The sequence below is a fragment of the Rhipicephalus sanguineus genome, chromosome 1 (genome assembly GCF_013339695.2).
Source record: "Rhipicephalus sanguineus isolate Rsan-2018 chromosome 1, BIME_Rsan_1.4, whole genome shotgun sequence".
Taxonomy (NCBI): Eukaryota; Metazoa; Arthropoda; class Arachnida; order Ixodida; family Ixodidae; genus Rhipicephalus; species Rhipicephalus sanguineus.
In genome coordinates, this window is record NC_051176.1 from 95418601 (window position 1) to 95562779 (window position 144179).

General features: G+C 46.3%; 1 long non-coding RNA gene across 1 annotated transcript; it reads right to left on the bottom strand.

Moving 5' to 3' along the window:
* Positions 1 to 20933: 20933 nt before the first annotated feature.
* Positions 20934 to 77307, bottom strand: LOC119394247 (uncharacterized). The gene is made up of 3 exons (XR_005184083.2): positions 77232 to 77307; positions 30559 to 30738; positions 20934 to 21019 (listed from the first exon to the last, which is right to left on the bottom strand). It is a non-coding gene; the product is annotated as an uncharacterized LOC119394247 (long non-coding RNA).
* Between the last annotated feature and the right edge of the window lie 66872 nt (positions 77308 to 144179).

The window sequence follows — 144179 nt, forward strand, 5'->3', positions numbered from 1 at the left end:
TATGAGAAGATGAAGCGCATAAACAATGCTCACAATATATATATATATATATATATATATATATATATATATATATATATATATATATATATATATATATAGTAGCGAAACCTTCGAACGCTATAGAGGATCGTCGTTTCCAGCGCCTTAGTGGGTCGTCCCCTTCGGATCTCATCTGAATGCCCGGCGCTCGTGCTGGGAGTCGTTGATTCGCCTTGACTGAAGCCACTGCGCTGCTCTAAGTGCCGTATGAAGAAGTTGTGCGTGTTCTCTCTCTTTTTTGTGCACGTCTTTTTGATTCTTCAAATATGACCGTATAAGGATCTTTACAAATTGGTGGAGAGTGCTGTGCTCTCAAAACTGCTTCTATCCAAATTCGATGGCCCTGGAGGATAGATCCCGCACACTGCCATTTGCCATGCCTCAAGACGCCGCCCAACCAACGCCTCCTCCCGCACCGACCGTATGTACCGGTATCCCTCGTCACCGCGACATAGCTGTTTTCACTGGCGCGGATGGCACCGACATGGAGGACTGGCTCGCGATTTATGGGCGCGTGAGCGTATCGAATAAACGGGACGACGCAGGAAAACTCAGCAACTTGGTTTTCTACCTTGCAGGTGTGGCAAGTCTGTGGTACAGCAATCACGAATCAGAATCTCCGACGTGGTCCGAATTCAAGACCGCCATTATCGACGTGTTTAGGCGCCCTGCCGTTTGTAAGCTGCAAGAACAGCGTTTACACGAACGAGCACAGCAAGCCGGTGAAACTTTCACAAGTTCTATAGCAGACATCCTCGACTTGTGCAAGAAAGGCAGCGCGACGATGTCGGAGTATGGTAAGATCAGATATGTTATGTAAGCCTCGGACTACGAGGCCTCCAGCATGCTTCTCGCCAAGAACCCTCGCACCGTGGTAGGGGTGATAACGTTGTGCCAAAGCTACGAGAAGCTGTGCTGGCAGCGTTCGTTGACCCAACGGCCTCCCTGACGCGACGCAGATCTCGCTGGTTTGTTGGCCATTTCTGATCACTCCGCGTTGCTTGCAGAATTGAAGACATTCCTGCGCGATGAAATTGCACGCCAGTATTCACTGCTGGACGTTGCTCACCCGCAACATGTTCAACTGCGTCAACTACACTCCTGCCTCCCCTCCGCCGAGTGATTGAGCAGGAAATCGCGGAAGTCATCTCTGAATACCACAAACACCCTCCGGGGTCCCGCACCACAGCCACACTCAAGTTGTAGCCAGGCCACCCCAAGCAATCCCTGGGGCTGCTCCACTTCGTTACGACGAAGCCGTTGCTAGACCTCAGTCCTTCGAAGCAGTTGTGCGCCTACCAGGGGCGTAGCCAGGGGGGGAGGGGGCTTATGGGGCTTCAGCCCCTCCCCCGAAATTTTTCGTTCTCTCATACACCACCGACCCGGGGCGTCACCCGGGGGGTGGGATTTATTGGGCTTCAGCCTTATTATTATTATTGTTTATTTAATTATTTATCTTTTTCAGACCCTCAAAATGTTAGCAAAAGCAATTTGATATCGGGCTCTACACAGATGCCTCAAAAATGGATGACCAGACAAAACATCAACAGCTAACTTCTCCTTGGATTCCTTCGCCAGGCTACATGTTTAAGTCTATGAACGATTTGAAGCAGAAACGAAGGTTTCAGGTGGCTTGGCTGGACAGGTACCGATGGCTTAGCTACTCAGCTCTTCAAGAGGGTGCGTTTTGCCGAGTGTGTGTCCTTTTTAGCAGAAGTGAGGTTGGCAAGGGCCAACATGCGCGCACTGGGGCCTTCGTATCGAGGCCATTTCAAAAGTGGAAGCCCGCCCTCGCGAAGTCTTCGGTGCACATGAAGCCACTAAATATCACACTGACGCCCAGCTGGTAGCCGATAATTTTCTTAAAACCTTCTCAGGATGTGTGCCCAGTGTTGTTGATCAAGTGGACCATGGCAGGCAAATTGAAATAAGAGAGAACCCAAGGAAGTTAAAGCCTATTGTTGAGACAGTTATCTTTAGCGGGCGGCAAGGTCTGGCTCTCCGTGGCCATAGAGACAGTGGTCCCATGGATTCAAGCACAGCCTCCTCTACAAATACAGGCAACTTCAGAGCGCTGCTTCGCATGCGAGCGGATTGTGACGACAAAGATTAAAAAAAAAAACATTTGGAAAGTTGTCCAAATAATGCCTCGTATTTAGGCCCAGATGTAGAAAACCAGATTATAGAAATCTCTGCTGCAGTCATCAAGGAAAGCCTAGTCGCAAAAGTAAACGCTGCAGGCTGCTTCTCCGTACTTGCTGATGAAACGACGGGTATTGCTGGTATCGAGCAGCTTACTGTTTGTGCAATGTACCTTCATAAGGATGCGAACGAAATCGAAGAATTGTTCTTAGGCTTTGTGCAAATTCACGACCAGAGTGGCCGGGCCCTCGCCGATGCCATCATAAGTTTCCTTATAGACATGGGAATTAACATGTAGCATCTCCGTGGTTTAGGCTACGATGGTGCAAGCTCGATGGCCGGAAAAACGAATGATGTTCAAGCTGCTTTTCGTGAGAAATATCCGGCCGCACTCTACACTCACTGCGCAAGTCACTCCCTTAATCTAGTTCTGTGTGCGGCATGCTCCGTCGCAGACATCCGAAATTGTTATGGGACTCTAAAGGCGACGTCAGTCTTCCCGTAAATATTCTAGGCGCCCACACGTTTTGCGAAAAATGATAAGTTTAAGCTGTCCTCAGTCTACAAGGCAGCGCCTTTTGGGACTATGCGAAACGCGCTGGGTCGAGAAGCACGATGCAGTTCTTTCATTTGTGAGCCTCTTTGAGCCGTTAATTGCAGCACTAGAGGAGAATAAATTTAACGGAAATGGCGAAAGTGCAGTGCAGGCAAACAGTCTAATGTTGGCACTCTTGTCACCAGCGTTCCTTGTGAGCCTGCATGTGGCGAAGCACGTGTTAGCACTGACTTTGTCACTGTCGAAGAAGCTGCAGACGAGGAGTATCGACATGAGCGCTGCCATTGACGACGTAGAAGCGGTACAACAGAAAATTGAAAATGACCGCAAGAACGCGAATGCTTCTTTCTCAAAAATATTGGCACAAGTGCAGGCATTGACTGAAAAACTGAATGTGGAGATCACCAGCCGTCGTGCCGGTGTCCGGAAGCAAAACCTTGGGGGCAATGCATTCGAAAGCGCGGAAGAATATTTATATATAATATATATTCCGTTCATGGACCACGTACTAGCCCAGTTAAACCAACGGTTCGGAAAGGACAGGGCACTTCTAAAGGACTTTTCAGTAATTGTACCATCCGCAATACCACCAATGCAAGATTATCGGGAGAAAGAAGCAGAAAATCTCCTGACCGTTTTTGCGCATGACGTCGAAACGAGGGCTGCTTTGGGAGAACTGCGACTATGGTGGACAAAGTGGGCGAACAAAGCAGCAAACCAGCGCCCCAGTACCTAAACCGATGCCCTCTCTCAATGCGACAGCAGGTTATACCCGAATGTGTACAAGCTACTCCAGATTCTAGTAACCCTTCCAGTGACCACAGCCAGCGCAGAGAGAACGTTTTCAAGCATGAGGTTACTTAAGAACTACTTACGCTCCACGATGTCTGAGGAACGCATGGTTGGCCTGGCACTTCTGTACGCCCACAGAAATGTCGACATTAGCGTGTCGGAAGTCATTGACCGCTTCGCTAAGCTTTCTCGCCGGGTCAACTCTGTCCTTTGATACCGAGCAGGACAAAAATCAGCGCAAACGAAAGGAAAAGACACTGCTGTTCCAGAGTTCAGGTCAATGAGCCCGGACGCAATATTATTGTTAACCGCCTTTTAAAGTCGTGAGCTACCTCAAGAGAATCATTTGCAGTTTTTAGACATTAACCTGTCAGTAAACGCTACACATTCATGATGGATGTATAGCCCCCGTGCACGCAAAGACCTGCCGTACGAATCTGCACACTCGAAAACCGTGAAAAGAGCCATTGCGACAATGTGTCTGCGGTCTACGTTGTTGAAGTCGTGCGAGCACACCATGGACGACAGTTTTCAGGAGCAGATTTCAAGGCTGGTGGCAGCCAGTTTCCCTTCGGCGGTCCTAACCAGTGTGTCCAAATCTCTGCTCCGGAAGCTAAAAAGGATGCAAAAGGCAGCCCAAGGCTGTGCAGAAAAAGAAACCGCTGGTTCTGCCTTACATGCACAAGATTGCCCACAATTTGAAAAAAGTTGCAAACAGGCATGACGTTCCAGTGGTCTTCTCGGCACCCAACAAGCTCTCGAAGATTTGTGCCCGCATTTCTGAGCAAAAAGCCAAGCTTTCATGCGAAAAGAAGCACGCCCGGCCACTTCTGCGTTGCATGGTGGGCGTTGTTTAGGAAATTCCGTTGAGCTGTGGCAAGTCGTACATAGGCCAAACAGGCCGCTGTGTTAATGATCGTCTTAGGGAGCATATATTATCAAATAAGAATGGTGTGGATTCACACCTGCCGTTCCATTGTGTTTCGTGCGGCTGCGCACTACTGTTCGGAGAAACTCGTGTTATAGGACGAAGCAGGGAAACCTTAGCATGTGAAGTACTTGAGGCATATCACATACAAAGGAAGGGGAAAGAATGCGTCAGTGTTCCGTCGATCACTTTGTACAAAAAGGAATGCCTATTTTTAGATAGCGCTGTGCGATATCTTTTTTCTGTGTGTTTTTTTTTGTTTGTGCTATGTGATAGTCGCTTGTGCTGCGCCCCATCTTTGTGCGCATATCTGGAAGCACATATATTTGGGTGATGTGAGGCAAATAAACTAGTTGACTGACGCCCTATCCTCTCTTCTCTTTTTTTCTTTGCTTGTCTCAGTTGCGCCACAAATATTTTATTAAGCTATGCACCAACTCGCCCAACGTCACACTTTGCTAAAACCTAATATAAACATACGAATACGGGCATCAGGTGGACATTAACAGCCAATCGACAGCTTCACCTTGTTCACTGAGAGGTCGGCATACGCGGCGGTACCAAACAAATTCAGCTATTGGGAAGGCGTACTAGCGGCATTGTTTGTTACTTTTATTTGTCGTTTTTGTTCTTCATTGCTTTTTGAACTAGAAGTGACAACCCTCCTTTTATATTGAGTGCACAATAGTGGTTCGCACTTTTAAAACAGTTTTGAAATGGTTTCGTTATTTCTGCGCTCTTGCTTTATAGTTCTGTCCACATGGTGCGTCCGAGACAGCAGCTTGGCCCAAGGACATATCAGTTTCTGTCATTGTGGAGCATGTTCTTTCGCCTTATTTTGGGCATTATGTACAGTGATCATTGCTTAGTTTCGTATATTGATTGCAAATTTAAGTGTACATTTCTGATGTCTTGTGGAAGCATACTGCGCACTGTTTCCGGGTGACTTATGTTTTGCCCGTATTCGAGGTGTACTTTTCCATTCTTGTTTTTCTCTGGCCACATCATTTGTGCAAAAAGATGAACATTTTTCGTAAACAATCTGCATTAAAATATTTGATCTCGTCCTGGTTATTTCGTGGACTTCATATTTTTTTTTGTTATCAGGCGCTTCTTCAGTTTAAAACTGATGCAGTTCCAAAGTTTACGTGATATTTGCCGTACCTCTTACATACACACAAAAAAATAAAAAAAGGCAAAGATTGAAGACAGTTATTCCTGAAAAGATTTGCGGGCATGCCAACATAATATTTTTATGAAAAAGCACATTTCTTACTCGTTCTCGACAGTGCGCAGCATTCAAGAAGTGATTGATTTGCAGCATCTAATACAAATTGTCACTGGTAATACATGTTATTCATATACTTATTTGTTGAAAAAGTAACCCCCCCCCCGAACAAAATTCCTGGCTACGCCACTGGCGCCTACATACGCCGATGTCGTCCCTAGGCCCCTACTGCAGCCCATCATGCAGCCATATGAGCAGCCGGGCCCCGTCCTTCGCGTCCTGCGACACAGGTGGGACTTGCCCCAGCTAACCGATAGCGCACTTCCGACAGCCGCCCCATATGCTTTGCGTGCGGTCACGCAGGTCACGTTTGCACGTTATTACAATCGCGTGCAGCCGCCTCGAGTCGCATAAGCCATCATCAGCCAGTTCAGGCGCCCATATTACGACACACCTCCACGCATGCCACCGATGTCACGCCCAGCTCCATCTACCCGCCGTTCACCGTCTCCACGACGTCTCTCACTGTCGCCGATGTGCACACGGCCGGTCGCACGAGACCAGGAAAGCTAGTCGTCGCATACTACGAGGCAAGGAATGCGACGCTATCGAACTGTGAAAGCCTGAGCGAAGCCCATCGAACGTGATAGACATGTTTGTGGATGTTGCTCGCGCATCTGCCTTTGCAGTCACTGCAGCCGCCGTATTATGGACTCAAAACTACGAAAACTGATGACACCATTTTCCGGGCTTTCCCTCCATACAGCGAGTGCCCAAAGTATTCATCCTACAGCAGCATACACAGCTCGCATTGTCATCCAGGACGCTCTGTACGCTGTCGAATTCATCATAACTTCTGCGTGCTCACACGACATCATCCTGGCATGGGATTTTCTCTCCCGCCACGACGCCGTCATTCATAGCGCACCAGCCGAAATATAACTCTCGCCGTTCTTAGATTTGACGCGGGCAGACCGACGATCGGCTTCGAACAAGATACTCGTCAATGACGATACGAAAATACGACCGAACTCGTCAACGGCTGGTTCACTCTACTGCTACGGTCTCTCGGACAGCTTTGCTGTGCCTTCGCCATCGGACCGCGTTTGCACTACGAAAAGCTTGCTGGTGCCTTTTGGTACCGTGCAAATCACTCAGGGCAGCAGCGCTATTTTTGATAGCGACTCATCCCCATACATTGTTACGTTGCTGCGAGGTGAGTGTCTCGGCAGAGTGGGACCCTTCGAAGACGCACAAGTTATGAACGCACCCGACGACACGCACTCTCACAGTTCCGGCACGCTCAGCGCTGTTTCCAAGTCTGATTCGCCACCTACTGATGTATTTGGTACCTCCATTGCTGACAGTCTTACGCCGGTACAGTGTTCCAAGCCTCTGTGCCTCTCAGAATAATTTCATTCTTCTTTCGATGTAGCGCTAAATTCCCTAGGCTGCACGTCCAATCTTACGCATCGCATCGACACTGGCTCCCAATCGCCACTGCGGCGGCGTCCATATCGCGTATCTCCCGCAAAACGTCATGTAATTAACGAGCAAGTTGACGACATGCTTCGGCGTGACGTTATCTGACCTTCAAATAGCCCCTGGGCGTCCCCTGTCGTTCTTGTTTTGAAGAAGGACAGTTCTTTACGGTTCTGTGTGGACTAACGACGAACCCAAAAGATCGCTCGTAAGGATGTTTATCCACCACCGCGTATAGATGACGCGATTGACAGACAAGGAGCAGAATTCTTTTGATCTCTGGATTTGCCCTAAGGGTACTGCCGAGTACCCATGGCTGATGACGCTTGACCAAAGACAGCCTTTGTCACGTCGGACGGCTTGTACTTATTCAACGTCATGCCGTTTGGACTGTGTAATGCGCTCGCGACCTTTGAGCGTATGATGGATACCGTTTTCCGCAACTTGAAATGGCACATGCCGTCGTTTTCGCTCCGGACTTCTCCACGCATCTTCAACGCCTCCGGCATGTTTTGACACGCTTGAGCGACGCCGGCCTACAACTGAATCTAAAGAAATGCCGATTAGCAGCACGTCAGCTGACAATACTAGGTGTAGCGTTGTAATTCTCGCTCATCATCATTATCGTCATCATTTATTCCGCCACCGCGCCAAGTGTATCGGGTAGCTCATGCCGAAAGATCAAGGCGCGAGCTTGAAGAACGTGCTCACGATCCTGGTCGGACTGGACGCTGCAACCACTGCCGCTCCGCTTCGGCCGTTCGCCTTCTAATAAAGGGGCGAGAACGGCACGGCCACGTCGGCTGCCGTCTGCTTCGCTCTCTCGCTACAATGGTGACCCGGAGAACACGTATTTTGCCGAGCGGTCACTGCGATGTTTCCGCAACTTCCCGCCAGTGAGGCCGTTCAGCCCGTGCTAAAGCCGAGCGTGGTTCACCTCGACCTCGACGGCTCGAGATAACTCTGAGACGCCCGACTCCACGACTGCTGCTTTAGCGGACGCCTTGGAGTCTGCCACTGCCATCGACTCGCCCGCTGTTCGCCCCTCCATTACGGAGGCATCGCCGTCCACGCCCATCGACCAACACGACTTTTCATCGGCCTCGACACTCTGTGCGTCTTTCCAGTGGCGACCAGGATCGCCCTCAAAATCTACCGCAGCTGAAGGTCGAGCCCCGAACCAACTGCGGCCGAAATTCCGAGACGCTGCTACTATGACTGAAGCGCTTGAGGACAACGTGCTTGGTTTGTCTATGGTAGATCAGCCCGCACATATCACGCCTGCCATAAAGGCAGACATCCAGCATGCCGCCTTACGCACCAGCCCTCTTGCGCTATCTACCAAAGGTATTTCCACGAGCAGAGCCCCGTTCGGCAATGGTGACGGGCTTTTAACGTTTTCAGCACCCTAGGACCATTAAGGAAAAGTGGAATGAAAATGTTAAATGCCGCCTGGAAATGGTCACTACGTGTCGTTTACGGGCACAATATTGAATCTTCTCGAACATGCACACCTATGATACATCATTTTATCAGGCACACCAGCGGTAAGCGATCACGCGTCGACCTATACCTGAAACATCATAAAAATAATTTCAGCAAACTATAGTATAATTATGCCGTTAATTATTACGTAAGACCATGTATCTTAGTTATCAGAAACAAAACACGACGCCCTAGAACTGGCCTGCACTCCAGCGACTACATTATAATTCTGCCTCTTTGAACTATGAAGCGGTTGAATAGTACCTGCCCTTTGATGGTCCAAGAGAGAAGATACCTTTCCATAATTTTAGCACTATAGCACTATAGCATTTTTTTTACGTTGTATAGAGCAGTATTACTAAAATAAGTGTCAAGCAGTTGTATGACTTGCATTATTCGCTGCATAAAGGTCACCGCTAGAATCCTTCATTGACGTGCTATGCAGTGAACGCGAAGCAAAAGCAAACATCTTACAACCTGGTGGTTGTTCAGTAAGAAATTATTTTTTTGTCCCTTAAAACAAAAACTACTGTTTTCAAATTTTCTGTATGTCATACCAACAAAACATACTATACAATGATATATAAGCCATATTTTTACTTGGACCGCTACATTGCGAAAATGAAGCCGCAATATGGGTCCAAATGCTATTGTTCCCAACTTTGTCACAATATTGTGGCAATGTTTCTGCTCCATTCGCAGCCACAATGCTTTTATAATTTATTATAGGAACCAAAATAGCATAGCCTACAAAAGCTTGTAAATTCGGAAAATTGGGTAATTCGCGCGTGCTCCGTGGTCCCGGCCAGCATATGCACTGTTTAATGACATCAGACTCTCGTTAATTTGGTTATATTTGGCAACAACCCGGTTAATTCGAACGATCCTCGGAGCACGTCGAGCGCGAAGCGCCGCAAATGTGCGACGCAGAGGAACAAAAACAGCGTTCGCGGACAGCCGAAACGGCCGCGGGCCTTCAGAAAGGCGTGGTCGCCATCTACAATCGCGTTCTGATAGGTAATAAGGTCTGTGTTCAGAGCACGTTTTGGATTAGGAAACGAGGATTCATGTTGTGAACGAAGTCGCAAATGCACAAAATTGCGGCTTTTACATTGCTCTCATGGAAAATAAGTACTGGATTTACATATTCCTGAACACAATTTAAGTGGATTAAGTTAATAGACACTGATTTACTGTTTTCTTGATATTTTCGTTAATTCGGGTAGTTTTTCCAGTCCTGTGAAATTTGAATTGACGAGCTTTTACTGTGTGTGTATACATATTATTTATAATGCACGAAGATCCGATCATGCAACAGCGCATTTAGCCGCACGAGGTGTCCCCTCACCAGGGGCACATTCGCTAACCTCTCCATCGCCACGGGCCTTGTAGACGACATAGCCAATTCGCGGAGTAGGGGCACCCCTCCTGTGAAATAGAGGCTGATCTCTTGCGGATAAATTCGAGGCAAAAAATCCAAGGTAGTTACACTAGTGGCGCAAGGCTAAAAACACAGTGGAGCTGATCGGTTCCTAGCTGGTCCTGGCTACACGAAGTGATGCTAAGTTATAAGAAGTAACGCCAAGTGATGCTAAGTTCAGGGGTAGATGTCTGGCCGCAGTCTCTTCGGCTGACCGGGCAGGGTCCGCTCGGCGTCTGTGTTCACATTCTCGCTTAGCAGCGAGACGAGCATCTCGGTAAGCGGCTTCTTCCTCGGCCGCGCGAACCTTTTATGGCCTCCCCATAGCCTGCGTCTGGCGCACCGCCGCCACGCGCCGGCTTTATAGCGAACGGCCAGGCTCACGCGCAGTTGCTTATGACCTTTTCTACACATGCGCAGATGGGATGATGACATGCGTAGATAGTATTGCGTTATGCACAGATGGGGTGATGTCATGTGCAGATGGTATTGCATCATGCATGGTGTGATTGAGCTGTGGAGACAGGAAGAGGCGGGTGTGCGATGGGTATGCGCAGCTATTGACGACCATGCTACTGTTAGCCATGTAAGTCACGTGATCGATTGGTCTTTATTGGCTTTCGATTTGATTATTATTGATTGGATAGTTATTGCTAAGTAGGTTACATGATCGATCATCGAATGGTATCGGTCTTTGTTAGCTATCAATTGCGATTAGTATTGATTGGATATCGATTAGTTATAAGTAGGTCACGCGTTCGCTCATTGATTAGTATTGATTGATTATCAATTTGAGTAGTATTAATTAGCTATTTGCTATTGCTAAGCAGATCACGTGTTGTGTACATAGCTATGCGAGTGGTTGCTAGGCAACGCGAAGTGACGCCATTGGTTCGCAGAGATTTTTGTCTAGCCGCGGTATAAACGCTCGGCATAAACAGCGCCGCTGTTAATAAGACGGGAATCTTTGCGCGACAGTAATGTGCCCCCCCCCCCCGCCCCAGTTTAGGTTTAAACAAAATTGAGGACGCTTGCAAATATGTCCCTGCGATTAAGGACAGCATGATATGCGCAGTTAAATTGCGTGGTCAAAGATGCATATATGATCGCTATGTAACTGCGCCAGTTTTGCATAACAGTAATAATAATAATAATAATAATAATAATAATAATAATAATAATAATAATAATAATAATAATAATAATAATAATAATAATAATGACCAACAGCACACCCCTAACCACAACTGACCTTCGTTCACAAAGGACCTTCGTTCAAAACTTCCTACATTTTATGTGGACCGACAGAACTCATTACGCCCGATTCCAGAAGTAGAAAACTAACTCTCAGCCGACCGCATTCTGAGCAGTGTTCTGACCAGTGGTCATGCTTGCTACAGTCGCAGGCGTGAATAACTTTTAGTTTTAGAGGTGGTTCAAGTCCGATTAAGTAGACGCATTAAGCTGCATTTCCATGCCATTATGTTTAGATGTTGTATATGTCGCGCGGACAGCGGATCCGCCAGCATTTTGCAAACCGTGATTGGGCGTATACTTCACAAAATGTTACCGTGGCTTCACGATTGAGTTGTAGAAGAACGCCTGAAGAATATGCTGCAATAGAAACGATAACATCTTTTGCTCGCTGGTGCAAAAATGGAGGTCAAAATTGGAGCTGATGTCAGTCGTTTCTGCACACACAAAAATAAAAAGAAGTTAGCGTGAATACCTTTTTGTTTACAAGCACTAACCTTCGAAATATCTGTATCACAGCTACGGCCACGACGAAAAGCTGGAAGTCTGCGGAGAGATACCACAAGTGTGCCATGGTGGCCTGCGAAAATGAGATCGGGAAGGTTGCGATAATCACGATGACTACGAGTCTGCGAAAAGCGAAAACGAGTTGTAGATATTTAAGAAAGTGTACGGAGCCCACAAACTATTAGGCAGTTCGGCAGAGTGGCGACACACGCGCATGGCCATGAGTGCCGCTGGACAAGCAACAAGACGACGAAGCCATTAAGGCCTTTAGGCGAACGCTAAATAGATCGTATAGCGGGTTAGCGGCTGTCACCGCTGCTCGATTGGTAAAGCACGGCAAGCGTCGTACGCGGGATGTCGCTTCGGTTTCCATCGGAAGCTACTAATCCTACATTATTTGTTCGTTAGGGATGTGAAAGGTATAATAAATTTATTATAAATAATTCTGTCTACACATTAAACCGAGAGATGCGCGGCTTGATGCGCTGGCGTTTATTTGTGACGGCTGTGCTTTGGAATTCCCTGTAATTATTTAAAATCAATCCATTTGTTATCTGGCAAGCGTAAAGGATTCGGTATGGTGGTAAAAATGGCAAAGCGAGCACAGCGAGCAATATGCACACAAGTGCAGAAAAAAAAAAACACACGTGTCGCTGACTCCTAACAGGAAGGTTGTTGGATGTCAGCGTCGTACTCAGGCCTAACCAGATGGGGACGGGAGTATTTGAAACCACCTCAAACCGCCTTAAGTTTATATGCAGACAAACGTATGTGTGCGTGTATGCATGTTTCGATACACGCACACATACAAACACACACACGAACATGGTGTCTTGCTACTGGGGTATCCGCCCTGTGCGCTGTGCTCGTGCTGTTGCTGTCCTACATTTGTCCCTTATGCATTTTGGAGAGCATTCTACTTTTATGGCTCTCGTGGCTTCGTATGCACTAGGATCATGGCCGGGGCTACCAAGAAAGCGCTTTTCTCACATACCGTCTAAAGGAATAGCGATTTTCATGTAAGGTCATTACAGGGGTGTAAAGCCTTAAAAGGGGGGACTGACCGAAATGTAACAGAACTAAAGCCATGAAACTTCCGCAAAACAGCGCCATGATATTCTTTCTTCTTTTTTTTGCTAGAACCTTGTGAAGTACGATAACCCACGGAAACTTGAACAAAGTTTACCTTAAAACAATAGAACGAATGCTTCGGCATATGCTACGTACATTTTAGGAAGCACATTCACTCTAAACATTAAAATGTGAAGTCGTGAACATTTCACATTGGGCCATGACATCATGACGCTTTCTCGCAGTAAAAACTATTTCTCATTAGATCTCCGAACTACTAATGGCGTCATTCACAGCAGACGATTAATATTACATGAGAAACTGCATTTTTACCACAACTAAATCGTCCCCTCTCCAGTTGCGAATGTGGAGGATCAAATCCCACCAGTGATGTCGTACGTCAGCGTAGAACCTGTTGTAGAATTCTTTCGAGTTGGGTCCTGACGCCATCAGTGGCAGAAGGTAGATGCACATGATCATGAAGAACATGGGAATGGTGCTCCTGAAAGTAGTGACCGATGTAAGTTGCAGGGACTGGTGCCCATAATATTGTAGCACCCAAATTTTCCAACTTAAATCGTGGGAAAACAAGCTGTTTGCTTTTTTTATCTGTTACACAGTAATTGACAAGTGCTATTTGCGTATCCTGGAATAAATACGTATGCTGTTATCGTCGCTTAACGGCCAAATACCACACGAACAGCTTGATTGCTCACTGAGTTGAATGATGATACTATTCCGTTCAATTAAGGTGCACATGTTGGACTGGTTTACGTGCTTTTACCAACACCATATAGTTTACGTTTATTCACTGGAATCAGTATGCTGGCAATTTAGAGGGGGCCCCCGCTAACTCTAGCCAGAGTTTTAAAATATGCCGACGCGACGAAATGTGCATTGCTTACTATTCTATAGAATAAGCCATACTATTTTTTGTGCTCCATTGAATTGATTAATTAGGCATGAATAATTAACTAACTTTTGAAGCAACGAAGCTGGGCAGAAAATTTCAATGAGAAAGTTGTAGATCGGTTTTCAAAACGTCTGATTAGACTGCTTCTAACTTAATATCTATTAAGTATGAGTGTTTTTCTGCATACTACAGATGACTGCGAAATGTAAACAAATACCACGTGACATGCCCCCTCGTGCGCCTATGCGCGCCTAGGGTGCCTCGATCGCACACATCGAGGCACCCTATGCGCGCCGAGATTGCAGTGCTCCCTAACGTTCCGCGTGCAAACGACCGTAGGATTTGGCAGGGTGTGCTGCCCCGACAGGGCAGTAACGAAGGTACACGCACGCTTTGCTAGCGGTAGCACAAGCGAAAACCGCTAGGTGTGCTTATCGCTATCATGAACCGCCGCGAGGGAAGCATGTCGTTTGTACGCGGAACATTAGGGAGCACTGCAATCATGGCGCGCATAGTGTCCGTGTATATGCTACCGCAGGTAGCTCCCGTAGGAAGCATATACAGTAACTCTAGGCGCGCATATAAGCGCGCAAGCGGGCATGTCACGTGGTACTTTGTTGTATTTCGCGCGCATCTGTAGTAAGCAGAAAAGCACTAATATTTAATAGATATCAAGTTAGAAACTGTCTAATTAGGCGTTTTGCGAAACGATCGACAACTTTCTTCAAAAGTTAGTTAATTAAACATGCCAAGTTAAGTAATTAACCAGAACACAAAAAATAGTATGATTTGCTCCATGCAATAGTAAGTAACATGCATTCGGTTGCGTCGTCATAGAGTGCGTCGGCCTATTTTTAAACTCCATAGCTAGAGTTAACGGGGGCACCCTGTATAAACTTTACTAGTATGAGGAACGTTTGTGGATAACATCCGTTGAAACCTCATGCGAGAGTCCGAAAGTTTCATTTGATGTGCGATAAAGAAAACTTACAGAACATCTAATCTCGGTGATGTCACACAACATTCGGCGGCCTGCATGGATAGTCTATTTTTATGTACTGCTGCTGGTTACGAGTGGTTAAGAGGTCATGAAATTTTATCTGAGGATCGCCCCACGTGGGCGCTTGAATGCATTACCAAATTCTCACGCAGTTTCTCTATTTACCAGAAACAATCACATGTCATGTGGCTTGCTAGAAAGACTGATACCTTACTTTTTTGATGATTTTTTACAACATTAGTCATGTCATAATAATGAAAATTACAATTAAGAATGATTAGTCGCTTTTCCTAACTTTGTATCGGAATGCCTGTCACCAAAAGCTTCTGGTATTCTGTCAACAATGTTTTAAACAGCATGCGTTTGCACTTGTTCTTGTTGGATAAGGCATTTATTTCCGACATGAATTATAGGTGGCAAAAGAGCACCGCCTACTCCTCCTCTAGCCCGCCCTGCTGTGATGGCTGTTCTAGCTTAACGCGCACACTCTAAAAAAAGGAGTATGCGTGACTCTCTTCGGAGAGTTAAGGTTCCTAGTTTACATGCTTGTATGGATATAGCCAACTAATATGTCTGACTGTAATGTGCATAGTGTCATATGCTGCCAAATGAACAGCAAAAATCGGCATCATATTTCCATATTTATTCCTTATGAATATGAATAAATCAAAACGTGGTGATGGCTGGAGGCATCAGACTTGTGACTTGCTATGCTGTCGCTCCCGTTCAGCGTGAATTGCCATGAAACATGGTATCTGAAAAACAGAATATGATATTATGATGAGAAAAAGTCACAGTTTTGCCGTAAAGCCGAAGCAGTGAATGCAATAGCAACAAATTACAATCTCACATGTAGAACACCAAGAGGCTCAATACTTGCAGCACGCCCATCAACCGCAAACGACCCACGAAAAGAACACGCACATGATGACCACGAACTAACAACGTAACAGTTCGACACTTGAAGCGCGCTGCGCTTCTCAAACACAACGAAGGACGCTCGAAAAGAACGCTCACGTATACGCAGGACGAGCGCGAACAACTGTCCCAGTTACTTATTCGTGTTTGAGCGGCGTGCTACAACCCAACGCTCTTAGATATTTTTGTTTTCTTGAAAACTGCGGCGCGTGGAGTGGCCCCTCCGCGTCTCCTGCCACACGATGGCGTTCGACGCATTGTTTACCAGGCGTTCCGCCTCGCATGTGAGTCCAGTAATGGGCCACCTTTTAGTGCGCGTCTCAAGGACAGTTTTCAAACAGAAGCAAAATCTATCATTGCGTTAAAGCGCACCCTGCAGGCAATCTCGCGGCTGATACTGCACACGCGTAAACACCTCCGAGATCTGCATACAGCCAGCGTTAAATGGTGTATATAAATAGCTCACCGTTATTGCTCTACAAAACCGCTGGCGCGTAGTCGCGCTGTTTAAAGCGGCGCGCTGACGAGCGAGGAGTCGCAGGTTCGAATCCCGGTGGTGCGCTTTAAAAATTTTTTCGTGATTTTAGTTTTCTTTGTTCGTTTTATTTATATATGCATTCGTATACATATCCGGAGCATGACGGCGACGGCAACGGCAAAAATCAGCCGAGAGTGTCCATATAATTGCTATCGCAATAAAACGGAATTGTAGTAAGAGTTTGGAAAACGCTACACAATAAGTGATTTACACAGACATAATGACGGCTCAAAAAACAACATCAACAAATGCAAACAGGCATGGCAAGGAACAATATTTTTTGCCGTTATCGTGTAAAACACATCTTGCAGATAGTATCTTTTGTAACGTGTCATTTGGCAACACTTGCAGCACAAGATGATGTGAGCCTCTCTTAAACAACAAACTAAATTGGTTTAGGCTCCTTTGCGTAGGTGTCCCTAACCCCTTTTTCTACGTCGTCTTGTCCAACTAAAGGAATGTAGAATCGAGTGCTTCGATGGAAGGGCAAACGCCGCTGATGACTTTCCCATCACGAGTGGTGAGGCGCCAGACCATAATGGCACCTTCGTTTCTCCGAGTGTGGCTGTCAACTGGAGTGAAGAGGCGGGAGAAACGATCCAGAATTCTGGGAATAACCAACCCTCACAGACCAATTATTTCAATTTAAAACCACCCTTTGTGTAATACACCGCTACCGTACACACATCTGACACGAGCGTTTCGTTTTAAATGATTTCGCAATGAAATTTTCACGTAAAAGAAGGTGGGAACCTTGTTACGCAATAGGCACAGGCTATGCACGAATGAAAGCACTTTTTTTTGAGAAATCACTTCACAATTTTCTCCCGGAATAAACCCGGCTTTCCGCCGCCACATTACGGCACCTAAGCACATTCTCCGGCAGTCAGGGGCACTCCGTGAGCGGTTACTGAAAGCGTGTTTTACAAATGTAACCCATTTTTAAACACTCAGATAAACACATGCGAGTACGAGCGCTCAAACGACACCCAGCGCGCGTCTACGACATGTCTGATCCCGTCATGTCATATGACATGTCTGATCCCGTATACGTCGGGATCAGACATGTCATATGCTAGAATTACCGCACATAGCTCCCACAGTGACGTACACTCACTCGATTCTGCTATAACGCCGAACGTCATCGCAAATGTAGGCAAGCCACGAAACTAGCAAACAGAATCGAGGGAAAACAGTGCACGGGGGTGGCCCCAACAACACGCGCCGTCGAAACGATAGAGCTTTTCACCTTCTCGTCGAGGCATGTCCAAATTAAGTGACTACCGCGTACGTGCTGGTAGTATTGTGCTATAACTGCACCCCCAATCAACGTGTTTACGTCAACAAAAACTATTATATACATAGCGTCTAAGTGTTAAAGGGACACTAAAGAGAAACAATGAATTAGTTTAGATTGATAAAATGTGCTCGGAGAACTCTTGTGTAGTTTATTTCACCACCATAAGTTTATCATTAGAGCAGAAAACCAAGTTCAAAGTTTCATTTTTAAATTTCGCGCCGAACTTTGTAATTCGTGACGCAAATGATTTCAAAGAGCATTTAACGTATTTTGGCGCCACTGGTTCGACGAAATTTCCACAAACTCATCACGTCAAGTCTCTGGCCCTCTAAGAGGACAATGTATTTCGATTTAACCGATTAGGAACTACGTAGGCCCAGGCAGGCGCCGCCAAAAATATGTGACGTCACGGCAAATGGTGCGGGAATTACAAGGTGGCGTCACCACCTGCATTTTCTTCTTGCGCGATTTCTCGTTTATTATGCGTCTTCTCGCAGCAAGCGTGGTGTTTTTGGCATAGTGGAAGGCTGCTTTACTAATGCGAAAAAAATGGTGTTGCTCTTTAGTGTCCCTTTCTGTACAAAGACTTTTTTTCACGTTTCCACGCGCGGAACATGCTGCACACTCAATATCGATGAAAATTTTATAATGATGTAGACTATAAAGCGCTTCTCAAAACAACATCATGCACTTTCAGCAGGGCAGACCAGTGGCGTAGCCAGGGGGGAGGGACACCGGATCCGTGCCCCTCTCCCCCCAATTTTTTTTTTTTTTGCCATGGCACACAGAGCTCAAAATGACACTCGATCACACTGTCTGCCTGACCCCCACTTCAGATCAAGGAGGTGCCTCCCCCCCCCCCCCGCCGAAAAAAATTTCTGGCTACGCCTTGGTGCAGACGCAATGTGCGATCAGCAAACAATCGCCCTTGGTAATTGATTACATCGCTCATTTTACGAGAGCTTGTACAACAAGGCACATAACGGTCTCAACTCGTTAATTGACAGTTTTAGTTGAGCATTTGCAGCAGCCCCGTGGACGGAGGCTGCTGTTGGAAATGGCTGGCAGCCTACTTCCGCAGAGCTGCTGCAGACGGCCAGCTAAAGTTGCATAATTAGTACCTACGAAAGCAGTGCACTCACCGTTAACAGGCGCACGTTGTCTGTTTCCGCAGCTCCATGAATATGCCGCCCTCCAAGCGTCACTTCGATCACGGAACCTCCGCATACAATGTGGCCTGACCGCAACCGAAGGTGCGCATGTTCTCTTGACCACAAAACTACTAGACGAGACTCACGCAACCAACGGGGCGCATTCCACAATACCGAGGAGACTGAGAGGGGAGGCGCCGCGCCCGAGGCGCGCCCGCCTCCGACAGCGAGCCTTTGGCGCCACAACCCTAGCGCCAAACTCGCGATATGTATGGCGTATACGGCGGCGTAGTGGTCACAGAAGCCAATCCAAGCGCGCTTCACGAGAGTCAAATGACTCTTGCAGAAATGTTAATTCTCTTTTGCTGCCTCTACCTTCCAAAAGCAGTCAAGTGGAAAACCGAAGAGAGACACGGTGCCGTGACCCTCTTTTGACTCTTTTTTTTCTTAGAGTGCAGCTGTGCGCATCAATGTATTGACCGCACTCTGCAACGGGTGCAGAGCCTGGGCGCGCCGACATAGCTAGTAGTTTTGTGTGCGCTGTCTTCCGCGCGCATAGTGCAGGAGGTCGTGTTAGCGTCTCTTAAGGTAACGGAGACGCGTTGAAGTGACAGACAATGTGAAGCGATTCCTCACCTCTACCTGCCCTGTTCATGCCAGCTTTGTGACGCAGAATACTTCTGGTCATTAAGAGCAATCCGTTTATATTTACGTGTCCGCACACGACACCGTACAAGCTGATTTAATGAGGAAGGTATTGTTTGCTGCAATATACATGGTCAATAAAAGTGTGGTTATTGATTCAGGTCCGACGCATGGTCATCGTAATCAATGCTTCTTTTCTTTTCCCAGCTTGATGAGCGATGGCTGGATCTCCCTGTATAGATACTTATCGCAAAGTGGTTGAAGTTCCCCAGGAAAAGAAATCACCAAAAATCTGAAGTGCCTTAAACGTACATTCTTACATCAATATTCAGTTTTGGCAAAATTCCTGATGTTAAGTCCAACAAACACACCGCTAAGAACAACGGCAGTACGTTGTGCCTTATTTCTTCCTGGGATCTTACCTGAGAAACCGCCTTAAGAGTGCAACCACCGCAACCATGGCACGATTCTGGTTTTGTTTGTTAAGAGAATAGTACAGCAGATAGCCACTGCAAAAATGGAACAAAACGTAATACAGAGTCGGTTAACATCCTTGGGAAGTAGAAATTGTAGCTGTGCAGAAATGATGCAAACGCACGATTGTCTGCTTGATCTTGACAAGAAAACATAGATTTGTACATAAATATATGGTGAAACTTATTCTTGATTCTATGCTGAGTGAACAATGTAGAAAAATTTATGACAAGAATAATATGAGAAAATAGTTAAGACAAAAATAGCATCGTACAGTGTTTACGCAGTGCAGTATCAAGATAAAAAAAAAGTCAACTAGCTCATATTGTAGCTTTAGTCAGTGATAAAAGTAGGAATGAGACTAATGAACACTAGCTGTTCATATAAGCCTTATTCTTCGCTCGCGAAAGTGCACGAACAAATTTTGGAAAAACATAAACAGCGATGTAGAAGTTTAATATTACGAATAAGGCCAAAATTCATATTGCCACTTGCGCTTATTTTGCTACGTTTTTGTAACTGGTCCTTTGAACGTGTGATCACTGTCTTGCGCGGGCCGCGCCAGAATGTCTGGGAACATTACAGATTGTAGTAGATCATTTTGTCTAGATTGCGCACATGACGCGAATAGTCAAGACTATTCCAGAGCTTTCGCAACTACCAGTGATAAGGCTGGAAAGTTCGATGCATGATGTAAAAAAGGGGGCGCGTCCCAGCCATGATCAGTTTTATCGACGGCCGACGCTCTGTTTGCCGCTATCAGTGTACAGTGTGTATTGCTGTAGTTTTCCTTTCCGTTTGTCGGCCACAAGTTCGGCCAAATAAAAAGTTTCATCTTGGACACGCCGACTCGACTGCTACCTTCGTCGACGTCACGACTACGTGACAATATAAGCCTTAACCTTGCCCAATTTACATGATCAAGCTACACACGAAAAAAAAAGTATTTCCTTCGCGCATGTTATCAAACCGTAAAAAAGAGTAAGACACTGATGCTGCCTACCACTGTGAAAACTAAATGCTCTAAGTGCAAGTGCCACAACTGAATGCTTGCAGGATAAGAAGTACATGCAGCTTGCCTCATAAAGAAAAATGTGTCTACAGCCATGGAGCCTGCTGATATGATCGGTGACTCCCAGCTTTCGAATATGTACACAGCATTAAGCAGTCTTGCTGAAAAAAAAAAATCAAAACAAAACAATCCAATTTTAGTATAAAAGTTGAAAATTTCCCCATTATGGCAAACAGTGCTCGTAACGAATGCTTCGGAATTGTTTAGTCTAGGAAAATGCTTTTCGTCGCTTTTTCATTGTTCGCATATTATTCGTACTTTTTAATTGCTATACCGCTGATGATAGCGTGATTCGTGAACTAGAGCTGTTGATAAATCGTAATTAAAAGTGATAGTTAGCAGAGTGGTTGAAAAATATAATGCTTCATTTCATTTCTTTCTCAAAAGAAATTCGCGTACAAATGGGAGGTCATATTGAAAGCGTGACATTGAACAGAGAGAGAGAGAGAGAGAGAGAGATAGATAAAAAGGAAACGCAGGGAGGTTAACCTGGCGCGAGTGACCGATTTGCTACCCTGCACAGGGGTGGGGAAATAAGGGTAAGAAAGAGGACAGAGAGAGAGATAAAATGAAAAAAAAACACGCACACACATGCACACACACGCAAGACGTTCCGATCAGAGCCGTTCTGAGAGACCGGTTGAACGCAGAAAGCGCAGTATCGCTTGCACAGCCTTTTTCTGTGACGTTAGGTCCGGTCGATTCTTTCTTCCGACAGAGTGCGGTCGTCCAATTTGTCGAGCTCGCTGCAAATCGACTGTATCTGTGAACAGTACTGTGGGCAGTCGCACAGAACGTGTTGAATAGTTTCATCACTGCCGCAGTGGTCACATGATGCGGTGTCGGCCATTCATATGCGGCACGCGTACGCGTGCGTAAATGCGGCATCCAACCATAACCTGCCCAGAAGTGTAGCGTCACCTCGGCGAAGGCCTGGAGGAATTTGAAGGCTGAGAGTTGGGTCCAGGGAATATAGCCGCGCATGCTTGAAGTGCAGCTCGTTCCATTGCGACGTAGTACGTGCATTCAGCGTCGGTACTTCTCAAGTAGCAGGAGCAAAGCGAGATGTTTAAGAGCCAGTGACGACATATCTGCCTTTTTACGGATGTCAGGTATCGCCAGGTTGATGATAGGCTGAGTAAGGCACCACGGAGGAATTGAAGGTCTCGCGGCGGGCGTGAAGCATGTTGGTAAAGACTCCCGATACGCAGCTACCGTTCGGCGAAAAGAGGCGCATGGTCTGTCTGCTGGTAAAGAAGCTAAGTGGTGGCGGGGAGTCAGAGCAAGATGTCTTATATGTGTCCTGAGTGTTTCAACGTCAATGTGTGTCTTGACGAGGTGGTCTCTGGCGATCGCTATAGAAGCCACGGTCGATGCGCTAAGAGGCAAGCCTATGCAAATTCGGAGTGCTTGGGCCTGAACACTTTGTAATATTCGTAGGCTTGTTTTGCTTGCGTTGGTTAAAGCGGGCAAGCTGTAGCGCAGAAAGCCGAGGAAAAGTACCCTGTACAGCTGTAGCATAGCACTTGGTGACATTCCCCAAGTCTCGGATTTCTCGGATTTCTTGGAAGAAATCTGCAAGCCTCGATTACGGAGGTAACGGGCAGTTTGAGCGGCGGCTCTTTGAATTCTCGCTCGCAACTGCAGGTGTGTTAAGGCGGACGTCCAAATGCAGATATCATCCGCGTATATTGATAGCCTAACTGTGCTTGGCAGGTACTCAAGGATGGCAAGCGTAAGGTTGAACAACACAGGACTGAGTACGCCACCCTGGGGGACGCCACGGTAGCTGTAATGGGGAGAGGTTTGGCCGTCTTCGGTGCTCACAAAAAATGATCGCATTGAGATACAACTATGTATCCAGCGATACATCCGACCACCTACTCCTACCTCCTCGAGAGCGGTGAGGATGGCCCTATATGAAACGTTGTCGTACGCCCCTTCGAAGTCGAGGAACGAAGAAGCGCAGAGACGCTTACGGCCTTTCTCGTGTTGAACGAAGGTGACCAGGTCAACGAAGTTATCAGTCTTTAGCAGGATTGATAGGCGGGTGAGTTGGAACTTATCTATCTTTGCGCAGCGCACGAACTTGACAAGGACACAAGAGAAGAGGACGGGACAAGCGCTGATCTTCAACTGAAAGATTTTATTTGAAAAAACAAATATATATATACAGAAACACACGTGCCACGCAAGATTACACTCGATCAATGAAACGGATTTCTTGTTCCGATAATGAGACTGATGGCTAACTTATACAAACACTATCGCACTTAGCCATGTGGTACGCCTCTGAAATCTCACGTGTGCGTTGATTATGATGGCGAGTGATGATGGACGTTTGCTCAAACGAAGGCATGCACCCGCAATCCCGGCAGTGGTTGGCGAGGTGAGACGAAACGCCCCCCTTCAAAGAATTCGCATGCTCGCGCAGCCGAACATTAATACATCTGGCAGTCTGTCCGATGTAGACAGACCCGCAGGTACAAGGAATCTTATATACCACCCCCTCTGAACACGCGGTGTACTTCTTAACATGTCTGATTGAGCACGCATTATCACCTGCCCTTGCAACCCCATTTGCGCGTCTTTCAATCTTGCCACACAGGCTGCCCAATTTGATGCCACCCGAAAAAACAACATCAACCTCATATTGACCCGCAACTTTCTTTAATCTATGCGAAATAGAATGTATGTACATACGGAATCACAGCAAACCGCATTCGGTCGCATTGTGAAGTTGGTATCTGGTTGTCAGATTGCGCATTAGATTTTATTCTCTTTAGCAAACGCTCAGAGGTAGTTGCCAGAAAAGAAGTGGGGAAGCCGGCTGCCATTAGCCGATCACACTGATTCTGGAAGCTTTCGTCTATGGTATGATGACATGATTTTGAGATGGCCGAGAACAAACAGGAGGTGGCAATACCGTTTTTTACAAGTTTTGAATGGGCCGATGTGAAGTTTAGGAGGGGCTTCACCGATCGTGGAGCGTAAATCCAACAAACATGCTCACTTTTAAATCGCACATTTAGGTCAAGAAACTGGAGTTCATTTTTATGGTTGGGAACTTCGCACGTGAAAACAAGACCATTCCCCCTTTCCCTAAATGCTTTGAGAATGTTGACCATACCATGGGTGCCGCCCTCGCTTTCCATGAAGACTAAGTAATCATCTACATATCTAAATATATGTGTGCCCCAACCGTCGAAATCTCGCTCGAGATCGCGGTCTATCCTACTCAACAAAATATCACTGAGAACAGCGGCAACTCTAGAGCCTATGCAGACACCCGAGGCCTGAACAAACAAATCCCCTTTCCATGATACAAATGTAGAATCAAGATAGAAACGGAGAAGTTCAAGAAAACTTTGCACTGATATACCACATTTATCAACAAACCGCGTCTCGTCATTTAGTTCAGTTATGGTTTCCTTAACACACTGCAACAGAAAATTATGCGGTAAAGAATAAAACAAGTCTTGGATATCAACACTGAAGGCAGTCGTTTTTTTTTTGTTCTTACTGTCCAGGAAATCAACAACCTTTTGCGAGTTGCTAACCAAGAACAGATCTACAACAGTTAACGAGCTTAGGTGGGTCTGTAGATAGCCCGAGATAACATGCTGCCATGAGCCATGCTCCGACACGATTGCCCGAAAAGGAATTTCAGGTTTGTGTGTCTTGGCGGTGAAGAAAACCTGCAAGTGCAGGCTTTTGGAATTCTTCACCAAGGACCGCAGCCGTTCAAGCTTGAGTTCCGACAACAAAGCAAGTGCCTGCTTTTTGACAGATCCCGGCTTGCAAGTGACTGGTTTGAAGTTTTTTTGAACTGCGAGGACAGCCTTATCCTGAAACATTCCCGCATGTATAACAACGAACGACCCTTCCTTGTCAGACACCAAAAGCCGCAAATTACTGGCGGTGAAAGAACTAACTAATCTTCGCGAATGTTCGTCTCGACTGGGACGCGTATTATGCTTGGAAACCACATCAATGCACTGTTTTAAACAGAAGGATCGGTTTGGCTCCGAAACCTCGTTAGCGACAGGGGGTGTGCAGCTGGCTACTATCGTCTCCCAGTCATGCCAGAAGAATGTGCCGTCTTCTGCGCTCGGAGTGTTGGCGGCAGGCGCGGTATTCAAAAACTGTTTGCTGGTGTGTTGTGGTGCTGATGGTAATGACCGTCGCATGCGGCGACTATACGCTGAATGGTGCTCTACCACAGACGCTGCAACAGAGTTCCTTTGGAGGGCTGTTCTAAGGACGCTACCACCTCGACAAAAGGCGGACAAAGGTACAGGACGGGTTATACTTCTTGGAGGCGCTCACATTGACGAAAAGGACCGTAAGATTCTGGGGCTCGGTCCCAAACATGCCTTTGAACGAAGGTTCACTGCCACGGAAAAATTGGCAATGACTCATTCTGTCGCTAACCAGGTTTCGGAGCCCAACCGATCCTTGTGTTTAAACAGTGCATTGATGTGGTTACCAAGCATAATACGCATCCCAGTCGAGACGAACATTCGCGAAGATTAGTTAGTTCTTTCACCGCCAGTAATTTGCGGCTTTTGGTGTCTGACAAGGAAGGGTCGTTCGTTGTTATACCTGCGGGAATGTTTCAGGATAAGGCTGTCCTCGCAGTTCAAAAAAACTTCAAACCAGTCGCTTGCAAGCCGGGATCTGTCAAAAAGCAGGCACTTGCTTTGTTGTCGGAACTCAAGCTTGAACGGCTGCGGTCCTTGGTGAAGAATTCCAAAAGCCTGCACTTGCAGGTTTTCTTCACCGCCAAGACACACAAACCTGAAATTCCTTTTCGGGCAATCGTGTCGGAGCATGGCTCATGGCAGCATGTTATCTCGGGCTATCTACAGACCCACCTAAGCTCGTTAACTGTTGTAGATCCGTTCTTGGTTAGCAACTCGCAAAAGGTTGTTGATTTCCTGGACAGTAAGAACAAAAAAAAAAAACGACTGCCTTCAGTGTTGATATCCAAGACTTGTTTTATTCTTTACCGCATAATTTTCTGTTGCAGTGTGTTAAGGAAACCATAACTGAACTAAATGACGAGACGCGGTTTGTTGATAAATGTGGTATATCAGTGCAAAGTTTTCTTGAACTTCTCCGTTTCTATCTGGATTCTACATTTGTATCATGGCAAGGGGATTTGTTTGTTCAGGCCTCGGGTGTCTGCATAGGCTCTAGAGTTGCCCCTGTTCTCAGTGATATTTTGTTGAGTAGGATAGACCGCGATCTCGAGCGAGATTTCGACGGTTGGGGCACACATATATTTAGGTATGTAGATGATTACTTAGTCTTCATGGAAAGCGAGGTCGGCACCCATGGTATGGTCAACATTCTCAAAGCATTCATTCTAAAAAGACAGGGCGTGCAAACACGGACACAAGAAAGAAGTCAGAACACCACATTCGGCGTTTTTGGTGTCCTGACTTCTTTCTTGTGTCCGTGTTTGCACGCCCTGTCTTTTTAGAATGAATACTTACCAACTAGCTCAGCTCTCTGTTATTCTAAAATTCTCAAAGCATTTAGGGAAAGGGGGAATGGTCTTGTTTTCACGTGCGAAGTTCCCGATCATAAAAATGAACTCCAGTTTCTTGACCTAAATGTGCGATTTAAAAGTGAGCATGTTTGTTGGATTTACGCTCCACGATCGGTGAAGCCCCTCCTAAACTTCACATCGGCCCATTCAAAACTTGTAAAAAACGGTATTGCCACCTCCTGTTTGTTCTCGGCCATCTCAAAATCATGTCATCATACCATAGGCGAAAGCTTCCAGAATCAGTGTAATCGGCTAATGGCAGCCGGTTTCCCCACCTCTTTTCTGGCAACTACCTCTGAGCGTTTGCTAAAGAGAGTAAAATCTAATGCGCAATCTGACAACCAGATACCAACTTCACAATGCGACCGAATGCGGTTTGCTGTGATTCCGTATGTACATTCTATTTCGCATAGATTAAAGAAAGTTGCGGGTCAATATGAGGTTGATGTTGTTTTTTCGGGTGGCATCAAATTGGGCAGCCTGTGTGGCAAGATTGAAAGACGCGCAAATGGGGTTGCAAGGGCAGGTGATAATGCGTGCTCAATCAGACATGTTAAGAAGTACACCGCGTGTTCAGAGGGGGTGGTATATAAGATTCCTTGTACCTGCGGGTCTGTCTACATCGGACAGACTGCCAGATGTATTAATGTTCGGCTGCGCGAGCATGCGAATTCTTTGAAGGGGGGCCTTTCGTCTCACCTCGCCAACCACTGCCGGGATTGCGGGTGCATGCCTTCGTTTGAGCAAACGTCCATCATCACTCGCCATCATAATCAACGCACACGTGAGATTTCAGAGGCGTACCACATGGCTAAGTGCGATAGTGTTTGTATAAGTCAGCCATCAGTCTCATTATCGGAACAAGAAATCCGTTTCATTGATCGAGTGTAATCTTGCGTGGCACGTGTGTTTCTGTATATATATATATATTTGTTTTTTCAAATAAAATCTTTCAGTTGAAGATCAGCGCTTGTCCCGTCCTCTTCTCTTGTGTCCTTGTGAAGTTCGTGCGCTGCGCAAAGATGGGGAAGTTATCAATTGATGATCGACCACGTCGAAATCCTCCCATGACATCTGCGTAGGTGTTGTTGCCCTCCAAGTACTACTCCAGGCGTCCGAGGATCGTCATCTCCATAACACTGCCTACGCAACTGGCCAATGCGATCGGGTGGTAGGATGAAAGCTCCAACGGTGACTTGCCAGGCTTCAATAGTGGAACCAGGCGACTGGTCTTCCAGCTTGTCAGGAGCGAGCCCTCTCTCCAAGATTTGTCGTACAGACCTAGGAAAAAAATTCTCGCGTGCTAACCCAGATGACGCAGGGCTCTAAGAAATTCCGTTGGGCCCTGGGGCCGACGTGTGTACACACAAAGCTAGTGCTGCCTTGAGTTCGTGGATGGAAAATGGCAACTCCATGCGGGGGTCATGTGGATGCGGACAACTGCTCGAGAGTAGTGAGCTGGTTGCTGCTGTTATTTGGCCAGATAATCTGGCACAGAATTCTTACACCTCTATATTGGCCATTGAACAGAAAAATCAAGTATAGTACTTATCTTGAATTATCGGATATTGAGGTGCACAAAATAGAAGACACTTCGTCGAGTTCACTGTGGGAGGGGGGAGCACATTTGACAGGACTTCGCGGAAACAAATTCCTGAAAATCGTAATGCGCGAAGTGTACAGCTGCTCTTGGAGGTTATACATGTATGACGTGTTAACGTCCATATAGGTTTGATGACCACCCGTTTATATAGGATTTCCTCTGCGCGTTTTGAGCTTGCCTGCATTTACATTTCGCGTCAGTTCATTATTCGCGACCCTGCGCACTTGTTCTCGGCGTGTTGTTGCTGGCGTTGAAATACAGGTAATTTCTCAAAGCACCTACCACCATCTCCAAAAAAGGTTTTAATCCATCCATCCATCCTAGTACCATCTGCGCTGTTGCGAAAACTAACGCAGCCTTCCTAAGACGACTGTGAGATCCTGAGCTCGAACCTGGCTTGTTACATTCCAAATTGCGTCATTTTAGCTCTCATTGCTCCAAGTCATGCGGTTCCGGTATCGGAACGGCATAGGACTGATCGACTCGGCATCGCATCGATCGGCATCGAAGAGATCGACTCAACGCAGACAGGGTCGTCTATTTGGCGGATTTTGGCGCCACTGTTTTGAACTGCGCATGAATTTTGACGCGAAATTTTTCCCTTTGAACGAGTCATAAGTACCGCACGCCCCCTCCGGCATATTGCAGCATACTCCAGCCCTCCGCATGACCCCTCCGACGTGGCCCCTCCGGCAAAGAAGCGAAACTATGCTGTTCTCACGCTCTTGACCGCAGCAAGCGTGCTAGGACTGTTGGTGTAGTTTGTCATTGTAGAGGGTGCCCTTCCCTGTCAAAAGTGCAATAATCTGGTAGCTACTGAGGTCTTGCCGGCATTGAAATATATTGCGCTCAAATCTTTCCATTTCTGGTTCTAACTGATGACGAAAAGGAAAGATTTCACCTGGTTTGGTGAGTTAGCCCGGTATATGCAAATATCTGTGGAGAATGTTAAAACCTCTTAAGACTTTCAGAGCGTCTCAAGACTATTGACCAGCTGCGGCTCGTTACCAGGGGCCAGGCAGCGAGAGACGCATATAGATTCCCGTGAAGAGGGGACCACTTCCTTCCGGCGTAGGCGCCGGAAAGCTAATTAACCATGCTTTTCATCCATTCATTCACTTAAAATATTCCGAACCCTTAAAAGAGTAACTTAAACGTGTTCAGTGCACTATTTCAAATCAGGATTGAAATTGTTAAAGAAAGTATTTCGCGGCCATCCTGTATGGAAAATTTGATTTCCCGAAGCCGCTGGGGCTCGCAATCATTTGTCCCATCAGTGGTTGCACTGTTGTCGTCTAAAAATCCAAAGCTCTGGCACACCGGTTTGCGCACGACATGTTACAATACGAGACGATTGCAATCAGACATTGTGAAACGCCGAAGACAGGCACAGCTTTCTTTGCCACTTTTTTCGACTTTCCGGGGATTGCTGTAGTACGGCCGTGTGCACCGTTATGTTTCTTGGTACAGCACCATACAGCGTTCGTCTCCGCGCACTCGCGGCAGCGACGGGCACCTGCCGTAAGGGGGAAATAGAGATGGCCATCTCATCCACAGCAGCCTTTTCACGCTCTTCTTTCACTCCCTTTTCACCTGCCTCCAACGACGCTGCACCGCGCTCACTAATGGGTTCAAGAAATAAGCATCTCTCCTCTCCTAAAACCTCTACTGGGCGGCATTGGCCGTGCGAGGGAAAGCGGAAAGGAAGTTCGCGGCGAAAAGAAAAGAAAACGCGATACACTGGCCACACTATCTGATCTGTTCTCCCCACCCCTCTTCTCCCATGGCCTGCAATGAGGATGTTTACGGCGTGCGTCTTGTTAGCTGTCACCCTTCGCACTCAACGCTGCCCACGTAAACAGCTGGTAATGCGACTGACCACGTGTTCGCCAGGGGGATTGAGACATTGAACGTCTCTCGCTACGTCTCGTATTTCTCGACGCAGTCGGCACTGCTCACCGTTCTGAAAAATCAATTTCACCAAGCACAATAACGCTTGAATATAAATTTCAGACGCACATTCGTTTTAAAACAGTTACGCCATGACGCCTGTCCATTAAATTGAAATGGTTTTGTTAGTTGAAGTTGACTGTACAGTTAAGAACACTAACATTAATGACAACGTGTACAAAGAAAAAAAAACTGTCTTGTGAGTGCTGAGACTGACATGCAGAACAAAAGACAGAGACGGGCACTGTTTCTAATACGATGATCTGCGCTTAATAAGACACGGACGCTGAACTGCAACGAAATATATGCGTCACTACGTTAAATTTCGGTCCTTGCAATATATTGACGTAAACATATTTGTATTTATTGTTCAGGTCGCATACTTCTGTTACTTTTAGCGAAAATATCACTGTAAGATATATACGTGTATTCCTACCTATGCGTGAGGTCCGCCCATTTTTTTATATTGCATAAATGACACTAAGTACTAAAAATAGACGTCAACTGGTACTTATCCAAAATATTCTTACCTATGTTTTCGTTGACTGTGGCGTACGAATGCCCTAGACATATCCAGAAGATGCTCAAGAAGCGAAGACCATATGCAAACTGGTAGCGTCGTGTCTCTGGATTGTCGTTGTTGCTGACGTTCAGGATGACTCTGCTGTTCCTCACGACCGAGAACGCAGTGACGCACTTGTAATAAAGGGCTAGAAAATGAAATGAATAGTGAAGTAAAACGATAGTCCACTAGCATCTGTTACGCATAAAAAACCTTGCCGACAGCGCAAACTGTCGTGGTTACTGTGAATAAAAATTGAGCTCTTAACGGCATTAATGAGAAATAGTTTTTGCGAACTTGAATGAGAACAAAATGCAAATAAACCAGCTAGCACAAAAGCTATATAAAACTGCTCAGGAGCGGACTGGCCAAGATGAAACGAAAGTTTTCGAACGGGTTTTTCAAATCCGTTCATCCGACTGTAATCCTACTTTAAGAAGGTCCTAAAAATTTGTTCTTCAAAGGGGATATTCAACGACCACAGCAAACGTTGAAAAGTAGGAATAGAATCCTTCTACAATCCGGTTTGTAATGTCCATTTTCTTTTTTTTTTATGCCCCCTCTCCTTTACTCACCTCGCTTCCCTTTCCCACACTCCTAGTTTTCTCGTTCACCTGCCCCGAATATGTACCCTCTTTCTGGTACATATTCGGGGCAGGAGAACGAGGGGCTGCCGGCAGGTTATTCGCTCTTGACTGATGCGGGAGGCATAAGCACAGCGACAATATTTTCATCACACGACAAGGGAAATTTCAAGAAAGGCCATAGCAAACACGCAAGTCCCATGGTACCACTGTTCGCAGCAGGAAAAGGATGTGTGGAGAGCAGAGCTGTGTGGATTCATACATATTTTAATAAGCTCGTATGCAGACTATTGTATAAAAGTAATACGACTGGAGTAGCAAGAAAGCATGAACTTATATTTAAGCTCACTGGCTACAAAGGTTCATCTCAAATATTCGTGCATAGCTGTTTGTTCGCACAGACTAAATGCGCAAATGTGACAAGCAACAAGAAATCAGTTGCACAGCCGGTGCTCCCCTAATATATTCCAATTTGATAGAAGAGTATCACATAACTGAGTAATGAAGCAAAATACAGAGCAAAGGAAGCAATTGTAATGCAGGCGTCAGTTCCCTAAGAACAAACTTATAATAGTGGCAGTGGAAATCTATGTTCAAACATTTCACAAAGGAACAATGGCGCTGGTTAAGATCAGGTCCTTATTTAAGCAAGAAATACGTAAAAGTAAGCCCAAGCTACACAAATAATGGCAGCAAAGCGCATGTTCAAACCTTTAACAGAAGAAATATTGCACAGCTTAAAATCAGGTACAAAGGCGAGCACGGGCATGGCGACCACCTGGCTAGCGCCCCTTGCGGATCACGTCACGTGAATGCCTCCTAATGAATGACACATAGCATCTTCGACAAATTACAAGGCACGACAATGATTGGCGGAAATGGCTCACCAGGGTGCCCCGGCGCGACTTGTTGGTGATGCTGACACACACAGGCACTCACAGACGTTCACAACTATGTTAATAAGTTGTGTGACATTTTGTACTCTTTCAACAATGCTCGCCAGGGACTTCTTCTATGGTGTCTAGGTATCGCCGCTACCCAGAAATAACCCTAGAAAGTTTTGGCGTTCTCTCATGCCTATTACTGATTCTGCATCTTCATTTACTAACAATGGTGAAAGTATAAATGATCCCATGCGCATATCTAACGCATTTAACGAATACTTTCATTCTGTTTACGCGTCTGATTCTCAAGTGCATCCGGTTTTTGACAATGATTCAGATATTGCATTCAAGACATTGCAATTAGTGCTAGCGGTGTCCTTAATTTGATTTTAAAATTATACACCAAAAAATCTAGTGGCTCCAATGATGTTCCGAACTCTTTCTTACTGCGTTATTCTCAATGGATCTCTCGTTACCTCGTTATTATATTTAAGAAATCTTTAGAAAACAGTACCGTTCCTTCATCTTGGAAGCTTGCAAGAGTAATACCTTTGCATAAATAAGGTAGCAAGTGCGACATAACTAATTACAGACCACTTTCTTTAACTCCCTATTCATGCAAAATGCTAGAGCATATAATCTACAAACACATAATGAATTTTATTGAGTCAAACCATATTTTAACTAATGCACAGCATGGCATCAGAAGTGGTTTTAGCACCGTCACGAAACTGACCGAATTCACCCACTACATTGCGTATCATTTAGACCAGGCCGATCAAAACCATGCACTTTTTACCGACTTCTCCAAAGCCTTTGACACAGTACTACATTCTCATCTTCTGCATAAATTGCACATCATCCTAAAAAATTCACGTCTGGTCGATTTGATTGCTAGTTTCCTTCATCATCGCTCTCAGTACGTCGACATCAGCTCCACAAGGTCATCAGTTCTGGCGGTAGATTCTGGGGTTCCGCAAGGGTCCATCCTGGGCCCCTTAGTATTTTTAATTTATATAAATGGCCTTCCAGAACATGTGTCCTCGAACATTCGCCTTTACGCAGATGATTGTGCTTTATATGACGTAATTGTTTCAACAGCTGACCAAAGGCGTCTGAGCGATTTCTTTAACTCGTTTTGTGTTTGGTGTGAGAAATGGAAAATGAACATTAATTTAAAAAAAACTGTTGTTCTGTCTTTTACAAAAAAAGGTAGTACCGGTTACTGCAACATATTCTTTCAATGGTTCCTCTTTAACAAGAGTTATGCAGTACAAATATCTTGGTGTCACATTTACTCATGATCTTTCATGGTCTACTCACATTGCCTTAACATGTTCTAAAGCCTTAAAACAATTAGGATATTTACGTCGAACAAGGCAGAATGCCCCAAAAGATATTAAACTTTCAATGTATAAATCTCTTGTTCGCCCTATCATCGATTATGCCTCGATCGTCTGGTCGCCTTATAGACAATGCGACATAATCAGACTGGAATCAGTTCAAAGGAAAGCTGCGCGTTTCGTTTTTCGCAGGTACGACCGCTACTTCTCACCCTCATCAGCCTTACATGAGCTAAAGCTAGAACCTCTTTCGGTACGTCGTGAGGTAGAATCATTGAAATTTTTGCACAACATAATCAATAATTCATATCGCATTTCGAACACAGCTATTTTGTCCTTTGCCGAGTCTTCGTCTACGAGTAATTTCCACGGACTTAACTTTGCTACCTTTTTTGCGCGCACTGATAGATTTAAGTATAGTTTCTTTCCCCGCACTATAGAATTATGGAATTCCATACCTGGGCGCATTCGTTCACTCCCCCTGAATGATTACGTGTCTTTTCTTGTTGAAAATCATTATGTATAACAAAAGTTTATTTCCTTTATTGTTGCAAATTGTTTTTGTTGTTACTTTTCGTGTATCTTCTGTCTGTTGCGACCTTTTCTGCACTGTATAATCCCACTCCTGCAATAGCCATTTCACAGGGCTGCAGTATGTAAAAATAAATAAATAAAATAAATAAAGTCCCCAAGGAAAAGATTGGAACTAAAATCTTGTGGCATCTACCTTTGTTGATACGAAAAACAACAAATAATCCCATCAATAGAGAAGTCATAATTTAGTTGGTGTAGCGCTTGTTTCTAAACATCTAAGCTAAGTACCACTTGCAAAAAATAGGAGAAAAGAGAATTTTGTTATATACAATCAGTTCTGGACAGTATCGAAGATACATGTATCTTAGATACTATCTTAGATACTCATCGGGTATCTTGTATCTGTATCGCGATACGTCTCGCAAAATTGGTATCTGTATCTGTATTTCCCATACATTAAATAATGTATCGTGTATCTTAAGATACAAGATACCGCTATCACAACACCACTATGCGAAGCAATTATCGCTGGATGAACTCTGCTTCTCAAGCTGGTACTGGCGCCACTAAGCCACCTGAATAAAACTAAGGGCGGCAACATAATTTTATTTTTCCGCCAGGGTCTCCTACTGAGGGCAGGCGGCGAGGTCTGCGCGTCCCTATTGGTGGAGTAGAGTCATGTGGCAGCTCGCGCAGTCTCCACACAAACAAGCGCGCGAACGTCTACGTCCAGCCCACGTAGCTTTTGTTTTCTCGATGTTTTGTTCTTTTTAGTTGTGTCAGTTCCATGACACTTGCTCTTAGCCACGGCCTTGCGTCGCGTACTCTTATGAGTGCAGCGCCTATTACGCAAATTATTATGCCGCTTTCTTGTCGTAATTGAAGATTCTCTTGCGTGGTGCTTCGTTACGAAATCTGAAGTATGCAGAACGAAGTTGCCTTGCGTCTCATGGCTTTCACACATCAGCGATTTGAAGCATCTCGTGAATGTAAGTTTGCCTTACATGCGATGATATTGACCTATATGTAAATACCGTTCTAAGGACAATAGATCCACCGATACCGATGCTCGATCTAATAGAACAAGCCTTTACCTAATAAAAGATCTCGCGGTGTACCATATTATTTCTTGTCGTGCTAATTATATATTCAAAGAACTTTTGAAATCGTAATTTGATAATTAGTACTAACGCTTTCTTACCTGTTCTGTTGCATTCCGTACCTAGGTCTCTTTATTGTTTTTTTTCCGGTGTGGTCGCTGCAATATCTCTTTTGTAACGTGCTGTCAAAATAAGCTCTCTGCTTTATTGTTACTTTTAAATGTCTGCGTTATTTCTCCTACTGTTTGCACATTTATACTTCACTTGAGTTTACTGTTCTGCCAAGGTGATTTTGAAAACAAATGTATAATTATATGGGCGCGCCTTTGGTACTATAGAGTAAAATTAATATATGAGATTCAACGTCCCAAAACCAAGTTATGATTATGAGAGACACCGTGGAGGGCTCCGGAAATTTCCACCACCTGCGGTTCTTTAACATGCACCTAAATCTAAGTGCACGGGCCTCAAGCATTTTCCCCTCCATGGGAAATGCGGCCGCCGCGGCCAGGATTCGATCCCGTGACCTTCGGGTCAGCAGTTGAGCACCATAACCACCACAGCGGTGGTTCTTGAGTATACAGTACCAAACATTCTGCTTACCGCTTAATAAAGCAGCGAAGTTGAGTTTGCGTTATAATAATGGGAATTATTAGGAGCCATCTTAAAGACGTTGCTTGGGGGCCCTCGAGAAGATTTTAGATGAGGGATTCGAGAAACATATATACCAAATGCTCCGTTTTTCTCATGAGCGTCCCAACGAGCCGTTTCAGGCAATTTTCCATAGGCAATGAATTTTCTATTGTCTTACCTTTAGTTCTCTAAAGAATTTCGTTTCTACAATTTGACTGCCGCCATATTAGTCGCCGCTATATCACGTGACAATACAATACGTCTGAGACGTTTCCGGGTTGCAGATGTTCTTTTGTTTAAGAAAAATTGTTCAAAGATCGCACGTTAGTGAGTATATCGATAACGAACGCTTTACACCAGCAGATACGTAGAATATGAACAGCCATTGCGCTTTTATGTCCCCTACGTACACTGCATTCGTTACAAAACTCGCTTCCAGCTTTATTGCTGATGTACACCTGTCCGGTGATCAAGTATTGCGTAGTGGTGGTTTACAGACAAGGTTAAACTCCACGCCGGTATTTGCACCATCGTGCGAAGGCTTCTTATTGAAGTTCTTCCCGGTAAGTTGTTTCGGAATTGAACTAATGTACTTTGAGCAAGACAGACAAAACTTTTAAGATACTAAAGACATTTCATTCAAATGAAACAAAGTTGGTCAGAGTTAAGTGACTTTAAGCAGACATTTTTGTGCATTGGCGTTTGCTACTGCGTCATATGGATATACAAGAAATAACTTGCGAATGTATCGAATTATCTTAAGATACAACTGGCAAGTATCGTATCGGATACAATTATCGCGATAGTATCTTGTATCTGTATCTCGAATACTTCTTGCCTGAGCATCTTGTATCGTATCTCGATACAGTTTCAAAGTAACTTTGCCCAGCCCTGCAATAATACCTGATAGAAGACGGCGTGAAAAAGCTAAAACTCGATAACGCCGTACGTCGACAAAGAGCGAGCATGTAATAATTCACCAGGCGCAAGTGACGTGCTAGATAACTTTTCGATTCAGATAAGGGTGCCGGACCTACAGAGGAAGGTGGAGGTTAACAGAACATAAGCCACAAGTTCGAACGCGCGCGTGGAGACAGTCAAGGCAAAGTGTCATCACGGCACTGAGAAAAAATGCCGAACTCCTCCCCTTAAAACGCGCCTTTGACTGTCCCACCCTCTGAAATTCGAAACTAATACAAAAGCGCGCCAAGGCTCCCGTTACATGCATGTAGTACTGTGCAAGAAACGACGAAATAGTTCATTGTTGCAGTGAAGATCCTGTTATCCACAAATTTGTTGCGTTGACACGAGAAAGCACGTGACACACGGAGGTTAACGTTATATATATATATATATACATATATATATACATATATATATATATATATATATATATATACACATATATATATATATATATATATATATATATATATATATATATATATATATATATATATATATATATATATATATATATATATATTCCAACCCATCAAGCGACCAATAAAAATCACGTGCGGTCAGTTTACTGAAATAAGGTCACGGAATAAAAATAGTTGCGTTCATGTGCGTTAGAACATAAACGGAAACCATAGGCTACATTCATGTTTGGACAGCGTAATCAAGTATTCTGCATGAATTTCGCAGTCACGTGCTGCTGAGACATGTCGCACATGCAACCCGTGATGCAACGCAACACATTTTGTTTTGTTCATTTTTTATCGTTCTCGAATACAGAGTGCAATGAAACGAAAACAAGTTACCTTCAATAATGACAGAAACCTGTGGTTTATACAGAATCCGCAAATCCTAAGAAAAGTAATCGCACATCAAGGTGACTGCGCCCATCTCTCCGGTATAGAATAAAGGAAGTTGCGAGAGCACTCCGCACACAAAACGAGGTGTGCATTTCTCCACAGCGGAATCTTACGGCACTGGGCCTAAAGCGTCAGTCAGCGTAACAGCCGCTCCACAGAAACATATTTGCATTCGAGCCCACAAATTGTACATGCAGCGAAGTACAGCTTCTTCACAGCTGCGCTCATAGTCTCTATAAATCACGACACAAACACTGAATAAAGCAAAAGAGGACATGACCGACGCGCACAACTGCGCATGCTAAATTGACGAGTTTAACTGACATTTAAGAAGCAGAAGCAGCCACCTGGATAGACTCACGATCAGCGCTAAAGAGCACGTGAGGAATTAAGTTTGACGGTTATCGCTGCCAGTAAATTACGTAAGGCTTAGTGGTTAACGAACTTGCAAGCCTTTATGATTACTAACGCAGTGTCAACACACGCGCCTTTAACCTTTTGCGCGCTACTTTCTTTATCGTAATGAAAGATGGCGTGCGCAGGCTCGCGTTCAAATTTCAATTCTCGGCGGTCCATTCATGTCCATGCATGCATTGACCAAATGACGCGCGATCTGCTGCTTGGCGAGAAAACGGGTCTTTAAAATTCTGCCTTATGGCGGGATTTCAATTTTTGACTATATCTTTATTGAAGCTGACTTCTTCAATCCGTATTGCTGACGGCTAAAGAATTATATTCGCAAACAACACAAATTATAAAGAAGAAGACGCTTGTAAATATCTTGAAAAGTCTGCCTTACAGCAGGACTTCCTGTGTCAAATAAATTCTTCCTGAAGTTGACAATTTTCATCTGGGTTGCTGGCGGATTAGAAGATATATCCCTGAATAAGACGGGTTATATCTCTTTTATGCTACCCGGGCGTGAGAATAGGCGGGCAAGGGAGACGGCTTTCTGGGTTGATAGTCCGAAGTGAACTGAGCAGCATGTGTGAGGCCGCGTAGTAATGAGTGTTGGTCCAGCTTGTAATGTGAAACATCTCACCACTTCTGCAATTAAAGATGACGCAATTAAATATGAAACATGATCAAGGGCCCCGTTCACGTCAACAGGCCGCATTATCATCTGTGCTCAATGAGAGTTAAAATCTGTTCTAACAAAAAATTATATATGGCACTATTTAGAGTAATACCCCACAATAGAAAAGACAGCTCGTGCTGTGCTGCTACGATATCACGCGAAAGTATGTTGTAACACCCAACCACTGAGTCTAATATTACACAGACCACGCCTCTGAATCGCATAGCTCATCAGCCCTTAGCTGGATGTTGAATTTCATTGCCAACGAACAAGAACGTAGCGATAAAGGAGTCCGCGAGCATTATTCATCACGCAGGTGGAAGGGTTGTAGGGTGTTATGAAATAGGTTAGGCCCTCGGGTGCGCAGCTCGAGATACGGGGTCGTGGTATCCCACCGCTGCCACCACTGTTATGAATGCGTAGTTGCGTGTCGATGAAAGCCGGGAGGCTGGCGAGCCGATGTAGCCGAAGATCGGACTTATCGCTGAGGATCAGGACAAGGAGGCAAAACGTTTACAAAACAGTAACAACGTTTATAGCAGGTGTAAGGAACCAGCGCTGGAGTTTCCGCGGTGTGGGCAGTGCCGCCCTGGTTGTCAAAGCGCGCATACTCCAGCCGCTCCCGCGGCCGAGAGTGGCGACTTGTTGAGGCGATGCGGGCGCGTATCGCCAAAACAAAACACAAGGATGCTGGCGGTACTGTTGCGCATTCAAGTGCCGCAATGTGGAGAAATTAGGGAGGACGTATCCTTCTATACTTTTCCTTCTAAAACATATGAATAGGAACGGATGCGCCGTTGCATCCCGGCAGTCAGGCGAGCACAGTATGTTTTGCTCTTGCTCCCCTGTCTAGTTGCGTCGGGCTGGTTTCTGAACTGAATTGCGCGTGTGTACTAGATTTATTCGATAGTGAGGGCCACCGGTGGAAACCGGGGCCAACGAGCAGAATTTATTAGGCGTTTTGTCGTAAATAAAACATACATATTATGCAGCATGCGGCATATGTAATAATCTTTTCATCTGACCACCACCAAGCTCCTTCTGATGCCACCGCGTGCAGTGAATAGGATACGATAGACAGATAGTCTACAGTATTTGCAAACAGTTAAGCAGAAGGAAAGCTGTCTGTCTACGAGATGCGTACGGGGGCACGTTCGCCGATGCCACTGAACTGTTATGAGAAATACGCACCGCGATGAATGCCTCCGTTGAACTTCACTTCTGCTACAGACAGAGTTGTCACGAACAAAGCAGCGGACTACTCGAAGCTTAGCTTTCTGGAGTCACTCGATGCGGTAAAGATTCTTTGTGCATTGGCTGCCGCGGCGTAGTGACATCGCAATTTATGCCTCCCTAGAAAAGGGTCAACTGTCTTGGATTTTTACTCGCCGTTTAATTCGCCTAACGCACTGTGTTAATTGTTTCGCTTGCCTGTGTCTGCTTAGAATAAACGTGTTTGATCGACATCGACAATTGCTGGCGTTTTACGTGCCAAACAAGGTATGATTATGAGGCACGCCGTAGTGTGGGAATCAGGATTAATTTTGACCGCTTGGGGTTCTTCATTGTGCACATAAATCTCAGTACACGGTTGTTCTTTGCATTTCAACCCCATTGAAATGCGGCCACCGTGGCCGGGAAACTATCCCGTGCCCTCGAACATAACAGCGCGACACCATACCTGCTATGCTAGCACGGTGGTTTCCTTGATCAACGTACGCGTGCATACATACCGCGGGCTGGGCATACATGCCACGGCAGAAAAACGTTGACGCAGCTGCCCCTTCCCTCTTTTTTTACTGCAGTAGTGGACAGCTGGTATCGCCGCAGCACGTACTTATCAGTGGAGGCTTGTGAGCCTGCACTATCTTGACACAAATCGCAGGACGCCACCACGGCACAGCACTGTCTCTTCGACGCCGTATGCACAGACGTAATCTGCTTTGCAGGGCTTCTCTCCGTTTTCCAGTGCTGTCCTGAGAAAGTAGCCTTGTAAAGTTTTTTTTTTTTTTCTAAACCGTTGAGCAGTATTACTGGCGCAATGGCTGCTCGAGCTGTTCGCGCCAAAATGAAGCACGGGAACGGCGCACGCGCGTGCGCTCACCGTGGTACAGTGCGGCCGGTCTTCTGAGCGCTAGCGGCATGGCCTCCGAGATTAGCCGGCGGCGCGGAGGCCATGCGAGCGGCTGAGTTATGTCGCGACTCCCCGCCAGGCGCCCTTTTTCGGCGCGCCACCTATCCAGCGCTGGTCTCCCATAGCAGGTTATAGCAGGTTATCGCAGTACAGAGCCTGCCAGCTCGACCAGGTCGGCTGGGGCGTCTCCCTTAACAACGGACCAGCCCGGTCTTAAATAAGGTCCCAGTCCATTGTGACGTGTCCTCTCCCGGTGCATTGCTATCCGGTCTGCCGTGCAGGTGTTGCCGCTCTGGTGCATTGCTATCCTTGGTCCCAGGTGTTGCCGCTCTGGTGCATCGCTATCCTTGGTCCCAGGCGTTGATGGGGACCGCGATCGCAGACAATGCATGCAGGGTTTAGTCCCTACTTCCAGGTCGCAAGTGCTGGCCCTTTGCTTGGTCGCAGGGCAGACGCTGACCGCGATGCCGGGGACTTCCAACGAAGTGCACGTGTTTATTCGCTTCCCTGTTCGGTCAGGTGCTCTGGCACAATAAGGGGTAAACATACAGCGCTGACATTATACATGGGGTTTAGTATTTAGACAGCGCATAACTTTAATAAAACATCCTATCAGTACGGTTCCTGTCTTTTCGCACCCGAACTGTACGTCAAGGCGGAAGTAATTTGCCTCAGCTGAAACGATATTGAAGCGACTAATTAACAAAAATTCTGTAATTAACTTTATAATTGTGGACTTGAGGGCAGTCGTTTATATTAGAAAATTTTGGCGTTTGACAATTTATGGTATACCCATTTTTAGAACTAAATATTTTGAGATATTCATCATCGAATTCATTGGCATCATCGGCAGTCGACCATAAAGGACAAGCGTCGGTACAGGAAGTTACCCCCGTTCAAGACGCTGACTCCGGCGTTGCCACAGTCAAGCTGCGCCGACTAGCCGAAGGGACTTGCTATCCCTGTTGTCGTCGGAGGACATATCCACATGGCATTGCTGGTGGACACCGGAGCCACGTCATCGTTGATGACGAAGAGGACTTCGACGCGCTTTTCGATTCGAAGCATCGCCTGCTGCAAGCATCAGTTCACTTGCAGGACCGCATACCGGTCTTGGGCCATTTCCGCACAGACTTGCAGCACCATGGTAAGCGGGCCTTTGTCACCTTCTACGTGACAGTACATGGAATTTCACTGCTGGGGCTGGACGCCATCCAGCAGTTGGCACTCCTGATCCACGGCGCAACGTTAACGTGCCGTCTTGCTACACCTGTTCCCTCGCAGCTTCCTGTAGGTGTACCTCCGGGGTTCGAGCACCTGCCTGGCGGAGCCCTGGGACGTGTCAAGGACTACGTCCACCGGGCCAAGAGGCAGCAGCACATCATGCCAGTGTCCGCCAAGCTGCGTCGGCTGCCTCTGGCGCTACGGCAGCAGGACGCCATGGATCTGCGCCGGCCTCGGGACGACGACGTCATCGTCGATGGCCGCGGTCGACGGCTGCATTCAACATTGCACATCAGCAACCAGGTGTTGCCTGCGCAGGCCATTCGCGGTGGCCCTACTGTCCAGTGCGACTCTGCACTTGCTCCTCACTTGAGACCTTGGGAGGAGAGTCCTGGGCATTCTTCTTTCGCGCTGGCAAATGTGCAGGGTCCCATTAACGAATGTTTAAGGACGCAATTTCTCCCAGGGGGAGACGATGTTGTGTCGTGCGACCCCTGGTGGCATGCAAAAACACCAGTGCGATAAAGTTCCCTGTTCATGCCACTGGGTGGAGCTGGGTCTCCCCCACGCGTGTTTGCTGCCACCAACCTGGCGTGGCCATCCAGGTCACGTGACCTGTGTCTCACTGACCAAGCGCCCTTCTTCCCACTTCGTAAAACAACCTGCAATCAACGCCAGAGTGCAGTCTCCCGTCAGTCTCACCCAAGCTCGGTCTACGAGTCGTCACTCTACGAGCCCTCCCGTCACTCGGCCTCTCCGTCGGTCTGCCGCGGGGTTACGCCGTGCTCCTTCGTACGCAACACATGGCGTCGATACAACAACGAGCCAGTGACTAAATTTGAATGAATGCGCATCGCGGCCGTGTCTTTCTTGAAAAGCGGCAAATCACCTCACTTGCGCCGGCGGATAGCCTTACGTTTGAGTGTGGTGTTTTGTGCTGATATGTTTCTTTCGAGGTGTGCGCAAGAAAAATGCAATGTGAACCTTTCCTTTCTCTGTAAAGCATAAAACATAGGGGACACCTACAGCCGCGATTCTTCTTGCAGACCGGCGGTACAGTTTTTCGCGCCTGTTTATAGTTTAAGAAAGAAACAGATAAGCATCACACATTGCAGCCTAAGAATAAGCTATCTACTTGTGCATTTCAGAATACTTGCCGATTTTCCTTATCAGATTACACTTCGGCGCGCCTTGATTCGTATTTCGTCACTTCCTTGGCACGAATAGTTTCAGTCTTACGTAATAGAAAGGCCGCGTTTCCTGCGCGCGAGGCGCGGTCAGTTTCGTTATCGCCATTACTGTTTGATGAAGAATATCTCAAACTACGTGCAACTTTCGTGATTTCTAAAAAAACTGCTAAGATATAAATTGTCGCCCACCACAACTTTTAATATAAAAACTGTCCTCAAGTCAATAATTAGAAAGCTAATTAACACGTCTTTGTTGTTTATTGCTTAAGAGTGATTGCAGCTACGACAAAGTATTTCCGCCTCGACGTAGAGTCCGTGTGCGAGTGCAGCTGGAGCCTAAATGTCATAGGATTTTTATAAAAAATGTCAACTTTATAAAAGAACCTGCATTATACCAGCTAAACCCGGTTGTCGCAAAACTTAATATGTTTTGTATGTATGTATGTAAATGTTTGTGTGTATGTATGTACCAGATTACACTTCCTTATGCATGTTAGCGCCGTCTGTTTGCATGCTTTAACCGGACATTTGATGACTGCGATGGCGTGATGCACTGACGTTGCTTCACAGTAACGAGTTCTCTAATCTCTGGGGTTTAACGTCCCAAAACCACGATATGATTATGAGAGACGCCGTAGTGGAGGGCTCCGGAAATTTTGACCACCTGGTGTTCTTTAATTAACGTGCACCTAAATCTAAGTACACGGGCCTCAAACATTTTCGCCTCCATCGAAAATGCAGCCGCCGCGGCCGGGATTCGATCCCGCGACCTTCGGGTCAGCAGTCGAGCGCCATAACCACTAGACCACCGTGGCGGGGCTCACAGTAACGAGTTAAACAAGGACACGGAGTGAACGGTATTGTTGTCAATGCTATTCGGCATGGAGGAAAGGAATTAAGAAATGTCGTGGGGTCACATTTTTGAAGCTTTAAGTGCAGCCAAATTGGAGAAACACCTACAGGTGTTAGCCTCGAACCTGCATTCTGATGAGTCATCGACAGTGTGCGCCGCTGACACACATCCGAACAAAAGCTGCAGAAGTTTTGCAACCACTTTACTGAAGCAAACGAGCCCTTGCGTTTTCTCCGTCTGCCATTACTTAAGAGCACATGGTACGCCACTGCGTGACATTGTTTGTTGCTGACTAACACTCACTCAAGCTCGCAGGCACAAAGCACAATTATCATGATATCTCACATACGACGCTACAAACACAGCTCAATCTTAGAAAGGTTACAGCGCTCAAAGGCAGGGACAGAGTGAGGAAAGAACAAGACACAGCACTGAACTACGACTAGCGCACCAAGCCAACATCGTGAACAGCTCTATCTCGAGAAGGGAATGCGCTGCGAATAAAAGACCAGGATGGAAACTGTTTGCTCGCTTTTCATAGACCAAGAACAACCATGCCGAAATTCGTACCCAGTCCCAGTTCTTTGGGAAAACCTAAAGTCCCTAGATTTTTTGTTTTTACTTAAGTACCGACAACTGCCTCCTTTCACGGCCCTCTCTCACGCGCAGCTGGCGCCCGACGCCATTTTCTTCCTAACTTGGAAGATTTACAAGCCATGTGCGTCTAAGTACATTAGCCACGCATCTTTCAGCGGACAATATGCTACCGCGACGAGCCTTTCTCCTCCCGTCAACCACCTGTCATTAGTGAATGGGGGACGCGTTTCACCAGGTGTTGGAAAAGAGTTAGGAAGAACATGGCTACCGAAAACGAGCGTTAGCCAATGAGATTCGTCGCCGGCGCTTCAATGGTTGTCGGTACTTAAGAAAGAACAGGGAAAAATCTAGGGAATTTAGGAAAACCAGGACCTGACTCCCTCCATTCTCTCTAATACAGCTGCAAGCCTGGCCATGACTTTTTCTAAGCTTTCCTTCCTCTCTCCATTTGGGGAATAATGCACAGAATCTTTTTTTTTTTGCAAACAGAGGCCAAAACTGACTGATGTTCACGCTTTAGACTTCAAGATCAGCACACGGATCTTGCGACTCCCACCAGGCAGGTCGCCCCGATATTTTGCCAACTCCAGAATCGTCCCATGCTCCTTTAGGTGGAAGGCCTCCTTTACCTCTACAGCGGGTTGACCGGCATTGGAGTATCCTCGGTATTGGCCCACGTTTTTTTTCTTTTTTTGACCACGGATGGACGGACGGATGGATTGACGGAAGCAGGCAATAATTATGCCCCTCTAGGTGGCAGTTGCGCGCCTACTTCCTCCTTATTTCCTCTGTGTCCTTGTGTGTTAGTCTATACACGTAAAATACTGCTACTGCTCTCCTGTACTCGCATATATTCTCCTAGAACTCCTACAGCAAGTACAGTTGGGAAGCAACGTTGGTAGCGATGTGCCCACTTCGCCATAATGCACCAGTTAGCGAATTAGCGAAGTACCCACTACACGTACGTAAAACAATACGCGCACGTTCGCAGCTGCACGCTTTCTTGAGGCTGTCACTGATGATGATTATTATTATGAATCATTGCCGAGCCTTTTGTAATGGGTGGGTAACTTTAAAACACTTACTTGCGGCTCAATTCAGCTAGTGTGACACCTGGTTCGATTATGCGCTTCCGCCACGCAATACTATGTCTGTTAACGCGACTCCTTCCCCGACACGACGCATACATACGCATACAAGCAGTTTCGAGCACTTGCGGGACTGGTAGAACGCCTGACTGCCACGCAGAATGCCTGGGTTTGATTTTTATTCCTGAACCCCGACTTTCTTACTTCATTGTTCCTTTTATTTACAATACCTCAAAGGCCCCTTTGGGAAGGGGTCTTACATTCGGGGTGGGCAAATCTAGAAAAACGATGGCTGATCCCTCTGTCATAGGAATCGTTATAACATGAAAGTGAAACGTGTCGTCACAGAGAGAGAGAGAGAGAGAGAGAGAGAGAGAGAAGGAGCAGAGGAAGGCAGGGAGGTTAACCAGAAGTTTGTATCCGGTATGCTACCCTGCACTGGGGTTGGGGAATAGGGGGTTGAAAGCGAAAGAGAGAAAGTAAATAATAAGAAAAAAAAACAATCACAACCACACACACACGAGAGCGTTCCGCTCAGAGGCGCTCTGACAGGCCAGTGGATCGCAGGAAGGCTAGTAGTGCTTCTAAAGCTTTCTTCTGCGACGTTATGTCCGGACGATGGCGTAGTAGTCTTTATTCTGATAGAGGCTGATCGTCCAACTTGTTGAAAGCATGGCAAAGAGATTGTCTCTGTGTGCTCTACTCCAGACAGTCACACAGAGCATGTCGAATTGTTTCTTCGTCGCCGCAGTGTTCACAGGCGGTGGTGTCGGCCATCCCTATGCGGATTGCATACGCATGGGCAAACGCGACGCCCAGGCATAATCTACACAGAACGGTAGCGTCACCTCGGCGAAGTCTTGATGGCAGACGAAGGCTTAACGTAGGATCAAAGGAGTGTAGTCGTGCATGCATGAAATGTGGCTCATTCCAATTTGACATGGTGCATTGGCGAACGAGCATGCGGAGCTTCCGAGCAGCGTCTGTTCTAAAAAGAGGTATCGACAGGTCGCGGTCCTCTGTATGGGCTGAACGAGCAGCTTGATCGGCCCGTTCATTGCCGATAATCCCGCAGTGACTTGGTAGCCATTGAAATGTAATGCGGTGTCCTTTCTCGGTTAGGTGGTGGAACATCTCGGCAAAGTAGTTCAGTGCTTATAGTGCATTGGTATATGAGAGAATGTACAATGCCTACTGTTGTTTGGCAGATATAGGACCGCTTGATGTGGACGCACTCACGTTGACACCTAGTGGCACATCTCCGTATCGACGACTAACGCCCGTGATTATAGTTTAAGTCTTGCGGTAACTGAAGTTGTTAACATACACGTGGACACGGCGATTGGTGAATCCCGCGCAAATATGGCATCAACAAGCACATAATAAACACTGATACTCGATATGCACTCCTTCAAAGCGTCGTGAAACGCGAAGAGAAATGCTACGCGCGTCGTGTCTTTAGCCTTGCCGTTAACTCTCACAGGGCGAGCGGGGAACGCGGTGCGAGAGCCAGGGGAGCGTCGGAGAGCTATTTTTAGATATGGGTGGATGCTATGAGCGAAACTCGCGCCGCGGTGTGTTAAAGCGTTGACGAAATTGCACTTTTTGAAATACACCGAATGGGACGGTTGTAGCAACGGCGCGTTTTTTCTTGGTTTCGAGCCTAGTGGCACACATGTCACCACCCCGTTATAAAGCGGACGCTCTTAAAATTCATCAAGCTATCCAAAAGCACTGTGAAAGCTAAGTGTAAAATATAAAAGGTGCGTCGATGTAGCCTCTGTTAGGTGTTTGGCGGTAGCTCAGTGGGCTAAACGCCCGCCATCTATCGTTGCGGACCTAGAGGTCATGGGTTCGACTCCTGTTAACATAGTTTTTTTTTCTTTGCCATTTGATGGCGTTCATTTTGCTGACGTATTTCCGTGACGGAAATACGTCCTGAAAACCTTGGTGGGCCCCGCCATAAAACACTTTCGTGTTAAAACAGTTATTCTTTGAGGTGCTTGAAGATGGCTGGGTCACACTGAAGCACTGCCTTGGTGGGAAGATCATTCTAATCTCTTGATGTCTCGATGAAGAATGAGGAGGCATGGGAGACAAGGTGAGCTTGAGAAGGGTATAGGGTCATTTCGTGGTTGGTCCGGCTTGAGTGGCGATGTGCGGGAACATTGACATCTGTTTGACGTCACTTAAAAAATAATTCGCGAAAAAGAGAAAGACGAGCGACTCGACGAGGTGACATAAGGCTGGGAAGGAGGTGTAGGAATAATGCGAAAAAATGAAACGCACGGCACGGCTCTGCACAGATTCAAGCTTGTTAACGAGGTTATGTTGGTAGGGGTCCCACAGAGCACGTGCATAATAGAGTTCAGGCCTGGCTAACGAGCAGCGCGTCTAAGTTTGGCATAGGAGAGCGCCAATCGAATATTACGTCGAAGAAAACCAAGAACACCATTAGCAGAATTTGTTATGCTGGCTATGTGGGTGTACCATGAAAGATCAGGGGTGATATTAATTCCTAAATGCTTGTAGGTGTTCACAAGGGATATTACAGAGCCACATATTATGTGATCGCGTGTAGGGCACGAGTGCTTGTGATGAAAAGTAAGAAGGGAGGCTTTTTGATTCTGAACAGTAGCGCAAGGTTTTTGCTGCGTTTAATGACCTCCCACAAGACTGGAAGGTGACCTGAACTTGCGGCACCAAGCTTCAATTTGATGGTGGTCATATCCCTATTGCAAAAGCCAGCGCCACTGGCTACCAGCGTCCAGTGGCATGCCTGATTATGGGCCCAGCGTCGCGCTGGATACTGGGCCGCTGGAGCGGCGTTTTACTGGAAGGCGCTGGGTACTCAAGCTCAAAAGGGCTCTACAGCGTTAAAACAGCGGTGCCTACGTTCCCTACATAAATATATTACTAAAAAAAGTCCTATAGAAAGCATTAGTGCAATAAAAAAAACAAAAGAAACAAGCCGTACAAAAAAAAAAACTCTACCACGCGGATTCGAACTCGCCACCTCTCATTCTCCAAGCGAGTACTCTACCACTGCGCCACCCTGAAACACTTTTTTTTTTTTGCTTTACTGCCTGTTATTAGACACGTACATCAAACAATAAGTACGTGTACACCACTGTAAAAGAGCTAGTCAATACAGTAAGAAAGCGTTTCGTTTCATGTTTCGGTGTCGTACATTAAAGGAAGACGCGATCTTCCTTTTAGATCACGCTTGCTTCTTTATTAGACACAAACAGGGGTGGCCGGCAACGAATGAAATGCCCAAAATGGGAAGAGCACTAGGTTTCTTTAAGAATTCCCGTTTTAACTCCGAAAATTATCAAATGGATCGAGGAGCCGGGTACAGTTTGACGGCTGTTACTGCCAATTTTTAATAGCCGTTTCTCGCCCTTACTAATGATGAACATGTACAGAAGCTTTATGATGACACGTTCGATAAACACGCGCCTACATGAATTCATACTGAGTAGTTTTGTCGCGCGAGCGACGATATTAATGCGGGGCGGGCGTGTCTGTATTCTGACTTGCACTTCTAGCGATACCTACAACTATAAAACCGCTCAGCAAAAACAAATACATTTATTTGAAAAAAGATGCCGGTGTGTTAGTTCACTAACGCGTACCAGTTGACAAGTATGTGTTCTGACGCATGAGTCAGAGAAGTACCGGCGTGTGCGGCCGGCTGCTTTCGGTGAGCCTACGTTCGTTTCTGAAAGCGCGTCGCATCGATGGTCATCGCTCCTTGTGCGAACACTGTACACGAGAAAAAATGGTTAATTTAGGTTAACGAATGTCCAGACTATACTTTACAGTAAATCTTACACGTTTGAATTGCGTGTACTTAAACCAAGAAGCGCCGGTGGCATGCAGACGGACTCGGCCGGTACGCTAGGCCTAACGCTCGCTGGGAGCCGCACTGGGTAGGACCGATCTCGGCGCAGATGAGTTGCGATGGTTGAAGTTTCTGCATTTTAGCCTCGAAACCTTTGTAACTGGTACCTAACGTATAGCTGAAGTAAGTGGAAGTGCAAGAATTGCGCGAGATGCGTTTCTGGTGTGGCGATATCGAACGACGGCTGTTTGTCTGGCCTCCGTTGGGAGTGGTCGCGAAGCCAGAGCTCATTTACTTCTTGCCAACCGCACGGCGATGTAACGATTTGCTCTGTATGTTCAGACCAACGCCTTCAGACTTACACTCTTAAAAAAAAGGGTGTCTGTACTGACTACCTTTGGGTGGTAATCGCTTCGCTACACATATGATGACCTTTTGGGGTGTCAAACGACTCCCTTCGTTCTTCAGACCAACGACTCCCTTCTTCACAATTTGGGGTGTCAAACGACTCCCTTCGTTCTTCAGACCAACGACTCCCTTCTTCACAAGCAGAGAGTCTGCGTTACTCCCAACGCAGGAGTCTACGTGACTACCTTTTATTTCCCGCTAGTACCTCTAGGTAGTCAGGGTGACCCCTTTGCCATGGTAACGCTGACCCCCACTGGAGCGTTCCTTTGACTCCGTTGTCCTTAAGGACAGTGGTGTATATGACTCCCCTGGCAAGAGTCAGTGTGACCACTTCGTGGTACTCAATGAGACACTCTGCAACAAATAATGCGTTTATTTTTCTTCTTGGTCGATATTGATGAAACTTGCTGAGTTTAGGTTTACTTATGTGGCGATTTCAAATATGCAATTATCTGGAAGAAAACGCAGTTTTTACACATAAAAATTTCATGTGTCTTGATGAGCAAGCCTTTCCAAACTTGGAGTTACAAAGTAAATCGACATATCGCTATAGTTAGGGGATAAAAACTGTATGCAATAGTTTTAAAGGAGTTTACTGCGCTGTTCTGGCATAATGTTCATGAACCCACTAGCCCACATACGAACTCGCGTTTTAAACCCATTTGAGTTAAAAGTTACGTAATATTGAACTCTCGTGAGCGAATCACCAGCTAGACATACACTTACTGGTCAATGTTCAGCATACTATGACTATTGTTAAGTGGGTTTAGGACATGCATTCTGGTTATGTTGCATACAGTTCCCATTTCATATTATTGTGATATGCTTACTTTGTAACTCGTGCAGGCCTAACATGGCACATGAAATGTTTGATATACTTAACACGACATATAATAGTAGAAAAATATTTGCATTTTCAAAATCAGCGTACAAATACACATAAACTAAACAAGTTTTATAGAGATTGATCAAGAATTTCAAAAGAACTTCAAATCAGAGCGAACACCATTAGGGTTTTTATCTGACAATCGACGAAAGTTGGTGCCGCTACCTCTTGTTACTCAACAAGGCACTTCCACCGGGTTTACTCAAACAGGAACACTGTGGTGGATGCATGACAGCCGCAACAAGTTTTTACAGTGCTGCACTCGATTCCTCTGGGGGAAATAAAATACTACTCAAAGTTTATATAGATGAGTCTCAGAACAATTTCCGCTCGCGTAAAAACAAAAAATGTTGATTCTAGAAGAAAGTAAGCCATGCAACACGGAAACAGAAGAGATGCGGACAGCTCAAACGCTAGCGTTTGGTTTGTCTGTGTCTTCTCTTTCACGTCTGCATGCCTTCATCCTATAAACAAACTGAAATTTCTGCGATTCGTAAAATTATTCTTTGAATCGGTTTTAAACACTTCATGCCATTTCATACATGTTCACATTGTAATGACAACCTACTGTTTTATCAGTAAGCACCTAAACTATAGGCACAACATCCTGCGAATAATGCGTAGTCCTTAGCCACGTCACCACAATTGTTAAGCATTTTATATATATATATATATATATATATATATATATATATATATATATATATATATATATATAATCTGTGTGTGTGTGTTTGACATTTTTGAGCGCGCAAAAGAACAGGGACGAAAAACGACGCGGACACAGCGCTGACTTCCAACATATGCTTTATTTTCTACAGTGGTACATATATATATATAGACAACAAAAAGCAACGCACGCAGGTGCATTGTACAGGAAGGCTTCATGTAAAACCACAAATAAGTATGCATGATAAGCAATCAAACAACCTGATACCGGATTTTTTTCTTCTTTAAGAGATCAAGCGGTCATTCCTGACTACCACTATCGTCTAGTCACCCTGTGGGCCTTGCTTAGAAAGTCTAGTTCTTTTTGGATAGGTCAATTGAAGGTGCACTAATGCACATGTCTCCCAACTTGCAATCTTCGCCGCTTCAATTATCTCGCGTGTTGTTTGTGCCTGGCTCCTTCCTGTCGCAGTGCACTGCGAATACATGTGATCGCACCCACACTTCCTGCAGTGGAAAGCCACATGTCCCACACCTCCAGTTCGCACGTTATTTGCGTGCTCACGCAGCCTGTCATGGCACACCGTCCCGTCTGCCCTATGTATTTCTTGCCACAGGACAGCAGTAACTCATAAACGATGTTGTTCTCACATTTAACAAAGCTTTCTTTGTGCTTTTTTTGGCACCTGGGTTTTTCAGAACCACTGTAGGAGGCCTTGCACAGATTATAAAGCTTGTTTGGTGCTGAAAGGACGACTCTTACGTTGGCGTTGTTTCCTATCTTTTTCAGCCTATGTGAGACATCGTGAAGGTACGGTATGACGGCGCATTTCTGCTTGACAGGCTCCGTTTCTGGTGAAGCCTGCTCCTCACCCTCGCGAGCATGTTTGACAGTCTTGAGAAGACCCTCCGCCACAGATGTGACGACATACTGAGGAAACCCCGCCTTTTTCAGGCAGTCAGCTTGCGCCTGGAAACTACACGAACACTTGTGAGGACATGAGCGGCGAAGCGCATTCATTAGGGTTAATTTTGCAATACCCCTTTTAACTAGCTTGGAGTGGCCCGAAGAAAACGGCAGAAGCGGCTTATTGGCCCTAGGCTCGTACGACCAGCAGACCTGGTCTCGCTCAAAGAACATTCGTAAGTCAAGAAAACGCAAGGCGTTGTTTTGCAGCATTTCATGCGTGACTGCGAGCGGTTGCAGGAAACGCGTGAACAGATCAAGTACGTTTGAAGAATCATTGCCAAATTCGCCTGGACTTGATTCTAGAAAGACAACGTAGTCGTCTACATATCTAAACACCTTCTTTACATTTGTGCCTGTTGGCTGTGTTTCTAGTTTCTAGTAACAGGCACAAATGTAAAGAAGGTGTTTAGATATGTAGACGACTACGTTGTCTTTCTAGAATCAAGTCCAGGCGAATTTGGCAATGATTCTTCAAACGTACTTGATCTGTTCACGCGTTTCCTGCAACCGCTCGCAGTCACGCATGAAATGCTGCAAAACAACGCCTTGCGTTTTCTTGACTTACGAATGTTCTTTGAGCGAGACCAGGTCTGCTGGTCGTACGAGCCTAGGGCCAATAAGCCGCTTCTGCCGTTTTCTTCGGGCCACTCCAAGCTAGTTAAAAGGGGTATTGCAAAATTAACCCTAATGAATGCGCTTCGCCGCTCATGTCCTCACAAGTGTTCGTGTAGTTTCCAGGCGCAAGCTGACTGCCTGAAAAAGGCGGGGTTTCCTCAGTATGTCGTCACATCTGTGGCGGAGGGTCTTCTCAAGACTGTCAAACATGCTCGCGAGGGTGAGGAGCAGGCTTCACCAGAAACGGAGCCTGTCAAGCAGAAATGCGCCGTCATACCGTACCTTCACGATGTCTCACATAGGCTGAAAAAGATAGGAAACAACGCCAACGTAAGAGTCGTCCTTTCAGCACCAAACAAGCTTTATAATCTGTGCAAGGCCTCCTACAGTGGTTCTGAAAAACCCAGGTGCCAAAAAAAGCACAAAGAAAGCTTTGTTAAATGTGAGAACAACATCGTTTATGAGTTACTGCTGTCCTGTGGCAAGAAATACATAGGGCAGACGGGACGGTGTGCCAATGACAGGCTGCGTGAGCACGCAAATAACGTGCGAACTGGAGGTGTGGGACATGTGGCTTTCCACTGCAGGAAGTGTGGGTGCGATCACATGTATTCGCAGTGCACTGCGACAGGAAGGAGCCAGGCACAACAACACGCGAGATAATTGAAGCGGCGAAGATTGCAAGTTTGGGAGACATGTGCATTAGTGCACCTTCAATTGACCTATCCAAAAAGAACTAGACTTTCTAAGCAAGGCCCACAGGGTGACTAGACGATAGTGGTAGTCAGGAATGACCGCTTGATCTCTTAAAGAAGAAAAAAATCCGGTATCAGGTTGTTTGATTGCTTATCATGCATACTTATTTGTGGTTTTACATGAAGCCTTCCTGTACAATGCACCTGCGTGCGTTGCTTTTTGTTGTCTATATATATATATGTACCACTGTAGAAAATAAAGCATATGTTGGAAGTCAGCGCTGTGTCCGCGTCGTTTTTCGTCCCTGTTCTTTTGCGCGCTCAAAAAGTCAAACATGAATTACCAACTTGCCGATGCCTACGCTCTCTCAATATATATATATATATATATATATATATATATATATATATATATATATATATATATATATATATATAATGTGTGTGTGTGTGTGTGTGTGGTGTGTGTGTGTGTGGTGTGTGGTGTGTGTGTGTGGTGTGTGTGTGTGTCATTCCATGCCAAGTGTCCCAGACGTGGCGCTTGCACATCACAGATTTTGCTGATAAAATTTGTGCCTTTTTCCTGTGCCACATGGAGTATTGTGGCAAAACATTCTTGCTCGAAAAAATTTTTGACGGTCCTGGCACCCCCTCGAATTTCGCTTCTATTTATTAAACTGTACCTAATAGAAAAATGTGTATAAAATCTACTTTGTGTGTTGAGCTTCTAAACTGCGCTTGCGCTATCGCAGAGGTTCTGTTTAGTTGTCCCATTCATTATTTCCGATTTTTTTTGTGTTTCACTACCAGCTACGTAGCTTCAAAAACTACAAAAATCTTCAATGTTCATGAATTTTTCTTGAGCTATTTGCAACTCACCCTAACCATATTAATCATAGCCTGATTCCAGGAAAGTGTATTTTAGTACAGAAATGTTTAGGGGTAAAATAGACTTCAAATCTTTCCGAAAAAATTGTGATATTTGAGAAAATGTACGATTTGTCACATGTTTGACCGTATTTTTCATACTGATGCGGTCAAAGTAAAAATCCTCGTCATGTGGCGTTTGATAGAAGACTTCATCGTTAAGTAACGAAGAAAGTCTAATCAAATCATTTTTCTTGTTTTAAGGAAGAAAATAATTTTTGAATTTGGCCCTCCGATCGCGCAGTGCATTTCATTTTGCTGCCACTTCGCCGCAAAGCACGTGGTCGCCCTTACAGCTGACACTCGTCACAGGCAGCAGCCAGATGCGAGATGTATGTCAGCGGCTCGTGAGTGGTCGAAAGTCTTGTCGCGCTGTCAGGGCGACGAGTAATGAATGTGCGTTACAATGAGCATTTGCTAGGCGGGCCCAATGGGAAATATGGACGCCCGAGAGCAGCATGTGGAGTCGTTGGCACAATGTCTTAGAGGGACGTCTGCACAACTAGCATACACATACTGAAAGAAATAATGCACACTGTACACACTTCTTTCTCAGGGTATACATGTTGTACAGACGGCCTCTAGCACAATGTGCCAACGACGCCATAGGCTGCTCTCGGGCGTCCATACTTCCCATTGGGCCCGCCAAGCAAGGTCACATTGTAACGCGAATTCATTACTCGTCGCCCTGACATCAACGTGACAAGACTTGCGACCACTCACGAGCCACTGACATACATCTCGCATCTGGCCGTTGCCTGTGACGAGTGTCAGCTGCAAGGGCTACCACGTGCTTTGCGGCGAAGTAGCAACAAAATGAAATGCACTGCGCGTTCGGAGGGCCAAATTCAAAAATTATTTTCTTCCTTAAAAGAAAAAAATGATTTGATAAGACTTTTTTCATTACTTAACGATGAAGTCTTTTATCAAACGCCGCATGACGAGGATTTTTACTTTGACCGCATCAGTATGAAAAATATGGTCAAACATGCAACAAATCGTACACTTTCTCTAATTTCACAATTTTTTTTCGGAAAGATCTGAAGTCTATTTTACCCCTAAACATTTCTGTACTAAAATACACTTTCCTGGAAATCAGGCTATTATTAATATTGGTTAGGGTGAGTTCCAGATAGCTCAAGAAAAATTCACGAACTTTGAAGATTTTTGTAGTTTTTGAAGCTACGTAGCTGGTAGTGAAACACAAAAATTCGGAAATAATGAATGGGACAACTAAACAGAACCTCTGCGATAGCGCAAGCGCAGTTTAGAAGCTCAACACACAAAAGTAGATTTTATACACATTTTTCTATTAGGTACAGTTAATAAATAGAGCGAAATTCGAGGGGGTGCCAGGACCGTCAAAATTTTTTCGAGCAAGAATGTTTTGCCACAATACTCATGTGGCACAGGAAAAAGGCACAAATTTTATCAGCAAAAGCTGCGATGTGCGAGCGCCACGTCTGGGACACTTGGCATGGAATGACCCTTAAATATAAGAGCTACAAAAAGATCACGAAGGTCCTGATACTGTAGGAAGGCATTTGACACACGACGTACGTTTTAGCACTATGCTAATGCTAAAACGTACGTCGTGTGTCAAGTACCTTATATATATAAGGTATGATATATATAAATATATATATTAGCGGTGGTATGGAGAGTTCTGTACAGAACTGAAATACAGAAACACCGTCCAGAAATACAGCGAGACACATTACTGTCAGAATGAGTGAGATATGAAAAGCAATAGTTTCGCTAACATCGTTCATTACTGTCAAATGCGGCAATATACTAGACCTGGCATAAACATTAGCATAGCCAGCAATCAGTTTTTATGAATAGGAATCAATGGCCAGCCATCAAGCACTTCTTTGCGACATCCATTACATATTTTATGTGGCATACAGCGCAAAACATGCAACATGTGTAGTTCTCATGTAGTACAGGATTCTCATGTAGTCATCTGAGATACAGGACCCCAATAGGTGACACAGCTTGCGTGCATGAGCTTGGCAGTGTCGTGTTCCCAGACCATGTCAGGGTCAGGTGGCATTCTGGCGAAAAGGACAGCAGGTTGCACTGATTCGAGACCACTCACGGCCAGACCTTAAGCGTGGCTATTCCGAATTCTTGGACACGTCTTGACTACCTCGAGACACGAAGTTTCCAAGGAGGCTTCCTGGTCAAATGCAGCTGTAGAGCTTCAATGTGCAGTCTTGAAGCAACCTGAAATAGTGAAGTGCACAAAAATAAACACATGATGACAGACAGATCGATCACCTTTTAATCTGACAAGGGCAGCGCTCACACACCAGATTCCATGAAGTGTCATGGCAATGAACAAAACCAGGGATACTCATTAACTTTGCCGTACTTTGAGGGTCTGTTACTCCCTTAGCCAGCTGCAACTGTTTCCGCTGCATGACCTCCGTACAATTAGAAGGATGTTTTTTTAGAGAACGCATATTTCTTATCAAAATTGTATAATAGTCACGCTCAAGATGTTTTCGCGCACACACTCTATGTCAAGAAGGAAATAGTTTGCTGCAACTAAAATGGCATTGTAGAGATTAATTAACAAAAACTCATTAATTAACTTTTAATTCCTGACCTGGAGGTAGTTGTTTATATTAGAAAGTTGTATCGTGTGCCAATTTATGGCATACACATTTTTTTTAATCGCGAAAGTTACACGTAATTCGTGATATTCATCCTTGAATTTCAAGGACGAAATCGAAACTGATAGCGCCTGACGTGCAGGAAACGTCGCTTCTCTGTTACGTAAGCTCGGAGCTACACGTGAAAAGAAGGTGATGATAGTTTATTGAAGGTGGGCCGAAGCAGAATGTGATCAGGAAAATCTGCAAGCATTCAGAAATACACAAGTAAACAGCTTATTATTTGGGTGCGATGTGTGGTACTTATCTGTAAACATAGAAAGAAGAGGTTGATATTACTGCCGTTTCGGATGCGCACATCTCGAAAGAAACAAATGAGCACCAAACGCCACATGCAAAGGTAAGGCGATCCGCTGACGCAAGTTAGATGACTTGCCAGTTTTCACGAAAAGGTACGACCACGACGCGCCTTCATTCAAATTTCGTCACTCCCTTGTCGCGGGCAGCTCCGGTCTGACGTAACAGAAAAACCGCGTTTTCTGTGTGCCGGACACGATCAGTTTTGATTTAGCCCTTAAAATTTCACAATAAATATCTCGAGTTACGTAAAGCTCATGATTTCTGAAAAATGGGTATACCATAAAGCGGCACGCACTACAAATTTTTAATATAAACAACTGCCCTCAAGTCAATAAATAAAAATTAGTTAACGGGTTTTTGTTAATTAGTCCCGTCAACGCATTTTCTGTTGCGGCAGAATATTTCCGCCACGAACTAGAGTACTACTGGAGCGTGACTGTCATAGAGTTTTTTTATAAAAGATATGTACTGTCTGAAAAAAAATCACCCTGTATAGCATGGCAGCAGTATTTTAATAATAATAATAATAATTGTTGGGGTTTGACGTCCCAAAACCACGATAAGATTATGAGAGACGCCGTAGTGGAGGGCTTCGGAAGTTTCGACCACCTGGAGTTCTTTAACGTGCACCTAAATCTAAGCACACGGGTCTAAACCATTTTCGCCTCTATCGAAAATGCGGCCGCGGCGGCCAGGATTCGATCCCGCAACCTGCGGGTCAGCAGTAGAGCACCATAACCACTAGACTAGCAGTATTTTAACGAAGACCTGTAGGTCGCGGGATCGAGTCCCGGCCTCGGCGGCTGCATTTTCGTTGGAGGCGAAAATGTTTGAGGCCCGTGTACTTAGATTTAGCTGCACGTTAAAGAACCCCAGGTAGTCGAAATTTCCAGAGCCCTCTACTACGGCGTCTCTCAATCATATCGTGGTTTTGGGATGTTAAACGCCAAATGTTATTATTAGTTTAACGAAGAAAACGGCAAAATGTGTATACAGCTACACGAAATATGGCGAATGTACGACAAGACTAGGCTTGCCTTCACTGCCTTCTTTCTGTTGCATCATTGTGAGCGTGCCCTTCTAGTGCCTGGCTTCAGAACAGCTGCACGAAGGTGCAGCTATTCTAAAGGCCTAATGTGCCATTTTTTCTTCAGATCTATATCAACAGGCAAAGGTCTCGTTTTTTCCGTTTGTCTGGAAGGACAACCCACCAGCCAGCGTTGACCAGTATAGAGGGTTGGGAGCAAACTCGGGCAAACTGTGCAGCACAAACATCACCTCAAACCTCAAACAATCGAGGTGATGAGAAGCGGTCAAACAAAAAGGAACAGTGCTGAAGTGACTTATATACATATTAAAAACAACAGCTGATTATGGCACGAAATTGGGACAATTAAGGTGCATTGTAAAAGAATGTCAAATGAGGTACCCTGCTGTAAAAAGTGCTAAATATTCATTGCAGACTATGGCGAATAGAATTCAAATAGGATACAGCGAGTGTTTCGAGGTATAATGACGAAGCAATAATTGCTAGAGATTTATGAGCGAAAAGCACAATGCGATTAAGCGGTGCTACATAGTGGGAGATCACGGATTAATTTCAACTACCTGGAGTTCTTCAACGTGCACAAATCAGAGGGCATGGGAGTTTCTGTATCTCGCCCCCTTCTAAATGCAGCTGCCGGGGTCAGGAATAGAACCCGCGTCCTTGGGCTTCGCAGCGTAACGCTTCCAAGTCCATTTTAAGGGATTTTTGTCCACTGCCCACAACATCACTGTAGACTGTATCTTTGTGTTGAAAATAATAACGAACTGAACCACGGCTGGTATAACAAAGGCATCCAATATCCACGAAACACAGCGTTTGAGCAGTATGTTTACTGCCATTATTACTAGCCGGTGTTGTGTTTACTATTGGGTACTAGCACCACACCACATTAGACAAAGCAAGTATCACAGGAGGATGAGGTTATGCTCGTATGCAGTTTGTGGACAAAAAAAAAAAAAACTACAACTTTGAAGTGAACTCACATTTACCTTTGTTGCATGATAATTTTTAGCATCATAAGATCAAGTCACCACTGTTTCAATTAAATGAAACCGTGCTACAAAAGCTATTGCATCAAAGATTTATAGCAGTTACGCACGCACGCACGCACGCACGGACGCGCGCGCGCGCACGCGCACGCACACACACACAAACAAACAAACAAACAAACAAACAAACAAACAAACAAACAAACAAACAAGCAAACACGGCGAGAAGTTCGAATATGCAGCGAATAAATACGTATTAAACGTGTTTCAACGTCTGGGTAGCAAAGGAAAGAAACACTAAATTCTAGAGTTTCACGAGCCAAAATCATGATCTGGATATCAGGCATGTTCGGGCCGGGTGCATTAGATTGATTATGATCAGCTGATCTTACTTACCCTTCAAATATATATCGGTGCAACGTTGCTCTACGTGTCACCACACTCGACTTGCAACCGAGATTTCAACTCGCAATTTCATGTTTTTCTGGCATGTATGGAATAAGGAAACACGATATTGGCGCGCACCACTCCGTTTTACCCGCTACTGGATAGTCCAGCGCGGTTTTCGCCGTTGCCAAGCCATTGAAACACGATAGCAAAATCCGTGCAACTGGAACATCAGAAAGACAAGTGGCAAAGCTACGTGTGAAGCGAATAAAAGAGTTGTAGGCAGAAGCCGGCAGAACTCACCTGAAATCTATAACGACCGTAGGAGCGTCGTCCACAGGCTTCGTCTGTCGGTGCCACTGGGATCCGTCATGCGCTGCCATCTTGCTCAGGCAAGTTCACGACGAAACGAAGCTTACTGCAGGGACTTCTCCGTCCGGAGGCTGCTTTTCCCAAACACCGAGTGACACTGCTTCAGCCAGTCACGGCAAGCGTGAGCCGACGACACGATACTACGCCACGAATGCATAGCACGGAAGGAAAGTCACGCAAAACGATCAGCCAGACACGGCAAGAGCGAGCCGACGATACGATACTACGCCACGAATGCATAGCACGAAGAAAGTCACGCAAAACAATCACTTGCAATCACGCCTGACGACACAGATTATTCTGGCGGACTAAAGAACGACCACAACGAGACGGATCACGAACAATGCCGCCTATCGACGCCAGGCCAAAATGGCTGTCTCGTATTGATGGCTTCGGCTTTGGATTAAAGTAGCCTCCACGAACGCCTAAATGGTTTCGGTTTTGTTTTGGTGCTATAGAACACACATCCATGCATAGTTAAAGCTCTATTGAATAATATCAGGGTGGAGGAGGCGAAGCGTGCCCTGTGTGTGTCTGTAAGGGCTGTACGGTGGGAGGGGGCGCAGGTGAACGTGCATCCCCTGCTCTAGGGGCTAGGGAGAGTGCGGTGAGGCCGTGTGTGCGTGCCTAGCTGTGCTCAACGTTTGCTGAGCGATTTGGTGGCCCGCGCGGATTATCGTGAAGATATAGTTTAGCTGTGGCGGGCAGAAATGATGACCACGCGAGCTATAATTCTGGTAGTATTGTCGCTCTTTAGGAGACGCGGTAAAGCGTCGCCTTGATAACCGGTCTGCGCGGTTATCATGCCAGCTTTGCGGCACATGTTTTTACGGCCGTCGAGTTAGATGTGTTCCCGATCGCCAGTGCGTTCAACACCATGCACGTCCATTTCACTAATAAATGTATGTTTTCTGCCATACATGCTGTCGTAGGAATCTACAAACCTCGCTTGCAAACGTGCGAAGATTCGCAAATTTGTCAGCGCTGCCATTGTTAAACGTTGTCATAACTCTGAATGTTTCGCTTGGGGGCAAGATTTTTTAAGAACCCTGTTTACTTGTAGACGTTTTCGAAGCGCCGTTTCAGCAATATCGTAACTGAAGCCATAACACAATACGTGCGTAATTCCACATTTTACGAATCCATGTTATATATTCTCAACCAAAATTTTTCGGTATACCACAAGCCAAAGCAGCGAACTGTATCTTGGTCGGAGCCAGTGAAGCTTTCTTTTTAAAAAAAACCCACCCTGTATATGCAGAACCATCACTGACTCCCTTGGAGCAAGGGAGTCATCTATTTCATTCAGGAGCGTCGACCAGAGCATTGTGACTCCCCTTAGAAAAAAAGGTGGTCATCGGCTGCCACAAAGAGAGTCAAGCAGACGTGACTCCCTTTTGACTCTCTTTTTTTTAAGAGTGTAGAAACATTACAATATGAAGTCATAACCGCAACACATCACGGATGAAAAACTGATATATATGATCGGCATGCACCAATTGTGTATTCATTGCTGCTACGTGCTCCGCAAAAATTGACGACGTTATTGGCACTGCATGAATAAAAAAAAGCGTGGTAGAAAGTAAAATGATCAGTGTTGGCTGCTTTGGGTTATTAACGTATTTTTCTTCACTTTCGACAGGGAAACAATAAAAGTGACCGTGATTTCACATATATATGTATATCATATCACGTATATCATGAAAATAGTGCGCATCTCCTCGTCTTTCTCTGCCAAGCTAGAATTTGTGACACATGTTTGAGACCCGTTAGGATAGCATCTATCAGTACCATCGAATCAGACATTCGATATTCAACGATACCAAAGCATTCTGCCGCGCACGATACTGAAAGCAGCGCGCGGCACTGGCAGAACAGTGCAGGCTCCAGTACGTGCCAGCGCACGCCACACTGTAAAAAATATTTTGTGAAAAAAACAGAAATTGTCTGGCAGCTCTCTTGCCACAAAATTTCTGTAAAGCTATGTTTTCTATTTTGAAGTTTTCTGTGTTTTAACAGATTTTTTCCGTTTTACTTTACAGAATTTTTCTGCATAAACACAATGTTCGTTTTGTGTTACAGAAAAAACTTTGTTTTCTGTTTGTCTTCTTTCTGTTATTTCACTGTTACATTCACTTTTACAGTACAGAAATTTTATGTTTAAAAACACGTTTCAGTTTTCAGACACTGAAAAAAACTGTTTTCTGTTCTCATTTAGCTGTTATTTCGCTAATAGTGTCTGTTCTCGTTTACAGAAACATTATCTATAAGTACAAGTTCGGATATCGAGTCACAAAGGTTGTGTTTTCTGTTACTGCCCTCCTGCTATTTCATTACTGCATTTGAATTCTGGAACATATTTTTTATGCATAAAAATGAACTTATATATATATATATATATATATATATATATATATATATATATATATATATATATATATCTTTAGAAAAGCATTCCTCAGTACTAAAAAGTAGTTATGTCACTCGTACAAGCGATACGCAAAAATATTTTGTTTAGCCAAATGCAATGGCAAAAATATCAATATATTGCGTTTACATAATCCAAATATATTCCAATTTTTTAAAATAATATCTGGGGTTTTACAAGCCAAAACCACGATATGATTATGAGGCGCATCGTAGTGGAGAGCTTCGGAAATTTCGAAAATCTGGTGTTTCCAACGTGCACTGACATCGCACAGTACATGGGCCTCTATCATTTCGCCTCCGTCGAAATGCGACCGCCGCGGCCGGGGTCGCACCCGCGACTTTCGGGTAAGCAGCCGAGCGTCGAGCGGACATTGTGAACTTCTTGGAGCTACACCCGCGAGATGTTGCCTCCAGCACTCTAGTAAATAACGCAATAAAAACAGGCACGTTTCAGTAGATTCTCCTTTCATGATAAAAGAAACGAATCTTTATTTAAGCACAGGAAATGCTGCATGTAAACAGCTTCGAAATAATGAAAACTGCGTACATGTTATCACCGTAGATTCAAACTGGTTTGGAAATTGTGTAGATATACCGTATTTACTCAAATCTAGGCCGTACTTGATTATAAGCCGACCCGCGAAATTCGCAAGGCCAGAAAAAAAAATCACTGCACTCGAATCTAAGCCGACCCCCCCCCCCCCCCACACACACACACACATTCGCACATCGCTTTTCCGAAAAAAAAATTAACATCGGCTTACATTCGAGTAAATACGGTATATTCATAATGACACTGCAAATTTTTCGTTGTAGCACTTAGCATTCATAGTCTCGCAGAGCTTTGATTAAGTTGGTCATTTGTGGTGTGAGGCTGCGCTGCTTCCTTGACTTTTCGACCTTGCTCCCACTGTCAGGGTTGACTGCTGCGGCTGCCCTAAAAACGAATAATGATATTTTTAGGTGCACCAAGCTGTTGCATGACTATGCTGAACATAATGGACCACAGTGAGAACAACATTGATTATGTTGGTAGAGCGCTCAAGAAACCCTCGCATTGCCGCTTTAAGGTGTGTGTGGAATCAGTTAAAAAAAATAACCTCATGATCCAGATGCAGATTCATTTCTATGAAATTGCATTATGGTTCACACAATGTCACTTATTGCAGTGTAAGGACTTTAAAGGAAATAATGCTCCTCACAGAGCAAGGTTCACGTGCTTTTAAACACTCACCCAAATACAATAAAAGCTCATTAATTCGCATTTCACGGGTCCGGAAAAAACGTCTCAATTAACCGAATGCCCAATTATCGAGAGTATCAAGAAAAAAATAAACAAATGACTATTATATCAATGCATTTTCTTTTTCTTGATGAATGCGCAAATCCAGTACCTGTTTTGCAGAAGAGTAAAAGCCACAATTTCTGTCATTAGGTTCATCGTTCACCATGAGACCGCGGCCCAAGACTCCGTGTATTAAGCCGAAACGTTTTCTCAACCCATCCCTTATTACGTACCTCCGCGAGCAACACCACCACACCCACGTGATGATCATTTTGTCGCCGAAAAATTGGTCGGCAACTGATCGTTTGTCCGTCGGAATGTAACAAGCGAGTTTTATGTGAACTTGCGGAGTGCCGCTGAAGGCCCTCACCTTCAACAGCTTCCACCATGTATGAGCTTTGTGACATTGTGCGCGCATAGTCCAAAGTCGAAACAAAGCTACCATGCTATTAAACAAAACAAAGGTGTTATTAAACAATGCATGTGCTTGCTGGGACCAGAGAACACCACCGAACTATCCGATTTTTTAAGTGCACACGCATGATTGCATGGTAGGCACTATGTGTATCACAATTTAGATCTGCTAAAAATTACACTGAAACCATTGTAACGCGATAGACCCGGACAACGTCGATGATGGGACACCACGGGCACAATTTTCACCTCGGATTTTATGGCATTGCCCCAGACAATCAGGAAAAGAACATAGTCATCCTGAAGCGCATGCGTGCACATGTTCTCCATTGCAAACAATAAGAGATATGAAAAAGTCGTGTGTAGCTATAGATGCCAAATAAACTTGTAGACGTGTTGCTGATGCAATCTGTGCCCATTTTGCTTACAGAAAATTCTCGCTTGATTGCACCAATCCTCGTCGGTCCTTTGTTTATTGTGTCTCTCTCTCTGCGTTGTGCTCACAATTACGGTATACCAACTAGCCCGGGCACACACCTTTCTCCGGCAGCAGAACTGCATAAAAAAGTACTAGCTCTTACTTAATATAATGGAAATTGTCGTGTTACTTGGTGCCCCTTCGAAATCCTCATTAAACAGTGATTAAAAATTCTTCACACGTCAACCGTTCCATATACTAACGTTATTACTTAAAATCTTTCATGACCGCTCACGATTCCTGTAGACAGTTTTACACTTAGCTGAACATTTCTATTTAGTCATACCCTCCATCAGAACCCTCATTGACTTAGCCAAATGGGAGTGTAGTATCAGATATTGGAAATTCCCCAGTACTTGTCTACTTTTATACTATATAATGTGGCTTTATATAAGTTAGTTGCATGAATGTTGTTGAAAAAGTCAGAAAAATTATATTAAGTTTTACCTTTGTGTGAACACCAGCGTCAGGCTGACCTCCTTGCGGTATTCAATAGTATCTTAAATTCTTAAAATAGATTCTTAAAAGTATCTTGTGTATCGTTGTCGTTGTTGTAACTATTACATCGATTGTTAACTGTGTTATTACCCATGTATACCTCCCCTACGCAATGCCTTACGGCGATGTAGGTGAAGTGTAAATAAAAAAAAAATAGTAAAGGCGAAGTGTGTAAAGAGCATCAACTTGAATGCCTGGCACCGTGTGGTGGATTCGATCACAGCATGGGTATCAATACAGATGGTAAATACCCCGGCAGTCAGAAAGTTCTCTCCTGGAACAAAATATTTCCTGTTTAGAAATATTCAGCAATATATTGCAAATATCCATAACAATACCTTTGGCAATGACGAAAGGGGAGCACGGCACGTCCCCGACGTTATCTTCACTTGTAGTTGCCTGCAATAATAAAAGTTATGAAGTTAATTATGCGATAAGTAGTCATTAAAACTCCTGTACCCTGGAGTTCAAACAAGCATACGAAAACAATTAAAAAGTTAGACAATATTTTTATTGAACTACAGACATTGTAGATGTGATATAAAATAAAAATAAATAAATAAATTCTCTCAATAATAGAAGGTAAATCAAAGCAGCGAACAATTGGAGGAGCAGGCCATTGTCAAATTATTCTCTTACCTTCTGGTAGCTCGAGATGCAGCACCACCTTAGGGCACTATGACACCTTAGGGCTTCCATGACACAAAACCATATAAATCCTTTTGGACTCTTCGTTTTCTCTACAGTCCTATTTTCATCCTTGGTATCTCGTAGCACTAGCTCAGAGGAGGAACTCTCGGAACACTTTTCTGTGCTGTTCCAATGGGCACTTCATGCAGAATAGATTCATGTATTTGTGCAGTGCGGCATACTTCATTAAACGTGGCACAGTCGTCTTAGTGGTGCCAGAGAGACTGCAGACATACATCGCTGAAATAAATAAAAAAACTGCAATTACCGAAAGAAATAGAAAAGTCTGTTATAACGGTAAGCACTTCTGTAAAGCCCTAAAGAGAAACGAAAGGAGGCTAATGCCTGACTGTAACAGACATTTTTGCAAATTCAGAGAGAATGAATCTTTAACATTAAATGCTATACCTAATTGAAACATATTCCTAATGCTTTCAAAAAGCCTTTAAAGGCATGCGCATTTGCATGGACGTGAGGCTAAACATGCAGACGAATAACACCAGAGCACGTGGGCGCGCTCAGAGAACCTCCATTGCAGAAAGTGTTTATGCAAGGAATCAACAATGCATGCGCAATGACGTTCGCAATGACGGTTGCTTCGCGTCGACTATTTCATTATTTGGGCTAGCAAGCCACCAAGTTGCGATTTCTGTCACACTTTTTTCGTTAACAGGAATTAATTTATAAATGGCACGTGGCGGGGAAATTTGTCCAATGATCTGTATCAATCTGGGAAAACTTGCCACCTGAGATGGAGCAAACTGTCCTTCGTTTTATGAAAAGCAGAGGGTAAATTGGTTTATACTTTTACTGAAAAACTCCTTCGAGTTGGGCTAAGCCATTGGGCCAGGAGACGAGTTGCACTGCCTGCAGGGCCGTAGCCAGAAATTCTTTTCGGGGGAGGGGTTCAACCGCTCTTTATGTAGTATGTTCGTGCGTGCATATTTACACATGCTAAATCTAGCTAAAGTGGTTGCTTGGGCGAGTTGGTATGACATACTTCACATAAAAAACAGCACTAAAAACGGCGGACAAGAGAAAGAAGGACACAGACGGCGGCGCTGGCTTACAACAAGATTTATTTGCTAGTTTTTAGCGCTGTTTTTTATGTGAAGTATGCTAAATCTAACAATTAATTGGGGGGGGGGGGGGTTGAACCCCCACCCTGGTACGTCAATTCCTGCCTATTACGTGCTGTAAAATATACATAGCACGAAATTTGCTTCTCCGCAAAAGAGCAACACAGTATATATGTTCAAAATCTATAGAATATTGTGAATGTTTACAAATCGCAGAACATTTCTAATGAGCAATTCGTTTCATTAAAGGAGTGATGCGCTTAAAGAAGTAGATGTTATTTTTTCAGTGGTAATATTGGCGTAATTACAGTTTGTTTCGCATGGCGTCATCTGGCAGGAAACAACACCGTCAAATAAACAAAGCCCATCTGTCGCTGTAGCATGGCTCGCAAAACACAGACCATTCCGTCATATGCCAGTCGTCTGAGCTGTTCGGGAGCCGCTGTTATTTGCCAAGCTGCTCTTTTTGTGGCTTACATGTCGATAGGGCGGAGGTGTAGAACGGATGTCCTTCTAAAGCTGTCGGCCAAAACGTGCGAATGTTTTTTTTGTTTTTTTTTTAAACGCCCTAAACCTCACGCGCGACAGAACGTGCGCCTCAAAGAGCTAAAAAATTTTGCGTTCAGCGGCGAACACATCTCGTACACACATCTCGAACACACTTGGTTGCGTCATTCAAAATTTATGTCGGTACTTTTGTTCGACGATGGAAGTCTAATAACTACTGCCGCCAAGCACTGGTGAACAAAACGGGCGAGAGCCAACGAAAGATTAATTCGCCCTTCAATACGCCACTAAAAACAAAGTCCGCCTCTCCGAAAACCGGGATTCTTTGAAGGTAGTCACGATCGATGTCCACAATAAGCCTTCACGCACGGCTAGAACAGCGGCGTCGACGTTGGTGCTCACTGAGAGATCACATGTGACATGTGCCACGATTCACCGCCTGTACTACGAGCGCACTTGATCCCACTTTCCAGAGGTGTTCACGGCTTCACGCCGTTGTGTGTAAACCACGGATAACAACCGCGTATCTAACATGAGCTTCAGCAGGGAACACACCAATCCGAAACGCGCCGAGTTTCTCCTACCAAGGAGAAGACGTGTTCCACCGCAACGCAGGCGGAATGCGATGACGCAAGGTTGCGCGTGTAAACGTCAAGCCCGTGCCCCATTGGCTAGTCAATCGAGGTATCAGTTTAGCGAGTGGATGTGCCCCACACGTCCATTCGGTAAACTAGGTTTACCTAGGTTATCTATCTTCCGCCAGGAACTTAAAGCTTCGTAAGGAAGGTCATCCAATATACTACGCCAAGAAGCTATGCGTTCGCACATTCCCGCCAGCAATGTTCAAGATACACAGCATTATACAACCAAGCAGAACTTATCATGCAATGACCACTACAAAACACTAAACGCCGTACACCAAGCCACAACATCATTGCTCAAGGCCATGTTCACTATGCAGGAGAAAGCTACCTATTACACGTAGATAAACACACAAAAAAAGGAAACGTTTGCACTTTCATAAAAAAAAAGAAGGTATTATATGCTCTGTAACGTAGCTCGGTTAGCTGAGTTGAGTTATACGCACTTCATTAGCTTTTAGAGGAAATCGGTCCAAGCATCAGGAAGAAAATAGGTGCAGAAACACAGAATACACAGGTTTGATGTAATAAAGAAACAAAGTGGGTAAGGTGAACAAATACATCTCATTATTCTGTACAGCGAAACGTCGTTAATGGCTGCCCGCAGAGAACGCACATGAAGTGCGCTGCGAACGCTGTATAGTATGCGCTCTGCAACCGTCCAAATACAGATTCGCATACCTTGACGTACGCTGCCGCTAACAGCAAAGAAATAAATGGGGTACAACAGCAGGCGTTCCCTCAAGCACCCACTTACAAGGCCTCTTCAGTATTTCTACCAAAGCATGGAAGGAATTCCGACTCTCGCACAACGTTGTAGTCGCGCGCGCTGCCGACGCAAAGCAGAATTAGAAACTACGCCAGAGCGAATTTCGAAAGCGGGCAGGCATATCAATGAGTTCTTGTTGTAAGGAACTCTAGTTAGAAGCAAACCACTCACCTTTCAATGGCAGACGCACAAAAAGCAGGAGCAGGACGGTGTCGTAGCCGCGCTTTACACTGCAGCCATGCATAGCCGCGCTTCGACGTGAACGGTAGCCATATTGTAAATGTAGGGGCCCGCGAGGCATGAACGTAGAACCGCAGAAAAGGCTCTGACTATTAATAAAACAAAATAGCATTGTGGGAATAACCAGAAAAACATGAAATGTTATTTCATCGACATTTGTAATCTTTGAACTATTTAAAACTGTGGAGGTTCAATTTTGAGTCGTTTGTTTTGCTGAAGGTCACGAACAGCCACGAATAACAGGAAATTTCGGTTTCTATTTTTAACAGATTTCCTTCATGGCACATTCGCAGAAAGTTTCTTTCGCGGTACAGAAATGTCATGTATTTTATCTGTAAATTTACAACTATTTTTTACAGTGCAGTGAGAATTCCAGCGTCTCCAGCGCTTCCCAGTGAGCGCCAGCGCCACAGCGGCAAAGCCAGTGGCTCTACCAGTGCGACCCAGCTCTTTCCCAGTGCTTTCACCGGAGTCCCAGTGAATTCGAGCGTATACCAGTGTTCCGAGTGCGGTCCAGCGCCAGAAAACGTACTGGTATCACGCTGGGGGTACTGGAACGGCGCTGGTTTTTGCAATAGGGATTGTAGGAATAAAACTTCATTATTATTGTTAATAGGTCGGTATAGTACGCAGTCATCTGTAAGCAGCCGAATTCCCGAAGAAATGCTAGTCGGAAGACCGTTGATGTATATGAGAAAGAGCAGGGGTCCGAGGACTGTCCTGGGGAACCCCGGATGGGACGTGCGCGAAGGGAGAGGAGTGTTCAATAACTTAGACAAATTGCTAACGGTTACCCAGAAAATTATGTATCCACTCAAAAGCGAGGTAATGAAGGTTTAAGCGTGAAAGTTTTAAAAATAGGCGGTTACGTGGTGCCTTATCAAAAGCATTTTCCAAATCCAGAAATATTACGTCAACAGGAGTGTTAGTATCAATGTTAGAACTAATGTCGTTAATGAAAAGAGCCAGTTGAGTGCCACACGAAATGCTTTTCTGGAAGTTTTGCTGACTGGGATGAAATAAATTAACAGAGGTAAGAAACTTCGCAATGTGTGAATGGAGAATGTGCTCCATTAGTTTTTAACATACACTCGTTAGAGAGATGGGACGATAGTTTCTAGGGGAAGCCGGGTTACCTTTTTTTGGCACTGGAATGACCTTTCCCAACTTCCAGTCCTGTGGGAGGGTACCAGTAGAAAGTGATATTTGGAGTATGCACGAGAGAATCACAGTGGTGACTCGCTTAGTACTTTTTAGTATTTTGGTGCTGATGCCATCTATACCAGCCGATGCTGTCATATTTAGGTTGTCGATTAAATCAGCGATACCAGCAGCTTCAAAATTGTCGCCGACAAATCGGCGACAAGTAAGGCAATGAACTATCAGGTTCTTCGGTGAAGACGGAACAGAAAATGGAGTTCAGCACATGTGCAGTATAATGTAGTGGAATGGGTTGATTAACTTCGCCCCACAGTGATAACGTTTTAGAAGCGCTTGTGTTGATAAACTTCCAGAATTGCTTAGGGTTAGTGTTTAGGATGTTCGGTAATGTTGAAGCAAAGCAGTGGCGCTTGGCTTTCGCGGCAAGTGAATCGAACAGTTTTTCAGTGGCACGGTACCTTTCCCAAGCATACACTGTATTTAATAATTTAGCAGGCCGGTAATGACGTTTCTTTTTATTTTTTGGGCACTTTAGTGTCACACTGAACCACGGGGTCTGTGGTCGCTCTCTTACTGTTAGACTGGGGATCTAAGCACGGTTGAGATTATGCACTTTGTTCTTAAAAAGACACCACTATGTTTCGACTGGGCGTTGTGAAAAGTCTTCACAGAACCAGCTATAGAAGGCTGTAAGTTCCTAGTAATAGCTGCGTAGTTGCTTTTATCGTAAAGTGTTAGTTTTTCCTTATGTTTTTTTTTATTTTGGCGAGTGAAACTGTAACGTGGCATTTGTTGTAGCGTGGTCGCTTAGCTCAGACAAATACGAAACAGATAAAACATTCTCTGGGTTCAATGTTAGTAAAAGGTCGAGCATACTTGATGAGCGATCGCTTTCTCTTGTAGGAGTGCAAACAAGTTGCGAAAGTCCAGATGCTAGGCAGGCATTAACGAAATCACTTTCCGTGTTGCATTTGGCCATTGTTAAGGACAAATCAGACCAGCTTATTCCAGGAAAGTTGAAGACTCCGAGGAATATAATTGGGACACTGGGATCAGAGCCCCAAAGCCAATTCGAAAGGTCATCATATTCAATGACGATCGACTGTTCTGCGTCATGTGGATACACCGATCATAGCGGGGGAATAAAGCGCTAATTTGAAGGATACAAACACTACCTCTAACCTACTGGAAATTTTTATAATGTTGCACAGCAACCTGCTGTGAGCGGTTATGAGCACTCCGCCACCCCGCTTACCGACATGGTCGCATAGAAAGATATCAAAACCAGGGAAACAGAATGCCAACTCAGCATCAGAGATTGACTGATTCAATCAAGTTCCGGTTAGTGCGGCTAAATCACATTTGGTAGTTTCTATTCGGTCTCCTTTAGATATAATACTTCTCATATTGGTGTTGATGAGTTGAATGGAATGAGCAAAGAGTTAGCAGTAGAACGTAAAGGTGTGTACGACCCCCGTGATTCGGAGATGAGCGTGGAATCGCGCACATCATGACGTGTATTTGGGGTTAGCTATGACAGCCGTCGGCTGATGCTTTCCGAGATTTGGCCGTAAAGATACGTTACGCCTTCGAGGACTTGCTTGTGGCGAAGTTTAATGGGCTTACTTTTGCAGTGTCAAATTCGGCGATTTTTTTTTCTTGCGAGGCGGATGCCCGGCAAAATATCTTCGCTGATGCTTGGCATCGCAATATAATAAATTATTTTCTTTACAACACTTAAAACAAACATGTTTGTCTTTCCCTGGAAAGTACGCATTATCTGTTTATAGAAATAACAGCACCGTATTGAGTGAGAAACACTTAACGTATCATCTGCTGCGATGCCAGCTGCGTCTGTCCAAGTGGTCTGCGCCCAACGCATCTCTCGTTTTGTTGTGAAGTCAGAGGAGCGTCACGGTGCGTCTACTTGGCTTCGCCGTCGTTTTGCAGTCGATTTAAAAGAGTTCTGACAAGTAGCGCTTATCACAAAATGTGAACTCTATGTTGTGTAGGGCAGGAGCGCGGCGTACCCCGCGGCGGGCCGACGGAGAGGCCGAACGACGGGAGGGCGCGTAAAGTGACGAAGCGAGACCAAGCTTCGGCGAGACTGACGGGAAGCGTTGCCAGATTGTAAAGTGGGCACGACACCAGACACTTGCTAAAATTTCCCCAGATTTCACCAGAAATTAAAATTGTTACGAAATTCATAAAAACGACCCAAAATCAACATTTCTAGCAAATAAACAAACATTCGCTAAAGTTTTTTTTTTTTTTTTACGTTGCAACTAGGGCCAGTGTGTTTATTCGGAAGAAATGTTTATGCCCCTCGCCAGAGGGTGTTCCGTCGAACCCCTGGACTACAAAATCAACATTCGTGGAGAACTCATTTTATTTTTCACAAAGTCATGATGAGGAGCCTTTAAGGTATGAGGCCAAGTGTCGGAAAAAATTTTTTAGAAAGCAATAAGCACTAGAAATTATTCGTCTACATTAAAAACACCTTTTTAGGCACACGTGAGCATCACAAAGCAAATTCTTTTTTGTTAATTTTTCTTAATTAGGAATTTCATTAAAAATGGGATTTACGCGAACACACCTGAGATTCCACTAAAAAAACAAAATTTTTCTAGAGAAATAGGAGAAGTTTCGACCTGTGCAATGAACCAAAACAAATGAAATCTGATCAACAATAACTAGTGGCACCTTCGTATGACAGGCAGGCATAATAAATCTTGTCGCACGATTTTGCTTATCGAGGTTCATTGCACACCCACTCATGTGATAAGGAAGTGTACCAAGTTTTAATGAAAAATCTTCTTTAGCAAAAAGTTATGATTGTTCGCGTATGGAAAAATACGAGAGATATAGGTTCTCAGAAAAAAAAAAAAAGGATTTGACACAGGTGCAGCGCTTACACAAGGGGATCAGGAGCGCTAAAATTCTCGATATTTATAGCCGGTATCATCCTGGACCCTATACTCTTGTGTGCCTTTGCTAGACCGCGAACCCGCCATTTCATTTTTCCAGACTGCCTTGCTGCATGAGCGCCGTGACGGGATATTTTCACGATGCAGTGCCGATCACTTACGCGGCAAGCACTTGCAGTGTAGAGGCCAGGCTCGATGCCAACTTGCTTTAAAATATCAAATTTATTTTGTTGTCATTAATGCAATGACACACAGCGTTATACAAAGCAAATTTGATGACTGACAGGATCACACTAATGTCCTTGACCGTAAACACACGTGCGACGTTCGGCATACACTTGGCGAGAAAGGTTATAACAGCTGGCGCCGTCTACTGAAGCCTCTTATAACTAGACATGCGTTGCAGAAAGAAGCTTTCGTTCACCGTGCACTCTAACTATGCCCTAGCGGTAGCGCAGCAACACAGGTATTAACAGTGGGTATTAAATGAGGAGTAGAGCCAATAGACAAATGCTAGTATCAGCCATATCCTGCAAGCCTTAGAATCGGGTGGTCACACGCGCTACCTTGTGTTATAAGTTTGGATGAGCAGCGATGATGGGCGGAGGTTCGGTGGAGTGATTTTCCCCAGATTTCACCAGATGTTGGCTGGTGTAGAAGTTTTCCGACCTGGCCACCAAAAGCTCCAGAATTTCACCAAATTTCCAAAATCTGGTGGCGAGTTTCACCAGATGGCAACGCTGCGGGAGACTGCTCTCCCGCGTTTATTGCAGGTGGTTTTAATGGGGAAGAATGGCTATTGGTCCGCGAGGCATGGGTCACATGACCGACATGGCCACGTCGGATTGGTGATAGCAAAGAGACATGGAAGAGACCCAGCTCCACCCAGTAGCATGAATAGAGAGCTCAGCTGCACTGGTGTCTTAGCATGTCACCAGGGGTCGCGCGACACAACACTCTATGCAATTTCCTGCACTGGAATGGGACGCTACATCTATGCGCAGCGGTGAATGCACGACGCTTTGCTAAAACTGTCAAATGCAACCGTTAAAGCTGCAACGGGGCAGCAAACCAAGAAACCTAGCGGTTTTCAGCCTCTTTCAACAACAAAGCCACGGCTTGAGTGCTTTGCAACGCGCCCCACTGCCCACGCCTCGCAAAGAACGAAACTGAAACTGTAGAAAAAGATCCGTAGACAGTTCGCTAGCTAACGAAATCCAGTCCGAAGCCTGTACTTCCCATCATTCCCATGGTGGTTGAACGATCGCAGCGCCAGTTTCCTCTCTAGGTTATTGTATGAAACTCTATGCTCGTCAGAGTAGTTAAATCACGATGGAAAAGATCCACCCGTGCACTCGCGTACACGCTTGCGGGAACACTGCTCGCCCGAACCCGCCGACGCTTCTGAGCCGTGGCGGCAGATGGCGTCGTCGCAGCTTTGCGCGTCGCCTATTCGCCGCGAGATCGGGCTACAGGTGGCAGCACCGTCGCCGCGCTAGTGTGGATAGGTGGTTCTCGGCGCGTATACAAACGCACACAACAGCACTTTATTGTGAGCGATTTGATCCGATTTCAGGTAAACAAAATGTGTTGACTGCAGCTTTCTGGCAATACGTGCACTCTTCATTCCCGAATTAATGCACGAAGCGCGCCGAACGGTACTATTACTTGTGAGAGAAGCGCATCCTGCCAAGAAACGGGTTGCTCGCCTTCAGCAACAGTCGGCGTTTTCGCAATGGATGACGTTTTCTTGTTGTTTTATTTGTACATGTTAAGCTTGCGTTCCACCTACTACGCACTGCTGTAGCGCGACTGATTTCGGTATTGACTTCTTGTTCATCTGGATACCCCGCAACAAAAAGAACGCACGTATTCCTGCACGATGAGTTCAAATAGCACTTTGTGCACTGTGTGCTGAAATATTCATCCGCATTTCTTATTAGGTTCTCGATGAAATGTAGGACAATTGATAGATTTTCTGAATATTCATCCGCATTTCTTATTAGGTTCTCTATGAAATGTAGGACAATTGATAGGTTTTCTGAGAAAGCTACGTGGCTGACAGCGCTTTAGAGCTACGGAGACGTTTAACAAGCACACGCTTGTTTTTATTGCAGTAAGAGTATACAAAGGTAACTGTACAGCACGGAAATTTCTTCGACTGATTACTTGCACGACAGCAATGTAACAAAGTCCCGGTTATTTCACGGGACCAAAGTAGGTTTTTTCATGCGAATAATGTCCGCTGCCTTCCTTCAATCGATAACAACGCAACACAAACGCTCAAAATAATGTACAGAAAAAAAGATGCGGCTTCGCGTGAAATTACGATGACATAAATGTAAACAACGTTTGTGACCGGGCTAGTTCGTATTCCATGGCGGCGTGAACAGCGCGTGAAACACACAAGGACAAGGTCAGCGCTAGTCCTCGTCGGTTGCTCGTCCTTGTGTGTTTCACGCGCTGTTCACGTCGCCATAAATGTAAAATACGCCGTTTGGATTAATTTTGACCATCAGGGCTCTTTCACGCGTACCTTAATCTAGGTAAACGGGTGTTTTTGTATAAATTTTGCCACAAGATAAATTTGCACAAGGCCACCCAGTTTTGCGATTTCTGTGTCGTTCCATTTTCTCTTCTTTTAGGAGACAATTTAAGTACCGAAGTGTCAGACGTGACTTGACATAAATGTTTCTCTGTAGTGGGACCAGGACCGTACACAACTAAAGCTCGTCGCGTAACCTATAAACGACAGCGCCGAAGTTGTACACCTAACCACAACGCGCGAGTGCATGAGAGCCTCTTTTTTTACCATCGAGCTGCTGAAAGGCTATATTCGCGGAAGATTTAATACTTCTAATCTTTAGGACAACGCCAAGTGCACTTTGCAATGCGTTTGAACCATAGAGCGGCACCTACACTGACGTGACTCTCGTGAATGGAGGGTAAAACGACCACACACAGCACTCTCAACAAGTGCACTCACTTATCTTGTTACAGTAGATATACAGCCGATCAAGCCAAATGCTCATTTACATCGTGTTAGACATACGTACGAGCGGTTAAAGGTGCACTAACGCAACGGAACAAACAGCCTTTTGAGGACCTGCATGGCGTACGCGCACATGCAAACACAACGTGGCTAGCAGACGACGCATGGAGCAATCCACACTAGGCGCGGTTCAGCCAGAAGCCGCCAGGCGGCGACTCTGCTCGATCTCGCGGCCAATAGTGCATAGCCTGGCTGCGTTCTTCCGAGCAGGAAGCCGCGCACCTCGAATCTAGACGCGTCGGTCGACGGGGAGTACGAGCGGCCACGGGCACGTGCTTCCCTGTGCCAAGCTTTGCGCGACTCAGTGCAAACAGCCCGGGGCTTCTTTATGTTTTTTTTTACTCACGCAACGACGCAAAGACGAAGTGGAAGAAGTACACGTGTAGCTGGAGCCCTTACTTTTTTGGGCTATATTTTCCGTACAACGACCTTCAAACATGGATGTTTAAGGCTTTCGCCTTAAAATGCAAACTCTCACTGGAAATAATTTCAAGCAGCGGCCCAAAGACATTCCATAGCCTTTCAGTGCCCTCATTGCTTCAACGAAACACACAGGGCACCCAACTTCTACAAAAACTCAATAAAGGCATAGATATATGCCATGTTTTACTTACCATTCTTGCGTTTATCTTCCCAACTTTTAGTGAAGAGCTCAAAGATTGTTGCAACAGAAATAACTGCGGCCAGAACAGACAAGAATGCTCTGAAAGACACATAGACAGCGGTGTTAGAAAAATTCTGTAGCATAGTTAGGAAGGCTATGAAATAGATGTTCAAAGACCGATTAACTGTCAGCCATTATCTAAGTCAATAAGAACAATTAATTCCTGAAATTAGAATGGCAGCCACGTCCTTCAAACTTACATAATCCAGGCTTGAACGTTGTCTACACCTTCATATTCGTTTGTCACACAGTCCTTGACGGTAATTTTCACCGACGTTCCTCCCACTGCGAGTGTTAAAATATAAAATGATTTATACAAGCTTTCTCAGGTTCTGCATGTTAAGCACAAAATCTCTGTATCACAAAATCACAGCTGGTGAACTTAATTAGAACTAACATACAATAACGCCAAGGAAAGTATAAGGGGTGTTATCTGTAGTATTTAGAATATATATGTGAAGAACGTAAAGTGGACGAAAAGATAACTTGCCGCCGGCAGGGACCGAACCTGCGACCTTCGAATAACGCGTCATTCGATAACGCGTTATTCGAAGGTCGCAGGTTCGGTCCCTGCCGGCGGCAAGTTATCTTTTCGTCCACTTTACTTTCTTCACATATATATTCTAAATACTACAGATAACACCCCTTATACTTTCCTTGGCGTTATTGTCTGTTAGTTCTAATTAATATTGTGTCTAACAAATGAAACGAGCCCTTAAGAGTCATCTTCTTTCCTTCATTCATAGCTGGTGAACTTGTTATTTTAAACAATTGTAGCCCGTACTTTGGCGGTAAACATGGAGCGTATGTGTATATATTGTTCCCGCATGAGCGCCTTGGTCCATGTGAACAACTCGCTAGATCCTCTTTAGTATTCTCAGACCACCTCAAACACTATTATCCACTCAAGTGTCATTCTAAAGTAGCCCGGCACCGGCAAAAGGTAACTAAGTCAGCCAGGGCCTTATGTTTTGTGGACGACGCTGCGTAGATGTCCTGTATTATTTGGCCGAAGGAAGAGCCACAGAACGTAGTGTTTATGGCGATGAACAATGAACTAAACGCCCAGCACAAAATAGATGGAGAATTGCAGGGTTTTCTGCAATAAAACGCGAGCATTTTGTAAACTGTCCTTTGTGAACTGTCCCTGCTCTATTTGTTCAGAATATCTGCGATAAGAGTCATTGCGAACACTGGCTCGACTTGGGGAGGCGTGAACAAAGCTAATTTGGCTACCAGTAACCATACAAGTTGTGTCGTGTTGTTTACGTGGTAGGATTATTATTATTATTATTATTATTATTATTATTATTATTATTATTATTATTATTATTATTATTATTATTATTATTAAAAATTATTGGGGTTTTACGTCCCCAAAACGCCGCTCAGTGCATATTTATTCTACGTTCACGGCAATCGCGCATGTTCTGCTGTATTGACTGAGAAATACGCAGAACGCGCGCCTGACTTTCGTGCTCCCTTTATGCCGGTCCGGGACGCCCAGGAGACAAGGGCGGTTTAATTACCACCGAGCTTTGAATAAAGATCAGTGTCTCTAATACAGGATATGTTGTACTTTCGTGTTCTACAAAAATATGCAATAAAATAAGCGTCAAGAGTGGCACCTAAACAATATTTAGATGACTGCGAAAAAAAATGGCAATGTGTGAGCATCCCATTGCATAAGGGATGAGATCTTTTTCGTTTTCAGATGTGTTACAGAATGCTCACCTTGTGAACGTGTCAAGCAGCTAATTTTTATTATAATAACTTGTAGTGAGTGCATTACCTAAAGTACCTCCAGTGTGCTGCAACCCAATGAGTTACGTTAATTTGTTTTAAAAGAAGTTTGAAAGCTATGGCTACTTCTCGTTTTGCAACTTTTTAACGGTGCACACGCCGCGGAGGACGGAAAATGGTTAGGTGGAGCGAAGAAATTAGGAAATTTCAAGACATAAAATGAAATCAGCTCGCCAGGATAAGGTGGTTTGGATATAATCGGCAGGGGCCTTCGTCCTGAAGCGGATATAACATGGGATGGATGTGATGATGATGATGGCACATTTGATATTCGATTCGTATACAAAAATGTACAATATCCGCTCACGCCTAGTTTTAACTGTCTGATTAGCTGATAGTCTTCTAAAATATGCGGCTTTAATATGTAAACATTGGAGAGCGTACCAGTCTGTGATTTAGCGAGATTGAGTGGATCGCCTTGTTAAAGGGCCCCTAAATCACCCAGAGCTCGAAATTTAATTGTGGCGCTGCAGTTGTGTACGAGTCTACAGCGAACGCTGGCGGAGTTGCAGCGCTTCCTCGTTTCGCTCTTTCGTTCGCTAGGCTGCGTTCGTCCGACTGTCTGTCCACCTCTCCGAGTGCCCTTCCTCAGCGTCCGAGCTGGAAACGCAAGAAGCGCGCGCACCTGCAAGCACAATACAGCCTCTTGTTCACCCACTGACAGCGTCTCTTGATGGCGACGTCACCTAATCATACAGGTGACGTCATGACGGCTCTTGTCGATAGAGGAAAGGCACGAAGAGGAGCACGCGAGCGTCTGTTGGCGGTTTAAGGGCCCTTTAAGTGACAGTACCGGGTTTCTGATGTTTCCCACGTAATATGGGGGCCTTTGTATCAACGCACTGACTACAAGATACCCAGCCTTTTTGGGAACGACAGAAAGTTGGGCGATTTGGTTCGGATTCATAATTGAAAAGCCTCGAAAAGACGCGCGTCGTCCCGTTTTTTTGCCTTCTTTTTGTGGCTGTCTTCTTGCGCCTTATGAACTGTGAACATTTGAGAACACTGTATGGATACGTGTTACTCACAAGTGCGGCCGATGTTGAGTAGGTCTTGCTCGTTGCAAGCATCGATGAAGCACACACCGAGTCGAAGACCCGGCAGGGACTCCTCCAAGACATAGGAGCTGAAGCGTTCCAACTGAGATGGAAGTATATAACAAAGCGAACCTCCCAGCGATTCCAAAAACAACAAATAAAAATTATTTTAATGTTTGTACTAAGTCGCGCAACGCTTGGCACAGCGAAGCACGGGCCCTTCGCCGCTCCTAGGCCCCGTCGACCGAAACGTCTAGCTTCAAGAAGCGCGGCTTCCTTCTCGAGAGTATGCACTTTCTTAGGACGGCCCATGACTCTCTAGGTCTGCTCGCATGCTCTGCTAGCGTGCCTGGATAGCCGAGTTGTCAGGACGCTTCGTATCGAGGGTACGCGGGTTCGAATGCCGCCTCGTGGAGAATTTCTTTCGGCAAGAATTTTTATCTTGCTGTCTACATTTTTTCTCTGTCCCTACTTTTTTCTCTCTCTTTAGTTGATCTTATCTCTGTCTCTTCTTTTAACAGCGAGGCTGTTTAACCCTTTGAGGGTGTGGCTATGCGCGACCTCACAGACCGGCGAAGTCTCGGCCTTACCAGAGAGAGAGCGAGAGCCCGACAGGACTGCTTTGATCAGAAGTATTTTTAATCTATCTTTCGAACGCCAGCACGCGCAAGCTCGTGGCAGTGGCACCTGTCTCGTGATAGAGCGAGCGTCTCTGTTTTCTTCTTTGCGACGCCGATGCTGCTGCCGCAAGAGAGGGCTCCCTCCTAGAGCGGAGGAAAGCCCGACGAACGATCGTAACTCCAGGAGACAAGAAATGTCTTGGGTGTCGCGTAAGAAGGCAGCGATCCGGGATACAGTAGTGTTGCATCGCACGATGGTGGGACCGATGGCAACATTGCTTCGAAGTAGGCAGGCTTGATAGGTTCGAGAGTGATTGTGTCGGGCCGGCCGTTGACGCTGACGACGAATGTCGACGGACGACGCTCCAGAACTCGATACGGCCCGGAGTAGTGCGGCTGCAAAGGCTTCCGCACAGCACAGTTGCGCACGAAAACGTGTGTAGCAGAGGTGAGCTGCGGACACACGTAAGGAGCTCTCGCTTCGTGCGGGCGTGTAGGGACGGGGCGTATCTGCTGGAAGATGTTTTGCAGGTCGGAAACGTAGTCTCCGTCTAGTGGCACATTTGGTTTGGCGTGGGCATCGAAGAAGTCGCATGGCAGGCGTAGCGAAGTGCCGTAGACCAATTCGGCGCATGAACAGCCCAGGTCGTTTTTTATGACAGTTCTAGTGCCAAGCGAAACGAGTGGTAGTTGAACGACCCACTTCTCTTGTCATTCTTGTGCCATAAGGAAAGACTTTAGATGTCTGTGGAAACGTTCGACCAGCCATTTGTTTGTGCGTGGTAAGAGGTCGTGCGGAGGCATGTCGTTCCGAGAAGGCTGAGGAGTTCATTGAACAGTGCCGAATGAAACTGTCGACCGCGATCGGTCACTATGGTAAATGGGCAGCCGAACCTCGCAATCCATGTCGACACGAAGGCTGCTGCAACTGTGGGCGCTGATATGTCGGCGATGGGTGTAGCTTCTGGCCACCGTGTGTAGCGGTCGATGCATGTCATTATGTAGCTGTAGCCCTTGGAAGGTGGGAGAGGGCCGACCAGGTCCAAGTGTACGGTGTCAAAACGCGCGTCCGGTGGAAGGAAGGACTTCGCAGGAGGGATGGGATGGCGCTGGATCTTTGAGCATTGACACGGCAAACAACAGCGCACCCAGTCGTGAACTTTTGCGTTTAGCTGAGGCCAAACGTAGCCACTGGAAATGAGCTTCTGTGTCGCACGAATTCCGGGGTGCGACAGACTGTGTACAGCATCGAACAGGCGTCTGCGAAGCGGTTCCGGGATGAAAGGTCGGGGTGCGCCGGTAAAATATCACACACTACCTATGTACCATCTGAAGTCAAAACGGCGTCTTCCAGCTTCAGGGACGTTGATGAATTTCGGAGGGTACTCGGTGTCGTCACGCTGGTGAGTAGCGAGTAGGCCGACGTCGATGATTGTGGACGTCGATTGCTGTGGAGGCCGACGTCGATTGCTGTGGAGACTGCATCGACGCGGCTCAGAACATCGGCAAGAATGTTGTCGGTGCCTTTGACATGACGGAACGTTCTTGTAAACTCCGAGATGTAGGAGAGATGTCGACTCTCGGGAGGCGAGTTGTAGGACCCCGATCGGTTCATCGCGTGCACAAGGGGCTTATGGTCGGCCGGGACACTAAACTGACGACCTTCTAGGAATTGCCGGAAGTGTTGGACGGCCAATTACGCGGCGAGTAGCTCGCGGCCGGAAACGCTGTAGCGGCTCTGTGCAGGCTTCAGTTTCTTTGAAATGAAAGCGAGTGAATGCCATGTACCATTGATGAATTGTTGCATAACGGCGCCAATAGCGTTGTTTAGGGCGTCTGTCATGATAGCAGTCGATGCATCTGGTTTTGTATGTTTCAGCAGTGTTGCACTGGCGAGGGCACACTTAACTCTCCAGAACGCGTGGGCGGCCTCTTCAGTCCACTGAAGCGCTTGTCGCTTGTTTCCGTTTGGAGTTGAGCAGACCGTCTAGTGAGCCGACAAGTCGTGCACAATCGGGTATAACCCGTCGATTGAAATTGACGAACCCGAGAAAACCTCGAAGTTTGCTCATCGTTGTCCGTTGTGGACAATCTTCGACGACGCGAATGTTGGACGGGAGTGGTCGAATGCCGTTCGCGTCGACTACGTGACCAAGGAACTCGATTTCCTGTCGACCAAATTCACTTTTGGTGGCGTTGATGACGATTACGCTGCTGGCAAGGCGGGAGAATAACAACCACAGGTGTTGAACATGTTCTTCAGCGGAAGGACTTGCGACAAGGAGATCGTCGATGTAGGCAAAGACGAATGTCAAGCCTCGGGTGACGGAGTCGATGAAACGCTGGAACGATCGACCAGCGTTCCGTAGGGCGAAGGGCATGCGGAGGAATTCAAAAAGAATTTAAAGTGTGGTGATGGCGGTCTTCGGGATGTCTTCGGCGACTGGCAGTTGATGATAGGCGCGAACAAGATCGATCTTAGAAAAGATCGTCGCACCGTGCAGTGCTACCGTGAAGCGCTGGATATTCGGAACCGCGTAGCGATCAGAAACCGTGATGTTGTTGAACGCCCGGTAATCGCCACATGGATGCCAATCCCCAGACTTCTTCAGCACCATATGAAGCGGAGATGTCCAGTTGCTAGAAAAAGGTCGGATGATCCCGAGTGCGAGCATGTGCTCGAACTCCGCGCGGGCAACCTTGAGTTTCTCAGGGGACAAACGCCGACATCGAAAATAAACCGGAGGGCCGGAGATGACGATGTGGTGACAAACGTCGTGTTGGACCCGTGGCGTCCAGTCGGCTGGCGCGTCAAAATGGAAAACTCATGGAGGAGCTCGGCGAAAGGTTCTTCCAGCGTAGAAGATACGGGCGCGATCGGCGATGTGGATGTTGGAAGGGCACCGGTAACGGTCAGGTGGGTAAGAGAGTCGATAAGACGACGGTGTTTCACGTCGACAAGGAGTTCATAGTGGTGCAGGAAATCAGCTCCGATGAGGGCGCGTCGGACATCTGCAACCAGAAAAATCCAGCGAAACGCTCGTCGGAGGACAAGATTGAGCATGACGGAGCGTGATGGGTAAACTGGAATCTTGGTACCATTGACGGCTTGGAAAATTGACACAAGTGTCGTTTTTCGGTCAGAGAGTTGAGCAGGAACAATGCTTACGTCTGCACCAGTGTCGACTAGGAAACGTTGCCTTGTGGCTCTGTCCGTGAGGTAGACGAGGCGACTTGTGTGCTGGGCCAGACCGCTTGTCGCCGTCAGAGGTCGGTCGGCCTGTTTCCCTGCCACGCACACGGACAGCGGTAGTGACGAGCGTCGTTTCCAAAACGGCGATGGTAGTAGCAGATGCCAGGCGTTGGTGACGCGTCACGGCTAGTGGGTGTGCGTCTCGGCTTGCTGGAACTTCGGTGGCGTGAACGGCGAGGTGACGCGCGGCGATGTTCTGCTGCAGAGGCGATGCGTTCGAGACGCTCACACAGGGCGTCGAGCGGCGACTGGGCTGTCGAAGAAGACAGCAGGGTTCGCAGCGTGGTGGTACTCTCACCAGTCGACGCTGTCGTGGCTGCGATGGCTGGCGTGGGTACTTCCATCACCTTGTCGGCCAACGCGGTAAGTCCGGTGAGGTCCATGGTTGAAGCTGTTGCCAGAACCATCTGCACGTTGGCCGGCAGTCGTTGTAAAATCAGCTCGCGTAGCAGTGGGTCGTAACAGATCTCGCGTTGTCTCCGAGCAGCTGCTTCTTTTAGCGAAGAAGTTGGCTGGGGCGTCGGTCACCGAGTTCTTCAGCGGACAGAAGTTGCTGTATGCGAGAACGCTGTGAAACTGCCGTGCGCTGTAGCAGGGTCGTCTTGAGATCGTCGTAGGTGTTCGCAGACAGCGGGTTGCTCAACAGATCCGCTACTTCGTCAATGGCGGTGGGCGAGAGTGCCGCAACAGCGTAGTGGAACTTCGTAGCTTCGGAGCGGATACCAGCAACTTGAAATTGTGATTCCGCCTGCAGAAACCACGCCGAAGGATGCTGGTCCCAGTACAGAGGAAGGCGGACAGCAATGGCTGAGCAGGAAGGCTCACCGCGTTGCTCGGCAAGATTCTGGTCTCGAGAACTTGTACAGTCAATCTGTTCCATGGTCACTTCTGCCACGAAATTTTATGGCCACAATCACGTCCAGGTCACCAAACTGTGGCTATGGGTGACCTCACAGACCGGCGAAGTCTCGGCCTTACCAGAAAGAGAGCGATCGCATCTCTCCTCCTCACGCTGAATCCAGTTTCTAACCACCTTCACAACTATACTATACAAGGCCATGTCGTAGCGATGAGTAGTGGGATTTGCCCAAAGTCTGTGGCACATACCCGTTCATTATGATGATAGTTTTGCGTCAGGGTCGACATTATGGCCGGCTTAAACAGCTTCGCTGTTGAAAGAAATAATAACACCGCAAACATTCTGGACTTTTCTGATCGTGCTGCAGTGTTGGGTGCTGTAATCTAGCCGAATAGCTCCAACCCAGGCACGCACTCGATTCGGCATAAATGTGCGTTCGATTCGCCTGCACTAGTGTGAACTGTTTTACCCTTCAGAAATCGCGCAGCGCGAGTTAAGTGGTTCATGCACAACGCCACGCGAGAAAAGAACGGTGGGGTGACGAGACCGTGCAGCCCTCATGTTTAGTCCACTTAATGTGCTCTGTCCCCGTAGGTTTCAGAGGTCACGAACCGCATGTGGTGGCATTTTCATAGCTGCCCAGCTGCCCGAAATTGTGTAGACACAGTAAAATAAACTTCGATCGTGCTGAAAAGGTACGTGCATCAGTTGTCCGAGTCGTTTGACGTGCTGTTACTTCGAACACGCACGTCTTCACAAAACAGGAATCTTTTACTTCTAATAATTTTCTTGTAGCTTCCTGCTTCAAACAGGTGGGTGACAGTTGTTCCTCTCATTACCCATTTCTCAACATTAGGGAATTCTACAGAAGTGGTTTGCCAGGATTCTTGTTTTTTCGAACAAGATATGGCTGCAACCGCACTTTCTGCAATGTGTGCGGTCGTCTTCATCGTGCACTCTTCCATGTCGTTAACCTTACGTTTCCTGGCGTTTCCGGTTTGACACCTGTCCTTGGTTATTGTCACTATACTTGCAGTTACATTTGCACAAATTCAGTTTTCAAATTTAAAGTAACACCCACATTTGCACGTTTGTATACAGGTTAATATTCGTCAGGTTGAGACGTACTGATTGTCTTTTTGTTTGCTTTAGAGGTTACATCAGCGAAAAAAAACACACAGTGCTACAGGCAGCAGTGCAGCTGTTGGTTGTTGAGACGAGCTAGCAAAACCTAGCTAACTGAAACAAAAGGAGTGTGTGTTCGTATATTAATATAATAATATCTGTGGTTTGACGACCCAAAACCACGATATGATTATGAGAGACGCCATAGTGGAGGGCTCCGGAGATTTCGACCACCTGGGGTTCTTTAACGTGTACCTAAATCTAAGTACACGGGCCTCAAACATTTTCGCCTCCATAGAAAATGCAGCCACTGCGGCCGGGATTCGATCCCGCGACTTTCGGGTCAGCAGTCTATTGGCCGCGAGATCGAGCGGAGTCGCCGCCTGGCGGCTTCTAGCTGAACCGCGCCTAGTGTGGATTGCTCTATGCGTCGTCTGCTAGCCACATTCTGTTTGCATGTGCGCGTACGTCGTGAAGGTCCTCAAAAGGTGAATTGTTCCATTGCGTTAGTGCAACTTTAACCGCCGGTACGTATGCCTAACACGATGTAAAGAAGCATGTGTCCTTGATCGGCTGTATATGTATTGTAATTAAGATCAGTGAGTGCACTTCTCGAAAATGTCGTGTGTGGTGGTCGTACTCTCCGTTCACGAGAGTCGTATCAGCATAGGTGCCGCTTTGTGGTCCAAGCGCATTGCAAAGTGTACTTGGCGTTGTCCTAAAGATGAGAAGTGTTAAATTTCATGTGAATATAGCCTTTTAGCTGGTAAAAAAAAGGCGCTCATGCACTTGCGCGTTGTGGTTAGGTGTATAACTTCGGGACTGTCGTTTATAGTTTACGCGATGAGCTTTAGTTGTGTACGGTCCTGGTCCCATTAGAGAGAAATATTGTTACGTAAAATGACACGAGGCGTGACTATTTACAAGTGTATTTGCAACTGATGTGCACAGCATCGGTCAAGATGGAGGACAGCACCCACAGCAGACCGACAGGCCAGTCCTCTTTGTCGTCTTCTGCATGCAGAATGTCTGGCTCTTGATGGGTTAGCTACGTAGCATAACCCCCGGCGGTAAAAGCGCCGTCTCGGTGCACTTTAAACATGTTCTTCAGAAGGAGGGCGGTATTGTTTGAGCCGACTGACGTGCACTACGTCACTGGGCGTGTTTGCAGGCGGGTTAGTCTCCGATACGGGAATGATCTCGTAGGTGACGTCCGTTACCTGGCGGACGATACGGTATGGACCCATGTAGCGGGATAACAACTTCTCGGACAGGCCAACACGACGAACTGGGCACCACAGGAGAACGAGGGAACCAGGCGAGAAATGAACGTCGACATGCCTGCTGTCGTAGAGGTTCTTCTGGGTTGCTTTTGAAGCCGACAGCCTAGAGCGGGCGATCTGACGCGCGTAATCTGCACGAGCGATAGCATCCCGTGCGTATTCGCTCGGCGGAGATGTAGTAGCCGGAAGTAGGGTGTCCAGTGGTAACGTCGGATCACGGCCATAGAGCATATAAAAAGGTGAGTAACCGGCGGTATCATGACGCGATGAATTGTAAGCGAAGGTCACGTGAGGTAGCGCCAGGTCCCAGTCATGGTGGTCAGATGAGACATACATGGAGAGCATGTCCGTGAGAGTGCGATTTAGGCGCTCGGTGAGGCCATTTGTTTGGGGATGGTAGGAAGTAGTCAACTTGTGCTGCGTTGAGGATGAGCGTAAAAGATCGTCAATTACTCGTGACAAAAATGCGCGGCCACGATCGGTGAGCAGTTGACGAGAAGCGCCATGGTGTAGAATGACGTCGTGGAGCAAAAAGTCGGCAACGTCAGTAGCAGTGCTGGTGGGGAGCGCTCGAGTGATGGCGTACCTGGTCGCATGGTCTATAGCAACGGCGACCCACTTGTTGCCAGAGTTGGACTCAGGAAAATGGCCGAGAAGGTCTACACCAACACGGAAGAAAGGTTCGGTAGGGATGGAGATCGGGTGGAGGAGTCCAGCAGGGGGTGCGGCAGGTCGCTTCCGACGTTGGCATTTATCGCAGGAGGCCACGTAACGTCGAACGGACCGGGCGAGACCGCGCCAAAAGAAGCGGCGCCGGACACGGTCGTACGTGCGAGATATGCCCAGGTGGTCGGCATTGGGTTCGTCGTGAAGCTCATGCAGGACCGTTGAACGCAGATGTTTAGGCACGACGAGAAGTAACTCAGGGCCATCGGGCAGAACGCTACGACGGTACAGCGTGCCATTCAAGAGGACGAACATGCGGAGTGACGCGTCGTTAGGGGCAGATTCGAGACGGCCAATGAGTGATCGCAAGGAAGCATCGCGACGTTGTTCGTCACCAATCTGAAGAAACTGAGACATGGACATGACGCTGGCGCTAGGCTCGATGACCGATCCGTCTGGCTGTTCAACAGGGTAACGAGACAAGCAATCGGCGTCCACATGGAGGCGTCCAGACTTGTAGGCAACTGAGTAGGAGTACTCCTGAAGACGCAGCGCCCACCGACCAAGTCGTCCAGTAGGGTCCTTCAGTGAAGAAAGCCAACAGAGCGCGTGATGATCTGTCACGACACGGAATGGGCGGCCATACAAGTAAAGGCTCATTCACACCGAAGGCGGGGCGGCCAAAGCGGCAGAGCGGTGAGGCGGAAAGCGGGAAAACCTCCTCTCCAGGCGGCGAAAGCGGGGCGGAAAACGAGGCGGCAGGTCCGATCGCTTTCGGACCAATTTTTTGCCGCTCGCCGCTACTCGCCGCTTTGCCGCAGCCAATCAGAACGCGCTGCGGCGGTGGCGCGGCGGTGGTGCGGGTGTCTCTTTGGGAGAAGCCGTGCCACGTGATAGCGACACGTGCGCTAACGCGCGAGAGGCCCCGCCTCCTCGGCCGCGCGGGCAGCCAAGAGAGCCATGCGGTCTGAACAGGTACGCGCGCTCGCCGCCTCGCCGCCGTGAAAAGCCCGCTTGGCCGCTTTGCCGCCGCGCCTTCGGTGTGAATGTACCTTAAGGGCGGAATTTTGAAACCGCCCAGACAAGGGCAAGGCATTCTAGTTCTGTTACAGAGTAGTTGCGTTCAGACTTCGAGAGGAGCCGACTTGCGTACGCAATAACACGATCAGTGCCCCGCTACGTTTGGGCCAATACTGCGCCGATGCCGTGACCACTAGCGTCTGTGCGCACTTCTGTAGGAGCATCGGGGTCAAAATGTGCAAGAATAGGTGGTGTCGTTGCGAAGGTGGGTGAGGTGTGTTGCGAAGGTGGGTGAGAAGATGATCACGTCGTCCAAGTAACACAAGCACGTCGACCATTTAAATCCTTGAAGCAGCGAGTCCATCATTCTTTCGAAGGTTGCTGGAGCGTTGCAAAGACCGAAGGGCATGACCTTGAATTGGTAAAGGCCGTCAGGGGTAACGAATGCGGTCTTCTCACGATCCATGTCGTCTACAGCAATTTGCCAGTAGCCAGATCGGAGGTCGAGAGATGAAAAGAAGGTGGCGCCATGGAGACAGTCGAGTGCGTCGTCGATACGTGGAAGAGGATACACGTCTTTCTTGGTAATTTTGTTGAGGTGCCGATAATCAATGCAGAAACGCCAGGAGCCGTCTTTCTTCTTTACTAATACCTCGGGGGAGGCCCAAGGGCTGGACGATGGCTCGATGATATCTTTCGCTAGCATTTTGGCCACTTCTTTTTGAATCACTGCTCGCTCTGATGCAGACACGCGGTAAGGCCGACGGTGGATGGGTGCAGAGTCACCGGTGTTAATTCGGTGAGTGATAATCTTAGTCTGGCCCAAGGGACGATCATGGATGTCGAAAATGTCACTATAGGAGGCCAAGACCTGGGAGAGAGCGTCGGCCTGATCAGGAGAAAGGTCTGATCCAATCATGTTTCGAAAAATGGCGGCGTCAGAACCGGGCAACCGTGAGACTTCAGCTTGGTCCGGAGCAGTTACGGCGACAACGTTGATGTCATCATCGGTTATAGCTGTGAGTTGGGCGAGCGACATCTGGTAGGGCAACACTTGGGGGATGAGGCCGAAATTGAGGAGCGGAAGGAAGACGGAGTTATCCACTATGGTGGCGATGGTATGCGGCACAGTAATATTGCGCGTAAGTCGTGCGTCTGTTATAGGTGTAACGATGTAGTCGCCGTCGGGAACTGGAGGGGTCGATGACAAACAGACGTACGTCACTGCTCGAGGTGGCAGGCGAACAAAAGTGGTTGGGCTCAAGCGGCTGACGGGCTTTTCACAGTTATCGGCGAGAAGACGAAGATCGAGGCTGAGTGTACCAGAAGAACAGTCAATTAAGGCTGAGTGTGCCGAAAGGAAATCAAGGCCAAGTATGAGGTCATGAGGGCAACGAGCTAGAACGGCGAAAAGGACGACGGTGTGACGACCGGCAATGCTGACACGAGCAGTGCACATTCCGATTACTTCTACAGTACCGCCATCGGCAACACGTATTGCCTGTGTCGTGGACGGCGTCATAATCTTCTGCAAACGGCGGCGTAGAGGGGCGCTCATAATAGACAGGTGCGCGCCTGTGTCAACGAGGGCGGTCACAGGAACATTGTCGACTTTTACTTCAAGCAGGCTGTGGTGTGTGGGCAGCGTCAGTAGAGGATTTGTAGGCGTCGACGGTATTGCAGCTTCACCTCCATAAGCTGCAATATCTAGTTTTCCTGCTGCGAGCGTCCAGAGAAGGTCGGCGAGGGAAAGCGTCGAGGCTGCGGAGAGCGGGATTGGCGGCGTTGCGGCGACGGCGAGCGGGAGTAGCGGCGAACGGGCGAAATAGCGTCATTGGTGAGAGGTTCGTGAGTGGACGAGTAGAAATTGGAGGGTGCAGCGGCTGAACGTGTAGAAGTGATAGGGCGCATGTAGGTAGGGCAGGTCTGGCGTGGTGGGTATGACCAGCGGCGACGGCAATAGCGAGAAACGTGCCCTGGCTGGTGACAGGAAAAGCAGATAGGCTGGTCATCGGGTGTTCGCCATTCCGTAGGGTTGCGGAAGGGGACTGTAGGAGAGGATCGGCGAGCGTTGCTTGGGGAGTAAGGCGGTACTACAGGGCGAGTCAGGGGACATGCTGAAGGAAGGCCGAGGTTTGCAAACTCCTGCCTGACCACAGCTTGAATGAAGGCCACCGATGGCTGTGAAGGGTCAGTGGTGTGTGCTGTAAAAACGGGTGGTTGAATGGGAGCAGGACAGGCAGCTTCAATCTCCCGACGAACAATGCGTGTGACATTGTCATAGGTGGGCGGCTGGGGAGCGGCTTCACAAGATGAGGTTGCGGCCGTGTTGGGAAGCCGCGTAAATCTCTGAGTTATACGGCGGCTCTTGGCTTGTTCAAACCGTCGGCACTCTTTGATGATTGAGTCGACGGTGGCAACGTTGGTATAAACAAGCAGGTTGAAGGCATCGTCTGCGATACCTTTCAGCACATGCGATACCTTCTCCGACTCAGGCATGTGGTCATCAACCTGGTAATCAACTTTCTGTCAAGTGACGTCTGACACTTCAATACTTAAATTGTCATCTAAAAAGAACAGAAAATGGAATGACACGGAAATCGCAAAACTGAGTTGCCTTGCGCAATTATAACTTGTGGCAAAATTCATACAAAGACACCCGTGTACTTAAATTAAGGTACGAATTAAAGAACCCTGATGGTCGAAATTAGTCCAAACGGCGTAATTTACATTTATGTCGCAGTAATTTCACGCGAAGCCACATCTTTTTTTCTTTACATTATTTTATTGACCGTTTGTGTTGCGTTGTTATAGTAGATTGATGGAAGGCAGCTGACATTATTCACATGAAAGAACGTACTTTGGACCCGTAAAATAACAGGGCCTTTGTTCCGTTACTGTCGTGCAAGTAATCAATCGAAGAAAGTTGCGTGCTGTACAGTAACCTTTGTGTACAGTAATTGGAATAAAAACAAGCGTGCGCGCTTTAAACGTCTCCGTAGCGCTAAAGCGCTCTCAACCATGTACATTTCCTCAGTAAACGAATCCACTGTCCTACATTTCATGGATAACTGAATAACATATGCGGATGAATGTTCGAGCCTGCAGTGCACATAGTGCTATTTGAACTCATCGTGCAGGAATACGGGCTTTCTTTACGTTGGGGGGTATCCAGATGAACAAGAAGCAAATACTTAATTCAGTCGCACTACAGCAGTACGTAGTAGGTGGAACACAAGCTAAACATGTACAAATAAAACAAGAAAACGTCATCCAGTGCGAAAACGCCGACTGTTGCCGAAGGCGAGCAACCCGTTCGTTGGCAGAATGCGCTTCTCCTACAAGTAATAGTAACGTTCGGCGCGCTTCGTGCATTATTATTTCGGGATGGAAGAGCGCACACATTACCTGGAAGTTGCAGTCAACACATTTTGTTTGACGGAAATCGGGTTCAATCGCTCACAACGAAGCGCTGTTGTGTGCGTTTGTATACGCGCCGACAACCGCCTATCCACACTAGCGTGGCGACGGTGCTGCCACCTGTAGCCCGATCTCGCGGCGAATAGTGCCATAACCACTAGACCACCATGGCGGGTCAGTGTGTGTTCGTATATGTGTGGGGGAGGAATAGTCACGGCCAAGGGACCAAAGGTGTTTTATAAGTTCCTTCCTTGTGAAAACTGGCGAATTTTTCTTTTAGCATTGTTAGGAACGTATTTGTCCGATCACTTATTACTTCCCCTATTGCCTAAGATCATATGCCCAATTGTAAATCAGAAAAGAAAACATCGTGTCGCATTGTTTACATTTACGTATCACCTTCTTATCGTTTTTTTATCCGCTTTTCAATGTTACGACGCAAAACGCGTGTAACAGGCGAACTGAGCGCGACAGCAGTGCTTTTAAATGAACTCATGAAGTACTTATCATTTCTCGATCTGGGTCTCGTAACTCTGCCATGCAGCGTCAAGTGGCTGCTAGCTCGTCCCAACGACCAACAGCTATACTGCCGCCTTGTCATTTCTTCGATGTCACCAAGTAATCCACTAGGTACAGAAAGTTTTTTAAGGCACCTTTTGAGAGTGCTATCATGCACGTGCTTGCGCTGGGGCCACAGAATTACCACTTTTTTGTGCGATTGTTCGGGCTAATCAATGGAAACATCTGCCTCGGACGTCATGACTGCCTCGCTCAAAGTGTGCAGGAGCGGTATTCAGTGGCAGACGGGTACCACCCGCGTTCAACGTTTACTAGCCTTCTGCACTCTGCCATCACCAAGAAATGCTACTTAGGTCGCGGAATCGAATCCCGGCCGCGGCGGCTGCATTTTCGATGGAGGCGAAAATGTTTGAGGCCCGTGTACTTAGATTTAGGTGCACGTTAAAGAACCCCAGGTGGTCGAAATTTCCGGAGCCCTCCACTACGGCGTCTCTCACAATCATATGGTGGTTTTGGGACGTTAAACCCCAGATATTATTATTATTAAGAAATGCTACTTATCTTGAAGTGTCTGACGTTACTAACGGGTGCAGGAATACATGTCATGGCGTCGGCGATGGCCACTGGCCAATCGTCAAAAGTGTATTCTGGCGTCAGCGAAATGGAAAATATAGAGCGACGGAGACGCAATGATAAAACATGAGCACTGATTCACTTACCCTTCTGTGAGAATAGAGAATGGCTGGTAACATGTTTTCCACAAATAAGTCGTCATCGCCGAATGACAGATGCACATCGCAGTACTGGCCGCGGACTTTTGTTGTGCCGTACTCGTCTCGCACGACAGTCTCGATGCACTCGTCGTAGGCACCCAGATCAGACACGGTAGCCTGAAGGAAGCCCGTTGGGTACTTACCCGTAGCGTCGATTACTGCACATGAAAAAAGGAATGTACACGCAGAATTAACCATAAACTGTACGTTAACATTAAAGAACAGAAAGCATAAATTAGCTGCATACAATGATCACTGTCTGCAGGGTTATTTAAAGTCAAATATGGTGCATGATGGTTCAGTAAGGTCGGAGACGCTGCCGACAAAAAAAATGCCAGGCCTGCGTAGAACACGCAGCACAGTCACAGCGAAAGCTGGAAGAGCGGCGTTTCCACAAACCGTTGTTGACTGTCTTGGGGCAACTAATACATTACACTTACAGGGTACCCACTACGCCATACACCACCGTAACTTTCATGAAGCAGGGAGGCACCCACTATGCCATTATGCGCCATTCTGCGGACAAGTGAGGTACCAGCTACTCATCTGTAAGTGATTATGTGCACTTGTTTGTGTTGGGGCTGATCCCTACTGATACGTTCCGTAAGCCATTCCAATATTTCCATATGCTTCCATACGGAATCCATATGTTTGCCGTGTATTTTCCAAATGTTTTCCATATATTTCCGTAAGATTTTTACGGAAACATACGGAATTATTGGAATGACATATGGAACGTTTCAGTAGGGATATGACGATGGAGAATAATGGCTGAACGCTTTATAATGGGTCGGAAGCGTTCAATGACGCACTCGTTGCGCAATTCGCATTGTCTGACGCCTGGTTGTTATTTCACTCTTCTATGACGCCATATTACATATGTTAACACGATTCCTTGCCCGACATGACACCTGTATAGGGTATAGAATACTCGACTGCCACGCAGAGGGCCCGGGTTCAAATCCCATCTGCTCGTAGTAATTTTCGCTTATTTCTTTATTTTCTGATTTATCCCGATAGCGGTTACGAGCGGTGGTGGCGGTGTCTAAGTACGGCGCCAAAATCGGCTATTGCTGCGATCTCATAACAGCTTTCGCTGTAATATATAAAGGCCTCAAACACCACCACTGTCACTAGAGCGATGATCGAGAGAACAGAGTGGCTGCTTACAAATGGCTAGGTAGATGGTTCGTGGAAGCTAACAGCCACCACAGGTGGCGGCTGGAAGTTAACAGCCACCACCCGCGTTGACGCCATCACTTCATCTTGAAAAGCGACGTCGGAACCTTACCAGCTGTTAGAGGTGTTGACATTTGGTTGATGATGATAGTCAGAAGAGCGGCCTACGTTTCTAGAATTTTTCTCTCATTTCCTTTTTTCTTATTTCGCGCGATAGTGATTACGGACACCGGCGGCGGCGGCGGCGAACAACTACCACACTGCCGTAGTGATCTGATAACAGCTTCCGCTGTAAAAAAGGGCACTGCTCACCGGCAAGCCTAAATGCGGGAATTGAGGTGCTACTCTACAACCGCGAACATGGAACATTAGATACTTTCAGTTCGGCGTACGTAACAAGCCTACGTACGCAGCACGGTTGCTGCAGAGAAGTGCGCATGCGCAATACGCAACGTATCTGAGCCACGGATGAGAGCGTACGCTCGTAACAAGACGCTACGTCCGTAACGCAACACTTACTACGTGGCGCTCTCGCCAGACCTCGAATAAACGAGAAACGAGAGCCCATGGTGGCTACAGTGGCGTCTGACGCAGACAGCAACAGCGAAGCCGATGCAAGTCACGTGTACTTCCCATTGAAAAGCCATGTTGTCATGCCAGGAAGGTACGAACAAGCGGCACTTTCCGGCGTCCTGACGAGTGAGGAGACATTCCCTGACGTCCCACAAAAATCCTCGAGAAACCGTCCCCGGCAGGTTGTGTGCGGGGACACATTAATCTCTTTCTGTCAGGCCTCTCGGCGAATGACTTCGAAAAATAAAACAATGTAAGCTTGGTCGGTACTTTTCTTGCATGCTGCAACACAACGCGCGTTGAGCGTTGTGCGAGTTTTACACCTCGAAAGTGTTGCGTGTATATCGGAAACTCAAGAATATCTGGAATGCGACCAGTTGCTGCTAAGCCACATCCATGGCCGCGATGGATAGAACGCTGTGTTCCATACAGCGCGGCCGTGCCTCATCAAAGGCGTTTCTTACATAGTGCGCCGGGCTTCAAAGCTGTGCACACATATTAAAATTGAATGCACACGACATAGGTCAACCCGCAAAACCAATGTACCCAGGAACGACGTTAAAAATGGACACAGCCAACGCTGCTGTCTGACGTGTACGCTGGTGGTAGTTACCCTGGCTATCGAGATGGTCCTGCGCGCAGATCACAGAGGCCACGTTATTACTGGGACTTATACTTCTCATGTCGGCGCCGCCGATAAGCATTCGAAAACACTTACATCTCGCATATGATTTATCTAGCTGAGCGAAACGTATCACAACACGCTAAACTAAAACTGTTGTGGGGTGCTACGCTTGCAGCGCACGTAACGCATCGTGCACTGCGTACGCACCTTCTCCGTACGCCCAACTAAAAGTGTCTATTTTGCAGCACAGGCTGACGACGCACGATGTGCGCTGGTATAATAGTTTCTGGGGTTTTACGTGGCAAAATCAGATATATAATTATGAGGCACGTCGTAGTAGAGGGCCGTTTCACGGTCGTCCACGGCGTGCCACGGTCTTTTAAAGGGCTGTGGCATGCCGTACGGCTTTTAAAGCAGTCTTTCGGAAGACCGTCTTACGGTCCTCTTAAGCAGCGGAGATTAATTCAAGTTGAGCTTCGCCGTACTCACTTGTGTTTTAAGGAAGGAAGCGTACTGGGTCATGCAATATATAAGGAAAATACTGCATAAACCTAAGGCCCGCTAGGCGAAAGCTCAGCAGGACTATCAATAAAGTTATTTCCAACCAAAAATGTTACAGCGCAAATGACGAGGAGCGTGGTGGCCGCATCTATCTTTTCTGTGCGCGCGTGCGTGTGCGCGTTTGTGTGTGCATGTGTCTGTGTGTGTTTTTTTGTGTGTACAATGTAAATGAGCTATCGCGCAGTTTCTGTCTCCTTTTTTTCTAATGACAGTTTATATTCACCTTCAGACCTTGAGACGGCAGCAGTATCCGTGACGATCAGTTTTAGCCTGCTTACGCTGAATGCTTTTCACAACCATGCACGTTCGCTTTGCGGTAAGACGCGCACAAACTGCACTGGTGACATAAGCAATAATAGCACTTCTACCATTCGAAGTAAGCATAACCTCGACATCGAGGACATTTCCAGGCAGAGAGCGACCCAAGTTGTTGCGGCAGTCTGTAGACATCAGGAGTGAAACGTTTCTAAGGCATGGCCATCCAGCCAACTCATCCGTGTTCGATAAGTTCAGAAAGTCGAGGGTTCGAATCTCTTCAGCTTTCGAATCTCCCCTTTGAGGGCGAAGTTTGGACAGGCGACACACCTTCAGGGCTGCGCTTCTTCTAATATCTCTCGACAACTAGAATTCGCCTCTCCGGTGCAGAATCTGGCCGCCCACATGACGCTCACGGTTCAATCTGAGCCCTTAGTCTCCAGCTGCTGCTGAAGGTCTTACCACAGGGGCGGGAAGACCCGTAATTACTGGATCCGCACAGTTCGCCAATGGAAACTGAACCTGGCTACATTCAACACATGAACCATCTAAACTGAAGCTAGTTTAGCGCAGCTGCTCGAGGAATTCTCAGATGTTAGCTCGGATACAATGGTCCTTAGTGAGGTCAGAAGAACAGGGGAAGCATATACAGTACTGATTAATGGACACGCCTTTTGCTACAAGGGCTCCCTGAGAAGAGTGAATATACCGTGGCGCTTTTAATCTACAAATACATTGTGGAAAACATTTATGGATTGCACGTCATCCATGAAAGTTTAGAACGAGTCGCAATGAAAATAAACAAGAGATAAGAAGCAAAATTAGTACAAAGGTACGCTCCCACATCCAGTCACGATGACGAGGTGGTAGAAAGATTCTATGAGGGTGTTGAATTAGCAGTGCAGAACGTCCGAAGCCAGTGAAGCACTGCGATATGAGACTTTCATCCAATATGTAGGAGGTAAACAATAAAGCGAACAAGCCGTCGGCACCCATGAAATCGACTCTAGCAATAACAAAGAGGAGATGTTTGTAGAACTTCCCAAAAAAGATCAACACCGAATAATGAACATGTAGCGGCATCATCATCATCGCTCACGATCATCATCATCGTTTTACCATTTACGCGCCGCGCCTCTCGCGCAGCTCATGTTTAGAGCTCGAGGCGCGAGCAGTAGAACGAGCTCACGCTCCTGGGGGCTGGACGCCGGCAGCCGCTGCCGCTCTGCTTGTACCAGGGCCTGCGAATAAAGTAGCGAGAACGGCACGGCCACGTCGGCCGCCCTCACGTCTCTCTCTCGCTCGCTACAATTGGTGACCCGGAGAACACGCCCTTCGCCGAGCGGCCCCCTGCCATGCTTCCGCGACTCTGCCCTCCAGTTCCGCCGTTTCACCCGTCCTACCCACGAGCGTGGTTCTGGCAGCTCGACGCCTGCCTCGCGGTGAATGGCGTCACAGAGCAGCCGCTCATTCACGACATCCTGCTTGACGCCCTCCCGGCTGAGCTGCGTCATCTGTCCGCCGCGTCGTCATCCAGCCCGCAGCCATACGACGACCTCTGCGCTGCGGTGCTGGCCCGCTACGGTGAGACGTACCGCCCGCTACCGGGGACCCGTGAGTTCCGGGTTTCCCCTCCGTCAACGCGAGCGGTACCACCCGGCCCGCAGCCCTCCCATGACCGCGACCTACCTTCCCCGGCTACGACTCCTCCGACCTCACGTCCGGCCACCAGCGCATCAATTCCCGCGCCCGACCGCCCGCCCGACGAGGTACAGGAAGCTCCTGCTGCCATCGACCAGTCCACTGAGAAGTCCGTTTATTCGACAGCCTCGGCCCATGGTCCTTCAGACTTGCCGACCATCTGCACATCTTCCCCGACCTCCATGGCTCATGACACTTCTCCCACGTCAGGCTCCACGACGGCTACCTCGCCGCACGCCCTGGAGCCTGCCATAGACACGGACATCGTGACTTTCGCTGTACGACCCCCAATTGCGGAGGCATCGCCAGCGATGTCCAACGAACCCGCCTTTTCTACCTCGACACTGTGTGCATCTTGCCACCAGGAACTACCATCGTCCTCGAAATCTCCCGCAGCAGACGTTCAAGCCCATAACCAGCTACGGCCGAACGTGCGTGACGCTGCGACGATGACAGAAAATCCCGAGGACCACCCGCCGGGCTTGCCACAGGCAGACCAGACCGCGTATGCCCTACCGGCCACGCAGGCATACAACCCGCCTGCCGCCCCGCACACGCGCTCTCCTTTACCTACTAAACAACTTCATTCTGCGACTACAGCTGCACCGTCGTCCAGTCCCTCCAACGAGGCTCATCACTCCGAGATTAGTCGTGCCACGTCTATCTGCAGCGCACGACTCACGGCTCGTCAGCACTCTACACGTCAGCTCATGCAGCAGCCGCATCCAGTATTGTGCCACCGCCAACGCCATTACCGGCACCGTCGCCGCATCAACTGCGTCGCCCGTCCATCCCGGCTACGTTCGCGCCGACGTACGTCTAAACCCGCTGGCCCAGACGTACTGCGCCTACGCTCCACCCTGTTTTAAGTGCGAATGCACTTTATAAGCGACCATGAATCCGCCGTCCCATAGCAACGGCGCGAGGAGCGGAGAGGAGCGTCTAGCAACGGCGCAGCGACGTCACGCCCCGCGTGACTGCGCGCGCTCCGCCCTCCGCTCCGTGGCTGCGCGCGCCCCGCGCATTACCTGTGGTGATGAAGGCCGGCGGCGAGACGCCGAACGAAAGCGTGCGAAGCGAGCCGAGCACCCCGAAGCCGATCTGGCGCGGGGACGCGCGATGCGTGAGCGAGCGCGGGCCCTCGAATTCGATCGGCCGGACGCGCGCTTCAAGCGAGACTTCCTGGACCGCAGCTTCGGATATAGCTGCGCGGTGTGCGATCGACTGTGGTTCGACAACAACCTGAGCCCCATCTCGGGCGTGCGCAACGCCGCCAACAAGTTGAACGCGTTGCGGGTTCTTTGGAACGAGTTCGGAAGACAGATCATCATCATCAGTAAAAGTGCTTTGCACTTAAAAACGGCCAGACCTCCGTGGGTCGGCTGGCGCGTGCTCTCTCGCTGCCGTCTCCTTCGCTCGGCTCTGCAGTTTAGTCGCGCGCGCCCCCTCATAACATCACCCCGTGATTCGCACTTCCTCATACTCCCCTTCGGGGAAATGCGGGGTTTTTTAAGATACCTTCGCCCGAGTGTGCGCAAGAACCGCCAGCATCACAACAGCTTGTGTGTGTGCCAATTTCGCTGGGCTGCACAGCGGAATTTCTCGGCCCACTACCGATTTCCACGTCATCGGTGTCGCTCGCTCCTTCCAACAGCGTCTCTTCGTCGCGACCCTCGCCCGCTACGCTTCTCCCAGAGCCGCCCGCCAGAGACCCAATGGTTCCCGACAGTCCTTCACCGTTGACGACCTAGACTGCCCCCGGACATTTTGTCTCACGTCACCAGCCTTGTATATACGCCCCCATAGTTTTTCATTTCGGCTTCATTTCTGCGGGGGGGAGTAATCTGTAGCGGCATCATCATCATCGCTCACGATCATCATCATCGTTTTACCATTTACGCGCCGCGCCTCTCGCGCAGCTCATGTTTAGAGCTCGAGGCGCGAGCAGTAGAACGAGCTCACGCTCCTGGGGGCTGGACGCCGGCAGCCGCTGCCGCTCTGCTTGTACCAGGGCCTGCGAATAAAGTAGCGAGAACGGCACGGCCACGTCGGCCGCCGTCTCTCTCTCGCTCGCTACAAACACCTTCTTCGAAAAGCAAATAGGAACTTAACATGGCCATGTCCTAACTGAGAAACAGGAAGTCAAAGTTCGTCGCAAGGGTGAAGGAATGAATGCGATCGCAACTAATGGGACTGTTGTACGGATTGAGGTTATCAGCTAACTCCTGTAGCATTCAACCTGCGTAACTGAACAAAACGCCGGCGTAAGGAAACACGGCCGCTGCAGCCAGCGAAGCGCCCTACGGGCTGTCTATCACTTCATCTCAAACCGACGGGTGAGGCCTGCACGTACAGGTGCTCCCAGAATAATTCGGAACGCCGAGCATGCAGCCGCTCGCCGGCGGAGCGCACCGGCGGTAAATGCACGCACGGTGTGCGCATGCGCGGCCTTCCTAGCGAGCTAGTTTCGCTCCCTAGTGCATCTAGACTGGCGTTGTCTTGCACCAAAAGGGTAGCGCTAGGTGCTCTTTAGCATTATCACAAGGCGAGCGCGGCGGCGATGACGCAGCACCACCGTGATTCGGCTACTCGCGGGCGCTCTCCGCCTCAAGCCATTAGATGGCGCACCGCTCAACGGACCGACGACCGAACATTATCTGGCCGCTTAGGCGCGCGCAGTGTCAACACCTGAATATTCTTACACCGTGTTCCAAATATATTTGTATCTCCTTATCAATCTGGCCACCGATATGTTCACGGTTGCATCAGATGAAACCACCATCCTTTGCGAGCGCTAGTCACAGTCGCCTACCGGAAATAATCTGATCAAATAATAAATATGAAGCAAAGTAGCAAAAGAAAAGTGTCATCCAAGCACACGAACACGCACGACCGCTCTGCTCCAACGCGCGTGCATGCGCACACGCGGCTTCTCACAGACACCACCCACCCAGCGCCCTTTATCAACACGCTAAGGGACACACAGGGCACCGTTTTGTAGCAACACAACGCGAATCTAGGTGCAATACGGAGCAACGTTTGCTTGCTAGGGAGACCGCGCACACGCAGACCATAGTACTACTTTTCTGCGCGCATACTCCGCCGGCGCGCTGCTGCGTGTCCGGCGTTCCGAATTATTCTGAGAGCGCCTGCACAAAGGTGTAAGCCATCTACAGATCCCTGCAAAATAAGCGCGAGCGACTGCGCCCTGCTGAGCAAAGTGCGGTCCATGCAGCCGCCACTCCGCTCCCTCCTCCGTCCCCTTCCATGGGCCTTTCGCGCGATGAAAGACGGTCGGCGTGTTTCCTCTCCGCTAAATAAGCTTTCGTCAGCTGTTCTCGCATGATTTCACTCGCACATAGAACGTACGACGCGCGGAGTGATGTTATCGATTTGGACTTTATACGTAACCTGACGGCGACGGCAAAACGCGCTTTGAGTGTCCACATAATGATTATCGCAATACAAACGAAACAGATGTCATACTGTGCGGGGACCGAGGCATACAGCAGGTAAAAGTAGTGAGAAAGGTAAAGAATAGGTATCATAGTTTAGCAAGAGCGAAGATCAGTCTGTCATTCTGAAAAGAGCTGTAATAAAATTATACACTAGAGAACAGGCAAGCTTAGATGTCGTCAGATTAAAAAGATATAAATTCGGTATTGCTATGGAAAACAAATACGATGCTTTCGATCAAAGTGATGATGGCGACATGGAGAGAATCAACAAAAACTTGGAGGACGCTTGAGCTTCCCCTTCAATAGTAGAACGCGATAGCGTAATCTGGCCCTGTGTGCATCTCCTTCTCAACTGATAGCCTAGCTACGGTTCTCGGTGCATGCCTCAACCATGCCACCAGGAAACGACCGTCTCTGCAGCTAACATTGACCGTTTAAAGCTATCCTAGAATGCCCACTGCAAGACAGTTGCTCAGTGCCCACTACGCAATAATTCTTCCTTCTGCGAATCAGCGAAGGGCCCACTACGCAACCTGCGAACCTACGCAGCTGTTCGCTTTGTTGATACTTTTGCTGCTGAGGATAATGATTATATATCTCTGAGCGCTTTGTAATGGGAAGGTCTTTAAGACAGGCGCTCGTTGCGCAATTCCCACGTTTTGACGCCTGGCACGAGTCTACGCTTCTGCCACACATTATTACATGCGTTAAGGAGACTCCTCCCACTACGAGACATTCATATAGTGTTTTTTCCGAAGCAGTTTCAAGCTATGGCGTGGCTCTGTGGTAGAACACTTGTTTGCCATGCAGAAGGTCTTGGTTCGATTCTTAGTCGAACCGAAGATTTTTATTATTCCTTTTATGGACCTCTTGATTTTTCGGGTCACCGACAACGCAGACGTTTCGTTCACAGCCAACCATGCCCACGCCGACACCGGAATTTCTCCGAAACGAGCTCCTTAACGCTATTGCGTTAAACCAGTAATTAGAGAGATTTCTGAGGCAGCAGTGGAAGCTGGAGGTAAAACGCCAGAAATAGGCATGGACTGTCAAGAATCAAACGACTTAATAAATGATATATAACAAGTGAAAGTGGCTGCCGCAAGAGGTAAAATAAAAAAAAAACATGGCTGATCCCTCCGTCATGGGAATCGCTATAACACGGAAGTAAAAAGTGTCCTTACGGAAGTAGTTGAATGTTAACTGTAGACTGAAATAAGAGAACTTGCACAATGTCTATTGGTGTTGCGCAGCTGTAGCACCGTTCAGCGTGGGTGCACCCATGCTGACGCATGGCGGCACGTCTCCATCCCGACGACTAACGTCCTTGATCAACGATTAAACAAACCTTTGTGGCAGCTGTAGTAGTTAACAGTGAGAGTGTAATCAGAGAAAGTGGTGTGACAGCCAGAAGAGCGTCAGCTAAGGTCGCCATCGCGCGGCATGTTAAACAATAAGCAGAACACCACGGCCGTAATAGAGGAAAACGCAACGCGCGTCGTGTCTCCCCTCTATCCGGGCCGCAATTTTTCTCCGGGGCGAGCGTAAGCGGGGAACGCGGTGTTACAGGCAGGCTAGTACAGTCTAGCAAGCGAGGCAGGCGCGCCTCGCAGAGCTATTTTTAATATGGATGGACACTATGAGTGAGGCCGAGGCTTGGGCTAAGATCGCCACCTCGCCGTGTGTTGAGGCATTGACAAAATCCCACTTCTCCTATTGGAAATGCGCCGAATGGCACTGGCACGGACGCGTAGCAAGGACGCGTTCAAGGAGCTAATTGCGAAGGCCCCGATCACGATTCATTACTACACTTTACCGCTCCCAGACGGCGACACCACCCCGCCGACCAAGAGCACTGTGAGAGCAAAGTGTGAGATATAAACGGCACGTTTGTAAGGCCTCCAGAGTGTGTGATGGTGGTGCAGTGGATAGCGTGCCCGCCATCTGTTGTCGCGAACCGAGACGTCGTAGGTTTGACTCCCCGTTGATGGAACTTTTGTAGCGTTAGCTACACTGGCCTAGCTGAGCCAGTTTCGCGCGCCTCCTCAAGAGCCGTGCGCGAGGATCAGTTATGTCACACAGCTGGCGCACAGGAGCCGGCACCTCCTGCGCACGCCGCTGCCGCCGGTCTGCGCTTTCCAGAGGAGTGACGTCGTAGCCGTGGCAGACGTACTAGCGCCGGCGCGCGCGCAGCTATTCGCCTTCGCTGTGCAGTCGCCGTCTGACACGGCGCTGGAGCCGCTTGATAGCGCCTCTGACTGGCGTTTGCCAGTGTGGTGTAGCCATGGAGAAGGAGAGCGCAAATGCTGTTCAACGGCGCAGAAGAACGGAGAAGCTTAACTCATCGAATCCCGAAGTAGTTGCCTGGCAAAATAAATATACATGTGCCACATAATACGTATACCATGTGTGTGTCATTGGAGCAGCAGTAAGCATGATAATCAAGCTAATCCGGGACGATCAGGAAAGCTAAGAATAATCAGCTGAACCTTTGCTAACGCTACGTTATCCTGGCATAGCCGAGCTAAGCCACTGCAACATTTTTTTTTCTTAAAATTTTTATTTGCCATCTGATCGTGTCAATTCCGTGGTGGACATACGCCACAGAAGACTTGGTGGACCCCGGCATAAAGCATTTTCATGTTAAAATTCGCTATTGTCAAACAAGAAGAAGGTTAGGGACATACGCAATTGTACCATCAAAGATCCAGACACAGCCGTAGAATAGGTGGGCACATCAAAGCGGCTACAAAGAAAGTTTGCAGTGGGATGGCCCGCAGTACATGCAGTAAACGATAAATACGGAAAAGTTATTAGCAATTTCAATGACATAGTGAATGTGGCAAAAGACTTATTTTGAACAGTGCAGCTTGCTAGTCAGTCATCCAAGCCTGAGAAAAATCAAAGCCGAACGAGGTGCTGCGCTATTATGTGTAACTATCAATGAGGTTAGGAAAACCCTACCGGCTTGTACAGCGGAAAAGCAGCCAGATAATACAGTATAATAGCTGATTTATTCAAACAAGGAGGGCTTTTGTATCTCAGAGGCTTGCGACGCTCTCTACACAATGTCTTACGGCTTCACGCCGTATTATATTAAAACACAAAAAAGGAGATGTAAGAGATTGGAGGAATTATAGACCTATCAGCTTGCTTTGGCGTTCTATAAAATATTCACGAAGGGTATTTTGACTATGGTGAGATGAACACTTCACTTTAATCAATCCAGATAACAGGCAGGCTTCAAGAATGGGTACTATAAGATGGCAATTGAGATATCCGCCGATATTTGATGGCTTTCATAGACTACGAAAGGCCATTCGATTCAGTAGCAACACCACCAGTCTTGGAAGTATTGCGTCGCCAACGAATACTTGAAACGTATTTGAAAGCCTTTGCAACATCTAGGAAGACTCCAGAACTCCCTTGCTTCTGCACAGAAAGGGGCGATAAAACTGCGATTGAGAAAAGAGTCAGGCATGGAGATACAATCTCTACTTTTTTTTAATATCTCTCTACGCCCCCTTTCTGCCCCCGTTTCCCCAACCCAGTACAGGGTAGCAAACCAGATGCTAATATCTGGGTAACCTCCCGGCCGTCCTCGTCATCTCTCTTTCTCTCTCTGCTTCAACAGAAGGTGTCCATGGAGCCAACGTGTCGACAATAGTCATGTCTGCTTCAAGGCAGCAACCTCAGTCTCTCATTTGTTATTCACTGCATGTTTAGAAATATTCAAAGGACTATATTGGAAAGGAATAGGAATAAGGATTACTGGCAGAATATCGCAGCAACTTACGGTTTGTACGTGACATTGCGCACTTCATCAGTAATGACGACGAATGGCAAAAATGATTTATGACGCAAACCTAAAGATTACTAATGCAGGGATGAAGGCGAACATGAAAAACAAAACAAAGATAATGCCAGATAGCTCGGTGAAATAAAGAGTTCACGATTAGCAACACGCCCCTAGAATAGGTGCAAAATTATGTATGTCTACGTTGATGACAAACACGGGCACCTACTCATGATAAGGAGCTTCACAGAAGAATGAGGCTAGAATGGAGCGCATACGGCAGGCATTCCGAAATTATGAAGGCAAGTTACCACTGTCCCCAAAACAAAAAAAAAGTATAATATTATTGAAAACTGACATTGCTGATATATAGGACTGACGCTTGGAGGATAACAAACAAACAAGATTAGTTCAAGGGGTACTGACACGAAAATTTTCAGTTGTTACTTTTTTTCGTCAAATGAAAGACCAGGCCCTCAAGAGCTTAGAAAATGTAGGGTGCAAGCGTGAGTACATGCACCCTATAAAACATTTGCAGTGGCTTAGCTCGGCTATGCCAGGATATACGTAGCGTTAGCAAAGGTTCAGCTGATTATTCTTAGCTTTCCAGGCAGGGCAGCATACCGGATACAAACTTCTGGTTAACCTCCCTGCCTTCCTCTGCTCTTTCTCTCTCTCTCTTTAGCTTTCCAGATGAATGCACAGATAGCCGTTTCTTGAAATATAATGTTTACAATATTTTTTTTATTTACCCGGGTTAAATCGTTAACGTAATGTTTGCTTATGTACAGTCTATAGACAAGCAAGAAAAAAAAAAGTCATAGTTTCGCTGCAAGGGCTCACTCTGCATCCAACGTGGCGTAACTCAACAAAACACCGACATAAGGAAAAAATTGCAGTGGCTTAACTCGACTATGCCAGGATATACGTAGCGTTAGCAAAGGTTCAGCTGGTTATTCTGAGCTTTCCAGATTGTCTAGTATTAGCTTGATTGTCGTGCTTACTGCTGCTCCAATGACACACACATGGTAAACGCATTATGTGCCACATGCATATTTATTTTTGCTCAACGTCAGGTTACTTCTTCATTCTTCGTACGCTGAACCGCTAATTGCCAGGCAACTGCTTCGGGATCCGATGAGATAAGCTTCTCGGCTCTTCTACACCGTCGAGTAGCATTTGCGCTCTCCTTCTCCATGGCGTTAGCCACCTGCAAACGCCAGTCAGAGGCGCTATCACGCGGCTCCAGCGCTGTGTCAGACGGCGACTGCACAGCGAAGGCAAATAGCTGCGCGCGCGCTGGCGCCAGGGTGTTTACCAATGCTACGACGTCACTCCTCTCGAATGCGCAGACCAGCAGCGGCTAGTCGCGCGCTGCGGTGGCGGAGAGTGCGTGTGATCGCGGTGGCGGAGAGACCGCGGTGGCGGAGAGCGCAGACAGCGGTGAGCCAGCTGTGTGACATTCATCACTGAACCTTGCGCATGCGCAGCACGGCTCATGAGGATCTACGCGAAATCGGCTCCGGCTAGGCTAGTGTAGCTAACGCTACAATAAGGCGAAAGCTTCCACTCGGCTGCGCAAGGCTTTAGGCACAGCGAAGCTGGCCGAGCACGGTGCCGCTCATACTCGGGTTTCCGGTAGGTTGGATTCTGATGTAAAGCTCGCATAGGCGCAGCATTCTACTCGCGATGATCGGCAGTACCCATAGGCATGCACAGGGTTCCCCATTAGGGGGGGCAAAGGTTCATCGCAGCGCCCCCCCCCACCCTACTAAGTCAACGTATGGGGCAGATTTTGCGCCCCCCCCCCCTCTTAGGTGACTAGAAGGGTCAATGTACGGGGCAGATTTTGCGCCCCCCCTCTTAGGTGATTAGGGGGGGGCGGCCGCCCCCCTGCCCCCCCCCCCCCTGTGCGCACGCCTATGGCAGTACCTTCTCGTCGTATCTTGTTCTCCATTTTCCTGGCCGCGTATTCTGGATGTGCTCATCACTGCCATTGCCGTTCTCGTACAGCGACAAGCCTCGCTTCACGATGCGCTGCTTCTTCTTCGGGAGTACGTACTTTCTTTGCGCGTCCCATGGCTGTATCTGATCGAGCGGCGGAAGCGCGGCGGAACTCGGTTATGCGAGGTGTCTCCGTCAATGGACGCGGCTTAGCGATAGCAGCTGTGTGGTTGCCGCTGCTGCGCATGCGCGGCTTGGCATGACGTCACGAGGTTATGCTAGGCGTTCTAGCAGCTCGGGCGTCGCTGGTTGCCATGGCTACGGCGCAATAGGCTTTTCGTAAAACGTGCACGTTTTAACGGTGGCTTAAACAGCTTCGCTGTTAGAAGGAATTGCAGTATGTTTTAAAAGGTAGTTTCGGTTTCTACTGTACCCATATATCACAACACGGTATGAGCTTCTCATCACGTGCTCGCGCTAGATATCGTACCGTTTTCACGGCCGCTCCACTTCGTGGCACCCTTGGTGACGGAGAAGTGGCGATTTTGAACGGTTGGTACCTGAGGTCATTGAAACTAGCATCACTGGTGCGTGAAGTCACCAGAATTGACACTGTAGCCTGTTGTCACGACAGTATCGATTCCAGTAAGCGTACCATCCCCAAATTGACTTTGACATCAAAGTAATATATCTTCTCTGCATTAAATGAGCTTCACACTTGCACAGAGACGTCTCTGTATACCGGAGGTTTCTATGGCAGACCAAACACCTTCAAATATTGGTATCAGTACCCGTCTAAACAGGCCCTGCAACATTTTCCCAAGTAGTCATGGAATGGCTTCATTAAAGGGCCCCTCACCAGGCCACATAGCAAATTTTAGTTAGACGCTGGAAGTTGTTGTGTGCCGAATGAAGAGCAGTATGCCGCAAGAATTTTTCAAATCGGTTCATTACGAGCTGAGAAAAACAATAATTTGTAGCGGCGCGAAACCATGATGCGAGGAGGCGCGTTTCAAACCCTTGCCACTCGCCCCGTGTAGTCTTCGCAAGCCAAATCCCTTCCCTGCCCTCTTCACTTGACACATACGCATGAACACGTCATGCGCATGCATGGTCACATGCGCATGACGTGCCCGAGCCAGCCCGAGCACGCGAGCGGCGTTGCACGGCCGCTAATCTTTTTTTATGTAGCGGCCATGGGCGTTTTGTCGGCGTTCTCTGTGGTGCACTGCCTGTTTCTGCGGGACGGGCATGAAAGTTGAGACATTTGTACGGGCACGAGAGTGGCGGTATCATGAGCCAGCGCTGCATTAACGTTTACTTGGGCGCGGTAGAATAAACGAGCATAATGAGTGCTAGAACGCGCCAGAACATTACTTTCGTTTCCAGGGCTGGCGTCTGCTCGATGCGCTAACCGCGTGGACACGAACGCATGGGAAAGGGATGCACATTAGCCCTGCATCTCACTGCAATTCACGAAAAAAAAATGAAAAAGAGGCACACATTCCCTTTGTGTGTCTCATTATTTCTCTCAAGTTTTATTAATCTATTCAAGCAACAAATTACACAAAATACACATGTCGTGTCAAATAATTATCGCAGCGTCAAGTGCTACTGTTGGCGACGTCAGAGCACAGTCGTCTACGTAGAGGAGCGACGTCACAGCACTACCATCTACGTAGGGCCATTTTCTCATGCACGTCATCCCCTCATTCTCTAAAGCGCGTGCCCGCGAGAGGAAGGGCAAGCAGCGTTCACCTTGAAATTTGACCATTTCCGCGGCGCGTAGCGTTGCAAATTTTGGCAGACGTGGTCGTGAACAGCCAGTGTATGCATTGCGCTCGTTAGCTCAAAATTGTGAAACCTGGTGAGGGGCCCTTTAAAGGAGCTCATTTTCTTATGAATCAACCACCGCAAAAATTTTTAGAATCGGTCCAGTACGAGCAGAGTTACGTATTTGTCGCACGGTGTAATTGCTTTCTCTCTTCTCTCATCCTGACAAAAGCTCTGGAAGCTAAGCAGGGAGGGGCGGCTAGGGGGAAGAAGGTACGTCACGCGTGCCTCGGGACCTTGAGCACTTTTTCTTTTTTTAAGATGCGAAGCACATTATGGCGGAGTTCAATGCGGTGGTGGTGTGCGGCGTGACCACCCTTACTGCGCATGCGCATACCTTCTCCCCACACCTCCTCTCCACTCCCCCTCCGCCTCTCCTCTCCCCTCTCTCTTCCCCTCACCTCTATCCCTCTCTCCCTCCCCCTCTCCCTCTCTCCACTCCCCCTCTGAAACGCGGGTTCGACATGCCGAAACGCTCAGCTGGGGAAAAACAGCGCAATAAAGGACAAGGACGCAGGAACACAGTAGACTGGACGAGCGCTGAACTTACAACTGACATGTTTATTGCACCTACCGCTTGTTTTTACAGCGCATCAAACCGAGCACGCCATTCCAATCAAACCGCCAATTAAAAGCATCGGGTATACGAACTACATTTCCACTGAAAGCTAACGCGTGTGCATGAATGACACCGTGCGCACGCATCTTCCACACTCTGATAAAATGAACAAAAGTGACAAACTTTGTTCCTGCGTGTACTGTGTTCCTGCGTCCTCGTCCTTTATTGCGCTGTTTTTCCCCAGGTAAGCATGTACCAACTCGCCCAAATCAAAGTCTTGCCCGAAACGCTGCTTCGCATCGCCTCATGGTCCCCTTTAGCGGGAGATGGTGTATCTTCGAACGCGTGGCGTACTTTTGAGTGCGCGCGTGCGCGATCGCACTGAAAGTGACGCAAGTGACGGCCTCCCGCGGCGGCCGCAGTACCTACCGAGCGCGCCATGTTCAAATCGGCCAATGGCGGGGAACTTGTGTCAGTGACGCCGTAAGCATAATTTTTGTCGACAGAAGGGGAAGCGATTTTTAGCTGACTGAGAATTTATTGTAAATCCCAGGCCGCGTGCTGCGCTATAAAGTTTGGCGTGCGTGTTCTCGGGAGCCTCGACTACCGATCGGCAGCGTTTTCTGACCATGCTGAAAAAGTGTTGCAGGGCCCCTTTATGTACCACGCAGCATGCTGTGGAACTGAAGATGACAGGCGTAACTTTAAGATATAGGGAGACAGCAGAATGGATCAGAAAACAAATGGGTGTAGCCAATATTGTAGTCTACAATAAGCGAAAGAAAATGAACCTAGGCTGGCCACGTAATAAGTATGATAGATAACCGGTGGTCATTTATTACAACGGAATCGATACCAAGAGATGGGAAACGCAGCCGGCGATAATAATACTAATAATTGTTGGGGTTTGACGTCCCAAAACCACGATAGGAGTTAGGAGGGACGCCGTATTGGAGGGCTCCGGAAATATTGATCATCTGGTGTTCTTTAACATGCACTACGTACACGGGCCTCAATCATTTCGCCTCCATTGAAATACGGCTGCAATGGCGGGGTTTCGATCCCATGACCTTCGAGTCAGCAGTCGAGCACCATAACCACTAGATCACCGTGGCAGATGCAGCTGATGCCGACTGAAAGTTAGGTGGCGTGATAAAATAAAGAAGTTCGCAAGTCGAAAATAGGATCAGCTCTTGCAAGGCAGGGTTATCCTAGGGAGAGGCTTTCTTCCAACAGGCGGACACAGAATAGGCTGACTATTATTTATTTTATTTAGCAGAAAGGACCGCAGCAGACGAATAATGCAGAAAGGGCCGGAACAGCCAAAGAATACAAGAGCAGTAACCACAAAAACCAATTACAACAATAACGGTATTAAGCTTCTGTTATACATAGTGATTTTCAACAAGAGTGGTCACAAAATCATTCAGTGGGAATAAACAAATGTGGCCAGGAATGGAATGCCATAATTCTATAGTGCGGGGAAAGAAACTATGCACAGATGTATCAGTGCGAGCAAAAAGTGTAGTAAGATTAAGTTCGTGGAACTTACGCGTATTGTAAGGCTTGGCAAAAGATAGACAAGCTGTGTTTGAAATGCGATATGACATGTTATGTTGTGCAAAAATTTCAATGATTCTACATCACGACGTACCGGAAGAGGTTCTTGCTTTAGTTCGTGTAAAGCTAATGAGGGTGAGAAGTAGTTGTCGTACCTGCGAAAATGAAACGCACAGCTTTCTTTTGAACTGCTTCCAGTCTGAATATGTCGCATTGTCTTTAAGGCGACCAGACGATGGAGGCATAATCGATGATGGTGCGAACAAGAGAATTATACATTAAAACTTTAATATCTTTTGAGGCATTCTGCATTGTTCGACGTAAATATCCTAGTTTTTTAAGGCTTTAAAACATGTTAAGGGCAATGTAAGTAGACCATGAAAGGTCATGAGTAAATGTGACACCAACATACTTATACTGCGTAATTCTGGTTAATTAAAGAGGAACCGTTGAAAGAGTACGTTGCAATAACCGGAATTGCTTTTTTCGCAAAGGACAAAACAACCGTTTTTTTTAATTAATAATAATTTGCCATTTCTCATACCAAACACAAAAGGAAATAAAAGAATCGCTCAAACGCTTCTGGTCAGCTGCGGAGACAATCACGTCATATAAACCGCATTCATCTGCATAAAGGCGAATGTTCGAGAAGACATTTTTCGGAAGGCCATTGGCATAAATTAAAAATAACAAGGGGCCCAGGACAGACCCTTGAGGAACCCCAGAACCTACCTCTAGAACTGATGACTTCGTGGAACTGAAGTTGACATACTGAGAGCGATTATGAAGGAAACTAGCAATCCATTCGACCAAACCGGAATTTTTTTAGGATGATGTGTAGTTTATGGAGAAGGTGAGAATGTAGTACCGTGTTCGAAGTCGATAAAAAGAGCATCGATTTGATTGCCCTAGTCTAAATGATAAGCAATGACGTGAGTGAATTCGGTTAGTTGCGTGACGGTGCTGAAACCACTTCTGAAGCCGCGCTGAGCATTAGTTAAAATATGATTTGACCCAAGGAAATCTATTATGTGCTCGTAGATTATATGCTCTAACATTCTGCTTGAATAGGGAGTTAAAGAAATTGGTCAATAATTAGTTATGTCAGTCTTCCCACCTGATTTATGCAAAGGTATTACTCTTGCAAGCTTCCAAGATGAAGGAACGGTACTAGTTTCTCAAGATTCTTAAATATAACAGCAAGGTAACGATAGGCCCATTGCGAATAACGCAGTAAAAAGTGATTATGATTAGCCTACAAATACGCCACATTTACCTTGTAAGTTAGGCGCTCATGTTACACGCGGCACGGATAATTCATTGTTGTATTGCTTTTGAGGGCACTAATTCCTCGGGACGTGACATTAGTTCTAAGACACATGATAACTGTTTCAAGTCGCACATGCTCTATTTGCAGCCCGGAAATTTGAAAGCAACACTAGCGAACATATCATGAAACGAAATAGGCTTTTCAAATTCTACATTGATGATTCTGCTTATAAATCGATACTTGCAAGCTTAGCTAATTATTTACCTACACGGTAAAAAATTTCCTTAACTTTACAAAAAAATTCACGTAACACCAAGAAAAAAAATTTCTGTTTGAAGAAAACTCCAACACAATTCGCGATGTTACGGAAGCTGCTCTTGTTGAAGCATTACCAAAATTCTACGCGTAATAATGGATTTACTTCTTGGTTTTACCCAAACGGGCAAAACGCAGAAAAGAAATACAGTGAACCCTTCTGGAAACTACGGAAAGGTGCTTCCGTTCATGCAGTGCTACGTTCCTTTGCGTTAAAAAGTAGCGGACTGAGCCCTGATACAGCTAACAAGGATATTGGCACGAGGAGTGCACATCACAATTAACGCCGATGATATCTGTATCTGGAGCGCTTCAACTTTGCGTTACATCACCAAACAACGCCTTCAAAAAGCGTTACGGAACCTCTCCACGTATGTGGCTCCCCGAGGTCTGCACTTTTCTCCAGAAAAGAGCACAGCCATCGCTTTCACGAGAAAGAAAATGAGCAAGTATCCGCTCCTCCTCGGTGGACGGCCGCTGACCTCTGTACGGTCTCAGCGATTTCTTGGAATAGTCATTGATAGAAATCTTTCCTGGTCTCCTCAGGTGAAGAAACTTCGAGCGGGAATAGCTGCAGCATCGCAACTCTTCAAATTCAAGGCGGGGACACGATGGGGATGCAAATGCCGCGCAATGGTACTACTTGAGAAAGCGTATATTGAAGGAACCTTGCGCTATTGCCTAGGGGTGCTTCATCGATTACCACCAGCAAACAAGAGAACTTTAGAAGCCGCACGAAACAATTGCCTACGAACCTGTGTAGGCCTCCCAAAGAGCTCATCAACCTCGGGAACTGTAGCGGAAGCAGGATGTCTTCCGCTAGAATTCATCTCTACTCAAGAAACCAGCGCACTCATTTTCGACATCTCCTACAAGGGAAGAAGAATTTTCTGTACCGCGCACATCTTACCCACAGCAATTCTGCATTCGGACAAGCCGTGCAAATGCTGCAACTTACTGCTATTCGGCAGCCACTGCAAGCAATGCCTCCGAGATTTTCTCCTTGGGCATTTTCGTCTCTTGATATAAAACCATTTGTACCAGGTATCAATGGAGCAAAGAGACGCATCTCACAGACCGCACTGCTGCAGACTACTCTCCTCCACTTAGCCCAGCACACTCATATTTACACTGACGCCTCCACCACTCAGGAGACTTACTCCTATGGTCGCTATGTCCCCTCCACAAGACAAATGCTATCTTATGGGCTACAGAGGAAGACATCCTCGACGACAGCAGAACTTCATGGCATCAGAGAAGCTGTCCTCTATATCCGACGTCAAACGCCGAACCGATGGGTGATCCTCAACTACTACAAGGGAGCTCTACAGATACTGTTCAATCTCCTAAAGAAAACAAATCATCACCCGATTTCATTTGATATAGCGTACTTACACCACTTGGCTGTTACCACAGGTAACTTTATCACATTTCAATGGATACCAGCTGATTGCGGTATTCTGGCCAACGAAAAAGCGGATGAAGCGGCACGCAAAGGACTTCAAAACCGAAATTATAGGCGAACCTATTTCATTAAATCTGATGGTTCCCAGCTGCCTAAGAGACTCGCTTCCGAAGAAAACAAGAGGCTGAACCTTTCGACACATCATTATGCTTTCCTCTACTCTATTGACCCACATCTAAGAACAAGACTTCCATGTAGAATTCCTCCACGTCTCGAAACTCTGTATCATCGTCTACGACTAAACAGTGCTTATGGAAACAGCTTACGGTACCGCTTCAGTCAAACCGAAAGTCCGTACTGTAATAACTGTGGCTCCATAGAAACTGTCGAGCATATTTTGTTTGAGTGCCCAGCGTATGCCGAAGAGCGTGCGCTCTATGGCTCTATGAACATTGCATGCATATGCTGACAAAAAGAACTTTATCAATTGACTGTGTCTTGGGCCCTTTACCTTGCGCCACGCAACAGAGGCAAGCGATGAAACTACTATCTAGATATTTATAGAGCATCGGTCAGCTCGACAAACTTTAATGGCACCTTGAAAGCACGTAATAAGTCACTTTCAGCACACGTCCCCGCCCCAGATACAAAAAACTCAGTTTCTGTTTTTACCTCTTTTTCATTATATTTTAACTTTCTACATTTCTCTCTCTCTCTCTCTCTTTGTGTCTTTCAGTCCCCAACCCCCTCCCCCACGCAGAGTAGCAAGTCAGCGAATTTACACACGCCGGCTAAATTTTCTGCCTTTCAATAAAGAGCCTTCTCTCTCTCTGTCCTTTGCGTTAAACACCACCTTACGTGCATGCTCTTCATTCAGATTCATCCATAAGGTCTTCCACTTTTTTCTTACGCTTTCAATCTCTCTTGATACATACTTCTTTTCTTGCCACGTGAATTCTTCGACACATTTTAGTCATGCGTGTGAAGAGTGCTGCATGGTCAGTGGTGGCAGCATTCAAGCCTTCTTAAACTTTCGTCTGGATGATTGCATCTGCTTAGTGAGTCACGTGAACTGCATTACCTCGTGTTGCTGTTGGACATTTTCTTGGCTGTGTGTTACGTAGTGCAATCTTCTGATGTGTTGCCTCAGTTCTGGCATACTTTTGATTATTTTGCCTTGTACTGTTCTTCATATAGCTTATGTGCCTGGCATTATATATTTTTGTTCCTGTTTGCAATCCTATGTGCCATTTTCAATATAATATTTCCTGCAAAATTATGCAGTAACTTCAGCTGCATTGGCTGATGAACTTGTGTTGTTATAGTTTGTAGCTTTTAGTTTTCCTACAACTCTAAGCGTGTAACTTAGAGTTGTTTTCCATTATACTTAAATAGTGAGACTCGAACCAGCATTTTCAGTCATTATATAGCTTTTGTATCATCACTTGCACACTGTGTTTTCCTACTGCTTGTATGGTGTGATGAAATACTTCGACGTCTCGTTGCAATAAACTATTTTAACAAGACTTCCTGTCGATTATGTATGAATTTTATTTTCGCGGCACGGACGAAACAGTTGCTGCTCTTGGTGAGCACCATGATGTATACATGGCATGTATTTCTTGCATGGTCGCCTGTGAACTGTTATCACCTATCACCTGAAGTAGCAATTTTTTCAAAATACGTTTAGGCACCAAATATGCCTAATTCATTTCGTTTGTTCAACTTTGTATCTTTTTTTTTTTGCCACTACAGTGCACAAGACCTGGTCCGTTTTTGAACCTTGTGGTTAAGTTGTTATGAGCAGCCGATTGATAAAGCGTGGCATTTCTTTTCAATTATTTGCATACAGAGCAGTAAAACCCCACTGTCTACATTAGTAGAACTTCTAATTTTGTCAAAGGCATTCATAAATTACAGATTAAGCTTGCACAAAGCTTTCCTTAGGAGTTAAAAGGAATGTGCTGTGGGCATCCTCCGCTTTAGAACACACCGTGTAGGACATCTGAAGGGCATAATGCTTACATGTCTGTAGGTACGATCGCCGTAGCTTGTTTCGAATTGTAGAGCACGGTTTGGCTGTCCAACAAAGATTGTACATGATCGGAGGCGCCAGTTAGAATTTTTTCTATTTGTAGAGCTAATTTAGCTACGCTTATAAACGAATATATCCGCAAACAAACGGTCGCACCCCCGCAGCCGCAAACAACTTCATGGGGCATCCCGGAGACGCTGACGCGCGGTCGGTGCCGAACCGAGATCACCTGTTTCTTCCTTCATTTACTATTGCTTTCATTTACTCACGTCGTTGCTCTACTCTCCTTTCTCCCTAATACTCTCGCCACTTCGGAACATTGCGTAAACCTGTTCACAGAAAAACGAAAAGAATAAATAGAAAATAATAAAAAAAAGAAAAGATACATATCTTGGAAGGCGTGTTTTTGCAAGCTACACTGTAAACACAAATTAGCCAATATGGGCCTGTTTAGCAGCTGACATGCCCCTTTACCACTCAAGCCCGAAATACGAATTCGCACCGAAGGGGGAAAAAGGACTCAAACCATTATTTTTTCCTGATCGTCCGGCATTAGATGTTATGGGAGTTGTGCCAAAGTAATATGGTGGTAACAGAATTAAAAATAGTGATGTGAGGCAGATAGGACAAACATGCCCGCTTGGTCACGAACTAAACAGTGAAAATAGGCGTCGGCCATGGTCAACATAACATCAGCCCAACCGTCAAATTCGCAGAAGCTATTTCTGCACACACATTTGAAATAACCCGCGTAGCGTCATCGCTCTACTTTTCTTGCGATAGAAATTATATGGGCAGTCTCGATGGGTTTTTGCCGTCGCCGTTGCCGTCGTCGTTGCCGTCATGTCCTTCCGGTATGAAGTTCAAATTGATAAGATATTCCCGCGCATTGTACGTTCTACCGAGGGTAAAAGCGCGCAAACGGGGGCGACGAATGCAGCCGAAGCAGAACTCAAACGAGCCGGCCCATTTCCGTCGCTCGGAGGGTGCATGCGATAACATCACCCCGCTTGGGAGGCCTGCCGTCGAAGCAGACAGGAAACGCCCCACCCGTCTTTAACGAGCCTTAAAGACGCGAAGACGCGAGGGGGGGGGGGAGTGTCGCGCGAGGAGCAACTTTGAACTTTGAATCGAAGGGCGCGGTCGCAATCGCTGGCGCGCGCGCTATCTCGAAAGCCATCACAGCGGGCGGTTCGTATGCCTTTCTACGTGCTGCGCTCTCAACGCGAAGTGACTATGCGGAGAGCATCTCTCCCTGGAGCGGCCGTATTCTCTTACAGCAGCGTTTCGTAGTTACGCGAGAACGGATACAAAACAGTTAGCTGCCAGCCTCAGTTCGTGTAACACTACAATTTGTTGCTATCGCATTCACTGCTTCGCCCTTGCGGTGAAACTGTGACTGTTTTTGTTCGAAGTAACCGTGCGTTAGAGCCGCAGAGCCTGCCGAACTACATGCATGGCGGAGGAGCACGTCAGAATCCGGACTTTTGAGTGTGTGAAGCATAGAGTTTCTAACAATTACCTAGAGGGAACCCTGGCGCTGCGATAGTTCAGCCACCATGGGAATGATGGGATAGTAGACGGATTTGCCTAATCTTCGTGCATATGGCTTCCAACGCACTTGTGGCTTTGTTTGTTGCTGTGTTTTGGCGTTCGTTTTGGATAAAAGAATAGACCGTTGTGAACTTCGTGACCAGATTTGAATTGGTGAGCCTAAAAAGGATATAGTAGTGAAGTGGAACTGCTGACTTTTGCTGAACTTTGTTTTGCGACAAAGCGGATGCTGGTGACGCGGAGCCAAACGGAGGCGAAAAAACGAAGTTTAGACAAATCCGTGTACTACCCATCATTCCCATGCTCGCTGAAGCGCCATAAGTTTCACCTCCCATAGGCACTAGCGCCAGAATTCCCTCTAGCAAATATTGTAGGAAACTATGGTGCGAAGCATGCGTCTCGAGCGGTGTCGTTCCGTTGCTTGCAGTAGCTATTTTGACCGGCGGCCGCGCAGTTAAGCTGAGTCGTCGGTCACCTGCACTTGTGAAGCCAAGGACCTATGGTAAGTTATTCCGAATGACCTTTGTGCGTTATTTCCCTCTGTGTGTGCGCTCTATTGAACTCGCCGCAGAGTCAACTTCGATCTATGTTCAACCGTTGGGAAGGCATGACCGAAATACTTGTTTCCTCCGTGACAACACGCACTTTGTAAACGCGCACTGTTACTGGCTGTGTCCAAGAGGAGTTTAGAATGAGGAATGCGTAAAACTATACTTATGGTCGTGTGAACGTACGTGCAAAGACTGCACTGTGTGCAACGCTTATGCGCAGTTTATATCGATTATCGTTATATTGATTGCCTAGGCACATGTGTTTTACTTTGAGATGAAAGTTTGAAGCTGTGCTCTTAATATAACTTGTGTTGGTCATATGGTTGTATACCTCGCAACGGGGTTTGTTGTAAGGATGACAACCAGAATAAGTTGCCGGGCTAATTTTTGACGATTTTAGTAAGTCGCGTAAGGGTCTCCATCTACGATATACCATACTTGGGGGATCAGGAAAGATACTTTTAAGGTGATCGCTCTGCAACAGTAAGTTGTGATGTTTCTGAAGAAGGCTGTTTATGTTTAGTGCCGATGTGTCAAAACCAGGTTACTGTTTGAGTGCGCCGCGTTCTTCTTTTGAATAAAAAGTTCTTCGCGGTCAACACTATCAGCCTGTTTAATAGCATCGTCAATAAGTTCGGGTGGATATTTTCGTTTCTTTAGGGCCTCCCGAAGTTTGGTGCAGTTTTCGGTGAAGTCGGAATCTGTGGAACATGTCTTTTTAAAACGTGGCGCTTGACCGTATGGGATCGCTGTTTTGCAGTTCTTTGGAAGAGATCTTTCGAAATGCAGGTACGATTACCCATCCGTGGGTTTCCTGAAGAGTTTAGTCGCGATTAGCACGTATCGTAACCGTGACGTCAAGCAAACTGATTGGTGTGTTTGAGTATGATTCTGAGAAAGAGATGGCTGGATGAGCATTGTTGAAGTCTGGAATGAAAGACAGAAGTTCCGTCTCCCCGTGGTGCCAGATCAGGAATACATCATCAATATAACGCCTATAATAAAATGATTTGAGTTTGCAAGTATCTAGGAATTTGTCTTCGAGCTGGCCCATGAATATGATGGCATAGCTTGGTCCTATTTTCGTACCCATAGAATTGCTCATAACCTGTACATAACGCACACCATCAAATTCAAAATTGTTTAACGTTAAGATATGTTGTAGTAACAGCGCCAGTGTAGTGCTATCCACCGTTTTGTTAGAAACTTTATCTTCATAATTCTGCAATTCTGCTTGAATGCCGTCCATTTGTGGGATATTCGTATAAAGCGAGGCCACATCTAGTGTTACAAGTAAGGAACCAGATGGTACGTCCAGGTTAATGATATCGAGCAAGAAGTGATTCGTGCCTTTCAGGTATGAGTTGAAAGTGGGCGGAATATCTTTAATGAGATTATCGACGAAGCTAGAAAGTGGTTCAGTGACGCTGCCGATAGCGGACACGGTAGGGCGACCCGGATTATTTGCTTTGTGTATTTTGGCAGGATTTTATATCCTACCTAATCTACCTCTGTCCAGACACATTAATATTCCTGGCCAATCTTTTGATAGACTCACAGCAACCATACTGAAATCAGGTTTCCGTTCGCACCATGATAGAGAAATTCGAGAGTGATTCCTTATACACAAGCTCAATGCTGTCGCATCTGGCATAAATGAAAATCCAGGCAAGCTGACGTTTCTTTCTGCACGGAACTAAGTTCTAGCATCATCACAATCTAATCATAATCACTGTACACGCAGGTTTTTGCTGCACGCTTTCGTTGGATCGCTTTTCTTTGCTTTTTGTTGTCGGTGTTTGCAACCCTTGAAATTGTTTAGTAATGCATCTTGTCTTGTTGAAGTGATTTTTTTCTATATGCGTTTGCAGAATTGTCAATTTTATTTGCAGATCTTGTCACAGTTTTCAAATTGCTAGTCACGCAATCTGTCTCATGGAAGCGCCAGTTCTGTCATATGCGTTTACACGCTTTTGCAGTGACCTGCTGTGGTCACCGTGCATGACTCGCCTTACTGCAGTGAAAACTGTGTCATAGAAATAGATCACATGTTTGCGGCCCATATATGACGTGTCTACTTAAAAAGAGCGCATTTCTGTATCGTGTGTTCCCTAATGAAGGCGGGTCGCCGGCTGAAACGTCGGAAAAGTAAAAAACTTTCGTTTTGCACGTCGTCTACTTCATAGCATTGATTCTACTGGATCCAAGAAAATAGCATACTCTAGACCTAATTATATCAGATATATTGTTGCCAAACCTGCCTTGCAATATATATATATATATATATATATATATATATATATATATATATATATATATATATATATATATATATATATATATATATATAACACCAATTCTGAAGGCAGCAATCAAATATCGCATTTTCCAGATTTTTTAAGAAGGTTGGACACATTTCTTGAAACACCCTGTATATTGCCTCAGGAGCAAATAATTTCTGAAGAAGAACAGGTGAGCCTGCATAGCAAACAAAGAGGTGCCCATGTACTGCAGATTGCCGAGATGCAGGACAGCAAGAAGTGCAGAATGCAGCCGATCCTGTGCTTGCGGTAGCCGCCGACTGTGATTCTACTGATGTGATCATGCAGCAACGGCGTAGTCGTCTGCATGTTAACGAAAGGAAACACAAGATCAAAGATGAAGATGAAAGAACAGAACAGATAAAGCAAGAAGTCTGCGCAACTTCAACAGAAGACAACCCTGGCGTGGAAGAAATAAAATTTACGAGGACAAGAAGCTTGTAAGCGTGCCAAAGGTTCCCAACGAATCTTAGATGTATCTTAAATGCATCGTAGATGTATTTTACATGCTTTTTTGGTATCGTGTATCTTAAGATACAAGATACTGCGATCGCACCACCACCGTGCGAAGCAATAAACGTTGGCTGAGCTCGAGCTTCTCAAGCTCATACTGCTGCCATTAAGTCATCGGAATAAAACTAAAGGCAGTGACATTATTTTATTGCGATAGCAATTATATGGACAGTCTCGACGGGTTTTTGCCGTCGCCGTCATGTCCTTCCGGTACAAAGTCTAAATCGATAAAATCCCCCCACGCATCGTATGTTCTACCGCGGCTCAAAGCGCGCTAGCGGGAGCGGCCGAAGCATAGATCAAACGAGCCGTCCCGTTTCCGTCGCTCGAAAGGTGCATGCGATAACATCACCCCGCTCGTGAGGCCTGCCGTCGAAGCAGAAAGGAAACGCCCCACCCATCTTTAACAAGCATGAAAGAAGACGCGAGGGGGGGAGGGAGTGTCGCCCGAGGAGCAACTTTGAACTTTGAATCTAAGGGCGCGGTCGCGATCGGTGGCGCGCGCGCTATCTCGACAGCCATCACAGCGGGCGGCTCGTATACCCTTCTACGTGCTGCGCTCTCAAAGCGAAGTGACTATGCGGAGAGCATCTCTCCCTGGAGCGGCCGTATTCTCTTACAGCAGCGTTTTGTAGTTACGCGAGATTGGATAAAAACAGTTAGCTGCCAACCTCACTTCGTGTAACACTACAACTTGTTGCTATCGCATTCATTGCTTCGCCTTTGCGGTGAAACTGTGACTTTTTTATCTTTCCACAAGAGTTGTCCAGTGAGGATAGGCGATAAGCTCTGAGCGTCCCTTTATATTGGTTGAGCAGAGTTAGGAGGTGGCGTTCGCGTCATCTCGACAGACAAGCGCGCGAACATCTGCGCCCAGCCGAATTTTTGTTTAATCGTTTTTTTTCTAGTTTTTTCAGTGCCATGACACCTGGCACTTAGCCACTCTCCTGTGCCGCGTATTACAATGCGTTCGGCGTCTTTCGCACACATGCTGATGCCGCTGCAAAGTTATTATCGAAGTTCGCCTTGTGTGGTGCTTCAAGTCTTAAGGATGCGAGAATGGCGGGTTGCTTTGCCTCTCGTGGCTTTCACACTTCGGCGATTTGAAGGATCTCGTGAATGTAAGTTTGCATTACATGCAATTAGATTGACTTATATGCAAATAAGATTCTAACAGCTATAGCACCAACGGTACCAATGGTGGATTTAACAGAACAAGCATTCACATAACAGACGCTATCTTGGCTTAGGTCTGTTTTGTAGCGTTACACTGGCCTAGCCGAGCCAGTTTCGCGTGGCTCCTCAAGAGCCGTGCTGCGCATGCGCGAGGATCAGTGATGTCACACCGCTGGCGCATCGGAGCCGGTACCTCCCGCGCACTCCGCCGCTGCCGCGCGTGGCTCGCTGCCGCCGGTCTGCGCTTTCCAGAGCAGTGACGTCGTAGCCGAGGCCGACGTAGTGGCGCGGGCGCGCGCGTAGCTATTCGCCTTCGCTGTGCAGTCGCCGTCTGACACTGCGCTGGAGCCGCTTGATAGCAGCTCTGACTGGCGTTTGCTAGTGTGGTGCAGCCATGGAGAAGGAGAGCGCAAATGCTGCTCAACGGCGCAGAAGAACGGAGAAGCTTAACTCATCGGATCCCGAAGTAGTTGCCTGGCAAAATAAATGTACATGTGTCACATATTATGTATACCATGTGTGTGTCATTGGAACAGCAGTAGCATGATAATCAAGCTAATCCTAGACAATCAGGAAAGCTAAGAACGATCAGCTGAACCTTTGGTAACGCTACGTTCTCCTGGCATAGCCGAGCTAAGCCACTGCAACATTTTTTTCTTTTATTCAAAGAGTTTTTAAGATCATAACTTGATTGTTAGCAGAAGTTATTTCTTACCTGTCCTTTTTTCCATCCCATACATTACTTATGCCTCTACATTGTTTTTTTTTCTACCGGTCTGCTTAATGCAAAATGATTTAACGTGATGCCAATGTAAGCTCTCTGCTTTATTTCCAGTTTTAACTGTCTGCGTCATTTCTGCTGCTGTTCTTCCAGTGCAATATAAGTTCATATACTTATATTCCACTTGAATTTACTGTTATGTAATGGTGATGGTGAGAACAAAGATATAATAATAATCCGGGCGCGCCTGGAGTATACAGTAACGATAATTCTGCTTACTGCTAAGTAAATTAACAAATTTGAGTTTGCATTATGATAACGTAAATTAGTAGGCGCCATCTTAAATACGCTGGCAAAGATATTCGAGAAACACTGTTATACCACATGTTCCGTTTTTGTCATGAGCGTCCCAAAGGGACGTGTTACGCCATTTTCCGTAGGCAATGAATTCAATTGTCGTAGCTATTAGGGGTTACCCGCCGCGGTGATCCAGTGCTTATGGCGCTTGACTGCTGGCCCGAAGGTCGCGGTAGCCGGATTTCGATGGAGGAAAAATGGTAGACGCCCGTGTGCTTATATGTAGGTTTTAGAACCCCAGGTGGTCAAAATTTCCGGAGCCCTCCATACAGCGTCTTTCATAATCATATCGTGGTTTTTCGACGTGAAACGCGACAATTATTATAAGCTCTTAGGGGTGCCTCCTATATCGTGTCTCTATACTTATTTCCTATGTTTGATATGGAACCGTTTTTCTATTTTACTTATATATATTTGTTTTCCTTCTTTAGGCTTCCCTGAATCCTTTTACTGTTGCTAATCACCAGGTAATCGGATCTGTCATTGTCAATAACGTCAATAACGGCGGTGTCCTGCGGCGCTTTGCGCAACTGTACAATACGTCTGCAACGTTTCTGGGCTGCACATGTTCTTGGTGACGTACACCTGTCCGGTGATTCGTTATTGCTAAAAGCGTAATATGTTTACCGGCAAGGTAGAACTCCACAGCGATATTTGCACCATCGTGCGGAGGCTTCTTATTGAAGTTCATATGGTTACTTGACAATCCCCTTGCTGGTCAGCTAGCAGAGCAGCGACTAGCTCCCATCAGTTACAAAAGCTACAAGCAAGAACCGCTATCAGCAAAATGTATAAAGAGCTGTCATGTTAAGCAACTAAAATAGTGCCAATAAGTTGTTTAGGAATGAAACACATATACCTTTAACAAGAAGTACAAAGCTTTGGAGATACTAACAGACTTTTCATTCAAATGAAACACAATTGGTCGCAGTTAATAAATTTTGAAAGCGAACATTTATGTGCATAGGCGTTTAATGCTGCATTATATAGATATATATTAAGAAATTTGAGAATGTATCGAAGTACCTTAAGACACAATTGGAATGTATCGTATCGGATACAATCAGTGTTGCAGTATCTTGTAGCGTATCGCGATACAATTTCAAAGTATCTTTGCCCAGCCCTGTGTAATATATATATATATATATATATATATATATATATATATATATATATATATATATATATATATATATATATATATATATATATATATATATATATATATATATATATATATATATATATTGCAAGGCAGGCTTGCCAAAAATGTACCTGATTATAGTAGGTCTAGACGAGTGTGCAATTTCCTTGTCTGGTGATGAAGATGGTGGTACTTCAATTTTGCCACTCTGCGAGCTTCCTTCGCCTCCAGTCATTTTGGTTGGTTTTTATGCTATTTACTTCACCGTATAACAGTATTCATGCTGAAGTCACTGAAAATGGTATGTCCGTCGAGGTGGTTCTCTTTTTATGAAGCTCTAGAAGATATCTGGGACTACTGGCGCGCCATTTTGTCTTCCTTGAGAAGCGCCGAAGCGAAGAGAACGAAGTATGAGAAGTTCAAGAGTCTTATTTCATCGCCTAAAGCTGTGCACGACTTGCTCGTTCAGATGAGGCTTCTGAAGACCCATAGGTGTGCTGTGCTTTCAATCATTTAGGAATTTGAGGCAGAGGGTACCCTGGTACACCAAGTTTATCCCATACTGGGGGTCCGTTCGCACACTCTCATCATTCAATGGCGTGGTCCAACCGAGGTCTTCCCATCAGATGTCACAAGTCTGTTGGACCTCCTTGACGAGACTGACCGCTTAACGACTGTCGCAGACTTTCAAGGATACTACGCTGCGGTCGCCGAATAGTAGAGACATACATCTGAGAGCAACCTGTGCGATCAACTCCAGTACACCAAAGAACCGTTTTGGTACTGTGTTGAAATTGTGAATGTAAATGTGAAGCAAGAGCTGCCCTGCGCGTTCGAAACCTATGCGCCTATTTTTCAATTTGTGCTTCTTGAAACTGACGACATGAGCCAGCTCCTGAGTGATTTTGCGAACTATCAGTATATGAAATATGTAACATTCTTGAACCCCTGTCGTTTTGGAGACTTCACAGTGTCGAGTGGCCAGTGCTTTCTCGCAGCGCGCTGCGTCTTCAGGCACTTCCTGTTTCTAGCACTAACGTTGAAAGGGCATTTTCAAAGCTGAGAGTCATCAATCGAAAGGAGCGCGCTTCGATCACTGACAGCAACCTCGCAAAGTATGCTTGCGTGTTTTACAATAAGCTTTAAATATAAGGTTGTTATACGCACAAACACAGGTGTTACGTTCATGTCGAAGCGAAGCGCGAAGAAAAACAGGACACAGTAAAGAACACACGGGACAGGCGCTATCTGGGAACTAAAGTGTAATGAAAAGAAATCCGCATCTTATAGTTGGCAATGACAACTCAGATCTCACACCACGTGAACATCCTCAAAAAAAAAAAAAAAACCACCAAAAAACAAAACAAAACCAAAACAGAAGTAAACAGTCTATCTATACTTGCACAAAACCAGAATACATGGGTTATCTACAGAACTAAGAACGGACGTAATCTCACATGTTTTTTTTTTTTGAAGGTAAGCGTACTCCGCTTCTATTAAATGTATCGAAGGGTGGCTAACACACGTGTCTTCTTCCTGTTTTATCGAGGCAGCCTCAACCATTTCCCTTGCCTTCTGGTGCTTGTGAGCGAACAAGACCTGCGTCGTCTCAAAAAGCGGCGAACATCCATTACAACCTTTGCAATGCATCGCCAAGGGTGTGTACGGAGTGCCTTTTAAGGAGCTCAGGTGCTCTCTGAGACGTACATTCAGGCAGCGCCCCGTCTGTCCAATGTATGAAGCACCACATGAGAAGGGCACGCGGTACACAACCCCCGACTGACACTCAACAAACTTCTTCCGATGATGCACGCCACACCCGTTTTTTGCTTTTGTTTCTTTTTCCTTCACTTTTCTGTCAATGGCTGCACAAACGTTACCAACCCTGTTTTTTGCTGAAAAGAGCACGCGCACACCATATCTTGCCGCGACCTTTTTTAACCGGTGTGACACTCAATACAAATATGGAATAACCACAAACTTATCGGTCACCTTCTGTCGCTCAATGACATGCGCACCACCAGTCAGCTCCATTTTTATCTTGCGCAAAATCCTGATTGACGCCGAAACTAGAACTTCATCCGGAAACCCGGCTTCACGCAACCGGTTCACCTGCCTAACGAAACTGCACTCTACTTGGTGAAAGCATGATTTAGTGACAGCCGCGTGTAGACAACTATTGGATATACCATTTTTTACCAAACGCGAATGAGCCGATGAAAACTGCAACAGCGATTTTCTTGTTCTGGGCGAGTAAATCCAACAAACATTGTCTGGAGCGAAGGTTAAACCCAAATCCAAAAACTGAAGAAAATTGTTCTGAGGGACCTCACAAGTGAACTTCAAACCAAGACCCCTCTCCTTAAAAACCTTCAGAACATCTATCATGACGCGTGTGGGGTGAAGATCACGGCAAACCACAAGAAAACCATCCACATAACGGAAAATTTTTAGATCCTCCCCTTCCAGATCATGATGTATCAACCTGTCCACATGGCTCAAGAGGATGTCGCTTATAATAGAAGCAACCTTCGAGCCGATGCATATGCCTGATTTTTGGACGTACACACCCCCGTCCCAGGCAACAACTGTAGAATTTACTTAAGAGGCCAACAGTTCCATAAACCCTTCAACAGATACAGAGCAGGAATTAATGAAGGCTACCGGGTCATTATAAACAGTAATGCACTCTTTTACGGTCGGCAAGAGGTGAGGATGAGGGAGAGAATAAAACAAATCCTCGACATCTATGCTAAACCCCCCACAGCGTGCAGCATTATCCGTCCTCAAATAACGAACTACCTCATCCGAGTTTGGAATCCTAAAAGGGTTCTCAAGATTTAGCGAACTTATAGCGAAACTATAAGATACTGATTTCTTTTTTTAAATTTTAGTTCCCAGATAGCGCCTGTCCCTTGTGTTCTTTACTGTGTCCTGTTTTTCCCCGCGCTTCGCTTCGACATGACTCTACACCAGCTCGCCCAGTACTGTACGTTACTTCAGTTCAGGTGTTACGTGTTGAAGTATTTCACTTGTCCCTATGTTTTTGTGCATTCAAACCTTCTAGAAAAAAAAATGTGCTTCGTGGCCCAGGCCACGAATTTGCCGGAGTTCTTAATAAAGTTGTTACCACCCATCGTGTGTTTTGATGTTTTAGTATTCAGATATGAATTGATCTAAGATTTTGGGGTCTCGAGAATAATGCAAAACTCCGAATTTCCGAGAATTGGGGATTTACGAGAAATAAACTCCGATAAAAGCTGAATTTCCGCCAAAAATATAATCCTCTTCATTACAACTCCAATAAACACCCGCCGATTTTCAAGAAAAATAAACACCGAAAACACAGGGCCCTAGCTATGCCTTATGGTATGACATATCTTCGAACGTCTTGTACTATGCTTTGTCAACAAGCTTCAATTTTGATTTGTTTGTTTTTAAAATTGGCATATTACTTGACCGCACACCACAACCTCTGGAGTTCAGCTGCTGTCCATATTCAGTGATGAACCAATCTGAAATATTCTTTAAGTAAAATGATCCGTTTTGATGCCTGTTTTTTTTCTTAACTCTGCTGTTCCCCACGCTGCACGATTCTGGCTCACTTCTGTATTTAGCGTGTTTTTCTCGCAAAACAGATTGAGTAGTCCGCGACACTTGGTGAGTAAGATAGAATTTTCTCATAAGTATAAGACATGGTTACCAGACATGCCCGGCCAGCCTTATGTGAACAGACTGTTCTTTTGTATGGCTTGAAATATTTGTCTCGTTCAGCATTATCGACATTAAAAGATTAATATTTTGCGTAATAGCGTTGCTTTGTTTCTTCAATCGAGGGAACAAGCCCTGCTTACCCCATGCTTGGTGCGGAAGAACATATTGGCGCTGCACCTTGCAGACAGCTTGTTTTTCAAGTTTTATCACTGCTTTCGGGAATAGCGCACCTTTCTGCGCCCTTCTATGAAGTATGAAGCCATATACTTCAGGATGTCTGCATTGAACAATTTGATAAAATAAACTTTGTTAGTTATTATGACATATTTGCGATTTATCATTATTGGAGGTGTCTGCAACAACAATTGCTTTTTTGTTTGTGCGCAGCAACTGCTGCTTACCGAAGGAACGTAGTTTGTGGAGGCAATGTGCACAGACTCAGCCTAAAGGGGCTTACGTTTTATGAATATTGCAAAACACTATTTTAAAGGCTGGCCCGTAAGGTGTAGATACACAGGACTGGGCCTTCTGTTGTCGGACTACTGGCACACTATGTATTGTTACAGATGGCTCGTAGAGTACAGATACAGAAGACGAGGCCTTCTGTTGTAGTGCTATTGGCACACCCATGCCTTAATGGTTCGCTCGGTAAGTACAAGCATGGTTTACGAAATCTGTTTTCTAAGTACGGTGGCACCTGTATCTTGTTGAACGGTTTCTACAAAACGCACTGGCCGTCCAACGAAAAGGTTGTTTTTAAGTTACGAAAAAGTGTTCAGTCACAAATGACCATTAGGTTTTGTCGTAAAGTAGGGCCATTTTTTTACAGTGTAGGTCACAGTAAAAAAAATTAGGTTTGTCAACAGGACAGTGAGTAACATTAAGTTGATTGCTTTATTCTAATATACACGTCAATTTTCTAGGACTTTCTAGTTTTAATACAGTGTATTCATTCTCAAGACTAACTTGGTGGAGTATTAGGTAAAGAGAGTGGATATATGTGTGGAGTGAGTTTTGAGGTGTACTTGACGATTACTTTGCAATTATTTTCAGTATATGCTAGAGGCCCATGTACTGAGCGATGTCAGTGCATATTAAATAATCCCAGGTGTTGAAATTTTCGTAGCCCTCCCTTACGGCGTGCCTCATAACCATATCGTAGTTTTGGCAAGTAAAGCCCTAAAAATTCTTTTAAACTGTATTCCATAATGTGCTCATAGCAGGATTTAACATTTACGTTAGATAGTCGTACCTGCCCGTCGGACATTAGTGGAGATATACGACCATACTCGCATTGAAAATGTGCTGATCAGATTTCTATAGCGTTTCTGTAATATTTATTTTGCCTTGGTCAATTATTATGGAAGTAGGTTCATATCTATTTCGTGCTAGCTTGGTTGACTGAAGCTCGGCAGTAATTTATCGGTTCCTCATGGGTGGTGCAGCCATAAAATAATTTTCCTTGTGTATGATATAGAGGAGTTCGTATTTTTGTTGAGAATCGGAAAGAGCTAGATTCATATTATTGTCTGCGTCGTCGCCTGTGTCATTAACTTGAGGCAATGGAGAGCATTCACATTTTTTTATTTAGATACTAAGATGCGTGCAAAGCACGCATTTTAGTATTGTGTTGAAATGGCGAAACGTATGACAGAAACACAAATGGTAGATTTAAAATTGCGATTGACTAACTTATTCAGTGCATATTGTTCGCGACAACTTGGTGCGAGCACTTCGTTTATATTGCCCACACGGCGTAGGCTTCCCTTGAAGGGAAGCCCATGCCATGTCGATTTGTGCAGGGCACTTATCACATAGCCCAGCTTCGTAGGTACATTTACTGAACTGTTTGTGCAAGCGTCCAGCGTAGTAAGAACTTTGCAAGTAGCAGTATTATGCTGTGCGCAGAAAACGCACAGGCAGCCGCAGCTACACTTTTGATTGTGCCCAACGGTTCAAATCAGTCTATAAGTAGTTAAAGTGGTGTGCCCACGAATGACGTGTACTTCACATGCCCTAAAATACAGCATTGTTCTTCATATACATCAGTGGAGTGCTAAAACACGTTCGTTGTAAATCTGTGGACAATACTAATACCCACTGGGATGTGATTTTAAGCAGGGTGTCGGAACGAAATGTTTTTCGTTTCGGTTTTAGTTTCGTTCCACCGAAAAAAGTTCCGTTCTGTTTCTGTTCCGGAACGAAAAAAAAATGTTCCGTAACGGTTCGTAACGGTTTTTTTACGCAAAAATTTGAAGTTAAGGTAATCATAAAAAAACATTGGATTTGTGATGTAGTTACTTTCCCTCCTCTTTGGAAAGTGGGACAAGGGTAAAACACGTTCTTCAGAGGAGAGGAAGCAACTCTACCACGAATTCCTGCCAACTTTCACAGAGCAGTATTAATTTCAAAGTCATAGTACTTATTTATTGTCTCAAAAGACAAATACGATTTTGTTAGTGGGCTCAGGGCTTTGTGTCAAGGGAGTGAGCACGATCTCAGAAGCAGCACGTCACTGAGTTTACGCTCTGACGTCCGAGACCGCTGTTCTGATAAAAGCATCGCCAGGCGTGCGCGGAACACGCAGCACAGTCACAGCGAAAGCTGGAAGAGCGGATTTTGTAGAACCCGTTGTATATTCTCTTGAGGCAACTAATACAAGTACACATGCAAGGTACCCACTACGCCATAAATCATCGTAATTTTTCTCAAGTAGTGAAGTTCCCACTATGCAATTTTTCGTCATTTTTCAGAGAATCGTGGTACCCGCTACACATCTCTAAGGCATGTGCACTTTGTGCTGTGGCTGATGACGATGAGAAATTATGGCTGAGTACCTTGCAGTGGGTGGGAAGCAGTGTTGCGGAATGGGAGCCTCCATACCATTCCTGTTCCATTCCGGGCAATTAGGACTTGCCGCTATTCCATTCCTTTCAATTCCTCGGAATTAAAAAAACGTATCCCATTCCCACTCCGGAAATGGCCGGGCAGTTCAATTCCATTCCTGTAATTCCTCAAAGTAGGAAAGGCATCTTGATAGTTTTATCTAGTTAAGAATGGACGCCCCATAAAGCTGATGCCATCAGATGCATTAAGAACTGCAAAAGTACGCAAAACCCGTTACCAAGGTCGAGGGATAGTAGCTTGGTGACATCTCGTGCAGTACAACTACTGTACTAATTCTCATAGGGGCAGTTCTTCCGCTACTTATAGTATTTGCACGGTCAGAATCTTTTAACGAATGGTGATATTTTAATAATATTTAAGCTTAAATGCGGTAATGCTACAATGACGACATAGCGTATTTTTATGAAAAAGTACTATTCAAGAAGACTAAGCAGTTTTACCACGCGTCTGGAGCGGTCGTGAATATGGAAAAAACTAAGATTTGGCTAATGAGGAACAAAACCCTCTGGATCTGCTGTAATTAGCTGTAACAGTGCAGCGCTCGGGCACCTTGTGCCTTTGCATCGAATACGGAACACTCACTGGGCCACACTGCTCGTCAGCACTGATGGTTGTCAAGCGCGCCTCGCAAACATGGGTAGGTTGAGGAGAACTTTCTGTGTTCGTCTGTGCGCAGGTATGCAGTGTCTTCCTTGTCGCAAAGGTTATTTTCGTGTGTCAGGTACTAAACTGCTCGTGAGATAAAGATCAGGCTGTGCATAGAGTATTCGCCACTTTCGGGTGGAAGTATCAATGGAAACCAACGCGCAGGGGTAATTTGTTTCTCCCTTCAGTATCTGCTGGGATAATGCATTTGTTTGTACACTAACTTATGCCTCTGTTTTTAGTAGGCGCGTTGCTTATAAATGTACCGTGCTTCTAAACAGCCAAGCCATTTTAAAAATACTGCTTTATTGTTAAATTCGAGGCTGACTTACTAATGTTTGAAGTTTGAAAAACAGCAGGTAGACGAAAACGTGCTCTATTTTCGTAAAAAGACGTAATTCCATTCCCATTCCGTTGCGTGTAAAAGGCGCTTAATTCCAGTACCATTCCATTCCTCCAAGCGTTGTCTCCATTCCATTCTGGGATAGCGAAAATGTGGAATGGTTTCGGAGTCATTTCACTTCTGGAGTGGCAACTCCGCAACACTGGTGGCAAGCACTAAACCACACACTTTGCGCTATTAGCATTGTGTGATGACTGGTTGTTATTTTACTCTTCTGCCACGCTATATTACATATTTAACACGATTCCTTGCCCGACATGATGCCTGTATAGAGTATTTTTGCGAAGGAGTTACAAGCACCAGCGTGGCATTGTGGTGAAAGACCCTACTGCCACGCAGAGGGCGCGGGTTAAAATCCCATGCGACCCTAAAAATTTTTCTCATTGATTTTTTTTTTTCACGCGATAACAGTCACGGACACCGGCGGCGGCGGCGGACAACTATGGCGCAAAAATCGGCTGTTGTGATCGCATAATAGCTTTCGCTGTAACAAACTTCAGCGCCGACAATGCCCTCTCCACTTTGGCCTGCGTTACAGGTGCACAAAAGTCCACTTGCGTTAATATAGACATCTCTGGTTGCCACTGTTTTCGTTTTTCGCACAATTTCAACATATCTTTGCTTTGAAATTCCTGCCTCAGGTACGCGGTAATACTGTACCCCGAGATATGCTCCCATTGCCCGAGCTCAGTTGTTCCGGATCGCGAAGTTTTCTCGTGAACCGAAAAACGATTGAAAAAAATTCGGTTTCACTCCGGAACGAAATAATATATAAAGTTTCGGTTACGTTTTCGTTCCTGTCAAAAATATCGTTTTTTCTTTCGTTTTTCGTTTTCGGTTTTCGTTTCGTTCCGACACCCTGATTTTAAGGCACAACCACATTTGCACTTGAATTTTATAACTACCTCACACTGTTATTGTAAAATTAACTTGCAGGCATACAAATGGATGTATATACCGAAAACATGATTAAAGGTTGAATTTCATCTTACAACGACACTTTATAATAAGTTCGGGATTGTCCTAGAAATTATGCCGCAGCAGAAGTATGTGTTTCATCATAATATATGTTGCATCATGAACCGGTCCTTTTCTTGAGTAATATCGTCAAACAGACGAATAATTTCGCAAAGAAACGTGCGGGAAAAAAACGAGATATGTGCGAAATAAGACAGCATGTGGTGACACACAGAACAGTTTTTGTCTTGGCCAGTAAAAAAATGTTTAGTGCCTCTTAAAAGGAATTACCATCCTGTAATGCCGAGTAAGTAGGGTACAGTTCATTTTGTCGTGGTACTAAAAAAAACTCATCAACTTGATGTAATGAGGTGACTGTTTGGGAGTCTTGTTTAGCGCAGTATTTCAAGGTCACTAGCTGCACATTTTTTTACATTTAACACAACTGCAGTGTGAAATTCACTGCAGTTACGTTATGAGATGAAAAGAGTTACAAACGAATTCGCACAGCACAACATTCTGCAAGAACTGGTGCCTGTATGCAGTGATGGTAGTGGTATCAGCAAAAGTAGTTGCCCAGTGAGGGTACTTACGAGGAAGAGCCTATCCGAATTTGGATATAAGTTTGTGTGCGTTCGTTTATGTAGACAATTACTTCGTAAAGTCTAACATGCCATGTCTAACAGCAGTAGTGTACTCACGTCTCAAGGCCCAGGGCTCTAGATCCTGGATGGCTCGCGTAAACTGCAGTAAGCCGAAGGTGCAGTCTGTAGATATGTCCGCTTGTAGTAGCTTCCGCGTCAGGTCGCTTCCAGCTGTAAACATGAGCTGCTTGATCATGATCCGAATGCCATCGAGAAGCTTTGATCTCTTCGGTGATTGATTCGTCGCTGGTGTCGCGGACAGTGAAGTGGGAATAGCTCCGGTTGAGTCTGTTGACGTGATGTCCGCGATGCTTCGTGTGGTTGACCTTCTTGTATAATTTGTTACCTTTTTTTCTGCAGTCACTGCTTCCGACCATGCGGAGGTCATAGGCTTTGTCGGAGCCGATGTGGTCGTCATAACTGTGCTCAGCATTGCTTCTTTCACTGCCTTTTCTTTAGCGCTTTCCACCGATTTCGGTGTCGTTGAGAAGTTTGAGGTGGGTCGTATGTCTTGCATTATGGGTAGCATGGTAACCGTAAGTCGTTGCACTTCATCAACTGCTTCTGAAGAAGTCGTTGTTTGAAGATTCGTAAATGAGTTTGGCATAGTCGTTTGCACAACTCTGGAGGCGTTCAACGTCGTCGAGACGATTCTAGGTGTCGTATTTTGTTCACAATGCGCTGGCACCAACAGAAGCAACAAAATAATAAAGAAAAGTCTACGCACCAGTATTAATTGTGGCGGCATTGCCCCCTCAACAGTCAGTTTATGTTCACGTGAACTAAAGGAGCCCAGGAATGTCAGAATCGGCTTGGTGGTGACAGACATGCATCCAAGCAGATCTAGCAGCATTAGAGCAAATCACGTAGCTCACCTGGTAGTGCTGCTTCGTGAATACTACCACGGCAGTACTCCGTCCGTGAATGCAGTATGTGCTGCCGCCGAGTGTAATTCCTAAATTACGGTCTAGAAGCCTGCATCAAATTATAGGAGAGTGAAGAAGCAGAATAACAACAAGAGTTTCTCTGTCAAAAATGGCATGGCACGTGGGAAGAAATTCTAGAGACTCTGCACTGCAGAACCACGTCCAAACGGTTTCGCAAACTGTCGCTAAGGGTCAGCTTTAGCTCGTTTCTGCTTGCTATTTTTCTCAACGACTGCTAGACTTCCCTCGAAAAAAGAGAGACAGACAGAAGAGAGGCGCGTGCGAACTTGAATAACCACTCGTCTTTATGCGTTACTTTTGCTTGCACGTGGCTATTGCTCGTACAGAAAAAAAAAGAAGGTGACGGAGAAGAAAGGAAGAAATATTGCGCTTGCATTCCCAGCGGTTGCCTTATAGTGCCAGTTTTATGGGGTTTGTTCTGCACGCTTCGCGCGTATCGAGAACAATGTATTAGGGCAACTGATCATTTCACTAAAGCTTGGTTTAGATCAAATGTGCGTTGCAATGGCAGTTTATCTCTCTCACAAACACATACAGTATACTGTATCGCTGCCATCTCGTCGTAATGATACGACTGCCATCAGCCATTTATGTGGCTGTTTTAAAGCGAAAGCTTTACTGGCCTAGGCGAGCGAGTTTTGCTGTGTATCTCAGTGTGGTCTTGAAGCGAAGAACGGATACCCAGCGACAAGCCGCGCTCCGCCGCCACCGCTGCTCCGATCGCTGCTAAGATGACTACCGCTGCCTCGCCAGCCGTGTCCACGTGACTAACCACGTGACTCGCCGTTCTCTCTGCCACGCCGGGCCAGCGGGCCCGAGTTCAGCCGTTGTGCCATGGTCGTGCGATGGAAGGAGGGTGCGAGGAAGCTAGTCCATCGGTGCTGAAGTTGTCTGCGCGGTCGCAGTGGCGACAGCGGCAAGCTGCGTCCGACCATCTTGCGGATGTCATTCGGCTGGCTAATGAGTTAAACCGGAAACGTCAGTACAAGCGCTCAAAATGGCAGGCTGAAACGAGCGTAAAGCGAAAACTACGGCGAGCTAAACATCGGGAGAAGGATGCAGAAAGATGACAGCGATGAGCGGCAATGGACGCCTCGCGTTTGACTGCGGCGGCAGCTTCGGAAACTGACGAAACGACGGTAGTGAGTGTGCACAGTACGGAACGTTCGACTAGCATATCATTCGGTTGGCAAACTGTGCTTCGGCTACGAGGCTAAACAAGCATAACCAAGTAAACATGCTTTGGCTTCCGTAACCGGGCCTAGCCGAGCTAAGCCGCAGCCATTCCTTTAACACTGAAGATGCTTCACTTCGTGCGAAGGGGGTTAGTTTGACAATGCATACTGCAGAGACACCCTTTATACAAAAATTCTAGTGTGGGATCTTTAAATAAATAACGTGAAGGCTATGCTAAACAAATCTATACCGAACCTTTCAATGAAACAATCGGTAGCGATGACCGCTAGCACGATTAATTGCTCAGTTGTTACTTCTATCACAGGATAATCTCTGTACACTCGCCAATAGATCAATCATTTGGTAAACTTCGGTCAGCGTTTTTTTTTTCAGTTCCCTTAGGTGCAACACAATTGAGCAAAATAAACAGAAAAAAAATTCGGCAGATCCCACGCACTGTGGGAATCGATGTAATGCGAAGCAGCCAGCAAAGAGCTGCATACATCGCTTTGTTTGTCTTTGAGCCAAATGAAATCATTCATGCCATGGCATCTAGTCCACCATATATCGCATGTTTGCCATGCACGCAGGCATCCACAATCTAGTATACATCATGCCAATGAAACGCATATTCTGGTATATACAATGCATGACCTCTCGCTTATGTTGCAAACATCTCCAGCTTCATTAAAATGTTTATCTCTCTCGCTTATGTTCATCACGCACTTGTGTCGTGCCATATCAATTTTGGTATATATCCACTTAACAAAACGGCCGGAAGCACACCATGACAGTGGCATGTAAATCATACCGTACATGACATGCATAACATGATTCGCATGTTAAGACCTCTCATTTATGTTCGTCATACAGTCACATCGGGCAATATCAATTTTGGTATATATCAAACAAGCAAAATGGCGGCGAGTGCACCACGAGTATAGCATGTAAATCATGCCATACATGACATGCATGTCATGATTTTCATGTTATCACCTTTCATTTACTTTTGTCATACAGTCGCTTCGCGCAATACCAATTTTGGCGTATATCAAGCCAGCGAAACGGCCGCGAATGCACCCTGAGCGCGGCATGTAAATCATGACATACATGACATCATGTCACGGTTTTCATGTTACCACCTGTTATTCATGATCGTCATACAGTCCCGTCGCGCAATACCAATTTTGGTATATATCAAGCTAGGAAAACGACCGTGAATGTATCATGAGTGTGGCTTGCAAATCATGTCGTACATGACCTGCATGTCATGTTTCCATGTTACCACCTCTCATTTACGTTCGTCATGCAGTCGCGTCGCGCAATACCAATTTTGGTGTATGCCATGCAAGCGAAACGACCGCGAGTGCGCCATGAGCGTGGCATGGAAATCATGTCGTACATGTCATGCATGTCATGATTTTCATGTTACCATGTCTCATTTACGTTCGTCATACAGTTACTGCGCGCAATACCAATTTTGGCGTACATCAAGCTGGCGAAACGGCCGCGAATGCATTATGAGCGTGGCATGTAAATCATGACATACATGACATGCATGTCATCGTTTTCATCTTACCAACTCTTATTCATGTTCTTCGTACAGTCACTTCGCGCAATACCAATTTTGGTTTATTGCAATCTACTGAAATGGCCGCTAGCGCACCATGAGCTTGGCATGTAAATCAGGTTGTACATGACTTGCATGTCATGATTTTCATGTTACGACCTCTCACTTACGTTCGTCATACGGTCGTGTCGCGCAATACCAATTTTGTTGTATATCACGCAAGCGAAACGGCAACGAATGCGCCATGAGCGTGGCATGTAAGTCATGTCGTACATGTCATGCATGTCATGATTTTCATGTTACCACGTCTCATTTACGTTCGTCATACAGTCGCTGCGCGCAATACCAATTTTGGTGTACATCAAGCTAGCGAAGCGGCCGCGAATGCATCATGAGCGTGGCATGTAAATCATGACACACATGACATGCATGTCACGGTTTTCATCTTACCAACTGCTATTCATGTTCTTCATACAGTCACTTCACGCAATACCAATTTTGGTGTATATCAATCTACTGAAACGGCCGCTAGCGCACCATGAGCGTGGCATGTAAATAAGGTTGTACATGACTTACACGTCATGATTTTCATGTTACCACCTCTCACTTACGTTCGTCATACGGTCGTGTCGCGCAATACCAATCTTGGTGTATATCACGCAAGCGAAACGGCCACGAATGCGCCATGAGCATGGCATGTAAATCATGACATACATGTCATGGATGTCATGGTTTTCATGCTACGACCTGTTATTCATGTTCTTCATACAGTCACATAGCGCAATACCAATTTTGGTGTATATCAATCTAGCGAAACGACCGCGAGTGCGCCATGAGCGTGGCATGTAAATGATGTCATACATGACATGCATATCATGATTTTTATGTTACCACGTGTCAGTTATGTTCGCCATACAGAAATGTCTCGTCATACCAGTTTTCGTATATATCCCTTCATTTAAACGACCGCGAGCGCCCAGAGACCACGTCATGTAAATCATGCTGCACATGACATGCGCTTCATGATTTGGATGTTAGGACCAGTCATTATGTTCGTCTTGAATTCTTGTCACGCCGTACCAGTTTTGGTGTATATGAAGTTAACGGAACGGCCGCAAGAGCCTAAGGTCGTGGAATGTAAATCATGCTGTTCATGACATGCGTGTCATGATTTTCATGATATGACCTGTCATTTATGTTCGTAATAAGGCCATGTTCTGACACACCAATTTTGGTATACATCCGATTAACGAAACGGCCAGGAGAGCACAAAGTCGTAGGCGGCTAGATAGATAGATAGATAGATAGATAGATAGATAGATAGATAGATAGATAGATAGATAGATAGATAGATAGATAGATAGATAGATAGATAGATACGCTCAAAGTCGCAGAAGTTCGCTAAGAAATGCTTCGCATTTAAAAGGAATAGGAGAGAAGAGTCAGTGCACTGCGGCATTCAGTGATGTAGCGCTTCCTGTGCGTGTCATATTTAGACAAGAAGCACAAAACTGCCCGAGTGATACCTCAATTTCTCTTTTGTAACGTTAGCTACACTTGCCTAGCCGGAGCCGATTTCGCGTGGATGGTCATGAGCCGTGCTGCGCATGCGCGAGGATCAGTGATGTCACACAGCTGGCTCACCGGAGCTGGCATCTCACGCGCTCTCCGACACCGCCGCGCGCGGCTCGCCGCTGCTGATCTGTGCGTTCGGGAGGAGTGGCGTCGTAGGCGCGGCAGACACGCTGGCGCCGGCGCGCGCGCAGACACCGCCACCGCCGCGCGCGGCTCGCCGCTGCTGGTCTGCGCCGCATTCGAGGGGAGTGACGTCGTAGCCGTAGACACAGTGGCGCCGGCGCGCGCGCAGCTATTCGTTTTCGCTGTGCAGTCGCCGTCTGACACTGCGCTGCGGCCGCTTGATAGCGCCTCTGACTGGCGTTTGCAGGTGCGTAACGCCATGGAGAAGGAGAGCGCAAATGCTGCTCGACGGTGCAGAAGAACCGAGAAGCTTATCTTGTCGGACCGCGAAGTAGTTGCCTTTCAATTAGCGGTTCACCGTACGAAGAATGAACAGAAGGCTAATAATCCTAGACAATCTGGAAAGCTAAGAATATTCAGCTGAATCTTTGCTAACGCTACGAATATCCTGGCATAGCCGAGCTAAGCCACTGCAAAAATTTTTTAGTGAGATGCATTAGTTCGGCATGACGCAATGATGATACGATTGTACGTATGCTCAAATTGTTCTAATGCGTATCTGCTCTGTTCACTTTATAAACACTTAAAGCTTGGGACCTCATCTTTTCACTATTACAGCCTCCTGCCTTTATCGAAATCTATCTTTTATTTTCTTAGTTTCCCCAATATCCAGGTTAGAGCACACATCAAAGTTCCCCCCAAATAAACTTTAGTGAAACATAAGACATTGTGAAAGTTGTAGAAGGTCCCCTTGATTAGAGCACCCCTAATATGCATGATTACTTCTTGATTTCACAATCAGTAGGCCGATAATATCACCCGTGCTCGTATAGTTTGCTGGCGCACGTTAGTTTTGCTGCATCCCCCGCGGAAGACACTCCGAAGAAAAATTTTATCTAGGGGTGTGCGAATATCAAATTTTTCGAATACGAATCGAATACGAATATCCACCTTCGAATATCGAATCGAATATCGAATATCAAAGGAAAAATGCCTCCACAGCAACAATATTTTATTTAACATGTAGCTATTTGAAAAAACGCCAGGCCTGCGCTGAAACCGCAGCACAGTCACAGCGAAAGCTGGAAGAGCGGCGTTTCTAGAGCTCGTTGTAAGCTCTCTTGGGGCTACAATACAAGTACACTAGAAAGGTGCCCACTACGCCATAAATAACAATTTTTGTGAAGTTGGGAAGCACCTACTAAGCCATTATTCGTCATTCTGCGGAGAAGCGAGGCACCAGCTACACGTCTGTAAGGCATTATGTGCACTTTGTTGACGCGACGACTGATGACGATGAAGAATTATGGCTCAGCCCTTTGTAATGGGTTGGAAGCTTTAAACGGCCCACCAGTTATGTAATTTGCATTGCGTGACGCCCGCTCGCTATTTCCCTCTCCCGTCATGCTGTATAACATACGTTGACGTGGGAGAGAGACGGGGGGGGGGGCGAAGAACTTTACTGAGACCCCGAGGAAATGGATCATGCGCTCATGGGCTTCCTTGGCAACCAATCCAAGTGCACTTGCGAGGAACCCACTACGCTATAAAGCATTGTAATTTTACTGAGACCCCGAGGAAATGTATCTGCGCTTATAGGCTTACTTGGCAACCAATACAAGTGCACTTGCGAGGAACTCACTACGCTCTAAATCATTCTAATTTTGAAAAGTGGGGCAGCAGGCACTGTGCCATTTTTCGTCATTTTAAGGAGATCCGTGGTACCTGCTAAACGCATGTAAGGCATTATGCGCACTTTGTTGATGCTGTGCCTGATGACGACGAAGAATTATGGCAGAGATCTTTGTAATGGGTTGGAAGCATTTCACAAACTACTCGTTGCGCAATTCGCATTGTGTGACGCCTGGTTACAGAATTCGCGTTGTGCGACGCTTGGTGCTTATTTTACTCTTCTACCACACTATATTGCATATGCTAATGTGGTTCCTTCCCGACATGAAGCCTGTATAGGACCTTTTTGCAAAGCAGTTTCAAGCACGGGCATGGCTCAGAGGTTGAATACTGGGCTCCCACGCAGAGGGCCCAGGTTCGAACCTCGTTCCATCCTGGAATTTTTTTCTTATTCCGTTTTTTTTTCTTATTTCGATCGATACTGGTTACGGACACCGCCGGCGGCGGCGGCGGCGGACAACTACGGCGCCAAAAACGGCCGGTGAAATGATCTCATAACAGCTTTCGCTGTAAAAAAAAAACATTAACAGCCTGACCGGCAACATAACATACACTGCTATCTCCAGAACACAATGTCCAGGCTAGCACAATGCACATCACAACACAAGCAAATATCACGGCACAATGAAAGTAATGACTAGATGTTATCATGAAGAAATATGAGTTGCTCCACATGATCAGGCAGCAGGCACTCCCTTCCAACAGAGACAACCCCCCCCCCCCCCCCGCTTGCCACTGAAAAGGCACGGTCGCTTGGAACACAAGTGGCTGGTATAGGGAGTTACATGGGGCAAAACTTTGCCAGTCTGCGGTATCTGAAGGTGCCTACAGTCCGCCACCAGTCACATGGGTCGCTGTCTTTCTTCAGAAGTGGTCCCGCATAGTGAACGAGTGGTAGTGCGGCACGTTACGGCCGCATAATATTGAAAATGTACGGTTACATGATCGCCAACAGCGCTGCACGTCGGAGATGCACCAACAATAAATCATACGTATTGGGGCGCTCGTCGCAGGCAGATATCGTGCCTCCGTGTACTTAAGATGTTTATCGCTCCTCTCGGCAACGTTTTTAGCTATACAAACGCGGCAGGAATGTGGAAGACGAGTTATTTTATGCATGATAATCGGATCGCATATTCGAATTTTTTGAATATTCGAAGTTATCGGTTATTCGAAACTTTTCGAATACACGATTTCCGAATCGAATACGAATATTTCGAATGTAATATTCGGCGAATATTTGAAACTTTCGAATATTCGCACACCCCTAATTTTATCTGTTTAATCAAAGCAGTTCTCGAATTCGATATTTGATTGTATATAATTTCTCATATAGACTGAATTCAGCGCGACATATAAACATGCGTAAGCCCGATGAAACGCTACGATCAGCGGTGTGAGCTTCGTGCAACGACTTTCATATCTTCCGGTGATTTCCTTGCTTTTTTTTTGGTACACGTCGTGGCAAATGGTTCCGCGAAATTAAGCTTTTTAGACCTGTATGCGTTACGTGCCTGTTTTCAGCAATGGCGGCTGAACGGCTGAAAGGTTGAGTGTCGGACGTTCAAATAAGATTCCCGAAGTTGGCGCCTTCCTGCAAACGTTTGACCCTTCTCACATTTATTCTTCGAAGCGATGCGTGCAGAGCTTAAGTTTGCGTGAGGCGTCCATTTGGGTCTAAAGCGACACGTAGCCTCAATACAGTTATTTCCACTAGATGTTCTTTTACATTTATTCGCGAATACACTCGGAATAGAACTTTCAAGAAGGATAACTTTTTTTTACTAAATGCAGTACCTGAGTTGAAAAGGTGATCATGCAAATTCGTGAGGATTATGACGTGGTGTGCAGCGCAGGGAAAACGAGTCTTCAGTGTATAGGACCTTGGCGTCTTGGCTGCTATTAATTTTGAGGCGGGGGAACAGACATTTTTAGTTAAGTTTTTGTTGAGTTCCTAAAGCACGTTCGGGGCCGCAAGCAGAGTTAGAGTTTCATCCAAGGCCAACAAGTTTTAACTATATACCTGACGTAGAAAGCGCCCTGTGAAACAGGATATCAGTGAAAAGTCTAAATGCTACAGAACATGCCATGACTGCAGATGCCTGTAGGCTCTACGCCCACTCTAGGCTACTCTCTGAATGTTCATAATGTTATGGCTGCAATACGGAGTATTATGGTGATGTCACTAAACGCCTTTTTGTAGTTATTTACACAGCTTGCAGAAAGAAAGAAAGAAAGAAAGAAAGAAAGAAAGAAAGAAAGAAAGAAAGAAAGAAAGAAAGAAAGAAAGAAAGAAAGAAAGAAAGAAAGAAAGAAAGAAAGAGAGAAAGCTGGATTCTAGGGGTAATGCATCACTACCAAGGTTAGGCTGCAATAATCCCGTGGGCTTTTTGCATGAGACGGGTTTTACTGCAGAACCTCTAGTTAATTACAGTGTTTTTACAGGTACCGCACATGCACATGCTCTCTATCTCAATTCTAGAGAAACCGCGCGCAACTTTAATGTCCATTTAGCTTTCGCTAAGGCGAAAGCCTGTGCCCTACGAGACACATTAAATTGCCAATGTGACAATCTCATTCGATTGCATTGTTACTTTTTGTTACTTGCTCTGTATCGGTAGCCTAGACATTCCCACTGGTTCAACATGCTGAGATTTGGTCGTCGTCAGTGACATCAATTTCGACGCTGAAACATTTCGTCTAATTTATTTCGCATTTCATTCACCTTCAACTCGCTGTTATTTCACTTTATTATTTGTTT